The sequence below is a fragment of the Poecilia reticulata genome, chromosome 12 (genome assembly GCF_904066995.2).
Source record: "Poecilia reticulata chromosome 12, P_reticulata-male-v2, whole genome shotgun sequence".
In the NCBI taxonomy this organism is placed as follows: Eukaryota; Metazoa; Chordata; class Actinopteri; order Cyprinodontiformes; family Poeciliidae; genus Poecilia; species Poecilia reticulata.
The window spans coordinates 27,284,348-27,421,228 of record NC_088841.1 but is presented as its reverse complement, the minus strand read 5'-3'; the positions used below and the strand labels follow the sequence as shown (position 1 = coordinate 27,421,228).

Below are 136,881 nucleotides of genomic sequence, written 5' to 3'. Positions count from 1 at the left end.
TAAACTAATCTAATCCTGGATCTGGTTCTGGTCCTGGTCCTGGTCCTGGTCCTGGATCTGGTTCTGGTCCTGGTCCTGGTCCTGGTCCTGGTCCTGGATCTGGATCTGGTCCTGGTTCTGGTTCTGGTCCTGGTTCTGGTCCTGGATCTGGTTCTGGTCCTGGTTCTGGTTCTGGACCTGGTTCTGGTCCAGGTCTAGGTCCTGGTCCTGGATCTGGATCTGGTCCTGGTTATGGTTCTGGTTCTTGTTCTGGTTCTGGTTCTGGTTCTGGTTCTGGTTCTGGTCCTGTTCCTGTTCCTGGTTCTGGTTCTGGTTCTGGTCCTGGTCCTGGTTCTGGTTCTGGTTCTGGTTCTGGTTCTGGTCCTGGTTATGGTTCTGGTTCTTGTTCTGGTTCTGGTTCTGGTTCTGGTTCTGGTTCTGGTCCTGTTCCTGTTCCTGGTTCTGGTTCTGGTCCTGGTCCTGGTTCTGGTCCTGGTCCTGGTTCTGGTTCTGGTTCTGGTTCTGGTCCTGTTCCTGTTCCTGGTTCTGGTTCTGGTCCTGGTCCTGGTTCTGGTTCTGGTTCTGGTTCTGGTTCTGGTGCAGGAGTACGTGCCTTGGGCCACACTGAGGAGTGTTTTCATCAGCAGCAGGACCTGAAGCGGATCCGGGTCAGAGGTCGTCGACCTGCTCTCTCCTCTCCTGAACCCGTCAAGTGGACTTACACCTGAGCAAATATTGACGGGAAACGGGCCGGAACCAGCGGGTCGGTCCAAATGTTCTGTTCCACAGTCCTTACATAACAACAGTGAGAAACAGAACATCCTGCTGAGGCAACGCTGAGCAGGCAGAGAGGAGCAGGAAGTACCAAGCTAAACTAAACTAAGCTAAGCTAAGCTAAACTAAGATAAGATAAACTAAGCTAAGCTAAGCTAAACTAAGCTAAGCTAAACTAAGCTAAGCTAAGCTAAACTAAACTAAGATAAGCTAAACTAAGCTAAACTAAGATAAGATAAGCTAAACTAAACTAGGCTAAACTAAGCTAAACTAAGCTAAGCTAAACTAAGCTAATCTAAGATAAACTTAACTAAGCTAAGATAAGCTAAGCTAAACTAAGATAAGATAAACTAAGCTAAGCTAAGCTAAACTAAGATAATCTAAGATAAACTAAGCTAAGCTAAACTAAGCTAAACTAAGCTAATCTAAGCTAAACTAAGATAATCTAAGATAAACTAAGCTAAACTAAGCTAAACTAAGCTAAACTAAGCTAAACTAAGATAAACTAAGCTAATCTAAACTAAGTTAAACTAAGCTAAACTAAGCTAAACTAAACTAAGATAAACTAAGCTAATCTAAACTAAGCTAAACTAAGCTAAACTAAGCTAAACTAAGATAAACTAATCTAAGCTAAACTAATCTAAACTAAGCTAAACTAAGATAAACTAAGCTAATCTAAACTAAGATAAACTAATCTAAACTAAGCTAAACTAATCTAAACTAAGCTAAACTAAGCTAAACTAATCTAAACTAAGCTAAACTAAACTAAGCTAAGCTAAACTAAGCTAAACTAAGCTAAACTAATCTAAACTAAGATAAACTAAGCTAATCTAAACTAAGATAAACTAAGTTAAACTAAGCTAAACTAAACTAAGATAAACTAAGCTAATCTAAACTAAGCTAAACTAAGTTAAACTAAGCTAAACTAAGCTAAACTAAACTAAGATAAACTAAGCTAATCTAAACTAAGCTAAACTAAGATAAACTAATCTAAGCTAAACTAATCTAAACTAAGCTAAACTAAGATAAACTAAGCTAATCTAAACTAAGCTAAACTAAGCTAAACTAAACTAAGATAAACTAAGCTAAACTAAGCTAAGCTAAGCTAAACTAAGCTAAGCTAAGCTAAACTAAACTAAGATAAGCTAAACTAAGCTAAACTAAGATAAGATAAGCTAAACTAAACTAGGCTAAACTAAGCTAAACTAAGCTAAGCTAAACTAAGCTAATCTAAGATAAACTTAACTAAGCTAAGATAAGCTAAGCTAAACTAAGATAAGATAAACTAAGCTAAGCTAAGCTAAACTAAGATAATCTAAGATAAACTAAGCTAAGCTAAACTAAGCTAAACTAAGCTAATCTAAGCTAAACTAAGATAATCTAAGATAAACTAAGCTAAACTAAGCTAAACTAAGCTAAACTAAGATAAACTAAGCTAATCTAAACTAAGTTAAACTAAGCTAAACTAAGCTAAACTAAACTAAGATAAACTAAGCTAATCTAAACTAAGCTAAACTAAGCTAAACTAAGCTAAACTAAGATAAACTAATCTAAGCTAAACTAATCTAAACTAAGCTAAACTAAGCTAAACTAAGATAAACTAAGCTAATCTAAACTAAGATAAACTAATCTAAACTAAGCTAAACTAATCTAAACTAAGCTAAACTAAGCTAAACTAATCTAAACTAAGCTAAACTAAACTAAGCTAAGCTAAACTAAGCTAAACTAAACTAAACTAATCTAAACTAAGATAAACTAAGCTAATCTAAACTAAGATAAACTAAGTTAAACTAAGCTAAACTAAACTAAGATAAACTAAGCTAATCTAAACTAAGCTAAACTAAGTTAAACTAAGCTAAACTAAGATAAACTAAACTAAGATAAACTAAGCTAATCTAAACTAAGCTAAACTAAGATAAACTAATCTAAGCTAAACTAATCTAAACTAAGCTAAACTAAGATAAACTAAGCTAATCTAAACTAAGCTAAACTAAGCTAAACTAAACTAAGATAAACTAAGCTAAACTAAGCTAAACTAATCTAAACTAAGCTAAACTAAGCTAAACTAAGCTAAACTAATCTAAACTAAGCTAAACTAAGCTAAACTAATCTAAACTAATCTAAACTAAGATAAACTAAGCTAAGCTAAACTAAGATAAGCTAATCTAAACTAAGCTAAACTAATCTAAACTAAGCTAAACTAAACTAATCTAAACTAAGCTAAACTAATCTAATCTAAGATAAGCTAAACTAATCTAATATAAGATAAACTATGCTAAGCTAAACTAAGCTAAACTAATCTAAGCTAAACTAATCTAAACTAAGCTAAACTAAGATAAACTAAACTAAGATAAACTAATCTATACTAAGCTAAACTAAGATAAACTAAGCTAATCTAAACTAAGCTAAACTAAACTAAGCTAAACTAAGATAAACTAAGCTAATCTAAACTAAGATAAACTAAGATAAACTAAGATAAAATAAACTAATCTAAACTAAGCTAAACTAATCTAAACTAAACTAATCTAAGCTAAGCTAAACTAATCTAAGATAAGATAAACTATGCTAAGCTAAACTAAGCTAAACTAATCTAAGCTAAACTAAGCTAAACTAAGATAAACTAAGATAAACAAAGCAAATCTAAACTAAGCTAAACTAAGCTAAACTAAGTTAAACTAAGCTAAACTAAGCTAAACTAAACTAAGATAAACTAAGCTAAACTAAGCTAAACTAAACTAAGATAAACTAATCTATACTAAGCTAAACTAATCTAAACTAAGCTAAACTAAACTAAGATAAAATAAGCTAATCTAAACTAAGCTAAACTAATCTAAACTAAGCTAAACTAAGATAAACTAAGCTAATCTAAACTAAGCTAAACTAAGTTAAACTAAGCTAAACTAAGCTAAACTAAACTAAGATAAATTAAGCTAAACTAAACTAAGATAAACTAATCTAAACTAAGCTAAACTAAGATAAACTAAGCTAAGCTAAACTAAACTAAGATAAAATAAGCTAATCTAAACTAAGCTAAACTAATCTAAACTAAGCTAAACTAATCTAAACTAAGCTAAACTAAGCTAAACTAAGCTAAACTAAGCTAAGCTAAACTAAGCTAAGCTAATCTAAACTAAGCTAAACTAATCTAAACTAAGCTAAACTGAACTAATCTAAACTAAGCTAAACTAATCTAATCTAAGATAAGCTAAACTAATCTAAGATAAGATAAACTATGCTAAGCTAAACTAAGCTAAACTAATCTAAGCTAAACTAAACTAAGCTAAACTAAGATAAACTAAGCTAATCTAAACTAAGCTAAACTAAGATAAACTAAGCTAATCTAAACTAAGCTAAACTAAGCTAAACTAAGATAAACTAAGCTAATCTAAACTAAGCTAAACTAAGTTAAACTAAGCTAAACTAAGCTAAACTAAACTAAGATAAACTAAGCTAAACTAAACTAAGATAAACTAATCTAAACTAAGCTAAACTAAGATAAACTAAGCTAATCTAAACTAAGCTAAACTAAACTAAGATAAAATAAGCTAATCTAAACTAAGCTAAACTAATCTAAACTAAGCTAAACTAATCTAAACTAAGCTAAACTAAGCTAAACTAAGCTAAGCTAAACTAAGCTAAGCTAATCTAAACTAAGCTAAACTAATCTAAACTAAGCTAAACTAAACTAATCTAAACTAAGCTAAACTAATCTAATCTAAACTAAGCTAAACTAATCTAATATAAGATAAACTATGCTAAGCTAAACTAAGCTAAACTAATCTAAGCTAAACTAATCTAATCCTGGATCTGGTTCTGGTCCTGGTCCTGGTCCTGGTCCTGGATCTGGTTCTGGTCCTGGTCCTGGTCCTGGTCCTGGTCCTGGATCTGGATCTGGTCCTGGTTCTGGTTCTGGTCCTGGTTCTGGTCCTGGATCTGGTTCTGGTCCTGGTTCTGGTTCTGGACCTGGTTCTGGTCCAGGTCTAGGTCCTGGTCCTGGATCTGGATCTGGTCCTGGTTATGGTTCTGGTTCTTGTTCTGGTTCTGGTTCTGGTTCTGGTTCTGGTTCTGGTTCTGGTCCTGTTCCTGTTCCTGGTTCTGGTTCTGGTCCTGGTCCTGGTTCTGGTTCTGGTTCTGGTTCTGGTCCTGTTCCTGTTCCTGGTTCTGGTTCTGGTCCTGGTCCTGGTTCTGGTTCTGGTCCTGGTTCTGGTCCTGTTCCTGGTTCTGGTTCTGGTTCTGGTTCTGGTTCTGGTGCAGGAGTACGTGCCTTGGGCCACACTGAGGAGTGTTTTCATCAGCAGCAGGACCTGAAGCGGATCCGGGTCAGAGGTCGTCGACCTGCTCTCTCCTCTCCTGAACCCGTCAAGTGGACTTACACCTGAGCAAATATTGACGGGAAACGGGCCGGAACCAGCGGGTCGGTCCAAATGTTCTGTTCCACAGTCCTTACATAACAACAGTGAGAAACAGAACATCCTGCTGAGGCAACGCTGAGCAGGCAGAGAGGAGCAGGAAGTACCAAGCTAAACTAAACTAAGCTAAGCTAAGCTAAACTAAGATAAGATAAACTAAGCTAAGCTAAGCTAAACTAAGCTAAGATAAGCTAAGCTAAACTAAGCTAAACTAAGATAAACTAATCTAAGCTAAACTAATCTAAACTAAGCTAAACTAAGATAAACTAAGCTAATCTAAACTAAGATAAACTAATCTAAACTAAGCTAAACTAATCTAAACTAAGCTAAACTAAGCTAAACTAATCTAAACTAAGCTAAACTAAACTAAGCTAAGCTAAACTAAGCTAAACTAAGCTAAACTAATCTAAACTAAGATAAACTAAGCTAATCTAAACTAAGATAAACTAAGTTAAACTAAGCTAAACTAAACTAAGATAAACTAAGCTAATCTAAACTAAGCTAAACTAAGTTAAACTAAGCTAAACTAAGCTAAACTAAACTAAGATAAACTAAGCTAATCTAAACTAAGCTAAACTAAGATAAACTAATCTAAGCTAAACTAATCTAAACTAAGCTAAACTAAGATAAACTAAGCTAATCTAAACTAAGCTAAACTAAGCTAAACTAAACTAAGATAAACTAAGCTAAACTAAGCTAAACTAATCTAAACTAAGCTAAACTAAGCTAAACTAAGCTAAACTAATCTAAACTAAGCTAAACTAAGCTAAACTAATCTAAACTAATCTAAACTAAGATAAACTAAGCTAAACTAATCTAAACTAAGATAAACTAAGCTAATCTAAACTAAGATAAACTAAGTTAAACTAAGCTAAACTAAACTAAGATAAACTAAGCTAATCTAAACTAAGCTAAACTAAGTTAAACTAAGCTAAACTAAGCTAAACTAAACTAAGATAAACTAAGCTAATCTAAACTAAGCTAAACTAAGATAAACTAATCTAAGCTAAACTAATCTAAACTAAGCTAAACTAAGATAAACTAAGCTAATCTAAACTAAGCTAAACTAAGCTAAACTAAACTAAGATAAACTAAGCTAAACTAAGCTAAACTAATCTAAACTAAGCTAAACTAAGCTAAACTAAGCTAAACTAATCTAAACTAAGCTAAACTAAGCTAAACTAATCTAAACTAATCTAAACTAAGATAAACTAAGCTAAGCTAAACTAAGATAAGCTAATCTAAACTAAGCTAAACTAATCTAAACTAAGCTAAACTAAACTAATCTAAACTAAGCTAAACTAATCTAATCTAAGATAAGCTAAACTAATCTAATATAAGATAAACTATGCTAAGCTAAACTAAGCTAAACTAATCTAAGCTAAGCTAAACTAAGATAAACTAAGCTAATCTAAACTAAGCTAAACTAAACTAAGCTAAACTAAGATAAACTAAGCTAATCTAAACTAAGCTAAACTAAGATAAACTAAGATAAAATAAACTAATCTAAACTAAGCTAAACTAATCTAAACTAAACTAATCTAAGCTAAGCTAAGCTAAACTAATCTAAGATAAGATAAACTATGCTAAGCTAAACTAAGCTAAACTAATCTAAGCTAAACTAAGCTAAACTAAGATAAACTAAGATAAACAAAGCAAATCTAAACTAAGCTAAACTAAGCTAAACTAAGTTAAACTTAGCTAAACTAAGCTAAACTAAACTAAGATAAACTAAGCTAAACTAAGCTAAACTAAACTAAGATAAACTAATCTATACTAAGCTAAACTAATCTAAACTAAGCTAAACTAAACTAAGATAAAATAAGCTAATCTAAACTAAGCTAAACTAATCTAAACTAAGCTAAACTAAGATAAACTAAGCTAATCTAAACTAAGCTAAACTAAGTTAAACTAAGCTAAACTAAGCTAAACTAAACTAAGATAAATTAAGCTAAACTAAACTAAGATAAACTAATCTAAACTAAGCTAAACTAAGATAAACTAAGCTAAGCTAAACTAAACTAAGATAAAATAAGCTAATCTAAACTAAGCTAAACTAATCTAAACTAAGCTAAACTAATCTAAACTAAGCTAAGCTAAACTAAGCTAAGCTAATCTAAACTAAGCTAAACTAATCTAAACTAAGCTAAACTAAACTAATCTAAACTAAGCTAAACTAATCTAATCTAAGATAAGCTAAACTAATCTAAGATAAGATAAACTATGCTAAGCTAAACTAAGCTAAACTAATCTAAGCTAAACTAAACTAAGCTAAACTAAGATAAACTAAGCTAATCTAAACTAAGCTAAACTAAGATAAACTAAGCTAATCTAAACTAAGCTAAACTAAGCTAAACTAAGATAAACTAAGCTAATCTAAACTAAGCTAAACTAAGTTAAACTAAGCTAAACTAAGCTAAACTAAACTAAGATAAACTAAGCTAAACTAAACTAAGATAAACTAATCTAAACTAAGCTAAACTAAGATAAACTAAGCTAATCTAAACTAAGCTAAACTAAACTAAGATAAAATAAGCTAATCTAAACTAAGCTAAACTAATCTAAACTAAGCTAAACTAATCTAAACTAAGCTAAACTAAGCTAAACTAAGCTAAACTAAGCTAAACTAAGCTAAACTAAGCTAAGATAAACTAAGCTAAACTAAACTAAGATAAACTAATCTAAACTAAGCTAAACTAAGATAAACTAAGCTAATCTAAACTAAGCTAAACTAATCTAAACTAAGCTAAACTAATCTAAACTAAGCTAAACTAAGCTAAACTAAGCTAAACTAAGCTAAACTAAGCTAAACTAAGCTAAGATAAACTAAGCTAAACTAAACTAAGATAAACTAATCTAAACTAAGCTAAACTAAGATAAACTAAGCTAATCTAAACTAAGCTAAACTAAACTAAGATAAAATAAGCTAATCTAAACTAAGCTAAACTAATCTAAACTAAGCTAAACTAAGCTAAACTAAGCTAAGCTAAACTAAGCTAAGCTAATCTAAACTAAGCTAAACTAATCTAAACTAAGCTAAACTAAACTAATCTAAACTAAGCTAAACTAATCTAATCTAAGATAAGCTAAACTAATCTAAGATAAGATAAACTATGCTAAGCTAAACTAAGCTAATCTAAGCTAAACTAAACTAAGCTAAACTAAGATAAACTAAGCTAAGCTAAACTAAGCTAAACTAATCTAAACTAATCTAAACTAAGATAAACTAAGCTAAGCTAAACTAAGATAAGCTAATCTAAACTAAGCTAAACTAATCTAAACTAAGCTAAACTAAACTAATCTAAACTAAGCTAAACTAATCTAATCTAAGATAAGCTAAACTAATCTAATATAAGATAAACTATGCTAAGCTAAACTAAGCTAAACTAAACTAAGATAAACTAATCTAAACTAAGCTAAACTAAGATAAACTAAGCTAATCTAAACTAAGCTAAACTAAACTAAGATAAAATAAGCTAATCTAAACTAAGCTAAACTAATCTAAACTAAGCTAAACTAAGCTAAACTAAGCTAAGCTAAACTAAGCTAAGCTAATCTAAACTAAGCTAAACTAATCTAAACTAAGCTAAACTAAACTAATCTAAACTAAGCTAAACTAATCTAATCTAAGATAAGCTAAACTAATCTAAGATAAGATAAACTATGCTAAGCTAAACTAAGCTAATCTAAGCTAAACTAAACTAAGCTAAACTAAGATAAACTAAGCTAATCTAAACTAAGCTAAACTAATCTAAACTAATATAAACTAAGATAAACTAACATAAACTAAGCTAATCTAAACTAATCTAAACTAAGCTAAACTAATCTAAACTAAGCTAAACTAAGCTAAGCTAAACTAAACTAAGCTAAACTAAACTAATCTAAACTAAGCTAAACTAATCTAAGCTAAGCTAAACTAATCTAAGATAAGATAAACTATGCTAAGCTAAACTAAGATAAACTAATCTAAGCTAAACTAAACTAAGATAAACTAAGATAAACTAAGATAAACTAAGATAAACTAAGATAAACTAATCTAAGCTAAACTAAACTAAGATAAACTAAGATAAACTAAACTAATCTAATCTTTGCTAAGCTAAACTAATCTAAGATAAGATAAACTATGCTAAGCTAAACTAATCTAAGCTAAACTAAGCTAAACTAAGATAAACTAAGATAAACAAAGCAAATCTAAACTAAACTAAACTAAGATAAAACTAAACTAAACAAACATTTTTAACTTGTTTTAACTTAACGATGAATTAGTTTATTTTTAAATGTGTTTAAAACTAATCAAATTAGTTTTGAACTAACATCAGGAGTTCTGGTTCCGGTCCAGATTTGAATTTTGAATAAAAAAGGCTGGAGATGCTAAACCTGCAGCGATAAAACGCTCCAGAACCCGGGCTGAAAATCCAACATGGAGGCCGATAAACATTCAGATCAAACATGGAGCGGTTCTGACTGGAAGGCCGGAGAACCCGGTCAGAACCCGATCAGAACCCGATCAGAACCCGATCAGAACCTCTAGCAGGTCTCAGTTTGTCCTGGTCCGTCTCTGCTGGCTGCTGGAGGAAAACCTTCGCTCTCCAGTTTTATTCCTACTTCCTGTTTTCTCTGTTTTTTTCTCCTCCTGTTCTGATTGGCTGGCTCTGATTGGCTGGTTCTGATTGGCTGGCTCTGATTGGCTGGTTCTGATTGGCTGGTTCTGATTGGCTGGTTCTGATTGGCTGGTTCTGATTGGCTGGCTCTGATTGGCTGGTTCTGATTGGCTGGCTCTGATTGGCTGGTTCTGATTGGCTGGCTCTGATTGGCTGGCTCTGATTGGCTGGTTCTGATTGGCTGGTTCTGATTGGCTGGTTCTGATTGGCTGGCTCTGATTGGCTGGTTCTGATTGGCTGGTTCTGATTGGCTGGCTCTGATTGGCTGGCTCTGATTGGCTGGTTCTGATTGGCTGGCTCTGATTGGCTGGCTCTGATTGGCTGGCTCTTTCCTGGCATGATGCTGCCATCACCAAACCGTTCTCCCTCTTCTGCTTTTAATTTCTAACACAGAACGTTCTGCTGGTTCTGGTTCTGGTTCTGGTTCTGGTTCTGGTTCTGGTCAGTGACTCTGCTACGTTTCCATAGAAACTAATTTAAACTAATTTAAACTAATTTCGGCATCGATCGATAACTGGGATCAATTAAAATAAAAACGTCATTCAGGATCAGAGCGGTACCAGAACACTGAACCCGGAACCATCGGACCCCCCTTCCCCCTCCCCCTCCCCCTCCCCCGCCTGCTGCTGGATCAGCTGACAGACTGTAGATCATTAATGAGGAGGTCAAAGTTCAACATGCAGCCTGTTTGTTTTGTTCTGTCAGCAGAATCTGAATCTTAAAATAGCTTCAAATATTCACAGATCTTTAGACACAAAAGCAGAGAAACCTCAGCAGCCGAGGTTCTGAGTGACCCGCCGACCCGCCGGGCCTCTTCAGAACCTCTAGCTGGAGGAGCTAAGCTGCTAGCCACTCACAAAGATGAGCATCACAATTATTTTCAGTTATATCTTGTAGTTTGGATTGAAAAACAGAGTAGATTTTATTCATGAAATATGTTTCAGTAAAATGTTTTGTTCCCTCCAACTTACTGGGCCCCTCTAGCGCCACCTGGTGGCCCTCCAAGGGCCCACGGACCCCACTTTGAAAAAGAAGCAGCATCAGCGAAAACAAGAAGCACTTTTTGAACTCCATATTTTTTGGAAAACCAACAGTGTACATGACCCTGAACGCACCATAACCACAGTGAGACATGGTGGTGGCAGCATCATGCTGTGGGCAATGGAACGGCCCAGTCAAAGTCCTGCTGGAGCTGCAGTCAGGCCTGGTTCTACAGCGTTTTGGGTCTGGAAGACTGAAAGCAGGTCCACACCACACTTTTCAGATCTTTAATTGGAGAAATGCAGGATTTATTTTCCAGGTTCTGGACCACCGACCCGTTTGGACCCGTTAAGACACAGAACCTCCCAGGCTTGGAGCTGCAGCAGCTCAGAAACAGGAAGTTCTGCTGGATGCAGTGCGGGTCCAGTAGGTTCTGCGGTGCGGGTCCAGTAGGTTCTGCGGTGCGGGTCCAGTAGGTTCTGCGGTCCGGGTCCAGTAGGTTCTGCAGTCCGGGTCCAGTAGGTTCTGCGGTCCGGGTCCAGTCGGTTCCGGGTCCAGTAGGTTCTGCGGTCCGGGTCCAGTCGGTTCCGGGTCCAGTAGGTTCCGGGTCCAGTAGGTTCCGGGTCCAGTAGGTTCCGGGGTCCAGTCGGTTCCGGGTCCAGTATGTTCCGGGTCCAGTATGTTCCGGGTCCAGTATGTTCCGGGTCCAGTCGGTTCCGGGTCCAGTAGGTTCCGGGTCCAGTCGGTTCCGGGTCCAGTATGTTCCGGGTCCAGTCGGTTCCGGGTCCAGTATGTTCCGGGTCCAGTCGGTTCCGGGTCCAGTAGGTTCCGGGGTCCAGTAGGTTCTGCGGTCCGGGTCCAGTCGGTTCCGGGTCCAGTAGGTTCCGGGTCCAGTAGGTTCCGGGTCCAGTAGGTTCCGGGGTCCAGTCGGTTCCGGGTCCAGTATGTTCCGGGTCCAGTATGTTCCGGGTCCAGTATGTTCCGGGTCCAGTCGGTTCCGGGTCCAGTAGGTTCCGGGTCCAGTCGGTTCCGGGTCCAGTATGTTCCGGGTCCAGTCGGTTCCGGGTCCAGTATGTTCCGGGTCCAGTCGGTTCCGGGTCCAGTAGGTTCCGGGGTCCAGTCGGTTCCGGGTCCAGTAGGTTCCGGGGTCCAGTCGGTTCCGGGTCCAGTATGTTCCGGGTCCAGTCGGTTCCGGGTCCAGTATGTTCCGGGTCCAGTCGGTTCCGGGTCCAGTAGGTTCTGCGGTCCGGGTCCAGTCGGTTCCGGGTCCAGTAGGTTCCGGGTCCAGTAGGTTCCGGGTACAGTCGGTTCCGGGTCCAGTCGGTTCCGGGTCCAGGTCCAGTAGGTTCCGGGTCCAGTAGGTTCCAGGTACAGTCGGTTCCGGGTCCAGTAGGGTCCGGGTCCAGTAGGTTCCGGGTCCAGTCGGTTCCGGGTCCAGGTCCAGTAGGTTCCGGGTCCAGTAGGGTCCGGGTCCAGTCGGTTCCGGGTCCAGGTCCAGTAGGGTCCGGGTCCAGTAGGCTCCGGGTCCAGTCGGTTCCGGGTCCAGGTCCAGTAGGTTCCGGGTCCAGTAGGGTCCGGGTCCAGTCGGTTCCGGGTCCAGGTCCAGTAGGGTCCGGGTCCAGTCGGTTCCGGGTCCAGTATGTTCCGGGTCCAGTCGGTTCCGGGTCCAGTAGGTTCTGCGGTCCGGGTCCAGTCGGTTCCGGGTCCAGTAGGTTCCGGGTCCAGTAGGTTCCAGGTACAGTCGGTTCCGGGTCCAGTCGGTTCCGGGTCCAGGTCCAGTAGGGTCCGGGTCCAGTAGGTTCCGGGTCCAGTCGGTTCCGGGTCCAGTAGGGTCCGGGTCCAGTAGGGTCCGGGTCCAGTCGGTTCCGGGTCCGGGTCCAGTAGGTTCCGGGTCCAGTAGGGTCCGGGTCCAGTCGGTTCCGGGTCCAGGTCCAGTAGGGTCCGGGTCCAGTAGGGTCCGGGTCCAGTCGGTTCCGGGTCCAGGCCCGTTGCTCCCTCAGTGGTTCTGTCCTCGCTTCGCCTCCATCATGGCAGCAGGCCTGGTTCCGGCTCCTGGGTCAGAGTGGGAACTCCCGTCCAGCCTGTGACCTTTGAACCCTGTCAGCTGCTGCCTGGGCTCTGATCTGCTGCCAGTCCAGGTTTCACCATCATCCAAATAAAACTTTTACAAAAACCTCATGTAGTTTGTTGTTAATAGAAACTAGTTACATTAACTCGGTTAGCTTAACTTGGGTAAAGTTATGCTGCGTCTTTCCTTGTTCCTGATTCAGACCCACAGCTTGTGTCAAAGTGAGACCTCCTGTTTCTGTACCAGCTTTGTTTCTCTAACGTTATTTTCCACTCAGGCTGCGTGGAAAATATCGCGAGATGATGAGAGGGAGACGTTGACAGCGTCAGATACAGGAGCTTCAGAAGTTTGATGACGTCATGATGAATTTCACGTTTTCATCAAATGTCTTCACTTGAGTGACAACATGCAGAATTATTAATGCTGGAGTGAGGAGTTCAAGCAGAACCGGTCAGAACCGACCTGGACCTCCAGAACCTCAGCAGAACCAGGGGCTGATCTCACTGGCTGCGGTTTTCTGTGACACTTTGTCCTTCCACTGAACTTTCCATCCGTACGGCCGGACGGCAGTTTGTTTTAATCAGTTTGGGGTTTGAGAGAAATAAATATGAAAATGTGACGAATTAATATGAAATAAATAAATTAATATTAAATAAATTAATATGAAATAAATTAATATGAAATAAATAAATTAATTAATATGAAATAAATAAATTAATTAATATGAAATAAATAAATTAATATGAAATAAATAAATTAATATTAAATAAATTAATATGAAATAAATAAATTAATTAATATGAAATAAATAAATATGAAATAAATAAAATTAATTAATTAATATTAAATAAATAAATAAATTAATATGAAATAAATAAATTAATATGAAATAAATAAATTAATATGAAATAAATAAACGCTGCAGAGACAAGTTGGACCGAGTCTGTTGGTTTTAATGTTGTTTAATCAGTTTATTTATCCAGAACCTTCCAGGTTATTCCAGGTTTCTCCAGGTGGCTCTTCAGGCCCGCCCCTCCTCCTCCACAGACATCAGACCCTCACTCTGGTGATCACTCCGCCTGCGCGCGCCCTGATTGGCTGCGTGGACGTTTTCACGTGGAGCCTGCGTGGGTCCGTTGAAGTGGAGCCTGAAACGCGCAGCGGCTCCTAGTTGCTCTGACAGCGCAGCGCAGCGGGGCGGCTCCAGGCGGCTCCAGGCGTGTCGGTGGGGACGGAACCGCGACCGGCAGGTGTTGGTCAGAACCTGCTCCAGGTAAAGCTCCGCACCGAGGACCCGGAACCTGCGCAAACTGCGCAAACTGCGGATTGTTGCGCTGCGTGGAGCGTCGTTTGTTGTTTGGGCAGAAACGATTTAAACACCGAAAACCCGGAGAAACTTTCAGAAAAGTGAATTTCTGGAGTCGCAAGTTTTGGTTGTAAACAACCAACTGACGGAACCGTTTATTGTGCTGCTGTTTGATACGATGAATGAGTGAATGAGTGAATGAGTGAATGAATGAATGAATTAATGAGTGAATGAAGTTTGATTTAATATTCCATCTGCTTCAGCCGCACTTTACCGGAACAGCTGTTTTTTCCGCTTTCAGCCTTAAAACTGCAGTTTGCTGCAGAAACCCGGATGAGCTTTGGGTCGGTGGGAGGTACCGTGGTTCCGAAGCGGTTCCAGGGTCAGAAAGTGGTTCGAACGGCAGGAAAGCGGGTTTTAAATGCCAGAACCTGCAGACATGAAGCCGGAGGTCTGAGCGCAAACATGGCGCTGGTTCTGGGAGGTTCTACTGGACCGAGCAGGCCGGGTTGGTTCTGGACAGGAGGAGGTCTGGCTCCTCTGATCTGATCCGGATTATTCGCCTTCCCCTGGAAGGTCAGTGGGTTTTCCTGCTGTGGGTCAGATCAGTCACGGACACAGAAGTTCAAACTGAAGACGCGCCACTCGGTTCGGATTCCGACCCGGTGGGTTTTTGTCTTTAACGGGTTTCCTGTTTGTTGTTCGGTTCAGAATCAGATGAATGAACTTAACGAAAAGAACGATCCGGTTCAGTTCTGGCCCTGATGTCAGATGTGAAAATCTTTAGTTGTGATTTCAGAATGGAAGTTGGGTTCGGGTTCGGAAAGAACTGATTCGGTTTGAAAATGTTTTGATTATTGATCCATCGATCCTGATTTTCAGTTAATGGTTTTTATCTTGTTTTTGAATCGGAATCATGAATCAAATGATTTTTGACTGGACATTTAAATCCTTCATGTCCATTTGGACTCTGGTTCTGGTTCTGCTGTGCTGACCCCCAGACCGACCCGGTTCTCCTGAAGGAAGCCAGAATGGAGGAATCGGACCTGAACGTCGGCTGGTTTCATATTGTTTATGGTTTTCCTGTTGTTCTACACCCAATAGAACGCCTCTTTATTTATATATATCTTTATTTTTCTTCCATTACCGTTAAAATGCGGCTCGTACCGCTGCGTACCCACCCACAAAAGTGGTATCAAATCGTGCGGCTCGATGCCGAGAAGGGAGCTATTATTTTTTTATTGGGGATTGGAGTTAAAATGATTACATAAATGAATAAAAAACGAAAAAAAATTTGAGATTTTGTGTCTCACAGAATCGGTAATCTTTCTCTATGAAACACACACACACAGGACTGTTTATGGCTGACTCAAAAACCCTTTTTAAATCCCCCTCACAGGCATAAATGTCGCCCTATTGGTCTGAAAGTTGGTCATAACATAGATACACATGCCTGCTCATGTACAATGTTTACAAAAATTTGCTAGGGCTTATGCTTTTTGTCAGGGTCCTTCAGACTGACGCCTGGTGTCTCCCAAGTATAGAAACTGTGTCTGAAGAGCATTTTCCCGCTCTTTGGCTCTCACAGCTGCAGGGGATTAATTACCATAGCAACAGAACAATTACCATAGCAACAGAACAGTGTCTGGAACTGCAGCTCCCCAGGACTGCACTGTAGGGTTTACTGGTATTTACAACTGCTTGTGTTTTCAGCATTATACTACTGATTCAAGACTATAACCATTACACATATGCTACTGATGCTAACAATTGCATTCATGCTATTGTTAGCATTTTGGCTCATTTTAGCTTATTATGCAACATACTAAAATGAGCAAAAATGCTCATACTACCGTACGAGTACAGCTTAAGAAAACATGCTTCTGACTCCCCGCAGGTTATTGACCACACTGCAGCTTTCTTAAGCATGATTGCTAATTTTTACCGTCGGAACGCTTTGTTAAGAATCCGACGGCCACACTTTGGCATGCCCCTTTAAAAATTTCTGCAGGAATTTTCTAGTTTGTTTTATTCTTCTGTGGTTTTTATGAATCCTGTCCAGTTAACGGCTGATTCTAACGAGCTTCATAAATGAACACAGTTGGAGTTTTGGTGATTGAACTAGGACCATCGTGGGTCAGGTGGCTGTAAATGGCCGGTTGAGTCATGGCACCGAATGCGTGTCTGAAAAGCAGCAGCAACCAGAACCAAACCGGGCCAGGCGGGTCGCAGAAACTGGCCCTGATGAGAGGCAGGAGGGAGCCCAGCTCTGAATGGGACCCAGTTCAGTTTAATCTACAGAACCGTTTATTTTATACCAGATATAATGAGATGGAGGAATAAATCAAACCCAGTCAGTTTTATTTGTTCTACTAAAACATTTTATGGGTTTTCCCTGCCAGCATGCCTAGGTGGGCCCCATGTGGGGGGAAGGAGGGGTAACATATGGGTCCCATATGGGTTTTGTCCATGTAGGGCTACAGACTATGTGGGCCCTAAATGGACAAAACCCATATGGGACCCATCTGGTCTGCCCTCCTTTTTCCCACATGGGGCCCACCTGGGCATGCTGGCAGGGTTTATCAGAATGTTTTAAAGTTCCAACATAAAAACCAATAAAGTGTAACTGAGTTGGGCTGTCGGCTCATTTAACATCAGTTTTCACAACTTTAGTTGGTTTTTAAACTATAACTGCTGCAGAACAAACAGCCTGGATCTGATTTCTCAGTTTCATAATCATGTTCTGGACTTTGACGTGGACATCTGATCTCCTTCTGGACCCAACAGTGGAAACGCAAACAGCAACCAGCCAGGATGAGCCAACAGGATGTCGGGCTCTCGCTCCATGTTTTATGTACACAGTTTCAAACATTAGAGACAAAATATTCAGTTTAAATTCACTGAAATTTTAATTCAAAGTCTGGAGAAGTGAAAGACTGAGCCAACATTGTGCTGACCCGGTTTCACTGGACATTCGATAAAACCGGAAACGGCTTCAGCTTGGAGTTTCTGGTCTAATGTGGTTTAATCCAGAACCAGGACAGTCGAACCATTTACAGTCTGACTTTCTGAGCTGATCTAGAGGAGTGGAGCTCCCTCTCATTTATGAATCTTTGAGTTTCTGGATTCAGATGCAAATCAGAACCACAAAAATCACAGCGTGGATCTGAAAGGAGTAAGGGAATCATTTCTGCTCTGACTGTTGTGTAAAGTTTTTACAGCTGTAAATAATACGGTAACAGTTATTGGTCTGAAGACATTGATGATCTTCATTGATTAATAATTGGGTATTTTACCCTCTTTGGGTGTAAAACCCAGAGTGAGCCCTCCATGTGGAGTCGTCCAGTCCGAGCAAAATAAACCTTCCTGTTGTCACCGTCTGCCCTCCAGCAGGGCCACATGGCGCTTCTGGGTAGAAACGGGGAACACGGCTGGTTTACCAGCCAAACCCGGTCATGGTGGTGACCTTGCTGTGACCTGGGGGTCTTCTGATTGTGGTGTCTCGGGTCCCGTCCTTGACCCGGTCCTTGGTTCTGTTGATGCAGGTGAACTGAGCCTCTGACTTTCTGTTTGATTTCTATTCAGAGTTATGACTCAGAATCCCTAAGTTAATTTAAAAGCTCGGTTTGTTGTGACCTTCACATTAAAGGCAGAGAAACTTTTTCAGACATTTTGAAAACTGCTTGTTTAAAATTTAGAACAAAGTGGCGAAAGACGTTCACCTATAGATGGACTTTAACAAAAAGTCCAACTTGAAAACTTCTGCAATGTTTTACATGCCTGGAGGTCCTGAGTGGTTTCAGTCTGCTGTTGGGACGGCAGAACCAAACCCAGAAGGTCAGATTCTGCTGATCAGACCAAAAGAGATCCGCGGATCTGCTCTGAGCGCCGGACTCCTGCAGCATCAAGTCTCTGCGTGACGCCGGACTCATAATTCAGTGGGTCTGGTGGTTTAAACCGCCTCTTCTGGTGGATCAGTGTTTGGGTTTCATGCTAGATAATTTTCTACCATGTTGCTGTTCCTGAAAACTCGGATGAAGACCTTGGCAGTTGCTGTTTCATACTCGGCTTGTCAGATTGTGTAAACCAGATATTGCTGCGTACGCGTGTTGTTCCCTGAGGTCAAATCAGAACGCAGCCTGTTGAGGCAACATGGAGGGAAATCTAACACAGACGAGACGCATCGACTGCCGTGACGCACCAGAAAGCCCGGTGGACATCGGAGACGTATTTTTTAAAAATTGTCTTTTCTCTGTTAAATGTGATCTATAAACACAGCCAGTCGGCCATGTTGGTTTCCTCTGACATCACGTTTGATCTGGAGAGGGGTTCATCTGATTGTTGAGTGAAACTGGTTTGTGTGTGTTGCATGGACCAAACCCACCATAGAGCTAAAATCGTCCGACAATCTTCCACTCTTACCGTGTGAACCAGGCATTTCCCTTCCTGAAACCGACCAGCTGGCCGTGGACTGTTCAGTTCTTGACTCCAAGGTTTTGATGGGTTGGAAGTTCATTGGGGGCATTTGCAGAAAGTTTCTTTGGGGGCGTTCCCCTCCTGGTGGTGTTGGGCCCCTCTCTGTTTGCGTTGCAGTAGGTGGTGCGGGTCCACAGCATGGTTCTGGTTCTGAGTGCAGATTTCTGTTGACCTAAATGCAGAGACTTCATTGTTCTCTGTTTGCACAGCAGTGTCCAAACAATGCAGCTTGTTTTCTCTGACGCCTCCTGTCGGAGCTCGGCTTTCTGCTGAAACTCGAAGGTTTTCCATGACGTTGCAACCAAAATATGCAGCAAAACCTCCTGAGAAAATATAAAATAATCCATTCATCCTGTGCTAAATGGACGGGTGGTAGCAATGAAATGTTTTTGTCTTTGAATCTTCGTGTTTCTCCTGAACTGTAGAGATGGACACACTGAAGGTGGGAGAGTTTTCCGGGGACCGGTGAGGTCTGGGTCAGAATGTGGCCCCCGGTACTGCAAAGGGATTTCTACAGGTGTCTTTGTCTTGACCAAAGAAAACGAGAAAATTGAGTCTAGAACCGACTACAGCCAACGTTTCTACATCTGGTTAGCTTTGACCAGATGTTGTGGAAACGATGGATGTAGCAGAGCTGAAGCGAGAGCTACACCTTGTGAAGCTCTCGCTCAACACTAACAGTCTGACTTCTCTGTTTCAGCGCTCTGTGCATGTTTCCTCTGGAGATCGACATGCCGATGGACGTGACCATGCCCCTCTACCTGTCCAAGGAGGAGTTCGCCTTCACCACCACCTCTACGGTACAGAAGTCGGCCCGAAGCTCCTGCCTGAGGTTCCAGCACACAACCTGTGTGAACAAAACTGAGCGTGAAGATGGCGCCGTCACCAGCAAAGACGCGAAAAAAAAGAAGCGTGTTACGTTTGCCGACCACAAAGGTCTGTCCTTAACCAAGGTGAAGATCTTCTCCAAGTTCACAGACCCCATAGAAATCCCTGTGAACATTCAGGAAATGCTGAGCTCCAAGCTCACGCTGTCGTCCACGGAGGAGGACAAACTGGTGCTGGATTTCACTCAGCCCTCCTCCGACTACCTGCTGTTCCGGCAGAACCTGGAGCAGAACCTCGTGAGCCTGGAGCATTGCGTGCTGAAGGAGAAGGCCTTTGCAGGAACCGTTAAAGTAAAAAACGTATCGTTTGAAAAGTCCGTGATGGTTCGGGTGACCTTTGACTCGTGGAAAAGCCACACGGATGTCAGCTGTGAATACGTGAAGGACACGTACCCGACCTCGTACAGCGACACCTTCTCCTTCGAGGCGTCTCTGCCCGCCGAGATGTGGCCCAACGAGCAAGTCGAGTTCGCCGTGTGCTACAAGGTGAGCGGGAACGAGTACTGGGACAGCAACCAGGGTAAGAACTACCGCATCGTCTGGTCCTACATGAAGAAAAACCGCCACTCGGACTCATCGCAGTTCGGGATCCACTTCGACCGGTACGGCAGCCCCACCTGTTCACACGGGCTCTTCCCTGACTGGCCGAGTTACGCCGGCTACGAGAACATCGGGCCTTACTACTGAACATCTGATGTCACAGTTTTTAAATTGCACGTTGTCTGTGATGACCTGCTTGTTTTAAAATGGTTTCTGTAATGTTGGGTTGCTCCTGAAGTCCGTTTCACTGTCTGCCGGATCACACTGCAGACCGAGCCGGACCCCGACCCGGGCAGGTGTTCATCATCATCATCAACATCTTCATCCCAGATCAGATTTTAAACCTGCTGTTGTCACAGGATCTGTGACTAACCGACCAAACCTCCACTAATAAGCCTTGAAGTTCTCGGGTTTTGACCTTCGGAGGGACGAGTTGAGCAAACCGGAGCTGCTAACAGGAAGTCCAGTTGTTTTTATTCACCGGTTAAGATCACCGAGCACCTGAGGTGTCCTGCTGCCACTTCTGCTACAGGGAACATTTTTAAGCTATTAACTCGTGTTTTCTCAGAAAGTTTCGTGTTCAGGAAGAACTTGGTGTCGGCCAGCGGACTGGAAGCTGAACAACATTCCTCAAAATGTCCTGGTTTCCTGATCTAACGAGCCTGGATCAGAGTAAATTCACTTCTTTAGCTCATTTGTTGTGAAGTTGTCTTTGTTTTTTGAACACAGTATTAAGCCATCACAGATACGCTGAGGATGCCAGATTGCTCCTGTAGTTGGTTTTCCTTTCTGTGAGATTCTTTCTGACAGTTTAAACACGGTTGCTGGCCCGTAAAGTTCAGCGATGTAAGTTTTTAACGCTCTGCTGTTTGATTCAGGCGGTTCCTGCGTCGGCTGCAACCTGCTGACAGAAGGTCTGGGTGCCGACGGTCTTGTTTTATCGGCGAACTTGAAAGTGAAAAAGTTGCTTTATTTCACCTTAATCTGTGCCGTTATTGTGAGAACAATCAGGGGAGTTTATAGTGTCGTAGTTATCAGATCAACAGGGTCGCGGTCATTTTTTTGCTTCAAATTTGCACATCAGTAAATGCAGAGGGAAGAACTCGGAGATGACTCGGATCTTTGGTTTTTAAAGGGGAGCGAGAGAAATGGAGGCGGTAATTTTCCCCGCTGAGAAAACGGTTTCCTCGGCTTTCAGAGAGTCTGTCTGCGCACAAAACCCTGAAAATGAATAAGCTATATTTTATTTAGTAGTTTGATGATCCAGTGTGTGATCTTTGGTGTGTGTGTGTGTGTGTGTGTGTGTGTGTGTGTGTGTGTGTGTGTGTGTGTTTGGCCTCGAGGCCTCTGCTTTCAGGGACTGAATGACAGAAGTAATTTTTAACAAAAGGTTAATAAAGTGTTTTACTCATAAAGATGAAATTCTGTCTGTGACAATAATCTGCTGTCAACAAAATCTGAAGAACAATAAAAAGTATATTTTTATCCCAACACTGGTTGGTTATCTTCTTTTTTTTTTTTTACACAAGTCAAATTAGTATTTAAATTAATATTTAAAAGTATTCTGATAAAGTATTATCAGAATACTTTTTGAGATCAGAAAATGTTCTTAAGCTGCTCATGGCTTCATGTTTTCAATGTTTTGGTTTTGTATCTTTATGTTATCATTTTACAACTCAGGTTTTTACATGATCTTTAATTCTGGTAATTTTCTAAATGTTCCTCCAGCAGGGGGCGCCATATGCTGACGTTATGTGACGTAGAGCTGTATGTAAATGAGGAGGCGGACCAGAACAAAGTCTGTGGTCCAAATCTGTCTCTTAATTTCAGTAAAAAAAAACCACAATCAGTGTTTGAGTCAGAATATTAGACGGATTACTGAGACGGTTTTGGTTTAAAGTAATTACCGTTTGACAAACGGCTCATGACTTCAGGAAGCTGGTGCAGCGCCACCTTGTGCTGGTGGACAGTTATGCTTTTCTATCAGAAAATAAACCGAAGACATTAATGCAGCTTAACGGGAAAAAAGTATTAGACAAATACTTGAAATTTAGTTTTTAAATTTCTAAAATAAAGCAAATAATGGCCAAATGTAATATAAACAAGTTAGATGGTCACCAAGAGAGGTTGGCAGGTTAAAACCCAAATTTAACCTTCACAATCCAAGAAAATCTTAATAAAAGTGGATATATTTACTCGCCTGAGTTAAGGCGATGTAAACTTATTCGCACAATCTAGTAGTGGATAATATTCCCAGAACCAGTCTGAGTGTGATGATGGCATCCAGGAAAAAAAATGAAGCCAAAATAAAATCTACAGAAAAAATAGTTTCTGTAGATTAGAAACTGTTATAAACTGTTTCTAATCTGCAGCGGAGATTGTATTTTATGATTCATATCTGTGTTAATTATTAACGTTTGCACAATATTTTAAAGCCTCTGTCCTAGTTTAATGTGTTTATTACCAGACAGAACAGATCAAACTGAACCAGCGTTGTTGGGAGGTCAAAGGTGGAAGTGCTCCTGATTTCCAAAACGAAGAAATGTTTAACTAACTCACCTTTGGCTCACAGAGCTCAGCGAACATCATCCACTTCCTATGAAAACCTGCATCCTGACTGCCAGGAGCTCCCATGTTTAAATCCACGGTCAGCATCTGTAAATCCCACTGGAGTAACCCTTTCAATGCCACTGCAACTGGCCAATAACACAAATTTATCTGGAATTTATATCAGAAACTAAAAGTTGCCTCTTTTCTTTACCATCAATATTCATAATCCAGTTATGAACCTGATGGGTTTAATGACTTTACTCTGCTGCAGCTGTGAGCTGATGCACAAACACAGACCCAGATCAACAAACCATCACTGGAAGAGCGTGGGTTGGGAATATATGGCAAGACATTTATATATTTATTCTTGCAATTAGCCACATATTCTTTTTTTCTTTTTACAAATTTAAAACTAGTTTAAACTTTTGCCCAAACTAACTCAATATTCTGCTACCACCAAACTCGCAGGTATTTAGATGAAAAAGCTGAACACGGTTTACATTTCAGTTAAGTTGTTACATTTTAAAGATGCAGATTGGTGCACACATGGAGGGCTCACCAGTAAACTGGTGGACGTTGTTTGCTTTTGCTAGTTTTAAATGTCGATCATTTTCATCTCATTAGCCCAAGTCAGTGTCAGATAGTCAGGACTTTTACTAGTAAACATTTTGTGAACTTCATGGAGGAAAAGTTCTACTAAGCCAGAGTGATGAACTAGTATCTCTAAAAGTATTTTCAACTAGTTTATCAAAATGTTAAAGGTGCAGAGGTGATAAGTGCACCAGGAAGATTTACCTTGTACAGTGTAGTTTAGACTAATAGAGATGAATGATGACTGACACCAAGGACAATGAGTAAATCTAGAAACGTGTTGCCATAGCCTGAGTTTGCTGAACCTGTCTGGGCTGCTCTGTGTCACGTGACCGTGGCTGTTTGCACTAAACACTGGACGTAAAATGTGACAGGATGTTGAGTTTGATTCAATAAGTTTCAGCATGTTTTAGAAGCTGAGGAACTGCTTGATTAATCGATGATGTGAAGAACTTCAGACCAAAATCTGCAGATGCTACAAAGTTTTGATCTTTAACTGGTGAGTTCAACTTTGTTAAAAGTACAGAAATCTTTTAACTGACTAAACCTCATCATTGTATTCTCTCCAGAAGCACAGAGCATGTCATGAATTTTATATCCTGGAAGGTTTATTTATATGGAAATAATCAGTAAAAGACCCACAGAGAGTAAAGACCAGAAGCCTTTTCTCAACCTTTTTACATTTTGCTCCCTTAGCTGTAATGTTCACACGGTGAGGAAGGAAGTGGTTTGATGAGAGCAGGACTGGTTGTATTTCTAAGAAGCATCATGTAAATGATTATATTCTGTATGTTACGATCCACTCTGTCCAGAAAAACCAATGCAGAATTTGTTTATGCACCATTGCTAGAATGTACATGAAGTGAGTCTGAACGATGCGGTGTCGTAAAACCCAGACCGGAAAGACCATCTGGGGCATCTATATGTGAAGTTTTTAACGTTCTGCTGTTTGATTCAGGCCTCACACATGAAGACAGATTTATTCTGCTAGCAGTGGGGAGACATTATGAAACTTAAAGCGCACAAAACGTTTCAGGGATCTCATTTCTAAAGGTGGCATAAGAACAAAACACTGGCTGGAAATGGTGAGAGAGCATGTCTGAATAACAATGGCAGCAATGCCTAGTTAGTTTCTAACAGTTCTCCTAAAAGTAATAAAAAAAATAATGCATTTTAATCAGACGGTGTCTTTCAGGACATTTCTAATTCTACATGTGATTATTCACATGACTGATGAACACAGCAGAGCTCCCAGTCTTGGTAACGTCTGAAACTGAAGGCTGACCAGCAAAAACAGGAAGCCACTCAGTCTCACCACTAAGAAGAAACTATGACACGAAGACAACAGGATCTGTTTTCCATTAGACCAGCTGTGGTTTGCTTTCAAATACCTCCTTGATATACATACACCTGCTATGAGTCAAAGCTTTTATGCAACCTGAAGCTGAAGTTTAAAATTTAAAAACGAACAAATGCTAAAATCAAACTATTTGATCTGTGTTCAGCAGGACCCAATGGCTCTGAAACAAATACTGTTTGAGACCCTACAGCAGCTGGGAGATGAAGAATTTCGTAGCTTTAAATGGTTCTTGCAGCAGTCAGACGAGCTCGATGGTCTTCCAGTCATCCCAAAGAGTTATCTGGAGAACGCAGACCGACAGGAGACGGTGGATCAGATGGTGCAGAAGTACAACCACTGGGCTGTGCAGGTGCTGAAGAAGAACCTCCAGAAGATCTACAGAAATGACCTCCAGGATCAGTTATCAAACATCCACAGAACTGCGCAAGGTAATTCACCAGGCAGCTGGTTGGGACTTATCAAAGTTAGTTTTTTGGGCCCTTGATATAAAAGCAACCAGTTACTGATTAATTTTCTGTTTCTTGTGTGTTTCTGTCCTACAAAGACATGGAAAATCCACAATCCGTTGGAAACCACAAAGAAAGGCTGCAATCAAACCTCCAGGACACATTCAGGTGTAGACATGAAGGGTGGACCTCAAAAAGGAATACAGTCAGTTTAGACGAAGCCTACACTGAGCCGTGTATCACAGCAGGAGACCAGCCTGCCTCCAGGTTCATCAGAAGGATTGAAATGGCATTTGGAGAGCCTTCTGAACCAAAAATCAGCAACATATTCACACACCCGTCAGGAACAAAGGCAAACGTTAGAACAGTGATGACCAGCGGAGAGGCAGGAATGGGAAAAACCTTCTTGGTTCACAAATTTGTTCTTGACTGGACAGAAAACAGAACCAGTCAGGATGTTCATCTGATATTTCCCCTCATGCTTAACCTGGTGAATTTCCCAAGGCAGGAGACACTCAGTCTGTCTGAACTGATCCACACGTGTATTCCTGAAACTGTACACATGGCAAAGGAGGAACTCAACCGCATCTTCATATCACTGCAGACATCAGGAAACTCTAATTTTGATAAGAGTGAATATAAAATCATTTTTGTACTGGATGGGCTGGATGTGAGCCAACTTCCACTGGACTTCAGTGCTGCAGAAAAACTGCCTGTTGATGTGACCAAAGCTGCTCCAGTGGAAACGCTGGTGACGAACCTGATTCGAGGGCATCTGCTTCCCTCGGCTCGCCTCTGGATCACCATGCGACCTTCAGGCACTGGCCAGATTCCTCCTGAATTCATCGACATGGAAACAGAGCTCCGAGGTTTCTCTGAGCAACAGAAGGAAAAGTACTTCAGAAAGAGATTCAGAGACAAAGAGCAGGCCCACAGGGTCGTCTCCCACATCAGGATGTCACCAAGCCTGCAGTACATGTGCCATCTCCCAGTCTTCTGCTGGATCACTGCTGGAGTTCTGCAGGATGTGTTAAAGACCAGCACTGGAGGAGAACTGCCCAGTACTTTAACTGGGATTTACATTGAGATCCTCATGGCTCAGATCCAAACCATGAAACAAAAGTTTGGCAAACCAAAAAGTTTAAATTACCTCAAGACTTTGACGAAACTTGCTTTCAACCAGCTAGAAAATGGTGGCCTGTCATTTTCTGTGGAAAGCATAAAGGAGGACGATGTTAAGAGCTTTGATGATTTTTCTGTATATCCAGAAGTATTCTCACAGTTCTTCAAGGAGGAGCATTGTCTGAAAATGAATGGAAAGAGAGTGTTTAGCTTCCTCCATTGGAGCATAGTAGAGTTTCTGGCTGCTCTGTTTGTCGTCTCGCGCATTAGAAACAAACCAAAAAACACTTTCCGAATTCCAGGTTTCGTTTACAGCCAAAAGCATCCACAGGAGCCCTTCTATGAATTCATCGACAAAGCCGTAAAGAGTTCAGATGGACACCTGGACACATTTCTTCGCTTTCTCCTTGGTCTTTCTCTGCAAAGAAATCAGCTTCATCTTGAAGATCTACTGCCACAGACAGGAAGTAGCTCACAGAGCAGACAGCTAACTGTTGATCGTGTTAAAAATAAAATCAGAAACAGTCCTTCTCCAGAACGAAAAATCTCTCTATTCCCATGCCTGAATGAGCTGATGGACGGTTCTCCAGTCGATGAGGTCCAGCAGTTCCTGAAATCAGAAACAGGATTCGTGGATGAACTGTCTCCTTCTCATTGGTCAGCGCTGGTCTTCATATTACTTTCATCACTAAAAGATCGACATGTGTTTGACCTGAAGAAATACCTCCCTTCAGAAAAGATTCTCCTTGCTCTCCTGCCAGTGGTTAAAACCTCCAAGACATCACTGTGAGCTTCAGCGGACATTTATTATGACACGCTTAACAAAAAAACTATTTACTGAAGTTTCACTATCTCATCTTTTCCAGGCTGACTGGCTGTAGCCTTTCAGAGAGAAGTTGTGCAGCTCTGTCCTCAGTCTTTAGCTGTCAGTCCTGTAGTCTGAGAAAGCTGGACCTGAGTAACAACGACCTCAGAGATTCAGGAGTGGAGCTGCTGGCTGCTGGGCTGAAGAGTCCTCACTGTAAACTGGAAACTCTCAGGTCAGAATGGCTCGACTTTTAAAGTTATAATGGGACGTTTCTTATGGGTGAGAGACTCAGCACTGGCATTGCTAAATTAGTCAATGGTTTCTATGTTGCTTTAGTTAAAACGGTAGACTATTCGAACTAGGAGAGCAACAGATTGGTGATATTTCTGATCTCTAAAGTTTAAAGAATGTGGTTTAAAAAACTGTAGAATCTCGTTTTCTCTGGTTGTGAACCTTTTTAGCATCACTTAGTAACTTTCTTGAAGTAATTTACCTGGTTCCAAATCTCTGGTAAAGAACCTCCAGACATTCGAAATGTAGTATTGCAGAAACCAAAGCCCTTCAGCTGAAGGAGAGCCGAGGTGAGAAGGCTGCAGTCGGACTGGAACATTACGACATTGACAGCTTTACGTCATAAATGACACAAAGCTCCTACACCCAGCAGCTAATCAAAGACTAGACAACACTGCAAGATAACTTTGAAAGAGAAATAAGTCTTTAAAAACTAATTTCTTAATCAAAGACACCACATGGTAAATGACTTGGACTAGTACTACGCTTTATCAAGTGCAGAGGTTTTGGATCCAAAGCACTTCACACTACCTTTAGTCATTTACACACAAATACACACACACTCACACACGCTAATATGAATATACAGAGTAAATATCAAACGTTTCTTCGTTTTAGGCTTATCTGCTGTAACTTGTCAAAGGGAAGCTGTGGAGCTCTGTCCTCAGTTCTTGGATCAGAGTCCTGTAGCCTTGAAGAGCTGGACCTGAGCAGCAATGACCTGCAGGATTCAGGATTGGAGCTCCTATCAGCAGGACTCAGCAGTCCACATTGTAAACTGGAGACACTAAGGTCAGTTTTTATTGATTAACAGAAATATCTAGGCTTTGTTCTACATTAAAGCTTCCAGAAAAGTAAAATAAAAAAAACACTTTTTTTATATCTCCCTCTCTGCTTAAGGGTCCGTGACTGTAAGCTGTCAGAAGATATTTGTGAAGCCCTCACGCTGTTGGAGTTACGTAGTCTGAGACAACTGGACCTGAGGAACAACGAGCTGGGACCATCAGGACAGGAGTTGTGTCAAACATGTACGCAAAAAACTATTTGGTGAGCAAAAACATCCAATAGTGGTCACAGCAACCCATCCATCCATCCATTTTCTTGCACCCTCGTCCCTTAATCAGGTTGGGAGGGTTGCTGGTGCCCATCTCCAGCTAACGTTTCGGGCGAGGGGCAGGGTACACCCTGGACAGGTCGCCAGTCTGTTGTAGGTCACAGCAACCCATTTCCCACAAACGCAACAGGCTGCGTTCACACTGCAGCCCGAAGTGACCCAATTCTGATTTTTTTTTTATGCCGTAATGCGACCTAAATCTGATCTTTTTATGACAATCTGAACAACACAAGTTGAATTTTTTTTGCCAAATGTGACCCAGGCCTCTTGAATATCCGACACGTATCCAATCTTTTCAAACGTTCAGTTCGCATTCATTCAACCTGAACATCATTGATACTCAACAAATCTCACTATTCTGCGTCCTGATGCACGAGCGGGAAGAAAAACAGCAACCATGACGGACTGTAATGAGGATTAAGTTGTTAATTTGCTGCTCTGGTCGGACAACAACTTCAAATGTGTTAGCTAAGCTCCACCGTTAGCCTCCATGTTTCCTTCTCCAAACACTGAGAACACTCTCTATATTATTGTGCCCTCTGCTGCGCATGCAGGACACTTCAGGTCGTTGCCCGTTCACACTGGAGGTCACATACAGGTCGCATATATTTGGAAGTGTGAACGGCCAAGGCAAAAAAAAAAAAACCCCTGATTTGACAAATCGGAATTGGGTCACTTCAGGCTGCAGTGACCCAATTCCGATTTGTCAAATCAGGGTTTTTTTGTTTTTTTCTGGTAGAAACACAACCCATGGAAACTCAATGTCTCCTTGATTCCTCCATGTTCCATCTTCTCTGAGTGAAAATCAGTTTAAAACATCTGAAACTTTTTACTTTTCTGATCATTTCATATTTAACTCACTTGATATCCTTGACTGTCTTTGATTCCTGCAGGACTCACAACATCTCTCTGAGAGGAATGATCTCTAAAAGTGTTCTGATCCAGTCAGGATGTCCTTCTGTCTATCAGCTCACAGTAAAAAAAGAGAAGTCTGGACCTTTGACCCGAGTCATTGTTGGTGAGAAAAAAATGGATGCGATGAACAGAAAAATTGTACTTATTGGTGAAGCGAGAGCAGAAAAATGTGCTGTGATAGACGCTCTGTTGAACTACATCATAGGAGTGAGGTTTGATGATGAAGTCTGGTTCCGGGTCACAGAGGAGGAAGGACATCAGGCAACAGATGTGATGATTTATGAGATCTTTGGTTTTGAAGATAAATCTCTGCCCTTCCCTCTGACCATCATTGATGCTGGACATGAAGGCATTGAGAGAGATGCCGTTATCAGAGAACGGTTATCAGACTTCCTGCAGGTGGAGGACAGAGCAGCAGCTGTTGTGTGCCTGGTGCTGAATGCAGGTGACGGTCTGCAGAGCAGCCGACTGAAGCACACGTACGACTCAGTCATGACCCTGTTTGCAGAACAAGAGGACAAATGCACAGTCATTTTAACCACAAACTCAGATGGACAAAATCACAGCAACATAATGCAAGATCTGGAAACTACACACATTAAATTTCTTAGAAATGAAAAGAAGGAACCATTTTATTTCCTGTTTAATAACCGGCAGCATGAAGACCGGACTGGAAATACAGACGAGCTGGAGCAGGCTTATAAATTATCAGAGAGGGAACTCTGGAAGTTCACAGGTTTCCTGAAAGAAGCTGAAGGTCGAATGGTTTTGGCAGCAGTTGAAGAGTTTCATGAGCACGGCCGACTTAAAGCTTGCATCCAGAACCTGCAGGACAGAATCCAGCTGACGGATTTAAAGGTAGCAGAACTCAAACAGATTCAAAAAGCTCTACAGAACCATGCAGAAGAGAAGAAAAGCAATGAAAGCTTCTCTGTAGAAATGGATGAAGTCTATAAAGATACAGAACCCATCAATGGTGGGACGTGGCTGTGGTTTTTTTATAACGGCGCCCTCTGCTGCACCGTCTGTGAAGAAAACTGTCATTATCCTGGATGCACAGTCGCCAAGACACCAGAAGACTGTGAGGTGATAAAAGACGGTTTCTGTGCTGTTTGTACCAACAAGTGTCCCGTTTCAGCTCACGTGAAAGAAGAGTGGAGGTATGTGACCAAAACAAAAAGAGTTGAGATGACGCTTCTGGATGTGACGAAGAAGTACGAAAGGAATGAGACGGAAAGTGAGAACAGTATCAGCCTTTTAGATCATCTGGAAGAGGAAATAAAACACCAGAAAGCAAAGAAGTCCCAGATCATTGATGAGATCTACAAACATGTTGTCAGACTGCAGCAGATTGACCTGAAGGAGGATCCAGCATCTGAATATCTGGACCTACTGACAGAAAATGGAGACACAGAGATGCTGCTGAGACTGGAGGGTCTGAGAAAACAAGACGATGATCAAAATACTGAATGAGCAGCTGGAAGGTTCTGGTTCTGATCCGTTCATTTACTGCTGGCAAGTAAAACCATAACAAGTATTAATAGAATTATGTTCCATTTTAACAAGTTACCCGTCAAAAGTTTACAATGTCTCAGAGTGGAAGAAATAGAAGAATACCAAATATTATATGTCATGTCTGGAAAGTTTCGCTGAGATGATTTTGCAGTGAAAATCTTTCTCTTGAGTTTCTTCTATGCAGTGTGTTGGAATAAAGAACTGAAATCTAGATTTCCTTAAAAGAAGTGAAATCATTGAGGAATTTTTTAAATCACAAGCTGAAAGATTTTACAGTACATGTATTGAACAGAAAGAACCAGAATAAGCTATGATGTAGTGAAGGTTTTAAATCTGCTGTTTTTCCACATTAGATTTCTTCCTGTTGGAGCATTTTTATTATCTGCAGATTTATTCTAAATCAGAGACTTGGAGTAAACTGTTGGTTTAACCTTCTGAATGAGTTTCACAGTTTTTCCCTGTCAGAAAGTTTCAGTTGGTTCTGAAAGGCAGAACATCCATCCATCCATCCATCCATCCATTTTCTTCCGCTTATCCGGGGTCGGGTCGCGGGGGCAGCAGCTTCAGAAGGGAGGCCCAGACTTCCCTCCCCAGCCACTTCTTCCAGCTCCTCCGGGGGAATCCCAAGGCGTTCCCAGGCCAGCCGAGAGACGTAATCCCTCCAGCGTGTCCTGGGTCTCCCCTCCTCCCGGTGGGACCTGAACTCCTCACCAGGGAGGCGTCCAGGAGGCATCCTGACCAGATGCCCGAGCCTCAACTGGCTCCTCTCGACGTGGAGGAGCAGCGGCTCTACTCTGAGTCCCTCCCGGATGACCGAGCTTCTCTCTCTAAGGGAGAGCCCAGCCACCCTGCGGAGGAGGAAACCCATTTCGGCCGCTTGTATCCGTGATCTCGTTCTTTCGGTCATGACCCAAAGCTCATGACCATAGATGAGGGTGGGAACGTAGATCGACCGGTAAATCGAGAGCTTTACCGGGCTGTCTAAATGTTGAAGGGCTACTTTGCTCTACAACAGGGATACCTGTATACGGGAGACCAGTGGTGTCAAACTCGTTTTTATTTTGGGCCGAATCAAAAATCTGAACGTTCTTAAAGGGCCGGTTGCACCAGAATCTATTGATAAAACCAATAAAACTGTTAAAATATCAATAAATAGCTGTTCCTCTGGGATTTGTGATTATTTTAGTGTTTATTTTTGCAATCAAAATGACAGATTTTGTGGTGAATATTAAGAAATATTTGCAATCATTATTTTTTTTTTACAATATTTACGCTAATGTATGATGTCAAATGTGACTATCACTCGTCATATCGGTTACGGATTCAACGTTTTTGACCAATTTTGAGAAAATTAGCAGTAAAATCAGGAAAAAATTTGGAAATTTGTTGATTTTGTGTGATTTTTGCAGATTTGTGAAAAACTGGACGGACTTATTGATGTAATTTGGAGTCCAGAGGGCCACATAAAAAGCTGCGGCGGGCCAGATTTGGCCCCCGGGCCTCGAGTTTGACACCTGTGATCTATGTCATACAGTGTTCTGCATAAAAATATCGATCTTCTGTGAATTAAAGATTTGATGTCTGTGTTCCGTGTGTGTTTATTGGATCCGACTCAAATCAGTGATGGAATCTGTACAGACACTAATATTTGTTTGAATTCAGATTGTCAGTGTGAAAATGTAATATTAAAGTTTAAAAAAAACTTTCAAAATGAGACCGAAAATATTCTCTGCAATTTCATACTCTACTAGTATGTTTTGTATTATAAGTATTTAAAACGATAGTCTGTCCCTGTCCATCTAAAATTCACCTTTATGCAGAAAATGAGTACTATTCTGATGCATTTATATTGTTTTAATTTTTAGTTTGAACAAATACAAATGTGTACGAGTGTATCTTAAATAAAGCATGATACTAAACTGACCTAAAACATTGATAGAAGAAGGTATTTATGCTTATGTTCTATGTACCAGTAAATCCCCAAGCAAGGTTAGTGACTCAAAGTGTCCACTTTCATCTTCTACCTCACCGGTTCATACACCTGCTCCTCTTCCTCGAACTAAGCTGAGCGCAGAACCCCCCTCTCTAGACATCAGCAGTGCAGCAGTGAGGTATGCAAGGAGGAATCCGACTGTCTTCCCTGAAGCTAATGTTTAAAACATCCATGACAAGATTCCAGGTCTCCTAACAAACACTGGCAGCACCTGTAACCTTATTATTCAAGCTACTGTGTATTACCATGACAAATGAATCACACGTTAGAAAAAGCTGAAAAATGGTATCAGTCAATGATTGTTACAATCACACTCACTACTCTGACTCACCACCAGGTGGTGCTCTGTGTCTGAATAAGATGATTTTATACCTGAGAGCTTGGCCGTACCAAGCTTTTCCATCCATCCATCCATCCATCCATTTTCTTGCACCCTTTTTCCCTCAGTGGAGTCAGGAGGTGCTGGTGCCTATATCCAGCTAACGTTCTGGGCGAGAGGCAGGGTACACCCTGGACAGGTCGCCAGTCTGTCGCAGGGCAACACAGAGACACACAAACTCACACCTAGGGGCAATTTGGAGAGGCCAATTAACCTGACAGTCATGTTTCTGGACTGTGGGAGGAAACCGGAGTACCTGGAGAAAACCCACCATGCACAGGGAGAACATGGAGACTCCATGCAGACAGACCCCAGGCCGGGAATCGAACCCAGAACCTTCTTGCTGCAGGGCAACAGCTCTACCAACTGCACCACTGTGCAGCCCCACCAAGCTTTTCCACTCTAACCAATAGGGAAAGTCAACTGCTTAGGCACTATTTGCACATCACTAAGACAGTTCTAGGTAAAATATTTCAGAACTAAATTCATTTACATGAAAACACCTAAATTCACTCAAACATAAAGAAAGAACCCTAAATAACCTATTTATACAGTTTATCAGTAAAAAGCACATTTAGTTTATAAAGTACATGATGCAAAGGACAAGTGGAAATCACTCTGAAGGTATTGATATTTTAGGTTAATATTCCTTTGGTGGTTTTATTATTATTCTAATTTATAGTACTTGGTAGATTTAAACTTCCCATATATTGAGTCATTGTGTCTTAATTGTTTTTAAGGCTTTAATCTAAGCTTGATAAATATTTAATTGTTACTTTTAACAACTAGTTTTGAAAGGATGGAATCATTATATAAGTTTTCAAAATGGTTTGAGTAAGTTTGTTCCTCTTCTAGGACCTCCACTCTGGACACCATGACAGTGGTGTAGTTGGTAGAGCTGTTGCCTTGCAGCAATAAGGTTCTGGGTTCGATTCCCGGTCTTTCTGCATGGAGTCTCCATGTTCTCCCTGTGCATGGTGGGTTTTCTCCAGGTACTCTGGTTTCCTCCCACAGTCCAAAAACATGACTGTCAAGTTAATTGGCCTGTCCAAATTGCCCCTAGGTGTGAGTGTGTGTGTGTGTGTATGGTTGTGTGTCTCTGTGTTGCCCTGCGACAGACTGGCGACCTGTCCAGGTGACCCCGCCTCTCGCCCGAAACGTTAGCTGGAGATGGGCACCAGCACCTCCTGACCCCACTGAGGGAAAAAGGGTGCAAGAAAATGGATGGATGTTCCTCTTCTAGGACCTCCACTCTGGACACCATGATCTCCAAAAGTACTCTGATCCAATCGGGAAATCCATCCGTTTAACCAGCTGAGGCCAAAAAAGGAAAAACCTGCAAAGCTGACAAAACTGACAGTTGGTGGAAAAGATGGATGCAAGAGACATAAAACAATCCTACTGGTTGGTGAAGCAGGAGCAGGAAAATCCACTTTCATCAATGCGCTGGTCAATTTCACCATGGGAGTGAAGTTTCAGGATGAGGTTTGGTTTCAAATCGTGGAGGAGGTGGACCTTGAGACATCTGAAGTGATTGTCTATGAAATATCTGGGTTTGAAGGTAAAGCCATACCCTATATCTCTGATATCTCTGAGCATTATCGATACTCCAGGATTTGGAAGCACCAGAGGGACAGAACACGATGTTAACATCAGTCAGCGATTATTCAACTTGTTTCAATCAATGGATGGTGTTCATGCAATTCATGGAGTGGGTCTGGTAACGAAAGCAAGCGATAATCGTCTCAGTGATGTATATCTTGAATTCCATCATGTCGCTGTTTGGAAAAAACATAGAAGAGAACATCGTAGCTCTCATCTCTCACTCGAATGGAAGAACACCAAAGAACGTCCGTCAAGCTCTTGAAGTTTCAACCATTAAGTGTGCCAAAGACGAGAAGAAGCGGCCCGTCTACTTCTTGTTTAATAACTGTCAGAGCGAAGACCGGAGCCAAGTAGCAGAATACCTGGAAGGGGCCAATAAGATAACGGAGAAAGGACTGACAGAGTTCACTGCCTTTCTGGAAAACCTCAAAATGTGAAGGCAACTGTTGTTGTAATAAAGGAACGCAGTGAACTGACAGCCTGCAAAGAATAATTGAAACTGAACAAAAACAGGAGCAAATCAGACAGATTCAACATGACCTGGTTAAATATAAAGAAGAGATGAAACAGAATGAAAATTTCACTATAGAAATAGAGTCCTACAAAGTCAGAGAACCTATAAATGCCGAAAACTGGTTTAAAGGTGGTTCTTTTGAAGGAGCTATGTGCTGAACTCGCTGTGAGGGGAACTGTCACTATCCTGGATGCATACTGGCCCCAAGTCCTGCCTTCTGTGATGTCATCAGAGGAGGTCACTGCAAGTCCTGCCTTCTGTGATGTCATCAAAGGAGGTCACTGCAAGTCCTGCCTTCTGTGATGTCATCAGAGGAGGTCACTGCAAGTCCTGCCTTCTGTGATGTCATCAAAGGAGGTCACTGCACGTCCTGCCTTCTGTGATGTCATCAAAGGAGGTCACTGCAAGTCCTGCCTTCTGTGATGTCATCAAAGGAGGTCACTGCAAGTCCTGCCTTCTGTGATGTCATCAAAGGAGGTCACTGCACGTCCTGCCTTCTGTGATGTCATCAAAGGAGGTCACTGCAAGTCCTGCCTTCTGTGATGTCATCAGAGGAGGTCACTGCAAGTCCTGCCTTCTGTGATGTCATCAGAGGAGGTCACTGCAAGTCCTGCCTTCTGTGATGTCATCAGAGGAGGTCACTGCAAGTCCTGCCTTCTGTGATGTCATCAGAGGAGGTCACTGCAAGTCCTGCCTTCTGTGATGTCATCAGAGGAGGTCACTGCAAGTCCTGCCTTCTGTGATGTCATCAGAGGAGGTCACTGCAAGTCCTGCCTTCTGTGATGTCATCAAAGGAGGTCACTGCAAGTCCTGCCTTCTGTGATGTCATCAAAGGAGGTCACTGCAAGTCCTGCCTTCTGTGATGTCATCAGAGGAGGTCACTGCAAGTCCTGCCTTCTGTGATGTCATCAGAGGAGGTCACTGCAAGTCCTGCCTTCTGTGATGTCATCAGAGGAGGTCACTGCAAGTCCTGCCTTCTGTGATGTCATCAGAGGAGGTCACTGCAAGTCCTGCCTTCTGTGATGTCATCAGAGGAGGTCACTGCAAGTCCTGCCTTCTGTGATGTCATCAAAGGAGGTCACTGCAAGTCCTGCCTTCTGTGATGTCATCAAAGGAGGTCACTGCAAGTCCTGCCTTCTGTGATGTCATCAAAGGAGGTCACTGCAAGTCCTGCCTTCTGTGATGTCATCAAAGGAGGTCACTGCAAGTCCTGCCTTCTGTGATGTCATCAAAGGAGGTCACTGCAAGTCCTGCCTTCTGTGATGTCATCAGAGGAGGTCACTGCAAGTCCTGCCTTCTGTGATGTCATCAAAGGAGGTCACTGCAAGTCCTGCCTTCTGTGATGTCATCAGAGGAGGTCACTACAAGTCCTGCCTTCTGTGATGTCATCAGAGGAGGTCACTGCAAGTCCTGCCTTCTGTGATGTCATCAGAGGAGGTCACTGCAAGTCCTGCCTTCTGTGATGTCATCAGAGGAGGTCACTGCAAGTCCTGCCTTCTGTGATGTCATCAGAGGAGGTCACTGCAAGTCCTGCCTTCTGTGATGTCATCAGAGGAGGTCACTGCAAGTCCTGCCTTCTGTGATGTCATCAGAGGAGGTCACTGCAAGTCCTGCCTTCTGTGATGTCATCAGAGGAGGTCACTGCAAGTCCTGCCTTCTGTGATGTCATCAGAGGAGGTCACTGCAAGTCCTGCCTTCTGTGATGTCATCAGAGGAGGTCACTGCAAGTCCTGCCTTCTGTGATGTCATCAGAGGAGGTCACTGCAAGTCCTGCCTTCTGTGATGTCATCAGAGGAGGTCACTGCAAGTCCTGCCTTCTGTGATGTCATCAGAGGAGGTCACTGCACGTCCTGCCTTCTGTGATGTCATCAGAGGAGGTCACTGCAAGTCCTGCCTTCTGTGATGTCATCAGAGGAGGTCACTGCACGTCCTGCCTTCTGTGATGTCATCAGAGGAGGTCACTGCATCGTTTGTAGTGGGAAGTGTCCCACATCTGATCATGTGAAAGAAAATTGGAGATATGTGACCAAAACAAGAAAAGTTAAGATGACTCTGAAAGAAATAAAGCAAAAGTATGAAAACAGTAAAACTGAAAGAGAGAAAAACTTGAGTTACTTAGAAGGTCTGGAGACAAAAATTAAACATCCGACTGCAAAGAAATATGAGCTGCTGGATGAGTCCTACAAGCATGTTGTCAAACTAGAAAGAATTGCTCTGAAAGTTGATTCAGCGTCTACTTTAGTCCACCTGGACTTTCTGATTGAGAAGATGAAAGAGAAAGGAGACAAGAAAGTCCAGAAACTGGAACGAATTAAAAGAAACATGAATGAGGGAAGCAGAGCAGCTTCACAATACCAGCATATTGCAGAGAATCAGCTGTGGAAGTAATGATGAGGTCATTATTCTCACTTAACTGATTACATTTCCAACATTTATGCAAAATAAAGACGCAGAACATGTCGACGCACTTCTTCAATTGTTCACTGTGTTCAATGACCTTGTATTTTTTTTTTGTTTTTATGATGTGAAGCATTTTGAACTGCCTTGTTGCTGAAACATGCTGTACAAATTAACTTGATTTTATTTTTTAATGAAACACCTACCTTTATAAAAACAGATATAGCACATTCTGATGCATTAAAACTCTTTATCATAACATCTAAATTTATAAAAACAGACGTAGCACATGTTGGTGCATTAAAACCCTTCATCATAACACCTACCTTTATAAAAATAAAACTCTTTATCATAACACCTACCTTTATAAAAATAAAACCTTTATCATAACACCTACCTTTATAAAAACAAACCCTTCATCATAACACCAACCTTTATAAAAATAAAACCTTTATCATAACACCTATGTCAGGTTTAACCCCTGACATAAGTATATAACTCTGCAAAAGAAACACGGAGACAGAGATTAGAATTCCAGTCGCTGTGAGGAGAGGTGTTCGGAGATGCAACCAGTCACATGCCCCAAACAAACTCTGGCTTGCATTCCGCTCTCCCCGCTTTTTATTTGGGGAAAAGCCCTGGTTACAAATGCTTTCTAAAGGTGGGGGAGCAAACAGGCTGAAACTGGTTTACAGTATGCATTCCTCTTCCTTCTCCAGATGCCCCCCAACTGGCCTTCTTCTCCTTATAAGGTAATGGTCAGCATGCATTGTTGACACCAGCAACTCTGTCTGCTGGCGTCCTGGAGCGGGGGTGGTTTTACAACCACATGAATCAAATATGTGACACAAGTTTCTACTAAATCCACACACTATTCATAAACAGAAGAGATACTTTTATAGATAACTACATTATTTAGAATGAAAACTAATAAGTAGAAAAATATAATATAACATTTATCCAACAACCTACCTTTATAAAAACAGACGTAGCACATGGTTGACAAATTAAAAAACATCAGAATATCCTACCTTGATCAAAGTCAGAGGTAACACGGCTTGGGTTATAACTACAGATTAACAACTTACCTAAATTTCTAATCTTAGGTTATTGCAAGAATGAATCAGTATGTATATTGACATCAGAGAATATGAATGTTTAAGTGGCAAATGGCCTGTTTTTGGGGTAATGCTTTATGAAGTCCTGAGGACTCCATTCACTTCACATTACACTGAGTCCGTCATCCATTATATGAATACATTCACATGCTGACGGTGCTAAGCTACGTTGTAGCTTACCAACTGTCCCGGAGTGGATTGCTAAATTATAACTAAAAAGAATTAACAGTTAATTTTTAATGTGACAACCGAAGGTGGCACCAAGTCATTGCTTTGCAAGTCTCTAGTCTTTATCTTCAAGGTCTGAGTCAAATCTCAGACAAGTCCCAGGTCCTAAACTGGGAATTTCAAGTCCTTTGTGCCTAAATGTAAATAATAGATAATGTGAACTATTTTTAAATCTGAATTTATCTCAAACCACGATGAAAGATGTGCAACTGAACTTAGAAACATTAAGTCAAAAGTGAACTGCCTGGAGTAAATCTATTCTCAATGTTTTTTCTGATGCAGATGTCTTCAAGTATATGATCTGTCCTGGGTCTGGAGAGAAGACTGAGAAAAACTCTCCTCACCGAGTTCAACTGAAGAACCCTCTTTCTGAATCAGAGCCCCGCTCAGCATTCATCGGCAAAAACAAACGAGATGCAACTTATTTATGGATGAGCGTTTTAGCACCGGATTTAAAAAAAGCAAGACAATGAAAATCAGCGTAGCCTGGAGAGCACTAGCTAATAACACAGAGTCAGCTGAGGTCAGCTATCTCATCGTAGTAATGGAAAGTACCACCTGCCGTTCTTTATGCAACTTCAAATGTTGATCTGTGATTCTTTTCTTGCATGTTTAGCATGTTGCCCTTTATTTTTTGTTGAGTACTTTGTAGTTTATGTAACCAAAAGAAACATGAAAAAATAAACAATATTTCGAACCATCCATCCATTTTCTTTCACCCTTTTTCCCTCAGTGGGGTCGGGAGGGTTGCTGGTGCCCATCTCCAGCCAACGTTTCGGGCGAGAGGCGGGGTCACCTGGACGGGTCGCCAGTCTGTCGCAGGGCAACACAGAGACACACAACCATGCACACACACACTCACACCTAGGGGCAATTTGGAGAGACCAATTAACCTGACAGTCATGTTTTTGGACTGTGGGAGGAAACCGGAGTACCTGGAGAAAACCCACCATGCACAGGGAGAACATGGAGACTCCATGCAGAAAGACCGGGGCCGGGAATCGAACCCAGAACCTTCTTGCTGCAAGGCAACAGCTCTACCAACTGCGCCACTGTGCAGCCTAATATTTCGAACCAATCTGGTGAATAAGAGAGTATGTTGAATTCAGCAGGTCCAATGAACAGACAAGATGCAGCCACATCTCTCGATCTGGGACTCTTGTCTACCCACTCTCCCACCGGGTAGCTTGCCATCTTCTGTCGGGGTAATAAAGACAAAACTGCTTCATCGATGTAGTTGGAGACAACAGTTCTTCTTGGGGAATCTATCATTATTTCAGGTTCTTTCTGCAGGAACGTAATCGGTTTCAGGCAGCTAGTCTTATTTTCGGCTGGGGTAGAGTCACCAGATGCAGACAGTATGCTACATCCTTTGGCTTCAAGGATGTTTTTGAAGATGAAGTCTTTTTCTTTACTAGTAAGATCAGTATGGCCACACACAAATCCTCCCAAACACAGCCTGTGTGTGAGCAAAGAGAAAGAAATGTTTGTCCTCCCACAGATAATCAACACAGACTCACAAGATGGTCGACGATTGTATGACGTGGTAATATAGCACAACCAAAAATAGCAGCTCAGCAAAAAAACAAAGGAAATAGTGACTGAAATGCTGCTTAGCACCTGTTATAAGTCTTACATCACAGGTGTCAAACTCAAGGCCCGGGGGCCAAATCTGGCCCGCCGCAGCTTTTTATGTGGCCCTCTGGACTCCAAATTACATCAATAGGTCCGTCCAGTTTTTCACAAATCTGCAAAAATCACACAAAATCAACAAATTTCCACATTTTTTCCTGATTTTACTGTTAATTTTCTCAAAATTGGTCAAAAACGTTGAATCCGTAACCGATATGACGAGTGATAGTCACATTTGACATCATACATTAGTGTAAATATTGTAAAAGAATAACGATTACAAATATTCACCACAAAATCTGTCATTTTGATTGCAAAAATAAACACTAAAATAATCACAAATCCCAGAGGAACAGCTATTTATTGATATTTTAACAGTTTTATTGGTTTTATCAATAGATTCTGGTGCAACCGGCCCTTTAAGAACGTTCAGATTTTTGATTCGGCCCAAAATAAAAATGAGTTTGACACCACTGTCTTACATGGACCTTTAAATACCATTAATACCAATATCAATGCGCTTATGAGTGCTAGCAGTATGCTACGGCATGAACACAATGAGCTGAGCCGTAAACAGAACCAATGGTGGCTACTATCTTAGCATTAGCAAAGCAATTGGCTTTAGCTTCAGGAGCTTTATAAGAACAATACAGTTATTTATCTGTATTTAGTGAGAGGCGATGAAGTGAAAACATGGATCAAAGAATAAGCTCTCGTGGCCAGAGTAAATTGGCTAATGCTAAACAAATATTTAGCATTAGCCGTCGCACAGCTAAACATCACAAAGAGAGAAAAACATAATAAAACAAGCAAATTGTTCTGGATTAAGCAGTTGTCTGGTCCCAGACTCCTACTGTGAGCCGTTCAGGTGAGCACGTTGAGTTCAGCGGGTCGGATAAACAGAGAAGACGTGGCGGTGAGTGAAATGAAAGTGTTCATGCGTGTCCTCCGCAGAGCAGTCTGTGAGCCGCGAGCACGTAGAAAAAGTACTGCTGCTGCTGCTTTGTTTTGTTTTGGGACGTCATGGGGAAACAACTATTAATGGGTTAATACTGTGTACTCTGGGATTCAGAGTTTTTACCAGTCTCTGTTGATCTCTGTGGTTTCTTGTTCGCCCAACACAACTATTGTACGTTATACTATTAAACGCCCTTATACTACATTTTGTGTCCATAGTGTCAACGCACATGGTGATCAGGAGATTTTATAGGTGTGTTCGAGAGACCTGGACATTTGTTGGTCTAAATCCAGGGCGAAAGGAAAAGTTCCTTGATAATTTTTAGATGCATCCCTGCTCCGTTACTCCTGAGTGAAATGGCTGCGTTCCCTCAGTCATCCAGCTCTGCAGAGGCCTGGAAACAAGTAGTCCATTTCAAAACATTGTTCCTTACCACCACCATCCACATGTTTGAGTACTGTTCATCTGAAACAATAATGAATTACTTTATGACAATTGCTATACAGAGAAACGCATCCCAAAACAAAAGGCATGTAGAGGAACCTGATATTTATCAGTCTAACTGGAACTCAGTCTAATGACGCTCGTTCGTGTGACCGGTGGATTTCTGCGTTGTGTGTGTTGTGTGGTGATCAGACAAACCACAAGACATCAAGTCTCCGTTTATTTAATCTGTCAATTGGGAGATATTAGCATTAGCACCTAGCATGTGCTCCAGTTCTCCAACCCGATCTATACAAAATAACAGTTAGCATGCATCAAATGATATAAAGGTGTAATAGCAACTCAAATGAAAATATCCAAACACTTATCATTAATACAGAAGGAAAAATAAACATTTGAACAATATAAATGAAAGGATTACAATAGATTATAAAACTCGCCTCTCCCCAGTGGAACGAATAACAAAAGGGGAGAGGAAATTAATAACTTCATATTTATAATAGTCCTGGAGGACCCTGAACAAAAGAAGAAGAAAATAAGGCGGAGTTGGAGGACCAAACCTCTTATAGTACACAGAGGAACACAGCAACAGTCAAGTAGAAGCAGACAAATACATAAAAGAACACATTTTGTGGAAATATAAAACTATTAATATAGACCCAGTTACATTCGCAGCTTGTCACTTTGCTGGTCACTGGGATATTTCTGTTCTATTCTAGCTGCATGTATGGAGCTGGTAGCTTTTGAACCTTTTTATTAGAGACAGTCCAGACACATGAACAGAATGAGCTGTGCTTCCTGACCGATGGTTAATGGTTTCTGAAGGTTAATTACATAGATTTACTATGTTAGCCTCACTCCAGCTGTTGCTGTGAAACAACAAGCCTCCTCCTTTCACAGGTATAGCATGAACAGGTGAGCCAACACTGGCTGCAACACTAAACACGTTAGTTTAAAGCACAGGTGTCAAACACAAGGCCCGGGGGCCAAATCTGGCCCGCCGCAGCTTTTTATGTGGCCCTCTGGACTCCAAATTACATCAATAAGTCCGTCCAGTTTTTCACAAATCTGCAAAAATCACACAAAATCAACAAATTTCCAAATTTTTTCCTGATTTTACTGCTAATTTTCTCAAAATTGGTCAAAAACGTTGAATCCGTAACCGATATGACGAGTGATGGTCACATTTGACATCATACATTAGCGTAAATATTGTAAAAAAATAACAATTACAAATATTTCTTAATATTCACCACAAAATCTGTCATTTTGATTGCAAAAATAAACACTAAAATAATCACAAATCCCAGAGGAACAGCTATTTATTGATATTTTAGCAGTTTTATTGGTTTTATCAATAGATTCTGGTGCAACCGGCCCTTTAAGAACGTTCAGATTTTTGATTCGGCCCAAAATAAAAATGAGTTTGACACCACTGGTTTAAAGGAAGTAATGTTCTGCATATACTTCTAAAACATTTACCCACACGGCTTTGAGCTTTAGACTTTGTTGTTTAGCATCTTCTTTAGCATTAGCGAGCATTAGCTTCCCCCGGGGGAGTGAACAGACATCGAAACTCAAACCATAAAGAAACGTTGGTCAGAATCTAAACTTGCATCAAGCTAATAATGGTAACTTACCTCGAGAGAAAGACTTCATGATCTGCAGAAAAAGGACGAAAACCAGGAAGTGCGACGCTCTGAAGTGCACGGGGTCGACCAGGCCGGAGCCCAGGGGCAAATCATCGGGGCTGTGATGAGTTTTGTAATTTATCCAAGTATCTTTCAATCAACTTATATCCACATTTGAGTAGCTTCTGCATAGGTTTTGTTTATGTTGCTTATCAGTCTGCATTGCGTCAATCTCAGGGTCCCCCTAGTGGCTGAGTGGCCACTAGGGGGGCCATTGACCCAAAGGTTAGAAATCAGTAACCTGATGGGGCCAACCAGCAAGGAAAACTTCCCCATAAAATGAAGGGTTTCTGTCTTTGTGATGAAGAGTCAGTGTAAAACATGATGTAAATAAATGAGAAATGCAGAAATATGTGATATGTCAGGCATAACATCGGTTGTTCAGATCAGCCCAGTTTACTTACCGTACAAACACAGCTGCCCTCACCTTTCCAGCAGCCGATTCAGTAGATATTTATGACTCAGGATGACATCAAAAGCTGCAGATGGTTGTTAATCCGTCTGTTTTCTACTGATCGTCGCCGACCTTTCCTGATGACTGGCGTCTGCAGTGACCTTCTTTTCCTTTGACATGGAGTCTGTGGAATAAAATAAAAATGAGTCATGGCCAAGTTTTTATTGTTGTCGTTTTGATTTTCTTATTCCAAAGGACAAAACATGTAGGTACTATGTCAATGAGTTATCAGTGAGTTAAGAGCTGTTGGGAATATAAGCAGAACACGTTGCAGAAATCCAACAAATCCATCGTTAACTCAACATTCATCAAAGTTCACGACCTGGTGTGGAGTTATATTCCACAAGTTCTGTTACTTGCAAATAATTTACAAAGAGAGACAGCACTTGTAACTTGAGGGGATCATAATTACTTTTAAAAGAAAGTCAGGATATACAAATATAACCTGTGTTAATGGAAATAATCTTCGGATCAACCAGTCAAAAGAAACCAAATATGTCATAATTACATATTTGTATAAAATATGTAATTATTATATGTGTATAAAATATAACTATATTATATTATTATATATAATAATATATATTATATATAATATATTAACTGAAGGTTAATAATATAATATAATATTATATTATTATTTTATAATATAATATTATAAAATATAACTTTTATATGTGTATAAAAGTGAGGGGAAAAAAGGCTAAAAGTCAATATTTCTTTAAATATTCTGGACTATTTATTGTATGTGGGTTAGCAAAGGGAGTCGCTAACCAGAAGCTAACGCTGTTTGGCGGGCAAGGCCTGGAAAAGTTTGGGACTTTTGAGAGAAAGTAAAGAAAACATACGATTTCTTTTTGCTCATTTCAACGTGTCATATGTTAATTTTAAACTGAAAACGAATAGTGAATAAAAAAATTACAAAGCTAATATGAAGGGACGATATTAAATAAACTCGCGCCCAGACGTTGCTCTGTTAGCAGACTCGGCTAACTAGCATTAGCTTAGCAGCTAGCATGCTACTAGGCGTAAGAAGTATGGAGTTGTTCACACTTCTAACATTAACTTTACACTTTGTTCGCGTTTGCAATCTAATCTTGTGCCACAATATAAACGTACGGTGCGTTATGAATAATTTTAAGTATCTAAAAATAGAAATACAAACGATATTGAATCATATGTGTAGTTACACTGCCCAACCAGCAGATGGCTCCAAAACAGCGTCCTTACTTTATTTATTGTTTAACCATGAAAAAATAATAATTTAAAAAGCGCCACAGAGAAACTATTAGTATTAGAAATTATTAGTAAATAATAATTTACTAATAAATAAGCAGTTATTTCAAGCAGTGAAATAACTGCTTGAAGTTGCACCTGCTGGGTGACGTTGCATCAAGCAACCACCAGATGGCTCTAAAGCTAACTTTGTTAAAATGCATATTGTAATGTTTTAAGCAAGTTTTAAAAAATAACAAAAAGTATTTTTTAAAGTTACTTCTACTGTTCTTTTTCTTTTAGCTTAACAACACTGGATTATTCAAAATACATAATAAAACTTTTTTTTAATCGCTATTACTGCGGTAGTTGTTGATTTGCATATTTTTATTTAATTTTTGTTGTGATTACGCGTCAAACTGTTTTCTTAAAACGATCATTTGGGTTCGGATTGGTATCACCTGGTTTCTGCTGTTTGAAGTGACAGAAGTGGAAGTCGTGGTGGATTTCCCCACGGCCCATGAACGCATCCCCGTCCCGTTGGCAATGACGTGTCAGGAAGCCCCGGAAGCTGTCAGTAGTGTCTCCAAAATGGCCTACCAGACCCTCCAGCAGGAATATCTACAGATTCCTGTTGTTACCAGGGCTTACACCACGGCCTGCGTCCTCACCACGGCTGCAGTGGTAAGAACAACCCGAACCGAGCCGAGCCGAGCCGGACCGAACCGAACCGAGTCGGTCGGTCGGGACTGTGCTGGTTTCTGTTGAGCTCCAGATGTTTCTGTTGCAGATCCGAGTGGGAGCTCTCATTCAGGACGTTAGCTTCACGTTTAGTCTTGTTCCGAGCCGAGAGCTCGGTCAGGGTTCGGTTCCGGTCCGTTTAACTCTGCCATGAGCGCAGTCAGAGATTATAATCTGGTTTTATTTAGTCTCGAGCGGTTGGTGGGGGGGACCCTGAACGCACCATTCACATTTTTACCTTCAGCCTGAACCCAGGAGGGTTTTATTGACAGTTAAATCGGTTTTATAGCTTTAATCGTGAATTGTTGGTTGTGTGTGTGGAGTTCAGACTGATGGTGACCCGGACCTGACCCCCAGCTCGGAGCAAACCCACCGGGCTGCGGGTTCTGGGTGGTTCGAGTCCGGTAGAGCAGCTGATGTTGAGGGGGAACCTCCAGGTGTTCCTGAACAGCTGGCAGAAGCACCGACTCTCCATCCAAACCCGTAATCTGAGCAGAACTGGGAGGAAGGCTCAGCTTCCCGCTGAGGTTAAAGGTTAAAGTTACGGCTCTTTCTCCAGTAGCAGCCAGTTTACCAGCGAATCTGAGGAGGCCTCTGACTGAAGGCTGTCATGACATGCTAGCAGCTCAACATCCGGCAAGCAGAGATGATATTCCACAGGATGGCATGATCAGCTGCTTTTCCACCTCCTTTGCTTCTGCCACTCATGGGGTTTGAGAGACGTTGGAGTTGGGGATAAGACCCTAGGGCTTTAGGGTCACAGTTCAGGGGTCATTTAAGGCAGTGGTGTCAAACTCATTTTTGTTTTGGGCCGAATCAAAAATCTGAACGTTCTTAAAGGGCCGGTTGCACCAGAATCTATTGATAAAACCAATAAAACTGTTAAAATATCAATAAATAGCTGTTCCTCTGGGATTTGTGATTATTTTAGTGTTTATTTTTGCAATCAAAATGACAGATTTTGTGGTGAATATTAAGAAATATTTGTAATCGTTATTCTTTTACAATATTTACACTAATGTATGATGTCAAATGTGACCATCACTCGTCATATCGGTTACGGATTCAACGTTTTTGACCAATTTTGAGAAAATTAGCAGTAAAATCAGGGAAAAATGTGGAAATTTGTTGATTTTTGTGTGATTTTTGCAGATTTGTGAAAAACTGGAAGGACTTATTGATGTAATTTGGAGTCCAGAGGGCCACATAAAAAGCTGCGGCGGGCCAGATTTGGCCCCCAGGCCTTGAGTTTGACACCAGTGATTTAAGGTTTAGATGTGCTAATCAGATGCTCCCAGTTGCTATAGCGACGACTACGCATCGTGATAAATGTAATCCATGCAGCTGCTCAGCATCCAGAAGCAGAGGGGTTAATTCTCCAAAACAGCTGAACCAGAAACCGATTAGCCAATCAGAGCTGAGGCAGCAGAGCCGCTGCGTCATGATTGGAGTGATTCAGCCGTGACGTTGGGACCAGGATGGACCCCCTCAGGCTCAGGGTTCCCAGCGTTAATCCAGCTCAGGTTGACCACAACCTCTGGAATAATCCCGGTTTCCTCCCACAGCAACTGGAGATCATCACACCGTTCCAGCTCTACTTCAACCCAGACCTGATTCTGAAGAACTACCAGGTACCAAGTCGCTCCTCCACCTTTCAGAAAAACCGGGTCAGAACCAACGCAGCTGAAGGATTTTCTCTTGTCTTCTCAGATATGGAGACTCTTCACCAACTTCCTGTTCTTCGGTCCAGTCGGCTTCAATTTCCTGTTCAACATGATATTTCTGTATCCTGCTGGTTTGCATGTTTCTGTTTCGCAGCAGCAGATGTTGCTGCTGACGCGGCGCAAGAGGTTCTGAAGCACAGCTGCAGCTAACGATTGGCTTAGCAATCAATTACTCTGATGATTAATCGGTTACTCTGATGATTAATCAGTTATTCTGACGATTAATCGGTTATTCTGACGATTAATCGGTTATTCTGACGATTAATCGGTTATTCTGACGATTAATCGGTTATTCTGACGATTAATCGGTTACTCTGACGATTAATCGGTTATTCTGACGATTAATCGGTTATTCTGAAGATTAATCGGTTACTCTGACGATTAATCGGTTATTCTGAAGATTAATTGAGGAATCAGATAAATGTTTTTTTTACATTTTACAGATTTTTCATTGAACATCTTAAACTTATTTTATAAAATGTTAGAAGTATATTAAAAGAAGCAAATAAAGAAATAATTCATCATAGTGAAAGTTAGAAAGTCAACATTTGATCGTTGTTCACTATCAGTTAGTTTTGAGCCCAGTCAGTGTTTTTTGGGCCCAGTCTGTTTTTTGGCCCAGTCAGTATTTTTTTGGGCCCAGTCAGTGTGTTTCCAGCCCAGTCTGTGTGTTTTTTTGGGCCCAGTCAGTGTGTTTTGGGCCCAGTCTGTGTTTTTTGGCCCAGTCAGTGTGTTTCCAGCCCAGTCTGTGTTTTTTGGGCCCAGTCAGTGTGTTTTGGGCCCAGTCTGTGTTTTTTGTCCCAGTCGGTGTGTTTTGGGCCCAGTCTGTGTTTTTTGTCCCAGTCTGTATATGTTTTTGGCCCAGTCTGTGTTTTTTGTCCCAGTCGGTGTGTTTTGGGCCCAGTCTGTGTTTTTTGTCCCAGTCGGTGTGTTTTGGGCCCAGTCTGTGTTTTTTGTCCCAGTCTGTGTTTTTTGGCCCAGTCAGTGTGTTTTTTGGGCCCAGTCTGTGTTTTTTGTCCCAGTCTGTGTGTTTTTGGCCCAGTCTGTGTTTTTTGGCCCAGTCAGTGTGTTTTTTGGGTCCAGTCTGTGTTTTTTGGCCCAGTCAGTGTGTTTTTTGGGTCCAGTCTGTGTTTTTTGGCCCAGTCAGTGTGTTTTTTGGGCCCAGTCTGTGTTTTTTGGCCCAGTCTGTGTTTTTTGGCCCAGTCAGTGTGTTTTTTGGGTCCAGTCTGTGTTTTTTGTCCCAGTCGGTGTGTTTTTGGCCCAGTCGGTGTGTTTTTGGCCCAGTCGGTGTGTTTTTGGCCCAGTCGGTGTTTTTTTGGCCCAGTCGGTGTGTTTTTTGGGCCCAGTCAGTGTTTTTTTGGGCCCAGTCAGTGTTTTTTTGGCCCAGTCTGTGTGTTTTGGGCCCAGTCGGTGTGTTTTTGGCCCAGTCGGTGTGTTTTTGGCCCAGTCGGTGTGTTTTTGGCCCAGTCGGTGTTTTTTTGGCCCAGTCGGTGTGTTTTTGGCCCAGTCAGTGTGTTTTTTGGGCCCAGTCAGTGTTTTTTTGGCCCAGTCTGTGTGTTTTGGGCCCAGTCGGTGTGTTTTTGGCCCAGTCGGTGTGTTTTTGGCCCAGTCGGTGTTTTTTTGGCCCAGTCGGTGTGTTTTGGGCCCAGTCAGTGTGTTTTTGGGCCCAGTCAGTGTTTTTTTGGCCCAGTCTGTGTGTTTTGGGCCCAGTCGGTGTGTTTTGGGCCCAGTCTGTGTTTTTTTGGCCCAGTCAGTGTGTTTTTTGGGCCCAGTCTGTGTTTTTTGTCCCAGTCGGTGTGTTTTTTGGCCCAGTCTGTGTTTTTTGTCCCAGTCGGTGTGTTTTTTGGCCCAGTCTGTGTTTTTTGTCCCAGTCGGTGTGTTTTTTGTCCCAGTCGGTGTGTTTTTTGGGCCCAGTCTGTGTTTTCTGTCCCAGTCGGTGTGTTTTTTGGCCCAGTCAGTGTGTTCTTTGGGCCCAGTCTGTGTCCAGGCCCAGTCTCTGCATGCTTTCCCTAACCGATGGGTCCCAGGTACCGGTACTGCCGGATGTTGGAGGAAGGCTCCTTCAGGGGCCGGACGGCTGACTTCGTCTTCATGTTCCTGTTCGGCGGCCTGCTGATGACCGTATCCTTCCGCCTCGGGGCGTTTCCATGGAAACGCCATGTTCCAGCGCCGGAGATGGCGGGAAGCTGTCCGAGACCCACAAAGCGAGTCTGACAGCAGGCGCATGTGAACCCGTGGCTCCTTTAACGCTCTGAGCAGATCTTCGGCATCTTCGTCAGCCTGGTCTTCCTCGGCCAGGCCTTCACCATCATGCTGGTGTACATCTGGAGCCGCAGGAACCCCAACGTGCGCATGAACTTCTTCGGCCTGCTGAACTTCCAGGCGCCCTTCCTGCCCTGGGTGCTGATGGGGTTCTCCCTCCTGCTGGGGAACTCCATCATCGTCGACCTGCTCGGTCCGTCATGCCGCCGCCGCCGTCACGCCGAGCCGAGCCGAGCCGAGCCGAGCCGCATCAGAACTCATCCTCCATTTTGTTTCCAGGGATCGCTGTGGGTCACGTCTACTACTTCCTGGAGGACGTTTTCCCCAACCAGCCTGGAGGCGGACGCTGGCTGAGGACGCCGTCCATCATGTGAGGACAGACAGTCACTGGTTTATTCAACTTTCATTTAGATTTGCTTTTTGACGTTTGTTACATGTATTTATTATAATTTAGTTTATTTTAAAAAGGTGAAGTGAAGGATTAGATTTTAGTCATTAATCTCTAATTGAATGTGATCAAAACAGCTGGTTCTGTTCCAGATTATGACCCGGTTTCGGTCCGGATTACGACCCGGTTCCGGTCCAGATTATCAGATGGTTCCGGTCCAGATTATCAGATGGTTCCGGTCCAGATTATCAGATGGTTCCGGTCCAGATTATCAGATGGTTCCGGTCCAGATTATCAGATGGTTCCGGTCCAGATTATCAGATGGTTCCGGTCCAGTTTACGACCCGGTTCTGGTCCATATTACGACTCGGTTCCGGTCCAGATTTTTGTCCCGGTTCCGGTCCAGATTATCAGATGGTTCCGGTCCAGATTTTGTCCCGGTTCCGGTCCAGATTACGACCCGGTTCCGGTCCAGATTACGACCTGGTTCCGGTCCAGATTACGACCCGGTTCCGGTCCAGATTATCAGATGGTTCCGGTCCAGATTATCAGATGGTTCCGGTCCAGATTATCAGATGGTTCCGGCCCAGATTACGACCCGGTTCCGGTCCAGATTATCAGATGGTTCCGGTCCAGATTATCAGATGGTTCCGGTCCAGATTATCAGATGGTTCCGGTCCAGATTATCAGATGGTTCCGGCCCAGATTACGACCCGGTTCCGGTCCAGATTATCAGATGGTTCCGGTCCAGATTATCAGATGGTTCCGGTCCAGATTACGACCCGGTTCCGGTCCAGATTATCAGATGGTTCCGGTCCAGATTATCAGATGGTTCCGGTCCAGATTACGACCCGGTTCCGGTCCAGATTATCAGATGGTTCCGGTCCAGATTATCAGATGGTTCCGGTCCAGATTATCAGATGGTTCCGGTCCAGATTACGACCCGGTTCCGGTCCAGATTATCAGATGGTTCCGGTCCAGATTATCAGATGGTTCCGGTCCAGATTACGACCCGGTTCCGGTCCAGATTATCAGATGGTTCCGGTCCAGATTATCAGATGGTTCCGGTCCAGATTACGACCCGGTTCCGGTCCAGATTATCAGATGGTTCCGGTCCAGATTATCAGATGGTTCCGGTCCAGATTACGACCCGGTTCCGGTCCAGATTATCAGATGGTTCCGGTCCAGATTATCAGATGGTTCCGGTCCAGATTACGACCCGGTTCCGGTCCAGATTATCAGATGGTTCCGGTCCAGATTATCAGATGGTTCCGGTCCAGATTATCAGATGGTTCCGGTCCAGATTACGACCCGGTTCCGGTCCAGATTATCAGATGGTTCCGGTCCAGATTATCAGATAATTCCGGTCCAGATTTTGTCCCGGTTCCGGTCCAGTAGAACAGGACTCGGCTCTTGAGTCAAACTGATGTTTTATTGTTTCTGTTTTTGTCGGATCAAAGGTGATCCGTGGCTAAATGAAAATCTGAAAAGTGTGGCATGCATTTGCATGGTGGGCGTGTGGGGCCGGCCTCCCGCCCCGCAGCATGACGCTGCCATCGGCGTGGCTCAGCTTCCTGTCTCTGGCTCCGCCCACAGAAAGATGCTGTTCGACACGCCGGAGGAAGACGCCAACTACAACCCGCTGCCCGAGGATCGGCCCGGCGGCTTCGCCTGGGGGGAGGGCCAGCGGCTGGGCGGCTAGCCCCGCGGTGCCTTCAGGGACCCTCCGGCGCAGACGGGACGGACGCGCCGGGCGCCTCCCGGTGTTCTGGTGAAGGACGCCAAACAGCCTGGACTGCTGTGGAGGAAACCGTTTTGTTGTTTGTGCTTTCGGCTTCAGAAACTCTCGGCCGGCGCCGAGTCGTCCCGCCGCCGCCGCGGCTCGGGGACCGCAGGACAAACGTTTGGACAATGAGTCTGCGGGACTCCATGTTTGTCTCGTCTCAGATTAAAATCCTGACGTGTGAAAAAGATTTAACTGTAAAACAGAATTTATTCCTTCTTTTCCATTTCGCCTTTTAAACAAATAAATGTGAGCAGCAGCAGCGGAAACGTTTCATTCACAGGGATTGAACCGACTGCAGGCCAGGCGGAGGACAAAGAGGACACGGCTGGCAGCAGGAATCAAACCACCGACCGCTCCGACTCCCTCCAGTCCGGCTCCCATGGTTACCACAGTAGGGAGACTGGCCTAGTCAAAGTGTTCAGTTACGTCCATATAAACACAGAATGTGGAAAAAACCGCAGAGCTGGTTCTGGTTCTGGTTCTGTTGGACCTCGGTGTTGATCACCTCACAGAACCGACCGGAGAGTCCAGGACTCGATAGGGAAGCTTCTCATCAGAGAGGTCAAAGGTCACATGTGGGGGGAACCCCAAGGTTCAGTCCTAGGGCCCTGATATTCAGTATCTATCTGCTCAGGAAGATCAGCCACCATAACTATGATGCACAGCTCTACAGGATGACGTCACCAGGTGACCTTTGACCCCATCCAGTCCCTGAACAGATGCTGAGAACAGATCAATGTGTGGACAAAACTGAGGCTGTTATTATTGGACCGAACCATCTAGATCTAGACCAGGGGTGGACGGCACCGGTCCTGGAGGTCCGGAGTCCTGCTGCTCTTAACGTCACTCTGGTCCAACACACCTGGGTCCAACACACCTGGATCCAACACACATGGGTCCAACACACCTGGGTCCAACACACCTGGATCCAACACACCTGGATCCAACACACCTGGATCCAACACACCTGGATCCAACACACCTGGATCCAACACACCTGGATCCAACACACATGGGTCCAACACACCTGGGTCCAACACACCTGGATCCAACACACCTGGATCCAACACACCTGGATCCAACACACATGGGTCCAACACACCTGGGTCCAACACACCTGGATCCAACACACCTGGATCCAACACACCTGGATCCAACACACCTGGGTCCAACACACCTGGATCCAACACACCTGGGTCCAACACACCTGGATCCAACACACCTGGATCCAACACACCTGGATCCAACAGACCTGGATCCAACACACCTGGGTCCAACACACCTGGATCCAACACACCTGGATCCAACAGACCTGGATCCAACAGACCTGGATCCAGGATCCAACACACCTGGATCCAACACACCTGGATCCAACAGACCTGGATCCAACACACCTGGATCCAACACACCTGGATCCAACACACCTGGATCCAACACACCTGGATCCAACAGACCTGGATCCAGGATCCAACACACCTGGATCCAACACACCTGGATCCAACAGACCTGGATCCAGGATCCAACACACCAGGATCCAACACACCTGGATCCAACAGACCTGGATCCAGGATCCAACACACCTGGATCCAACACACATGGGTCCAACACACCTGGATCCAACACACCTGGGTCCAACACACCTGGGTCCAACACACCTGGATCCAACACACCTGGATCCAACACACCTGGATCCAACACACCTGGATCCAACACACCTGGATCCAACACACCTGGATCCAACACACATGGGTCCAACACACCTGGGTCCAACACACCTGGATCCAACACACCTGGATCCAACACACCTGGATCCAACACACCTGGATCCAACACACCTGGATCCAACACACCTGGATCCAACACACATGGGTCCAACACACCTGGATCCAACACACCTGGGTCCAACACACCTGGATCCAACACACCTGGGTCCAACACACCTGGATCCAACACACCTGGATCCAACACACCTGGATCCAACAGACCTGGATCCAACACACCTGGATCCAACAGACCTGGATCCAACAGACCTGGATCCAGGATCCAACACACCTGGATCCAACACACCTGGATCCAACAGACCTGGATCCAACACACCTGGATCCAACACACCTGGATCCAACACACCTGGATCCAACAGACCTGGATCCAGGATCCAACACACCTGGATCCAACACACCTGGATCCAACAGACCTGGATCCAGGATCCAACACACCAGGATCCAACACACCTGGATCCAACAGACCTGGATCCAGGATCCAACACACCTGGATCCAACACACCTGGATCCATCACACCTGGATCCAACAGACCTGGATCCAGGATCCAACACACCTGGATCCAACACACCTGGATCCAACACACCTGGGTCCAGCAGCTGAATCGGTTCAGTCCGGTTCTGCTGACGAGCTCAGTATGTGACTCAGGTGTTGAAGTGGAGACGCATCTGAAAGCTGCAGGAGGCCCTGCAGGCCCGGAGCCGGAGCTGGAGCTGGAGCTGGAGCTGGAGCTGGAGCTGCCCACCCCTGATCTAGAGTTACAGATCTAGAGTCAAGAAAAATGTTCAGTTATTACAACTCAAACCAGCGATCAGCCCAAAACCTAGAAGTAGTGATGACCCCTGACCCTTCGGTTCCTCACCACCCGGTTCTACACCACCTGGATCTACACCACCTGGATCTATACCACCCAGTTCTGACTAGAACGAGGAGGGTGGAAGCACCACCCGGTTCTACACCACCTAGATGTAGAACTAGATGGTTCTACATCATCTAGTTCTACACCACTCTACATCATGTGGGTCTACACCACCCAGTTCTACACCATCTAGATCTACATCACCTGGTTCTACTCCACTCAGTTCTACACCACCTGGTTCTACACCACCTGGTTCTACACCACCTAGTTCTATACCACCTGGTTCTACACCACCTAGTTCTATACCACCTGGTTCTACACATCCGGGTGGTGTAGAACCATCTAGATGTACAACTAGATGGTTCTACATCATCTAGTTCTACACCATCTAGTTCTACACCACTCAATTCTACATCACCTGGTTCTACTCCACCTGGTTCTATACCACTTAGTTCTACACATCCGGGTGGTGTAGAACCATCTAGATGTAGAACTAGATGGTTCTACATCATCTAGTTCTACACCACCTACTTCTATACCACCTGGTTCTACATCACCTAGTTCTACACCACCCGGTTGATGTAGAACCATCTAGTTCTACATCTAGATGTAGAACTAGATGGTTCTACACCACCTAGTTCTACATCATCCGGTTCTACACCTCCTGGTTCTACACCATTTAGTTCTACACCACTCAGTTCTACATCACCTAGTTCTACACCACCTGGTTCTACACAACCTGGTTCTACACCACCTGGTTCTACATCACCTGGTTCTACACCACCTGGTTCTACACAACCTGGTTCTACACCACCTGGTTCTACATCACCTAGTTCTACACCACCTGGTTCTACACAACCTGGTTCTACACCACCTGGTTCTACACAACCTGGTTCTACACCACCTGGTTCTACATCACCTGGTTCTACATCACCTGGTTCTACACCACCTAGTTCTACACCATCCGGTTGATGTAGAACCATCTAGTTCTACATCTAAATGTAGAACTAGATGGTTCTACATCATCTAGTTCTACACCGGTGGTGTAGAACCGGGTGGTGTAGAACCATCTAGATGTAGAACCATCTAGTTCTACATCTAAATGTAGAACTAGATGGTTCTACACCACCTACTTCTATACCACCTGGTTCTACGCCACTCAGTTTTAAAGCTACAGGCTCTCTGTAGCTCAGAGAATAAACTAGTTTATAAATCAGTTTAGCACCACATTAAAGATGATCTACTGTTGTCATAGCAACCTTCCTGACCTCTCAGGTTCTGGTTCTGGTTCTGGTTCTGGTTCTGCATCAGAACCAGTTACCCTGAGGTGTCGAGATAGAAGCACAACCTGCAGAACTTCCTGTAAACAACTTGTAAAAAATGAAATCATTTTTCTTTGAATGAAAAATTGGTGTATAAATAATAAATTGAAGGAGGAGGTTGGGGAATATGTTCATACTTCACGGTGTGTCTCACGGTGTGAGCATGTTTGGAACAAATAGATGGTCAATCTCGATCCTTGCGTCTGTTATCCGTTGAAACGAATAAATCTGCGGTCTCCCACTTTTTCCGGAGGTTTTGAACGCGTCAGAGGCAGATCTAGCTTGTTAGCCCCGGTGTAGCAAAGATGCAGCTAGCTCTGAGTAAAACATTTGGCCAGAAACCAGTCAAGTTCCAGCTGGAGGAAGATGGAGACTTTTACATGGTGGGATCAGAGGTATGTCCGTGTGTGTGGTCACTGGTGCTGGAGGGCTGCTTCCCAGTAAAACCAGTCTGGGCTCTCCATCCTGCTAGCACGCTAGCCGCCGTTAGCACGCTAGCCGCCGTTAGCATGCTAACGCAGCTGTAAACAAAGACCTTAGTGGTTCTCGATTCATTCTGAGACCCAAAAACGGCTCATTAAATAAAAACTAGGTTATAAACTTAATAGTCTGTAACCGAACAGCTGGAGAATATTAATAATGACGTTTATTTCACAGCCTGCTGCTGATTTACGCTGTTTTTTTACCGCAATTTGTCAGTTTTTATAGACTAAAATGTAAGCTCATTTTTTAAGGTTTGGAAACTGATTTTAACAATAAAAAGACTAAATGCACTAAATTAATACATTTTACACTATTTAAAGAAACTAAAATATCGGTTTGTATGTCTGAAAGTGAAGGAATCTCCAGATTTCTGCGTTTTCTCGCTGATTTAAGCTGTAAAAATGCGTTTTGGTAGAAGAAAATTCAGCCGAACGTTGTGGTGGTTTGATACAGACTGAAACCTGTGAAGGGCTGATTTGCTCCCTGCATGTGATGCTCTGGTTCTGATCGGGTTCTGTTCCGGTCCGTCCAGGTCGGGAACTACCTGCGGATGTTCAGAGGCTCCCTCTACAAGCGCTACCCGTCGCTATGGAGACGGCTGGCCTCCGTGGAGGAGAGGAAGAAGATCATGGCTTCATCACACGGTGCGTCCTGCTGCTGCTTCTTCTTCTTCTTCTTCTTCTGCTGCTGTGACCATCAGAGAAACTTTAATCTGCCGCATGAAGAAGAATCGGTTCCTCTGCTGAAACATCAGGTTATCATGACAGGCGGTTTAATGAAGGAACAGTCAGTTTCCTCCCTTCATCGGCCTGAACGCTGCTGGGTAGAGCTGCTATAGACGACCTTTGACCCCCTGCTGTGTTCCTCCTGCTTACAGCCACCAGCGTGACGCTGCTGAAGGCCTCGGAGTGCGAGGAGATCTTCGACGGGAACGATGAGAAGTACAAGGCCGTGTCCATCAGCACCGAGCCTCCGGCGTACCTCAGGTAACCGGGTCGGGTCGGGTCGGGTCGCTGTCAGGGACCTCAGGCGATGATCCTTTCTGTTCCACTCGGGGTGTTTGATGATTGATCAGGTCAAAATTAAAACATAATGAAACTAACAACCAGCCACCTGGCCCGAGAAGGCCTGACAGGAGCCGACAGCATGGATAAGATCTAAACGCTGGAGACGGAGGTTTGAACCGTGAGCTACAGGAAACAAGGAGACGGACCGTTATCCTCCAACATGATGATCGGCCCACTTCCTGTCTGGGCAGGAAGTAGATTCCTCCACTTCCTGTCTGGGCAGGAAGCAGATCGGTCCACTTCCTGTCTGGGCAGGAAGAAGATCGGTCCACTTCCTGTCTGGGCAGGAAGTAGATTGGTCCACTTCCTGTCTGGGCAGGAAGCAGATCGGTCCACTTCCTGTCTGGGCAGGAAGAAGATTGGTCCACTTCCTGTCTGGGCAGGAAGCAGATCGGTCCACTTCCTGTCTGGGCAGGAAGAAGATCGGTCCACTTCCTGTCTGGGCAGGAAGTAGATTGGTCCACTTCCTGTCTGGGCAGGAAGCAGATTCCTCCACTTCCTGTCTGATCAGGAAGCAGATCGGTCCACTTCCTGTCTGGGCAGGAAGTAGATTGGTCCACTTCCTGTCTGACCAGGAAGCAGATTCCTCCACTTCCTGTCTGACCAGGAAGCAGATTGGTCCACTTCCTGTCTGATCAGGAAGCAGATCGGTCCACTTCCTGTCTGATCAGGAAGCAGATTGGTCCACTTCCTGTCTGATCAGGAAGCAGATTGATCCACTTCCTGTCTGATCAGGAAGTGGAGGAATCTACTTCCTGTCTGGGCAGGAAGTAGATTGGTCCACTTCCTGTCTGATCAGGAAGTGGAGGAATCTACTTCCTGTCTGGGCAGGAAGTAGATTGGTCCACTTCCTGTCTGGGCAGGAAGCAGATTGGTCCACTTCCTGTCTGATCAGGAAGCAGATTCCTCCACTTCCTGTCTGATCATGAAGCAGATTGGTCCACTTCCTGTCTGATCAGGAAGCAGATTGGTCCACTTCCTGTCTGATCAGGAAGCAGATTGGTCCACTTCCTGTCTGATCAGGAAGTGGAGGAATCTACTTCCTGTCTGGGCAGGAAGTAGATTGGTCCACTTCCTGTCTGATCAGGAAGTGGAGGAATCTACTTCCTGTCTGGGCAGGAAGTAGATTGGTCCACTTCCTGTCTGATCAGGAAGCAGATTGGTCCACTTCCTGTCGGATAAGGAAGCAGATTGGTCCACTTCCTGTCTGATCAGGAAGCAGATTGGTCCACTTCCTGTCTGATCAGGAAGCAGATTGGTCCACTTCCTGTCTGATCAGAAAGCAGATTCCTCCACTTCCTGTCTGATCAGGAAGCAGATTGGTCCACTTCCTGTGTCTGTTTCAGGGAGCAGAAGGCGAAGCGCAGCAGCCAGTGGGTTCCCACCTTACCCAACAGCTCCCATCACCTGGACGCCGTTCCGTCCTCCACCTCCATCAACAGGAACCGGATTGGCCGCGACAAGAAGAGGACCTTCCCCCTCTGGTGGGAAACCCCGCCCCCTGGGGAAACCCCGCCCCTTCATTTGAATATTAGAACGTGAAATGTTGATTCTGATTGGTTCTGCTGTCTGTAACCGGGTCGGTTCTGGTCGGTTCTGGTCTCCAGCTTCGATGACCACGACCCGGCGGTGATCCATGAGAACGCGGCGCAGGCGGAGTCGCTGGTTCCGATCCGGTTGGACATGGAGATCGACGGACAGAAGCTGAGAGACGCCTTCACCTGGAACATGAACGGTAACTGAGCCGGACCCGGTGCCGGTGCCAGAACCGGACCCGGGCCTGACGCTGCCCGTCCTCAGAGAAGCTGATGACGCCGGAGATGTTCGCCGAGATCCTGTGCGACGACCTGGACCTGAACCCGCTGGCCTTCGTCCCCGCCGTGGCGTCCGCCATCCGCCAGCAGATCGACTCGTATCCTAGCGACGGGCTGCTGGAGGAGCAGGCCGACCAGCGCGTCATCATCAAGGTGGGCGGAACCGGGCCGGGCCGGGCCGGGGCCGGGGCCGGGGCCGCAGGGCGGGTCTGACCTCCCTGTCTGTGTGCAGCTGAACATCCACGTGGGGAACATTTCTCTGGTGGACCAGTTTGAGTGGGACATGTCGGAGCGCGACAACTCGCCGGAGGCCTTCGCCCTGAAGCTGTGCTCCGAGCTCGGCCTGGGCGGAGAGTTCGTCACCACCATCGCCTACAGCATCCGGGGGCAGCTCAGCTGGCACCAGCGCACCTACGCCTTCAGGTGAGCGCCGCTGGGCCCTGACCCGGCTCTGACCCGGTTCTGACCAGGCTCTGACCCGGTGTTGACCTGGTTCTGACCCAGTTCTGACCTGGTGTTGACCCGGCTCTGACCTGGTTCTGACCCGGCTCTGACCCAGTTATCACCTATTTCTGACCCGGTTCTGACCCAGTTCTCACCTGGTACTGACCCGGTTCTGACCCGGTTCTGACCCAGTTCTCACCTGGTACTGACCCGGTTCTGACCCGGTTCTCACCCGGTTCTGACCCGGTTCTGACCCGGCTCTGACCTGGTTCTGACCCGGTTCTGACATGGTTCTGACCCGGTTCTGACCTGGTTCTGACCCGGCTCTGACCTGGTTCTGACATGGTTCTGACCCGGCTCTGACCTGGTTCTGACCCGGCTCTGACCTGGTTCTGACCCGGTTCTGACCTGGTTCTGACCCGGTTCTGACCCGGTTCTGACCCGGTTCTGACCCGGTTCTGACCTGGTTCTGACCCGGTTCTGACCCGGTTCTGACCTGGTTCTGACCCGGCTCTGACCTGGTTCTGACCCGGCTCTGACCTGGTTCTGACCCGGTTCTGACATGGTTCTGACCCGGTTCTGACCTAGTTCTGACCCGGTTCTGACCCGGCTCTGACCTGGTTCTGACCTGGTTCTGACCCGGCTCTGACCCGGTTCTGACCCGGCTCTGACCCGGCTCTGACCCGGCTCTGACCCGGTTCTGACCCGGCTCTGACCCGGCTCTGACCCGGTTCTGACCCGGCTCTGACCTGGTTCTGACATGGTTCTGACCCGGTTCTGACCTGGTTCTGACCCGGCTCTGACCTAGTTCTGACATGGTTCTGACCCGGTTCTGACCTGGTTCTGACCCGGCTCTGACCTGGTTCTGACCCGGCTCTGACCTGGTTCTGACCCGGCTCTGACCTGGTTCTGACCCGGTTCTGACCTGGTTCTGACCCGGTTCTGACCCGGTTCTGACATGGTTCTGACCCGGTTCTGACCTGGTTCTGACCTGGTTCTGACCCGGTTCTGACCTAGTTCTGACCCGGCTCTGACCTGGTTCTGACCCGGTTCTGACCCGGTTCTGACCCGGCTCTGACCTGGTTCTGACCTGGTTCTGACCTGGTTCTGACCCGGTTCTGACCTGGTTCTGACCCGGCTCTGACCTGGTTCTGACCTGGTTCTGACCTGGTTCTGACCTGGTTCTGACCCGGTTCTGACCTGGTTCTGACCTGGTTCTGACCTGGTTCTGACCTGGTTCTGACCCGGTTCTGACCTGGTTCTGACCCGGCTCTGACCTGGTTCTGACCCGGTTCTGACCTGGTTCTGACCCGGTTCTGACCTGGTTCTGACCCGGTTCTGACCTAGTTCTGACCTGGTTCTGACCCGGTTCTGACCCGGTTCTGACCTGGTTCTGACCTGGTTCTGACCTGGTTCTGACCCGGTTCTGACCCGGTTCTGACCCGGTTCTGACCCGGTGTTGACCTGGTTCTGACCTAGTCCTGACCTGGTTCTGACCCGGTTCTGACCCGGTTCTGACCCGGTTCTGACCCGGTGTTGACCTGGTTCTGACCCGGTTCTGACCCGGTTCTGACCCGGTTCTGACCCGGTTCTGACCTGGTTCTGACCCGGTTCTGACCTGGTTCTGACCTAGTCCTGACCTAGTTCTGACCTGGTTCTGACCTAGTCCTGACCCGGTTCTGACCCGGCTCTGACCTGGTTCTGACCTGGTTCTGACCCGGTTCTGACCCGGCTCTGACCTGGTTCTGACCCGGCTCTGACCCAGTTCTGACCCGGTTCTGACCCGGTTCTGACCCGGTTCCCCTCCCCAGTGAGAACCCGCTCCCCACGGTGGAGATCGCCATCAGGAACACCGGAGACGCCGACCAGTGGTGCCCCCTGCTGGAGACTCTGACAGACGCAGAAATGGAGAAGAAGATCCGAGACCAGGACAGAAACACAAGGTCAGAGGTCAAGTCCTAGATGTGCTGAGGGTCAGAGGTCAAGTCCTAGATAGACGAAGAGATTCATTTAATTAAGTTTTTTTATTTAATTTTTTTATTAAGTCAGACTACCAGTCTCCTGATGGATCATCCCTCCCTCCCTCTCTCTCTCTCTCTCTCTCTCTCCCTCCATCCCTCCGTCTCTTGTCCAAACGTGTCCCTCCGTCTCTCAGTTGGACTTAAACGTCCCTCAGTCTCTCCTCCTGATTCCAGTTTGTCTCCAAATCGTTTCTGACAAACTAAAATCTGTCGTCGGTTTTTATTCCACGTTTTTATTGTTTTTATTGATAAAAATGTTGAAAACCTCAAATGTTTTTCTGCTCTGGTTGTTTGCAGGAGAATCAGACGTCTGGCCAACACCGCCCCCTCCTGGTAGGACGCCTCCAGCACAGGCCCACCAGAACCATCTGGACCCACCAGAACCATCCAGAACCATCTGGACCCCCCAGAACCATCTGGACCCACCAGAACCATCTGGACCCACCAGAACCACCCAGAACCATCTGGACCCCCCAGAACCATCTGGACTCGCCAGAACCATCTGGACCCACCAGAACCACCCAGAACCATCTGGACCCGCCAGAACCATCTGGACTCGCCAGAACCATCTGGACCCGCCAGAACCATCTGGACCCACCAGAACCATCTGGACCCACCAGAACCACCCAGAACCATCTGGACCCCCCAGAACCATCTGGACTCGCCAGAACCATCTGGACCCACCAGAACCACCCAGAACCATCTGGACCCGCCAGAACCATCTGGACTCGCCAGAACCATCTGGACCCGCCAGAACCATCTGGACCCACCAGAACCACCCAGAACCATCTGGACCCGCCAGAACCATCTGGACCCACCAGAACCACCCAGAACCATCTGGACCCACCAGAACCATCTGGACCCACCAGAACCACCCAGAACCATCTGGACCCACCAGAACCATCTGGACCCACCAGAACCATCTGGACCCACCAGAACCACCCAGAACCATCTGGACCCGCCAGAACCATCTGGCCCGCCAGAACCATTTGGACCCACCAGAACCACCCAGAACCATCTGGACCCACCAGAACCATGTGGAACCATCTTGACCCACCAGAACCATCTGGACCCATCTGGACCACCCAGAACCATCTTGACCCACCAGAACCATCTGGACCCACCAGAACCATGTGGAACCATCTTGACCCACCAGAACCATCTGGACCCATCTGGACCCACCAGAACCATCTGGACCCACCAGAACCATCTGGACCGACTGCAGACCACCATGTCTCGCCTCATGTAGGTTTTGTTCTGACCCGTTTCTGCTCCACCGTGCGGCTGCAGGTTCTGGCCTCCAGAACCAGAACCTTCAGGCTCATCATGACGACGCGTCACTACCAGGTTGCCGTGGAAACCGCTGCCGAGCAACCAGAACAAACCGGTGCTCCTGGTTCCGCTTTGACCCGGTTCTGACCCGGTACAGGTTCTGCATGCAGACCGGGGTCACTTCATCTCTTCTTCTTTTGTAAATTGTTGGACCTTTATATTGACTGTTTTTATATGAAAACAATAAAACAAAGATTAACCGAGTGTCTCCTGGTGACGTCATCATTTCTGATCTGCTGACGGGCCGCGAAACAGACTGAACAGTTCAGGAACCGTTCATCTGAACGCCCAGAGTGATTCATTATCTTCATCAGAGGATCGCGCGGTCAGAGGTCACCGAGTTTATCTGAACTCTTCGGTCCACATGATTCGGATCCATTCTCACCGGTTCCGTTCAGCTTTTCCTTTATTCCCGGTAAACCCGGCCGCTCTGGACCGATCCAGCTCAATGTGCTAACTCTTTGTCTTCGCTTTCTGCTGCTGGTGATGTGATATAAACGGGGTTCAATGTTTGTATTTCTGTTTTATGATTATATTTCAGTGTGAAACCAAACGAACCGCCTCTCAAAACCCGTCCAGTTCTGGTCTGAAGTTTAAATCTGCCAGTTGAGAATCAGTTATAGGCAAGCTATTGCTAGCATCAACAGCTAATAAGCCGCCTGTGTTAAAACAGTTAATTGTGTTTCTGTTTTCTGATTTATTAATATAATCCACAAGAAGTCTGCGTTTTCTACTGGCTCCGTTTTTAATTTGGTGTTTCGGTTAAAGGACAATAAAAATAGATCCGTTTGTTAGCTAGAAGACCCGCTAAGCGAAGCCAAATGATCCAGATCCCAGTCTGGAGCCGGAATTCCCACAGTCAATGTGCCCCGTGTTTTCCTGAAGTAATCTCGCGGTAAACAGCGAGAGTATAGCAGAAGCCGGTTTGGCGCAGTACGCGGACTCTCGGTTTGCGGTAAATTAATCAATTTTAATTGAAAACCTGCAGAACCTGATCCAGGTTCGGATGATTCTGGGTTTATTTCGGTTCTGCTCTGTTTAAACCGGGTGAACGGGTTTTAGCGGCCGCTGGACTCGCTGACAGCCCGGACTAGAATCACACTAACGGACCGCTTTTATCGGATTCGGTCCACGGAGGAGCCGTTCTGAGAACCGGACCAGAACCGAACAGGTTCTGCTCGGGGATTGTGGGAGGCCGATCCGGTCAGAAGAACGGTTCTGGTTCGTGTTGTAGAGGCTGAGCTGGGATTGTTCTGGGACATGTGACGTGGTGCTAGTCCGTCCATCAGTCCGGTTCGGTTCCGTCGGAACTTCATGATCCAGCCGCAGGGGACCCGCCTGGTCGCCGGACTGTTCTGCCAGTGTCGGTCCGCGGAGACCCACGCCAGCGTGGACCCGGGCGGAGGCTGCGGGCCGCCCCCGGTCAGCCCGCGGCCCCCCCAGGACTCCCGGTCCGGTTCGGACATCCCGGACCATGCGTGTGACGTGTGCGGCGGTCCGGACCAGGAGCACCGGCTGAAGGTTCTGTTCGAGATCCTGGACGTGAACGGGGACGGCGGGATCTGCGTGAACGACCTGAGCATCGGCCTGAAGAAGCTGGGGGTCCACCGAACCGAGCACGAGCTGCGGGTAAGAGTCCGGTCCGGACGGGTTCGGGACGGGTCCGCTCTGATCCGGACGGGTTCGGGTCGCAGCTCGGGTTACTGCGGACGTGCGGGTCGTGTTGGAGAACCAGCCCGCCATGGTTCCGGCACGCAGGTTGTTTATCTGGGTTCGGTTCGGTTCTGTTGACCCAAACTGGTCCAGAACTTTTCTTTTAGCTTCAGTTCCGAACTTTAACAAAGTCAAACCCCCCGAACTACAGACGGGATTACTGGGCCACGCCCCCAGGTTCGGAACCTGAGGTGGGTTTTTACAGCAGAACCTTTTCCAGAACCACGGGACCCAGAAGGTTCTCCTCCAGAACCTCCTGGTGTTTGGGCCCAGAACTGATCCAGACAGACAGATGAACTGGAACCGCAGGATCCGGGTTCTGGTTCTGATCAGAACCTGGTTAACGGATCAGAACTCTGGGATTACTTTGTTTACATGTTGACCCGGTAAATCACCAGAACTCCAGGTTCTGGGTTAGGGTTAGGCTAACCCGACCCCTCGGTGACCCCTCAGTGACCCCAGGTCATGTGACCGACGTCCTGCTGGTTAAACGAGTTAAAGAACTGAAGACCCGACCCGACCGGTTCTGAGACTCCAGAACATTCTGCAGAGGAGGCGGGTTCTGGGTTCTGGGTTCCGGGGTCAGAGGTCAGCAGTGATGAATGGAGGGGAACCATTGATCCAGCTGCCGATCGGACCTGACGGGTCACATGGTTCTGGTCCGGTCCGTCTGGTTCTGGCTTCCCTCCGTGGGGAAGATGGCCGCCTGTCGGACAGGAAGTTAGCATGTTGCCGGCTTCCTGCTGGTGGAAAGTAATGAGCCTCAGAGCGAGTCGGGGCTACGGAAAGCCACACCTGCCACAAATCTCCACAGCTGGCGGCCGAACCTGAAACGCCACACAGTTGGATACGGGGGAGGAATCCTGCCGAAACTCAACCAACGTGTAAAACCAGTCAGTTGATGTTCACGTCACTGACCTGAGTTCAGTTTTATTCAGACGGTCTAACGGGGGTTTTTACAGTGTAAAAGTGCAGCTGGCCCAATGTGAGGTTCTGGTTCTGGTTCTGGACGCTGACGGTTCGGTTGGCCTGAGTCCGAGCCGCTGCAGCAGGAGGAGGAGGAAGAGGAGGATGACGAAGGGGAAACCCTGCAGCCCCCACCCCCCCTTCCTCTGACACAGCTCCACGCTGAGAGCCGGGCTGTGATTGGCTGCCGACGCGGCTGAGCAGTGTGTGGGGCTGTGATTGGCCGGCGGGGCTGCAGTGATGCTGCAGTGATGCTGCAGCAGGACGTCCCACAGCACCAGATGCTCCTGAACGCACCGCCGGACGCTGCATCTCTCGTCCTGCAGCAGGAAGTGATGCGGTTCTGATTTGACCCGGTCCGTCTCAGGATGCTGCAGGAGTTCCTGGATCTGCTGAGCCGGGCCGAGGCACCTGGTTCCGACCCGGCCGGTTCTGATCCGGCTGGTTCTGACCCGGCCGGTTCCGACCCGGCCGGTTCTGATCTGGCCGGTTCCAACCTGGCCGGTTCTGATCCGGCTGGTTCCGACCCGGCCGGGTCTGATCCGGCCCAGCCTGCAGGACGCTGCGAGACGCTGCAGGTGGTCCTCCAGAGAAGCTCCGCCCCCTCCGGCCAGGATGCCGCTCCCAGTGCTCCCAGCAGGACCAGCAGGTTGATCCTGACGGTGGCGCCTCCGGACCTGCAGCAGGTACAGCATGGGCCGGGCCGGGCCGGGCCGGTCCGGTCCGGTCCGGTCCGGTCCGGTCCGGTTTCCCTTCTGTGTTCAGGCTCTGAGCAGAAAATCTGGTGGAAGGAAAACAGGCAGAAATGAGGGCAGCATGTATCATCAGAGAGGCGATCCGGGTCCAGTTGGGTCAGAACCTGCTGGGAAACTGCAGCTGCATCAGAATCATAGGTTCTGGTTCTGTGACCTGGTTCTGATGGGGAGTTCTGGGAAAATTGAAGTGGTTCTGATTCATTGGGTCTAACTGGATCAGCGTTGAGGGCTGTTGATGTTCAGTCTGATGAACATCAATGTTGAATGTTCCTTTTAGGTCCGGTTCTGGTTCTGGTTCTGGTTAGAGCTCAGTCTGGCTCAGTTCACCTGATGAAAAGTTTTCTCTCTAACGGATCCAGATGACTGAGGAAGCATGAGGCCATGGCCCTCATGTTTCCCCCACGGCCCTCCCTGGCCCCCGGCCCTCATGTTTGGCCCCCGGCCCTCATGTTTCTCCCCCGGCCCTCATGTTTCCCCCCCGGCCCTCCCCGGCCCCCGGCCCTCATGTTTGGCCCCTCTCTGTGCAGCGCATGGTGACGGCCGGCGATAAGGACCTGGACGGCCAGCTGGACTTCCAGGAGTTCGTTCAGTACCTCCGGGATCATGAGAAGAAGCTGCGGCTCGTCTTCAGGAGTCTGGACAGGAAGAACGACGGTGAGGCGGGTCGACCGGGACCGGAACCGGGTCTCGGGTCGGGACCTTTGACCTCTCTGTGTGTTTCAGGCCGGATCGACTCGCAGGAGATCATGCAGTCGCTGCGGGATCTGGGGATCCACCTGACGGAGGAGCAGGCCGAGGAGATCCTGAGGAGGTGAGAGGAACCGGGTCCAACCGGGTCGGTACTGGTTCTGCTGTGTTTGGGCCAAAGATGGAGGGTTCTGGGCGGCAGCACATAAAATCAGATGATCTCAGAGACGACAGCTGGTTTTATTCTCAGATCATCCATGTGAGTTTGTGCCGCTCGGTCCAGTTGGTTCCGTCGGTCCAGTTGGTCCAGTTTGGTCCAGTCGGTTCCGTCGGTCCAGTTGGTCCAGTTTGGTCCAGTTGGTTCCGTCAGTCCAGTTGGTCCAGTTGGTCCAGTTGGTCCAGTTGGTCCAGTTTGGTCCAGTTAGGTCCAGTTTGGTCCAGTTCGTCCAGTTTGGTCCAGTTGGTCCAGTTTGGTCCAGTTAGGTCCAGTTTGGTCCAGTTCGTCCAGTTTTGTCCAATTTGGTCCAGTTTGGTCCAGTTGGTTCAGTTTGGTCCAGTTTGGTCCAGTTGGTCCAGTTAGGTCCAGTTTGGTCCAGTTAGGTCCAGTTTGGTCCAGTTAGGTCCAGTTTGGTCCAGTTCGTCCAGTTTGGTCCAGTTCGTCCAGTTTTGTCCAGTTTGGTCCAATTTGGTCCAGTTTGGTCCAGTTTGGTCCAGTTGGTTCAGTTTGTTCCAGTTTGGTCCAGTTGGTCCAGTTAGGTCCAGTTTGGTCCAGTTGGTCCCGTTGGTTCAGTTTGGTCCAGTTGGTTCAGTTTGGTCCAGTTTGGTCCAGTTGGTCCAGTTTGGTCCAGTTGGTCCAGTTTGGTCCAGTTTGGTCCAGTTGGTCCAGTTTTGTCCAGTTGGTCCAGTTTGGTCCAGTTGGTTCAGTTTGGTCCAGTTGGTCCAGTTTGGTCCAGTTTGGTCCAGTTGGTCCAGTTTGGTCCATTTAGGTCCAGTTTGGTCCAGTTTGGTCCAGTTGGTTCAGTTTGGTCCAGTTTGGTCCAGTTGGTCTAGTTGGTCTAGTTGGTCCAGTTGGTCCAGTTTGGTCCAGTTTGGTCCAGTTGGTTCAGTTTGGTCCAGTTTGGTCCAGTTTGGTCCAGTTTGGTCCAGTTGGTTCAGTTTGGTCCAGTTTGGTCCAGTTTGGTCCAGTTGGTTCAGTTTGGTCCAGTTAGGTCCAGTTTGGTCGAGTTTGGTCCAGTTGATTCAGTTTGGTCCAGTTGGTTCAGTTTGGTCCAGTTTGGTCCAGTTGGTTCAGTTTGGTCCAGTTTGGTCCAGTTGGTTCAGTTTGGTCCAGTTTGGTCCAGTTGGTCCAGTTTGGTCCAGTTGGTCCATTTAGGTCCAGTTTGGTCCAGTTGGTCCAGTTGGTTCAGTTTGGTCCAGTTGGTTCAGTTTGGTCCAGTTTGGTCCAGTTGGTCCAGTTTGGTCCAGTTTGGTCCAGTTGGTTCAGTTTGGTCCAGTTTGGTCCAGTTGGTCCAGTTTGGTCCAGTTGGTCCAGTTTGGTCCAGTTTGGTCCAGTTGGTTCAGTTTGGTCCAGTTTGGTCCAGTTGGTTCAGTTTGGTCCAGTTGGTCCAGTTTGGTCCAGTTTGGTCCAGTTGGTTCAGTTTGGTCGAGTTTGGTCCAGTTGATTCAGTTAGGTCCAGTTTGGTCCAGTTAGGTCCAGTTTGGTCGAGTTTGGTCCAGTTGGTTCAGTTTGGTCCAGTTGGTCCAGTTAGGTCCAGTTTGGTCGAGTTTGGTCCAGTTGATTCAGTTAGGTCCAGTTTGGTCCAGTTGGTCCCGTTGGTTCAGTTTGGTCCAGTTGGTTCAGTTGGTCCATTTAGGTCCAGTTTGGTCCAGTTGGTTCAGTTTGGTCCAGTTTGGTCCAGTTTGGTCCAGTTTGGTCCAGTTGGTTCAGTTTGGTCCAGTTTGGTCCAGTTTGGTCCAGTTGGTTCAGTTTGGTCCAGTTAGGTCCAGTTTGGTCGAGTTTGGTCCAGTTGATTCAGTTAGGTCCAGTTGGTTCAGTTTGGTCCAGTTGGTTCAGTTTGGTCCAGTTTGGTCCAGTTGGTTCAGTTTGGTCCAGTTTGGTCCAGTTGGTTCAGTTTGGTCCAGTTTGGTCCAGTTGGTCCAGTTTGGTCCAGTTGGTCCATTTAGGTCCAGTTTGGTCCAGTTGGTCCAGTTGGTTCAGTTTGGTCCAGTTGGTTCAGTTTGGTCCAGTTTGGTCCAGTTGGTCCAGTTTGGTCCAGTTTGGTCCAGTTGGTTCAGTTTGGTCCAGTTTGGTCCAGTTGGTCCAGTTTGGTCCAGTTGGTCCAGTTTGGTCCAGTTTGGTCCAGTTGGTTCAGTTTGGTCCAGTTTGGTCCAGTTGGTTCAGTTTGGTCCAGTTGGTCCAGTTTGGTCCAGTTTGGTCCAGTTTGGTCCAGTTGGTTCAGTTTGGTCGAGTTTGGTCCAGTTGATTCAGTTAGGTCCAGTTTGGTCCAGTTAGGTCCAGTTTGGTCGAGTTTGGTCCAGTTGATTCAGTTAGGTCCAGTTTGGTCCAGTTGGTCCCGTTGGTTCAGTTTGGTCCAGTTGGTTCAGTTGGTCCATTTAGGTCCAGTTTGGTCCAGTTGGTTCAGTTTGGTCCAGTTTGGTCCAGTTGGTTCAGTTTGGTCCAGTTTGGTCCAGTCGGTCCAGTCGGTCCAGTTTGGTCCAGTTGGTCCAGTTGGTCCAGTTTGGTCCAGTTGGTCCAGTTTGGTCCAGTTGGTTCAGTTTGGTCCAGTTTGGTCCAGTTGGTCCAGTTTGGTCCAGTTGGTCCAGTTTGGTCCAGTTGGTCCAGTTTGGTCCAGTTGGTCCAGTTGGTCCAGTTTGGTCCAGTTTGGTCCAGTTGGTCCAGTTTGGTCCAGTTGGTCCAGTTTGGTCCAGTTTGGTCCAGTTTGGTCCAGTTGGTCCAATTGGTTCAGTTTGGTCCAGTTGGTCCAGTCGGTCCAGTTTGGTCCAGTTTGGTCCAGTTGGTCCAGTTGGTCCAGTTTGGTCCAGTTTGGTCCAGTTGGTCCAGTTGGTCCAGTTTGGTCCAGTTGGTCCAGTTTGGTCCAGTTGGTCCAGTTTGGTCCAGTTTGGTCCAGTTGGTCCAATTGGTTCAGTTTGGTCCAGTTTGGTCCAGTTGGTTCCGTTGGTCCTGTTGGTCCTGTTTGGTCCAGTTGGTTCCGTTGGTCCAGTTGGTCCAGTTTGGTCCAGTTGGTTCCGTTGGTCCAGTTGGTCCAGTTTGGTCCAGTTGGTTCCGTTGGTCCAGTTGGTTCAGCTGAACTTGAACCTTCAATAAATTTAAACTTGAATTTGTTCCAGTTTCACATGAATTATTTCCATCATGGCAGCTTTGAATGAACCCAGACATCTGATTGGTTCACCTCACTGCAGGCCAACCAATCAGGTTGCCGATAGCAGCGCTGGCCCCGCCCACCAGCTTAGAGGAATCCATCAATTATATGAAATAAACTAAATTATGTCTGAATTTCCGTCTGGTTCTGTCTGGTTCCGTCTGTGGTTCTGTCTGGTTCCGTCTGGTTCCGTCTAACCGGTCTGTGGTTCTGTGTGTCTCCGGTCTGCCCCAGAATCAGGGCGGGGTTCATCTGGACCCCGGTCCTGCAGTAAGTATCACTTCCTGCTGACCTCCTGCTGACCTCCTGCTGACCTCCTGCTGCTTCTTGTTTTGCTCGTTGCCGTCCTGCAGCTTCAGTTCCAGCATGGCTCTGATCCGATCCGGCCGTGCATGTCAGAACCTCCCTGACCCGGTTCTGTGCTGACGTGTCCTTCCGTCCCCCTGCAGCATGGACACCGACGGCACCATGACCATCGACTGGGACGAGTGGCGGGACTACCACCTGCTGCACCCGGCGGACAACATCCCCGAGATCATCCTGCACTGGAGGCACTCCACGGTAGCGCCGCGGCGACCGCCTGGCCGTTGCTAGGTTACCGGCGGGCCCGCCTGACGCCGCGCCCTCCTTCCACAGATCCTGGATGTCGGCGAGAGCATCGTCGTCCCCGACGAGTTCACCGCGGAGGAGAAGAAGACCGGCATGTGGTGGCGCCACCTGGTGGCCGGAGGAGGCGCCGGCGCCGTGTCCCGGACCTGCACGGCGCCGCTGGACCGGCTGAAGGTTCTGATGCAGGTGAGACGCCACAGGGGTCAGACTCGCTTTGATTCAGGGTCATGAATGTTCTTAAAGGGCCAGTACCGTGTTTTATCCCTCATCAGCCTGGAGCTTTTTCATGTTTGATCAATCCTTTAATCTCCATGGCAACGAGTCACCTGTGCAAAACGTCTGGGTGGGCCTAGCCCCGCCTTCGAGGCACAGCTCCTCCCCCGCTCAGCTCCTTCAGACTAGCCAGCAGCAATTAGCAAACAGCTGGTGGAATAGAGGGACGACTTCCTGGAGGCGGAGCTTCAGAAACACCAGCGGGTTTTAAAGAGACGGAGACATGTTGGATATCAGTACCTGTATTGATCAGTTGCTGATTATGAATAAGACGCAGCAAAGCTCCGCCCCCTCAGGTCCACGCCTCCAAAACCAACAGCATGCGCATCGGCAGCGGCTTCCTGCACATGATCCGCGAGGGCGGCGTGCGCTCGCTGTGGAGAGGAAACGGCATCAACGTCATCAAGATCGGTCCAGAGTCCGCCATCAAGTTCATGGCCTACGAGCAGGTGAGACCCGGGTCAGAACCGGGTCGTTCCTGCTGAGTGAATCTGATCTGCTGTCTCTCAGATTAAACGGCTCATCGGGAGCAACCAGGAGACGCTGGGAATGACGGAGAGGTTCGTGTCGGGATCTCTGGCTGGGGCGATCGCCCAGAGCAGCATCTACCCCATGGAGGTGAGGGGCGTCCTGCCGGTGCCAACATGGAGTTTCCTCCCTGAATGAGGAACTCCATGTTCCTCTTCCCAAACCCAGGAAACTTTAGACAGGATGGTGGAAAGTTGAGGGGAAGCATCTTTATGCTAATTCGTAAGAAAATTAGCATACATTTCTTATGTTAGCATATATGAATTATATGCTAATTCTTTTATGAATTAGCATATATGAATTGTATGCTAATTTGTAAGAGAATTAGCATATAGTTAATATATTAGAATATATAAATTATATGCTAATTTGTAAGAGAATTAGCATATAGTTAATATATTAGAATATATAAATTATATGCTAATTCTGGCCGTTGCCAGAATTAGCATATAATTCATATATGCTAATTCTTCTATGAATTAGCATATAATTCATATATTAGCATATATGAATTGTATGCTAATTTGTAAGAGAATTAGCATATAGTTAATATATTAGAATATATAAATTATATGCTAATTCTGGCCGTTGCCAGAATTAGCATATAATTCATATATGCTAATTCTTCTATGAATTAGCATATATAAATTATATGCTAATTCTGGCCGAGAATTAGCATATAATTCATATATGCTAATTCTTCTATGAATTAGCATATATGAATTATATGCTAATTTGTAAGACAATTAGCATATAATTCTTTATGCCAGAACTTCCCAGAAACATTGTGGAACCTTAAGGAAAGTAACCAGCAGAAAGTTCCAAAAAAAGTTCTGGAATTTCTGGTACCTATTAAGTTCCTGGAAAGTTCCACCATGATGCCTTGCAGGCTCCTGGAAAAGGCCTGGTGAACCTTGGCTAGCTCCAGGAAAGTTCCAGGAAAGCAGGAGGTGTGTGGGCTGAGGGTGGAGGTCCGGTGTGACGTTTCCCCTGGACGCTTCGTGTCCCTCAGGTTCTGAAGACCCGGTTGGCCCTGCGGAAGACGGGTCAGTACTCTGGGATCCTGGACTGCGCCAAGCACATCCTGCGGAGCGAGGGCGTGGCGGCGTTCTACAAGGGCTACGTCCCCAACATGCTGGGCATCATCCCGTACGCCGGCATCGACCTGGCCGTCTACGAGGTGAGTGGACCGGCGCCGCGGGTCGGGCCGCCGCCGCCGCGGTTCTGCTGTCTGACCCGTTTCCTCTGCTCAGACCCTGAAGAACTCCTGGCTGCAGCGCTTCGCCACGGACAGCGCCGACCCGGGAGTCTTTGTGCTGCTGGCCTGTGGCACCACCTCCAGCACCTGTGGGCAGCTGGCCAGTTACCCGCTGGCGCTGGTCCGGACCCGGATGCAGGCGCAAGGTCCGTCCGATCAGAACCGCTCCTGTCCTGTAGAACTCCATGCTGTTGTCTGAGCTGCTGCTCCTGTAGGAACCAAACCGGTCCTGATTGGACCATCAGAACCGGCAGACACACAGGAAGTGACTCTGTTTGTTGAACTCTAGAGGTCGTCAACTCGGGGCTCAAGGTCATTTAGAGGTCAGGGGATTCACCCACTTTAGACCCTACAAGCAGCACTGAGACCCGACCGGATCAGAACCAGAACTGGACCCGGGCTGCAGCTGCAACTCCTGACTGAATCTAACAGAAATAATCTGTTGTAGCTCCATAAAGGTTCTGGTTCTGGACTGGTTGGGTCCAATAAAATGTTTGATCTAATCCCAGAAACCAGAAGGTTCCTCTGCTGAGCCGACCCGGTTCACTGACCCGAGTCGCTTCATGTCTCTGGTTCTGACTGAACAAATTAGAACGAAATGAAAAAACGGGAAGCAGCAACTCTGTGACGCGTTCGCTGTCCCTCTGTCTCTCTGTGATGCCTTCGCTGCCCCTCTGTGATGCGTTCGCTGCCCCTCTGTGATGCGTTCGCTGCCCCTCTGTCTCTCTGTGATGCGTTCGCTGCCTCTCTGTGATGCGTTCGCTGCCCCTCTGTGATGCGTTCGCTGCCCCTCTGTCTCTCTGTGATGCGTTCGCTGCCCCTCTGTGATGCGTTCGCTGCCCCTCTGTGATGCGTTCGCTGCCCCTCTGTCTCTCTGTGATGCGTTCGCTGCCCCTCTGTGATGCGTTCGCTGCCCCTCTGTGATGCGTTCGCTGCCCCTCTGCCTCTCTGTGCCCCTCTGTGATGCGTTCGCTGCCCCTCTGCCCCGCTGTGATGCGTTCGCTGCCCCTCTGCCCCTCTGTGATGCGTTCGCTGCCCCTCTGTCTCTCTGTGATGCGTTCGCTGCTCCTCTGCCCCGCTGTGATGCGTTCGCTGCCCCTCTGCCCCGCTGTGATGCGTTCGCTGCCCCTCTGTCTCCCTCTGCCCCTCTGTGATGCGTTCGCTGCCCCTCTGCCCCTCTGTGATGCGTTCGCTGCCCCTCTGTCTCTCTGTGATGCGTTCGCTGCTCCTCTGCCCCTCTGTGATGCGTTCGCTGCCCCTCTGTCTCTCTGTGATGCGTTCGCTGTCTCTCTGTGATGCGTTCGCTGCCCCTCTGTCTCTCTGTGATGCGTTCGCTGCCCCTCTGTCTCTTTGTGATGCGTTCGCTGCCTCTCTGTGATGCGTTCGCTGCCCCTCTGTCTCTCTGTGATGCGTTCGCTGCCCCTCTGTCTCTCTGTGATGCGTTCGCTGCCCCTCTGCCTCTCTGTGATGCGTTCGCTGCCCCTCTGTCTCTCTGTGATGCGTTCGCTGCCCCTCTGTCTCTCTGTGATGCGTTCGCTGCCCCTCTGCCTCTCTGTGATGCGTTCGCTGCCCCTCTGTCTCTCTGTGATGCGTTCGCTGCCCCTCTGTCTCTCTGTGATGCGTTCGCTGCCCCTCTGTCTCCCTCTGCCCCTCTATGATGCGTTCGCTGCCCCTCTGTCTCCCTCTGCCCCTCTGTGATGCGTTCGCTGCCCCTCTGTCTCCTCTGCCCCTCTGTGATGCGTTCGCTGCCTCTCTGTGATGCGTTCGCTGCCCCTCTGTCTCCCCAGCCTCGCTGCAGGCCGGCCCCCAGCTCTCCATGGCCGCCCTGTTCCGGCTCATCGTCCGTACGGACGGCGCGCTCGGCCTCTACCGGGGCCTCGCCCCCAACTTCATGAAGGTCGTCCCGTCCGTCAGCATCAGCTACGTCGTCTACGAACACCTCAAGAGGTCGCTGGGGGTCCAGTCCAGGTGAGCCGGACCCGACCGGAACCGAGTGACCCGGCCCAATGACCCGGCTCCAGGCCCGACCCGCTGATCCTCATCATCTCTGATGATGATGATGATCCGGTTCTGGACCGCTAGGGGAACCCGGTTCTGGTTCTGGTGGACCGTCTCAGCTCCTCTGGGTCTGATGTTCTGGATCAGAACCAGAAGCCGTCCCCCTCCAGAGCCAGAGGCTTGGGTCCAGGTCAGCAGAACCTCCGGGTTCTGATGGGAAAAACCCCGGCGGACACCGGGACTCCGTCACCATGGCAACCAGCATCACGTGATCCCAGCGTGAGGCGTTCAGGCTCCATGGGAAAACTCGGAAACTTTCCTGATCATTGAAGCGAACTGATTCCCTACCGGACCGGATCCAAACAGACTGGACCGGACCGGACCAAGCCGGATCGGACCAAGCCGGACCGGACCGGACCAAGCCGGATCCGAACAGACTGGACCGGACCAGATCCGAACAGACCGGACCGGATCCGAACAGACCGGACCGGACGTGACCGGATCGGATCCGAACAGACCGGACCGAGCCGGACCTGACTGGATCGGACCGAGCCGGATCCGAACAGACCGGACCGGACCTGACCGGACCGGATCCGAACAGACCGGACCCCTCAGCTGGTTTCTTGTATTTATTTCAGTATTTATTGGTTTTTCTGATCATGATTAAACTGATTGTTTGGACCGAACCAGAAGGTTCTGCTGAAAACTGAATGTTTTCATTCTCTGACCCAACAGAACCATCAGAACCATCAGAATAAAGGCTGGAATGTTTCACTCTGTGTCGTAGATCTATATCTATATATCTATAATAAATAAATATAAAGTTTTTAAAATGTAGTTTCTGCTGAAGGTTCTTGTTCAGGCTGGTTCTGGTTCCAGGAGAAGATCCGGGTTTTGGTTCCGATTGGTTCCGGTTTAAAGAAACATTTCAAACATGAATGGATGGTTTCTCTGTGACGTCATCCGCTATGACCGGAACCCGGCTCTCTGCGGTTTCCGGTCTGGATCAGCTGACGAGCTGCTGAGTCGTCCGGTTCTGGTTCCGGTTCTGGGATCATGTCTGCCTTCAGTCACGAGCTGCTCAGCCACCAGGCGTCACTTCCTGACTGCGCTGCGGGACCAGAACCAGAACCAGAACCGCTCCAAAAATGCCGTCCCTGCAGCAGATCCGAACCGCTCTGGACGCTTCGGGCCAGGCCCACGTCCTGCGGTTCTGGCCGGAGCTCGGTTCGGAGCAGCAGGAGGCGTTCCTGCGGGAGCTGGCCCAGCTGGACCTGCCGCGGCTGGAGCAGCACTGCCGGGCGGCCGCGGAGGCGGCAGCCGCCGCCGCCGCCTGCGCTCCGGACCGGGACCTGGAGCCGAACCTGGAGCCGGTTCCCCCGGAGAGCCTGGGCAGCGTGAGGAGCAGCGACCCGGACCGTCTGGCTGGATGGGAGCGTGAAGGTACCAGAACCAGAACCGACGTTACTCCGCTGGGATTTGAACTCCGTGTTTTATCGCGATAGTAGAAAATCTGAAGACTGTTGATGGCTCTGAGGGATGAGTGCGCATGCGCCCTACTGGTCAGAACCAGTAACTGGATCATCCAATCACGGTTTAGGCAGTAGTGTGACGTCAGTCTGTAGTGCCGCTAGAGGGAGCACTTCGGATTAAAATGGCGCCTGGAGGAATATTCAGGTAGAGAGAAAGATGGCAGATCGGAAGGTTGCTGGTTCAATTCCCAGCCTGTTCAGCTGCAGTTTGTTTTCCGTTCGTTTGATCAGAAACATCCTGCATCATCAGCCTCCGACGGATTCAAATATTAATGTCAGAAACGGTTAAAAAGTTGGAAAAAAAATTCCAGTTTCAGCTAAAAATGAATGTAAATGATGAATCTGTCGTTTCTGATCAGGATTCCTGCAGATTTCCAGGAGTCGGGTCGCGGTTCTGCTCCTGGCTGGAGGTCAGGGGACGCGGCTCGGGGTCCGCTACCCCAAAGGGATGTTCGACGTCGGGCTGCCGAGCGGGAAGACGCTGTACCAGATCCAAGCCGAGCGGATCCTGAAGGTCCAGCAGCTGGCAGAGAGCCGCCTGGGGGCCGAATGCACCGTCCCCTGGTGAGACCAGAACCGACGGGCGGGAAGCTTTGGGCCAGGAAACCGGGAGGAGGAACCGGCTGAGACGGGAAAATGGATAAATATCCACCAAAAACTGACCAAATGTTCCGAGTTTCAAAAGTTGCACATTTTAGGCAAAACAAAGCCAGAAACGTCCTCCTGTATTTGTCTAAATAATTAAAAAATTATAATATTTTCATGTTTTAGTATTTTAAGTTGCAGGAAAATTAGTGAAATTTATCATTAATTTAATCGAATAAATTTGTTACTGCAGGTAAAAACTGTTAGGTTGTCAGTTTGAGGAGCGAAGCTGTAATTTATTATTATTATTAATAATAATAATAATCACCAGAGCAGAAATGGGATCAAATTTAGAAATAATAATTTCCTCACTAATATCAAATGAAATCCCGTCAGAATGAGGCAGAGCGCCACCAGCTGGTGGGACGTCAACGGATTATTTCAACTTCGGCCATCAGAAACGTAAACCGGTCGGCCATTTTGAAAAAAACTCCACCAGCCCGCAGAGATCTTCACTGATTGGCTGGCTGCGTTCTGTCGAGCATTTTGATTGGCTGAGGAACCAGAACCTGTCCTGAGCGCTAACCTGATGTGGTTGTTAAACCTCAGACTGTCTCCTCCTCCTCCTCTTCCTCCTCCTCCTCCTCCTCACCTGTCCAGGTACATCATGACCAGTGAGTTCACGCTGAAGCCCACCCAGACCTTCTTCCAGGACAACGCTCACTTCGGCCTGCATCCCTCCAACATCGTCATGTTCGAGCAGCGCATGATCCCGGCCGTGACCTTTGACGGGAAGGTCATCCTGGAGGACAAAGGGAAGCTGGCCATGGCTCCAGGTGGGTTTGGTCAGGAGACGCAGCACAGCCGTGACGCCCCTTGGTGACCTCTGACCTCTGTGCTCCCTGCGTCAGACGGTAACGGCGGTCTGTACCAGGCGCTGGAGGACAACGGCGTCCTGGAGGACATGGAGCGCAGAGGAGTGGAGTTCGTCCACGTCTACTGCGTGGACAACATCCTGGTCAAGATGGCCGACCCGCTGTTCGTTGGCTTCTGTGTGGCGAAAGGAGCCGACTGCGGCGCCAAGGTTCTGATGCTTCCTGTGGCTCGCTGAGCGACGCGGCGAAGGTTCAGGTCACGTCCAGAACACGGTTATCAGAACGAGTCTCAACTGTAATCCATTGGGTCAAAGGTCGTTCCTGGAATGGATCAGTTTAATTAACAAGTTTAACTTTTTTAACTCACTCAGATGAGTCAGCTGTTGACTTGACCTCTGACCTGCAGCTGCCTCCTCATGTCAAACACTAGATCAGATAAATCGGAGCCTGACTTCCTGTCCAGATCGCGGCTCGTTTTTAGCTTAGCGCTTTTGCTAGCATGCAGGTTTGACCTGCAGTGGCAGATTTGACCTGCTGGGGGCGACAAACTCCAACGATCAGTTTATTTATGTGGCTCCGATTCACAACAACAGTCTCCAAGCAGGAAACGTTTCATCCAGGCGCCGAGCGAACCAACATGGCCGACGTTAGCTCAGTAGCATTAGCTTGCTAGCTGCTGCTGCTGGCTCTGAGTCCCGTGTTGCTCCACCAGGTGGTGGAGAAGGCCGACCCAGCCGAGCCGGTGGGCGTGGTCTGCAGGGTGGGCGGAGTCCCTCGGGTGGTGGAGTACAGCGAGATCCGACCCGAGGCGGCCCGGCGCCGAGGACCAGCCGGAGAACTGGTCTACAGCGCCGGAAACATCTGCAACCACTTCTTCACCAGGAGCTTCCTGCAGGACGTGGTGGAGTGAGAGAGCCGGCGGGACGGATTACCGTCATTGACCTGGAATCTCTGCTGACCTTGGGATCTCTTCCAGGACGTTTAAGGACCAGCTGCAGCCTCATGTGGCTCTGAAGAAGGTCCCGTTCCTGGACGCCTGTGGGAACCAGGTCAACCCAACCGAGCCCAACGGCATCAAGATGGAGAAGTTTGTTTTCGACGTGTTTCCGTTCTCCAGGTACGGATAATCCGGCGTGTTTCCAGACTGCCGGTCATCTGGATGACCGGCTGCTTTCTGCGCAGGAACCTGGTGGTTCTGGAGGTCCGGAGGGAGGACGAGTTCTCCCCTCTGAAGAACGCAGACGGAGCGCCGTCCGACACGCCCACCACGGCCAGGACCGCCCTGCTGGCGCAGCACTGCCGCTGGGCAGCCGCCGCTGGCGCCGCCCTGCTGGACGAGCAGGGGAACAGCATCCAGATGCCGCCCAGGTCAGAGGTCACTGACCCTTCGCCCACATGAAGGTCCAGTTTGTGTTTAGCAGACATTAAACACTTTTGGTCCACAGTTCGTCAGCAGAGAATCATCCGGCGCTGAAATGTGAGATTTCTCCTCTGCTGTCGTATTTTGGAGAGGTGAGCAGCAGAACCACGTCAGGTTCTGGTTCTGGTTCTGGTTCTGCTCGTTAATAATCAGAGCTCCTCGTGCTCCCAGGGCCTGGAGCTGCTGAAGGGCAAAACCATCAGAACGCCGATCATCCTGGACGGAGCAGCAGCTGCAGAGCTGCAGGCCTGATCGGATCAGAACCGCAGAGACACCGGGCCTGGAGGACCAGTCAGGGATCAACTGGAAACTTTATATAAACTGCTTTTACACCAACAAATAAAAATTTCATTCAAACTGTTTCATTTTAACGTACTGACTGAGAAACGCTGCGTTCCACTGACTGTAAGGCACGGTGGTGGAGGTGTGATGGTGTGGGGATGTATGTTATGTTGGAGCACCAGCAGGTGGCAGCACCTCGGGTCCAAACAAGATTACTAATAATTATCATCAAATTAAACAGAAAAACAACAAAAACGGTTTAAATCTGATTCAGAAAATGCATCAACAAACTTAAAATATTTAATGGTGTAAACTGTAAAAAGCATAAAACTAAAATAATTTGAAAACAAAAATGAGAAACTAACGAATAAAAATCAGCACATTAAAACAAAATGTGCAAAACGTAACTATTTTATAGTAAAAACAATATAAAGTGAAATAGTATAAAAAAGGGAACGATCAGAGTCCCTGAGCAAGATGGCGGCTACGGCTCCCGCTTCCTCAGGCTCCTGCTCTGTCACGTGTCTGCTGCCGACCAATCAGAGCTGTGTGCGTTCAGGACGACAACAGCCCGCCGAGCGGCGGAATGCTAGCGGACCGCTGGCCCGAAAACACGGATTCAGACGCGGGTTTCCACTGTTTCCTGTTTGCAGTCAGTTCCTTTAACCCGACCCGGTCCAGTAGAACTGCTCTGCGGTTCTGACTGAGTCCAGCCTGGGTCCTTCCCGAGCTGTCACATTCCCAGCTGACATTCCCAGCTCCCTGAAGGTTAGCATGGAGGTTCTGGAATGTTAGGACGATGTTCAAGAATGTGTTCGGTTCGGGGTTCCTGGTGAGGACGGCCCATGTGGTTCTGACCTGGGTCATCACGCTCATCCTCTTCCTGTATGACACAGGTGAGTCCGTCCGACGGGGCTCCAGGTTTTCCAGGTGCTCCAGGTTTTCCAGGTCTGGACTTTTGCTGTGTTCCCCCCGGCAGAGCTGAGGAAGCAGGAGGAGACGGGCCAGCTGCTGCAGCCGGTTCTGTTCGTGCTGCTGGTTCTGGTGTCGGTTCTGCTGTACTTCGCGGTGTCGCTCATGGATCCGGGATTCATCCTGACTGAGGACAGCGACCTGCAGGTGAGCCGGAAGTGGTCTGGGTCGGAACCACGCAGGTTCTGGGAGTAGAACCGATTAGTCGGTCCAGTTCAGCTTTAATCTGATGACTTCCGCTAAATTATGGCCTAAATCCAGAGAGTCTCCGGACTTTGGGAATGTTCTGGATTGATCCAGACCTCGGTGGTGGCAGTGTCATGATGTGGGCTCTGTGTGTTCCAGTTCACTCTGGGAGGAGCGGAGGAGCAGCAGGACATGATCCCGGCCTGCAGCAAGGCGCTGCGTCCGCGGCGCTGCGGCCGCTGCCTGCTGCAGGTAGGAACCGTCTGAAACGATTCACATCAGAACGGAAACGGTTTATTATTCAAACTGGATCAAAGTTTCTGCCAACGGAGGTCAGTGACCAGCAGGGGGCGACAGGAAGAAAGCTCCGGCAGAACCAGAATCAGAACCAGAACCAGCAGCCATCTGTATTCATTTAGTGGAAATATTATTATTAACATCTATTTAAAATGATAAAAATCATCAAAACAGCTGATTTATGATGGATCCAAAGAAAGAAAACATGGAGGATGATGATAATAATAATAATATTAATGATATTAATGTTGATATTAATGGTAATAATGGTAGTTAATAATGATGATAATATTAATGATGATAATAATGGTAATAATGATAGTTAATAATGATAATAATATTGTTAATAATGATAAAAATGATATTAATGATCATGATAATAATGTTAATAATGATATTGATAATGTTAATAATAGATATTAATGATAATGATATTAATGATAATGTTAATAATAAAGATATTAATGATGATATTAATGGTAATAATGGTGATAATAATGATATTAATGATAATAATGATGATATTAATGATAATAATAATAATATTAATGGTAATAATGGTGATGATAATGATAATAATATTAATGGTAATTATGGTGATATTAATGATGTCAATGATAATGATGATAATATTAATATTAATGATAATGTTAACAATGGTGATGATAATGATAATAATGATGATAATGAAAATATTAATGATATTAATGGTAATAATATTAATAATAATGACTAATATTATATTAATGGTAATATTGATATTAATGGTAATAATAATATTAATGATGATATTAATGGTAATAATGGTGATAATGATATTAATGATAATGTTAATAATAATAATAATAATAATAATGATAATATTAATTATATTAATGGTAATAATATTAATAATAATGACTAATATTGATATTAATGGTAATAATGATATTAATGGTAATAATAATAGATATTAATGATGATATTAATGGTAATAATGGTGATAATGATATTAATGATGATAATAATGTTAATAATAATAATGATGATAATGATATTAATTATATTAATGGTAATAATATTAATAATAATGACTAATATTGATATTAATGGTAATAATGATATTAATGGTAATAATAATAGATATTAATGATGATATTAATGGTAATAATGGTGATAATGATATTAATGATGATAATAATGTTAATAATAATAATAATGATGATAATGATAATATTAATTATATTAATGGTAATAATATTAATAATAATGACTAATATTGATATTAATGGTAATAATGATATTAATGGTAATAATAATAGATATTAATGATGATATTAATGGTAATAATGGTGATAATGATATTAATGATGATAATAATGTTAATAATAATAATAATGATGATAATGATAATATTAATTATATTAATGGTAATAATATTAATAATAATGACTAATATTGATATTAATGGTAATAATGATATTAATGATGATAATAATAGATATTAATGGTAATAATGGTGATAATGATATTAATGATGGTGGTGGTGGTTGTGTGTCTGGAGCAGCAGCCAATGAGGTCGAAGCACTGCCAGACGTGTCAGCACTGCGTGCGGCGCTACGACCATCACTGCCCCTGGATCGAGAACTGTGTCGGCGAGCGGAACCACCGCTGGTTCGTCCTGTACCTGGCCCTGCAGCTGCTGGTGCTGCTGTGGGGGCTGCACGTCGCCTGGTGAGTACGCCCCAGGTCAGAGGTCAGAGGTCAGGGAGCTGACGGCCGTGTGTCTCCTCAGGACGGGCCTGGGCCACGCCCCCTCCTGGTCGCGGTGGCTGCGCTCCAACGGCGTGCTGCTGGCGGTCTGCGGGCTGCTGGCGCCGCTGGCGCTGGTGGTGCTGCTGCTGCTCGGGTCGCACCTGTACCTGGTGTCCATGAACGCCACCACCTGGGAGTTCATGTCGCGCCACCGCATCTCCTACCTCAAGCACTGCGGCGCCGACGAGAACCCGTTCGACCGCGGCGCCGCCCGCAACCTGTGGGGCTTCTTCTGCCAGTGGGGCAGCGTGGTGTGGGAGCAGGCCTACTTCAGGGAGGGCAGCGACCCGGTTTAGGTTCCGACCCGCCCGCCGCCAGCCAGTCGGTCCGGACCGACCCGGATCACGTTCTGACTGCAGAGTTCTGACCTTCACGGTTCCGCTGACCAGAGCTTCAACCAGCCTGGATGACCTTTCACCCTCACTTCAGGTTCTGATGGTTCCGTTTACGTGTCGGACCCGGACCGGGTTCTGAATCCGGGTTCTTGGGAGCCCAGACTCTACCGCCGGTCCTCCGCTGTGCCGCCATCTTTACTCCTGGTTACCGTGGTTACCGACCCTCATGGACTGCTAGAAGGTTAAAGTTCAGGACCCGGGTCCATCCGGCTCTGTGGAGCCGACCTGCAGGTGATGGTTCTGGTACCAGTGGGCACAGAAACAGGAAGTGAGCCGGAGCTCAACCCTGTGACTTCCTGTCAGAGCTGGACTCAGTCTGAGGGAACATCAAAGTTTTTATCCGGGTCGTTTGCGTCTCAGATGTTTATCCTGATCCCGACAGGAAGCCGACTGACGGACTTCCTGTCCGGGTTCCCGCAGGTTCTGCCGGGTCCAGTTTCTAACGTTTACAGTGGATTTACTCCCAGAACTGTTCCTACATTCCTGGTTAGATCTGAAGTACGTCGGAGCTCCGTTTCCACCGAACGGATCAAAATGTTGTTTTCCTGACTGCTGTGGTTGTTTTTTTTACCTCTGAATGGAAATAAAGACGTTTCTGAGAAGAAAGTCCAGCTTTTATTCATTAATTCTCACGTCAAACAGGCTGGTTGGGTTAATAAATCATCACATCCACAGAATAATTTAAAACAATCAACATAGAAAGAAACATTCAGTGTTTTTGGCCTTCAGGATATTTTACAGCTCAGACTGGGAGCAAAGTGCTGCGTTCAAAAAAAACAACCGTTTAAAACGGCAGGTGGGCGGGGCCAGGTCACCCGGTGGGCGGGGCCATGTTCCCTCCGTCCCGGTGGGCGGGGCCATGTTCCCTCCCTCCCGGTGGGCGGGGCCATGTCCCCATCCCCCCCAGGTGGGTGGGGCCATGTCCCCTCCCTCCAGGTGGGCGGGGCCATGTTCCCTCCCTCCCGGTGGGCGGGGCCATGTCCCCATCCCCCCCAGGTGGGTGGGGCCATGTTCCCTCCCGGTGGGCGGGGCCACGTTCCCTCCCTCCCGGTGGGCGGGGCCACGTTCCCTCCCTCCCGGTGGGCGGGGCCATGTTCCCTCCCGGTGGGCGGGGCCATGTTCCCTCCCTCCCAGTGGGCGGGGCCATGTTCCCTCACTCCCGGTGGGCGGGGCCATGTCCCCATCCCCCCCAGGTGGGTGGGGCCATGTTCCCTCCCGGTGGGCGGGGCCACGTTCCCTCCCTCCCGGTGGGCGGGGCCACGTTCCCTCCCTCCCGGTGGGCGGGGCCATGTTCCCTCCCGGTGGGCGGGGCCATGTTCCCTCCCTCCCAGTGGGCGGGGCCATGTTCCCTCACTCCCGGTGGGCGGGGTCATGTTCCCTCCCTCCCGGTGGGCGGGGCCTTGTTCCCATCCCCCGGTGGGCGGGGCCATGCTCCCTCCAGGTGGGCGGGGCAATGTTCCCTCCCTCCCTGTGGGCGGGGCCATGATCCCTCCCCCTGGTGGGCGGGGCCAGGCCCCCTCAGCTGATCAGGGAGAAGTCGAAGTCGTTGAAGACCTGCTGCTCCTCGGCGCCGACGGCGGTCGGCGTCCGCGGCAGCGTCAGGACCGGCTTCAGACGCGTGAACTCCTCGTCGAAGTTGCTGACGTCCAGCGGAGCCGAGATGGTCGGCAGGAAGGGGGGCTTCAGCCGCTTGGCCAGGAGGGCGTCCCAGTCCATCCCCTGGGGGAGAACGGGACCAGAACCTTAAACCCAAACGGAACCGAGCCGCCAACAGCAGAACAGTTGTTACTCTGACCAGTTTGGTCCACTTAATCCCAGTCGCAGGAAATGAAATACAATAGAGTTCAGTACCATCTCCATGGTAACTAATAAACTCAACATTTCACCACCAGAACCAGCACCCCATCCCGCTCTGGGTTCTGCAGAACCGACCTGGAAGAACTTGTGTCGCTTGATCTCGGCGGCGTCGTCCTTCCCTGATCCGAGTCTCCGGTCCGGGTTCTTCTGCAGCAGCTGGAACAGAGAGAGAGATCACCGATGAGACCCGGTGGATCCGCCGGACCCGGAGGTTGGAGCAGAACCGACCTGCTGCACGAGCGACTTGGACTGAGGCGACAGGAAGCGAGGGTAGCGCACTTCCTCATTGACGATGCTGTCGAACACTTCCTCCTCGTCGTCACCCGGGAAAGGCGACTGGAACCGGACAGAGTTCTGCTCAGAACCGGAACCGGCGGCGGTTCTGCGGCGGGAGCGTCACTCACCTCCCCCACCAGCATCTCGAACACCAGAACTCCCAGTTCCCACCAGTCCACGCTGCGGGTGTAGCTGTTCTCCGTCAGAACCTCGGGAGCCAGGAACTCCGGCGTGCCGCAGAAGGTGCTGGTCCGATCGCCGGGGCCCATTCCTGCACGCGCACACACACACACACACACGCAGGTTACCGTGGTAACCGTCGTCTCCATGGCAACTTCAGGACAGCAGAATTTATCCGGTTTAAAACCAGCTGCTGCAGCTGGTGGTCCAGGTTCCCTTCCTGTTTATTCAGTCACCATAGCAACCAGTCACGAAGGAGGGCATCTCCATAGCAACCAGTGAAGCATCACCATAGAGATCTCCTAGCCGCTCTGCCATTGGTTCAAACCTGTTGGACCAATCAAAAGACAGGAAACTGGGTTTTTTTCCCCTCACCTTCTTTGCACAAACCAAAGTCTGCGATCCGGACGTATCCGTCGGCGTCCATCAGCAGGTTGTCCAGCTTCAGATCCCTGGAGGACAGACGGGAAAGCCGCTGCAGATCCCAGCCAATGAGCAGCGTGTGGGCGGGGCCTGAGCCGCCACTCACCTGTAGACGATCTGGTTCTGATGGAGGAACTCCAGGCCCAGCAGGACGCACGAGGAATAAAACCTGCAAACCAACAAGAGCCCAGCTGAAACGTGCCGCCGTGCTTTGACTGGGCCGTCGAGCGGGCGGAGGGCTCACAGGGACTGTTTCTCGGAGAAGATGGCCGTGTGGATGTGCTTCATCAGGTCTCCGCCCGGAGAGTACGCCATGACGAAGCAGACGTGCTCGGCCGTCTGGAAGCAGCCGTGCAGGTTGACCAGGAACGGGTGGCGGGCCGAGTTGATCACCTCGAAGATCCGCTTCTCACAGACCAGACTGGACCGGGTCAGACAAACCAGAACCACTGAGACAAACGTTCCTTATGCGAGACGGCGCCTCCTACGGGCCAACATGTGCAACAGCTGAACGAATCTAACTTCACTCAAACCCAAAGACGGAACCAGGAGAGGTTCTGCTGGAGTCCAAACCGGGTCAGGAACGCCAACATACCGAATGATGAGTTCAGGAAAAATTCTAACCGGGTCAGAACCGGGCCATGTTTCGTACCGGTACCATGGACAGAATGGTAGGAGGTTCTGTGGATCCTCCTCACCTGTCCACTTCGTCCCGCGTGATGACCTCACTCTTCTTCAGCGCCTTGATGGCGAACATTTTCCCAGACTTCTTGTACTCGGCCAGCAGAACCTTGGTTTGGGTCAGAGGAGGTTCTGTTAGTCGTTAACCTTCGTCGGGTTTTACGGCAGATCCCGGCGTTCCGGTACCTTTCCGAAGTGTCCTCTTCCCAGGACGGAAACGCACTGGAAGTCCTCCATCTTCAGCGGCTCGGACCTGCAGACGAAACACGGTGAAGGAACCGGACCTCTGGACCGGGCCGGCAGAGTTCTGGCTGCCATCCAGAAAACTTTACAGCTTTAGTGTTTAAAGACGCAGGAATCAGCCAAAACATTATGACCAGCGGATTGTAATGGTTCGGTTCCAGATCACAGAACACGAAGAGTCCAATGAACGACCTGCTGATTCACCTGATCAGGTTTATTTAACTGTACAGAAACGATAAAACATCCGGACTGAGTGAAGGAAAAGGTTCTACTGAGACTCACTGCGGCGCCGGCCCACCCGATCCCGGCCTCCTGGGCTTCAGGCTGTTCTTCCAGTCAGTAGACTTTCCAGATGAACATCAGAGAAACTGAGAGTTAATGAATGTTTGTCTGCGATTACAGCGTCAACGTTCCTCTCGTACCTGCGAGGCCGAGGTGTCCTTCGTCTCCTTCCTGGAGGGACGTGGAGATCTTCTGATGGACTCCTCAGAGACGGCCAGTCTGGACGGAGGTCGCTCTCTGACAGGAAACGGATCCATCAGCTCTGACCGCGATCCGGAGGATCTCCGACGGATCCGACTCACCGTGACGGCGAGCCGCTGGACGCCGCGGCGCCGGGAGCCGGCAGCGGCGGACTCATGGCTTCCAGGGAGTTGCATGGCGGCAGGAAGTTCATCATCAGACGACCCCATGTGGCGAAGTTCAGGTTCATCTGAGACGCGCGGAGGAAGTTCCTCCCTGCAGGAAACAGACAGCAGGATGATGTCACCAAGCCGCCATGTTTCCTGAACCAAAACACCTGGCGACGTGCTCCCCGACTCGGAACCGGCCTTACTAGAACCGACTCCACTGGGTCCAAGTCAAAACGTGACATCACAAGACTGCTGCTCACTGATTGGCTAGGCGGCGGAGTCACTGGTTATGTCACGACTCCGTTACAATAACCCGACATCAACAGCGACCGAACAAACTGGACCCAACTAACCGGCCCTGCTGGTGTTTAGCACCTTCTCGTTTAGCTAACTTTGAAAACGTTTGGCGCACTTAGGTTCCCTCAAATGCATTATATCTGTAGTTTGACCTTTGTGTTGAAGTTTTGATGTACAGAATTAAAGTCTTCAGACACAAAGGAACCAAAGCGGCCGGTCAAACGCGGGGCGTCCGGTCGATCGATCGCGGGGCGGCCGGTCGATCGATCGCAGGGCGGCCGGTCAAACGCGGGGCGGCCGGTCAATCGCGGGGCGGCAGGTCGATCAATCGCGGGGCGGCCGGTCGATCGATCGCGGGGCGGCCGGTCGATCGATCGCAGGGCGCCCGGTCAAACGCGGGGCGGCCGGTCGATCGCGGGGCGGCCGGTCGATCGATCGCGGGGCGGCCGGTCGATCGATCGCGGGGCGGCCGGTCGATCGATCGCGGGGCGGCCGGTCGATCGATCGCAGGGCGCCCGGTCAAACGCGGGGCGGCCGGTCGATCGCGGGGCGGCCGGTCGATCGATCGCGGGGCGGCCGGTCGATCGATCGCGGGGCGGCCGGTCGATCGATCGCGGGGCGGCCGGTCGATCGATCGCGGGGCGGCCGGTCGATCGATCGCAGGGCGCCCGGTCAAACGCGGGGCGGCCGGTCGATCGCGGGGCGGCCGGTCGATCGCGGGGCGGCCGGTCGATCGCGGGGCGGCCGGTCGATCGATCGCCCGGCGGCATGTCAAGATCTGTAGCCTCTGTACGAGGCGCTCACTCTGAACACTGCGTCACTAATATTTAACAAAAATGACTTGGAAACATAAATATTAAAGTGATTTTCACCTTTTTCCTTGGGGAAAATCCTCATCTGCCTCTGGAGTTTGGACCGACGCTCGATGACGGGATTCATGAAGGTCACCTGGAAGTAAAAATGAAGAGCTGATCCAGTTCCAGGCCCTAAATGAAAGACTTTCAGTTATAAAACTCAACATGATTCATTTTCGTACTGTGATCAAAGTCCAACCACCGTCTGCAGCTGTTCATCTCTACAGGGTGAAAACAGGTGAGGTCGGGGTCAGTCAGGGGTCAGTCAGGGGTCACCGGGTGTTAAACTACTTGCTGTGAGTCAACAGTCCAACCAGCTGCAGCTTTTATTCAACGTTCATTTAAATTAGTTTAATGCATTTCTGTCATAAAGAGATGCTGCTGAATTACACTCTACGCAGACGATGTGGCGCTATTGGACCATGAAGGTTCTGGATTCTGATCAGCTGGTTCTGCTGTTAAACGTGATGAGAGCAAAGAGAACCCGACCCTGGTTCCGTGTGACCCGAACCCGGTTCTGTGTGACCCGACCCCGGTTCCGTGTGACCCGACCCCGGTTCCGTGTGACTGGGAAGCAGCCAAACCTCGATGAAGACGATTCCCTGAGGCTCCAGCTCCAAACACATGCCGTGTCTGCGGTTGTCCAGGAAGTCCTCCAGGCGCAGGAACTTCACGGCGCTCAGCGCCCGCCAGTCCCTCCAGTACACCGCCACCTCCAGCTCCCTGGACTGGACCAGAACCAGAATCACTACTGGCTGACAGCAGGAGCCACTTTCTGCTCCGTCTGGAGACTCTAAGGTCCATTAGACTGGAACATTTTTCTCTGGTTCGGATCAGAACCAGAACCGCCAGCGTACTGACCGGCTCCGGTTCAGAACCAGAACTGCCAGCGTACTGACCGGCTCCGGTTCGGATCAGAACCAGAACCACCAGCGTACTGACCCGCTCCAACTCTGTGCTGAAGTTCTGGCCCCAGGCCTCCTTGCCCTGCGGCCTCCAGTGAGTCCGGCCCATGACCCGGTTGTCGACCTTCAGCACGGCGCTGACCTCCGCTGGAACAGAGACAGGAGGGAGAAACCAGGTCAGTTCTGATCCGGATGTTCTGGAAGGTTCTGCTCAGATCAAACGAGCCGCGGCGGTTTGGATCGGACAGGAAACGAAGGAATCGTCTCAACGCTTCAAACCAAACCCGACGGAAAATCCATCAGGTTTTAGTTTGGATGAAACGGGATTTTCTCCAACATTCCCAACAGAATCTAAATCAGAAACAAAGTCAGAGGAACATCAACGTTTCTTACAGGACAGCTCGTCCGACTTCCCCGTCTTCCCGTTGGCGCTCCGTCCAGAACCCTTCACCTTCATGGACTTCCCGTCGGCGTAGTTCCCGGAGAACTGGGCGGCGCTGCGGCCCGGAACGTCCTCCAGCAGGTCCTGGACGCCCATCAGGCAGACCTCCAGCCGGCCTGCAGGGCGACAGCAGCCGCGGTCAGACGTTGGGTCAGTCCACGGCCGATTGGACAAAATAAAACCGATATTCAGGAGGGACTAGAAACATTCATGCATTTCAGGCAGCAGCAGGAAGTGGTTTCAGTTCCCTGAGGTTTGACCCAAACACCGAGGAGGTTCAGGAATCAACCCGGGATCATGACACCTGAGAAACAGGCAGGAGGAGATCGGCTCCGTCGGGAATCAAGAGATTACCGAGTGAGAGCCGAGCGACTTCTGGGAGCAGGAAATCATGAGTCCAGAGGATGTTTCTGGGTTATGAAAGTACTGGACCTGTTAGACTGGCCGGTCTGAAGAAGGAGGAAGAGGAGGAGGAAGACGAAGGAGCAGCGGACTGTTTCTTCGGCGTTCCGTAGGACGGAGCGACTCCCGACTCCAGAGACTCCATGACGGCGGCTCGCATGGGATGATCCTCAGGAAGCTCGGCGAGCCGCCGCTCCAGGGACAGACGCAGGAGGTCCACCTTCTGGGACGACTCCTGGACCCGGGCCTGGGCCTGGAGGGGCAGAACCCATCAGAACCAATCAGGAGAACTGATCAGACCCCATCAGTACCGATCGGATCAATGATCCAAGGACAGAACCTGTATTATTATTTGCAGTATTTTAAAAAGTGCTATGAAAACAAAGCGGAAATTAACTGAAAAGTGGTACTTATAGAAATAATCACAGAAAATCTACATTTATGACGAAAGCTGAAGTTTTTCCTCCTTCCTGCTCAACAACCGTCATGAAAAGCTGCCCAACTGCTGACCAATCATCTTCCCCAACAGTGTTGGCCCCGCCCACCCATGAGTAAACCGTGTTGGCCCCGCCCACCCATGAGTAAACCGTGTTGGCCCCGCCCACCCATGAGTAAACCGTGTTGGCCCCGCCCACCCATGAGTAAACCGTGTTGGCCCCGCCCACCGATGAGTAAACCGTGTTGGCCCCGCCCACCGATGAGTAAACCGTGTTGGCCCCGCCCACCCATGAGTAAACGCTGTTGGCCCCGCCCACCCATGAGTAAACCCTGTTGGCCCCGCCCACCCATGAGTAAACGCTGTTGGCCCCGCCCACCCATGAGTAAACGCTGTTGGCCCCGCCCACCCCTGAGTAAACGCTGTTGGCCCCGCCCACCCCTGAGTAAACGCTGTTGGCCCCGCCCACCCATGAGTAAACCGTGTTGGCCCCGCCCACCGATGAGTAAACGCTGTTGGCCCCGCCCACCCATGAGTAAACGCTGTTGGCCCCTCCCACCGATGAGTAAAACAGTGTTGGCTCCGCCCACTAGTTCTTAAAATAGTTAAACATTAAATATTTGCAGGTTCACCGACACATTTCCACATGTAAATATAAATGTATTTAATGTCTGTATTTCTGAATGTGTTGATTTATTTAATGATTTATTAAATTGTGTCTCTTTTGAGTCTCGATTTCCACACATTCCCCTGCAGTCAGACTTGGAATAGGCCGTTAAAGCCGATCACCACAGTGCGCCACAGCTACATGTTATGGTCAATATTCTGCCGTCTCTCTAAAAGCAGCACGACATGAGAGGAAGGATAAAGTGTCCAACAGCTCAGTGCAGCCAGGATGCCTGACCCGATCGGGCCGGTACCTCGGTCAGAACCCGCCGCTCCTTCCGGTCCACCAGCTTCGCCACGTTCCTGGCTCCTTCGGCGACGGCCGACTCGATCTTCATGTGGTGCAGCAGCTCCGCGACGCGCAGCTCCACCGGGCTGATGATCTCCTCGTCTGGACCTGGGACAGAGGGACGGCTCAGAGCCGGCCGGACCGGGACCGGGCCCGGTCCGGGACAGAACCGCTCCGTTCGGTTACCGAGAGACGCGCCCTCCTCCCGGGCCTGGCCGACTTTAACGATCTGCATCCTCAGCAGCTCCATCTTGGTCCGGCTGTCCTGGAGCATCTGCTGCGCCGTGGCCAGCATCTTCCGGTCCTGGAACACAAGCCGGACCGGGTCAGCGTTGAGGTGTGCTTTATTTTGAAGGAGACAGGAAGCGGGTCTCACCTTGAAGGACCTGCTGCTGTAGGTCTGAATCATGTTCTCGGCGCCCTGCTTCACCTTGGCCTCCATCGTCAGCTGTTTCTTCAGAGTTCTGATGCGGCTGGCCAGCGGTGATGTCACTTCCTCCCACTGACTCGGCTCTGATTGGTCCTCTTCCTCCTCTGGGGCGGTCGCTTCCAAACGCACAGAAAGCAGAGTCAACAAACTTACTTAAGATGTTCATCTCCTGGTTGCTATGGTGATTCCCGCCTTTCACGGGCCGGAGAGGGGGCGGAGCCCAAAGTAACCAATGAGGAGTCAGTCGCCGAGTCAGCATAACGTCAACAGTAAAGTGGAGTTCAGGGCTCCTGCTAAATACCTTGCTGGTGTAGCGCGTTAGCATTAGCATTAGCATCTGATAAACATTGTCTGGAAAAACCCTGAAATGGATCCCAGAGTTGAATTATTCTGCCGTTTGGACCGAGCGGCTCCAGGAGGTTTACAGCTGCCGCAACGTTTTACCTGCGTGGCTGTCCTTCTCCGTTGCCATGGAGATGGCATTGAGCTCCTGCAGCTGCAGGTGGAGCCGCTCCAGCTTGCGGCTGGACGCCTTCACCTCGCCGTCCACGGCGCCGCCCCGCCGGCTCGGGTACGCCCGCCGCATCCGCTCCGCCGCCTCCTTGATCCTCAGCTCCACCTGGATCTCCTGCCGGACCTGAGCCCGGGCGTTCTCCAGCCGCTGCTGGACCTGCGGGTCCAGAATGTCCAGCTGCTGCTGCTGCTGCTGCTTCCCATCCTGACAGGAAACACACAGCGGCTGAGACCGGGTCACTTCCTGCCGGACTTCACCAGAATCCACTGGGATCAGAAACCTGATCTGAACCCAACCGGGATCACTGAGAGAAACCGGTTTCTCCTCAGATACTTTGACTAGGCCATTAGGAACAGACTGGAAACCGTCTCCAGATGACCTTTGACCCTGTGGTCCAATAGGAACAGGATGGGACTGAGAACACATCCCTGGGGATTAAAGCTCAAGAGATGAACCGGGTAAAGATGACGAGTCATTCATCACATCACTCACTGAAATGTTCATTTATCTACCGTCTTCCTTCCACTAAACTTTCCATCAGCATGCTCACAGACGCCTCTCTTCATGATTTCAGAATCAAAACATGTCGTCAGCCGTTTGTTTTCTAAATCAACAAAACGAGCAGATTAAAGATGAAAGAAATATTCTGCCGGTTTCACGAGCCAGACTGAGAACCAGTCCGGTCCGGACCTTCAACCGGTTCCGGACCAGCTGGTTCCGAGCAGCCGGAAGTCGTTCTGCAGTGATTGTCTCAGGTGTTTGTGTCAGGAAGACAAACTGGACCAACAGGTAAATCCGCAGCAGCAGCTCCGTAGTTCCAGCCAGAACCTCGGCGACCCGGACCGGTTCTGATGGGCCCCAGAACCGGTCCGGGTCTGCAGGAAGGGAGCCGGACTCACCTGAGGCGTCGGGGCTGACATGGCGGCCCGGTGCGGACGGACGGACACTCGGACGGATCTACCTGCTCAGGTGAGCTGAGGCCGCGGCTTCTTCCTCAATCACGGATGGAAACAAATCTGAGCGATCCTCCTTTGAATCCGCGCTGACGTCACGGCGCGCTGATTGGCCACGCGCGGGCACTACGATGCACCTGCAGCCAATCAGATGGCGGGCGCCGGGAGCACCTGCACAGGTGAGGCATCTGCTTTCAACACGGCACTGAGTCACTCAGCGGGTCGGCCCAAACACGCTGAGCGGGTTAGGAGTCGGAGGAACGTCATTTCCGGTCAACAGTTCAGGACGGAACCGTCCTCTGATCCACACCGGGCCGGGACCGGGTCACATGACGTCACAAGCGGCGTCACCTGAGCAGAAAACTGAAAGAAACAGAAATCAGTCTCTGCTGTTAACACAATGACGTCACTTCCTGCCGGCCGCCGCGGCCGGATCCTGAAGACTAGCCCAGCTGCTGGTCACTTCCTCCTTCAGTCTGACCAGAAACAAACTAAAGAGCAAATTATAATGGTAATGGCAAAGGTCAAAGGTCAGGGGAACAGACCGCACACATGCTGGACACTGGCTGCTCAGGGACCTGCTGGGACTGAGATGACCAGGTCAGCTCCAGTCCGTGACTCTGATTCTAACTTCATGGTCAGTTTATCAGTAAAACTCAAAGGTTTCAGCTGGAGACGGTCAAACGGGGAAACAAATCCTCCATTTCCTCCTGGATTCTCAGCATTCCCACAAGAAACATCCTGGAATGAAGGCAGACATTTTGTTTTACTGCCGGATCGTCTGATTATTGCACATTCATTAGTGTGTCTGACACACTGTACAAAATCATCACATAAAAATACTGAACAGTTATTAGAAAATAAATCATACTATTACTGATAAAGTTGTTTACTTTTTGTATATATTTAACATTTTTGGATCTTTTTTTTGACTTTCCCCTCTAATAAATACCATTTATATTCTGCCCTACATTCTCATACTGTGCACATAATGTTGTTTTTATCCATTTTATTTCCTGTTGAGTGGATATATTTAAGCTTCATGTCTGAAAGCTGTGAAGTTTCTCTGAATCGGTCCATGCAGTTCCCCGTGGCGCCCGCATCCCTCCGGGCCGCCGGGGGGCAGCAGAGAGCCATAAATGTGTTGACGGAGGCGGGTCGGTTTGTTCCCATCGTGGCGCTGCTGGCGGACTGTTGTTTGTGAGGTGAAGTAAGTTTTGCCGTCAGGAGCAGCGATTTAACCCGCCGGGAGGAACTTCAGGCCTACGGAGCGTCGGAGAAGCGGCAGCATGTCGGCCTCAGCGGCTAAAGTGAGCAGGAAGGAGAATTCAAACCACGACGCAGGGGACGAGACCTCCGGTAATAACGGTTCTCCTCTCAGCGCCATTTTCAGCTGTTTACCGTCGTTATGCCCGTCCTCACGGCCTCGGGTTCCGCTCACGGTCTCCTGTTAGCCGCATCCTGGGAGTCGAAGCGCCTGGTTTCCAGAAACGGCCTCATTTCGCTCAACATGTTGAGATATTTAGTGACGCAGCCGCAGCAGCTAACTAGCCGCGTTAGCCTCCGTTAGCTTCCACTAGCTCCTGCTAGCCTGTAGCCGTTAGTTTACAATAAAGCAGGCCAGCAGTTGTTCTCGGTTTGGCTGCTGAAAGCTGCTTAAATGACCGGATCGGGGCCCATTTCACCGAGGTCGGTTGAGTGTGAGCGTTTGTTCACGGTGAGGCGCTGGCTGAGCTCAGGGTTTTCACGGAGCCGGAGCTCAGCCCGTTTTTCATTCAAACCAGGCCGCCTTAAACGGCAACAGGAAGGAGGGGGGTGGAGGGGCCGTCTGCGGGGGGGAACCCACGATCTGCGGCGTGGAAAACCCCCAGCGAGGGGGGTTGATGGGGGGGGGATGCCTCCAGGAAAACACGACCCGGATCTGGGAGCCCTGGGGCGGAAACCAGCGTGTCCGGAGATAGGCACATGTAGAGTCACTAAGATGAAAATATATAAAATCAAAGGGCATGAAATACTGGACAGATATTAAACATAAGCATAGAAATGTGGAGAGTAGAATCATATTTTACATACACGCATTAAAACATCAGTTTGCAGTGATTAAAAGTAAAACTTGAAACACCAGCTGAGGGTGAAGGATCTGTGTTGACGCGGCTTTGTGCACCCAGGATGCAGCCATGAGTCTGAAGGAGCTCAGCTTCTATTATCGTATCTATTATTGTTGTATAAATATTGTTCACATTTAATCTTTAGCTCATGAAGGGAGTTTAGAAATTCATCAAGTAGATCTTTGGTGGTATGAAATCTTAACAGACTGAGGATGTTTATAAGATCGCCGTCAACATTTACCAAAATGTTTTTTTTTAAAATTTATTTTAAACCGTAATGAATAAATTCCTCGAATATCATCTGGATGCTTTGTGTTTCAGAGAAGGAGCAGCAGGAGGCGATCGAACACATTGATGAAGTACAGAACGAAATCGACAGGTGAGTCTGAGCCCGGCGGCGCGTCGTCACGGAAACCGTCGGCTGTTCTGACACGCTGCTTGTTTTCCAGATTAAATGAACAGGCCAGTGAAGAAATTTTAAAAGTAGAGCAGAAGTACAACAAATTACGCCAGCCGTTCTTTCAGAAGAGATCAGAGCTCATCGCCAAAATCCCAAACTTCTGGGTCACAACATTCGTCAACCATCCACAAGGTAAGCAGCCGGATCCGGTTCTGGTTCTGGTTCTGGTTCCTGTCATGAACAAATGAAAACTCCTGCTCTGACTGCTGCCTGTAGTTTCGGCTCTTCTGGGGGAGGAAGATGAAGAAGCTCTTCATTATCTGTCCAAGGTCGAGGTCACAGAGTTCGAGGACATCAAGTCTGGATACAGAATAGATTTTGTGAGTCTGATTGATTCTGTCGCTTCGTTGTGAAGCCGCCGCCGCCGTTTTCTGATCCACCCGTTCTCCTCTGTGTCCCTGCAGTCCTTCGACGAGAACCCGTACTTCGAGAACAAAGTTCTCTCCAAAGAGTTTAACGTCAACGAGGGCGGAGATCCGGTTTCCAAGTCCACCGAGATCAAATGGAAAGCTGGGAAGGTCCGTTTGCTCCTGCAATTCAGCAAGAAGAAATGATTTTAATAATCCTGAAACGAAAGACCTTCGGTCAGGAAAACGATCTGAGTTTAATGATCAGGAAGGTCATTTGGCTGAGCAATTGTTTCAATGTAACCAATATTTATTATTCCTAATGATCAGTGAGTCATTGATCTTTGTAATAGAAATGAAGGTTGGTATATATCTTGTTTTATTGTAATCGCAGCATTTCTTATTCTTGTTGTCACGCCGCGCGGCTGTTTGGGTCCTTTATCATATTCAAAAACTCACCAAACTTCACTCAAAATTTTCCCCCCCGACGAAAATGTTTGGATCCTGGTGGAACCGGAAGTGGGCGTGGCCAAACGGCTCTACAGCCCCCCCTAACGTGAGTTGGGGGAAACTGTAGGTCGTAGAGATCTGAAATTTGGTATGTAGGTAGATCTCCCCAAATCAAGAAGAAAAGTCTCTTGGAGGTACCCCCTAAAATGGTCAGGGAGGCGGCCATTTTGGGTCAAAGGTCAAATTTTGGCCATTTTTTTCCATTTTACTCACACCGAACTTGATGCAGTTAAGGGTTGTGGCATTAAAAGTTATCAAAATGGTGAGTTTTCGTACCTGTTTAGGGGACGTTCCGGGGGCGACAAAGTTGGCGTACTCGCCACAGAAAACCAACCGCTACAACTTTCACATAGAAAGGTCAATTGGCACCAAACCTGGTATGAGGGATCCTGGTTGGATGCCTGACGATCCTATGTCGTCATAGTATGACCTCACCTAAGCCCCGCCCCCTCAGAGCAGGAAGGGACTTTTGTTTACTTGGAAAGATACAACTCTGGCTCTCTTGACCTAATCAAGATGATCTTGTGTCAGATGACTGATAACAAGTTGGTCTCACTTGCTTTAAAGCGCCAAGAGTTTCCAGTGGAGGGCGTTGCCATGGCGGCGCGGCCAAGTCACAGGTCACGCCGCCGCCATACGTTTGGCTCTAGATTCCACATGTCTCAGTCCAGCTGCACCAAACTCACCGAGATCGATCCTTGTCCACCCCCTGACATAAATCCAGTGGGAAATGTGGTGGGCGTGGCCTAATTCCTCCACAGCGCCCCCACATTTATGAAACTTGGTACACGTGTAACTTGTCAGGACCTACAAAAAAGCCTCTTGGAGCCATGGTAAAACCCAACAGGAAGTCGGCCATTTTGGATCAAAGTCACCATTTTGTCTTTTTTCATTGATGTCGTATCTGGGTGAACTCGTCCTAGAGCTTTCTAGATCCAGGCTTCAAACTCAGTCAGCACAGTCTTGATGCATTGAGGGTCAAAAGTTATCAAAGGAATTTTCCTATGTCAAAGCATGTGGGCGTGGCCAAGCCTCAAATCTGGCCATTCTCCATGAAACATGAAGGCTGGGGGAACCGCGCCAGAGCGTCAGCGGTGGCGAGAGAGTGGTGGTGCAGGAACCCCCACGGTGGCAAATCGGCCTGTTCTGATGGGTCAGAACAGGCTTCCCCCCCATCAGGGTTGGCTGAATCTGGGGGCAGTCGGGGCTTTTTGAAAGGCAGATCTGCTGTGGTTGGGAAGACAATCATGGCTGACATGTAACCTCTGACCCTCTGGGCCCTGCAGGACCTGACCAAACGGAGCAGCCAGACGCCGAACAAAGCTGGGAAGAAGCGTCAGCACGAGGAGCCGGAGAGCTTCTTCACCTGGTTCACCGACCACTCGGACGCCGGCGCCGACGAGCTGGGGGAGGTCATCAAGGACGACATCTGGCCCAACCCGCTGCAGTACTACCTGGTAGGTGCAGGGGGCGCCGCTGGGGCGGGGGGGGGGCGGGGCTACCGGGCGGTTCGCTGACTGTCTGGACGCTCCCAGGTCCCTGACATGGAGGATGAGGAGGGTGAGGACGATGAAGAGGAGGATGAGGAAGGTCTGGAGGACATCGATGAGGGCGAGGAAGAGGAAGGCGAAGACGAGGATGGAGAAGGGGAAGATGGAGAGGTGAGAGAGCTGCAGCTGGTCGCCATGGTTACTGGCATGGAGACTGAACTGGTCTGTGGTTGGAGAGCATGGTTCTGTTCTGACCCGGTCCTGCTTGGACCTAACCTGCTGTCTCTGTCCCTCTGTCTCTGCAGGACGACGGTGAGGACGACTGAAGCGTCTCGGCGCCGTCCTCCCACTGTGACCCGTCTGTGGGAAAGGGGGGGTTTGGGGGGGGGGGGGGGTTTGTAAAATATTTTTTTTGTTTCTAATATTTTCCTCCTGTGTGTCGTCGACCCGGCGGGACGGCGTCGGGCCCAGGGGACGGCGTCGGGCCCAGGGGACGGCGCCGGCCCGGCGTCGGTCTCCAGACGCACCAGATGAAAACAACGATAACTTTGTAGCATTCTGCACGTCATTTCCTGTAGATTAAAGACGCGTCGTTAGTTGGTCCAGATGGCGGTTCTGTTGTGTTTCTGCTAATCAGCCATGGTGCCGTGAGAACGTCTCATCCTAGCATCTTTAGCCACTTTTCTATATATATAAATGTATATTGTATGGGTGGTGGGGGGCAGGGGGGGGTCGGGGGGGGCCCATCAAGCACCAGCTCGTTCCTCAGTCCTACATGTTCCCGCTCAGAAAGCCAGTTCGGTCGGTTCCGGCTCGACCCGCTTCTCCCAACACATGAAATCCTTTTTTTTTGTCTGTTTTAAATAAAAAAAAAAACCCAAATCTGGAGACTGGTTCTGGTTCTGAACTCATTTATTACTAATCTGATTTGATCCTGAAGTAAATCTCCGATTGGAACGAAACTCCGCCAAGAAGTTCAGTTCATCAGCTTTTCTAGAGTAACTGGCTTTCTGTGACCCGAACGGAACCGAACCGGTCCGGTTAAACATGTCCGCCTCACTGGAAGTGACTTTTCTAATAAACCAATATGGCCGAACCAACCTGGGCTGTGGCGCTTCATTCCTCCCTGCGGATCCAGTTCATGGGTCACCTGGTTCTGATGAACTGGGTCGATCCACCGGGTCCAATAGGTTCTGTGAAAAACTATTTCAGCTCATTTTCCCTGTGGCTCGTTTCCCGTTTTATTACGATGCTCCGTCACAGCTGATTCAAATGGTCCAAATTACCAGAACGGGTCGAACCAGGAAGGTACCGGTACCGGTACCGGACGGCTCAGCTGAAGGAAGACATCTGCGGTTATAAGGAAAAGGTTCGTTTATGTCACGGCTTCAAATTAAATAACCAGTTAAACGGAAGCTAAATATGAAGCTAGCAAGATAAATATGTAGCTTCAAACGGTTCGTTAGCTTCCGGTTACAGAAGCGAAATACTGAGCTTTGAACAAATTACTGGGAAAAATGTTTAAATGTGGATAAATATTTAACTGCAAACATTTAGCTTTAATAGTTTGGAAGCTAAATGTGTAGCTAGACAACTTATTTAGCTAAGAAGCTAAATATGTAGCTTCAAACGGTTCGTTAGCTTCCGGTTACAGAAGCGAAATACTGAGCTTTGAACAAATTACTGGGAAAAATGTTTAAATGTGGATAAATATTTAACTACAAACATTTAGCTTTAATAGTTTGGAAGCTAAATGTGTAGCTAGAAAACTTAAGAAGCTAAATATGTAGCTTCAAACTAGTTAGCAAGATATATTGCTAACTATTGTGAACCTTAATATTTCAGTTCCAAGGTAGATAAAATAACTTTATTTAGTTTGAAGTAAATACTTTGCCAATAATTAGTTTCTAATTAGCCACGTATGTTCTGAATATTTAGCTTTCTGGCTAAACAGTTAATTTGCTACGTAGTTTCAAAACTGCTTAGCTAATTAAATGTTTAGTTTGCTAATTAGTTTGAAATCATAAATGAATAACTGACTCATTTTAATGTAAATAATCCATATTATTGGATTAATTTTTGACTTCGTCCTCGGACCGCCTGCGGTTTCCCACCAGGAAATGACATCACTGACCAGGAAATGACATCACACTGAGACCCAAACAGCTTCCAGGGTTTAATACAAACACGATTCAGACAAAGTCAGTCAACATTTTCAAGTATAAAACTGGATCGGAACCGAACGGATCCGTGTTTAATCTCCCGGTTGTGATTGGAAATGATTGATTCGGGTCGTCTTTGGACCCGTCGGAACCAGAACCTCATCTTCCATTAAAACTGTTCGGTGATTGGAGCGTTGAGTCATTATTACAGCAGACCGTCCAGAACTTTAACGTCATCAGAACCGGCAGCAGCCGGGTCGCCCAACAGGAGGCCGAGTCCATCGTCTGGACCCCCCCCCGGTACCAGGAACACTGAACAGAACCAGGAACCCGCCGCTCCGGTCAGAACCGGACCTTCAGTCTGCAGCCGCGGCCCCACATGGTGCGGTCGGGCTGGGCGGCGCCGGCCGGCGTGGGCCGGGCCACGGCGGAGAACGGCCGGGCGTTGATGGCGAGCCGCGGCGAGTCGTCCTGCAGCGCCGCCAGCTGGCCGTCCTGGACCAGACCGAACACGTCCAGGAACCGCAGCGACGGGATCGCCTTCCCGAGGTCGCTGGGGACAGAACCAGAACCGGGTCACAGCCAGAACACCAAGCTATTCTACGGCGCCCAGAACCTTTGGAAGCTCCGTCTGGGTCTGGTCCAAACTCACCAACCGGGTCGGATCAGAAGCTTCACCTGCTTCTACCGGTTAGATCTGAAAAGTGTGGCCTGCCATTACATCCGTCCCCACCGAGTCCGAACCAGGAAGTGGGTGTGGGCTTTGACTAGGCCGCGGTGACTCACCTCAGCGCCGCCAGGTGGATGTGGTAGCAGCGGCTCAGCGACAGGTGGAGCAGCTTCTGCAGCCGCTTCAGAACCAGGAAGCTGTCGGCCGTCAGCAGCGTGCTGTCGCTGCAACCACAGGGACCGTCAGAACCGGAACCAGAACCAGAACCAGAACCGCTGCAGGAAGCCACGCTCTCACCTGAGATCCAACGTCTGCAGGTCCGGACATCGGTCCACCAGAACCTTCACATCTGGAACAAACAGGGGAACCGATTCAGTGGGACAGAAGAACTGTTCACCTGAAATAGAACTGTTCACCTGAAATAGAACTGTTCACCTGAAATAGAACTGTTCACCTGAAATAGAACTGTTCACCTGAAATAGAACTGTTCACCTGAAATAGAACTGTTCACCTGAAATAGAGCTGTTCATCAGAAGAACTGAATCACAAAGCAGGTAAACCGTCAGACCAGGTCCAGTCAGACCCTGCAGAGCGTCCAGAGCAGGGGTTCACACCCGGTTCTGGCCCGGCTCACCCCAGGTTCAGACCCGGCTCCGACCCGGTTCAGACCAGGTTCTGGCCTGGTTCTTTCCCGGTTCAGACCCGGCTGACACCAGGTTCACCCCAGGTTCAGACCCAGCTCTGGCCCGGTTCAGACCCAGCTCTGGCCCGGTTCAGACCCAGCTCTGGCCCGGTTCAGACCCAGGTTCAGACCCAGCTCTGGCCCGGTTCTGACCCGGTTCTGGCTCCTCACCGTCCAGCGCCAGCCTGTCCCGGTAGCCGCTCAGGTTCAGCTGTGTGACTGAGGGGCTCAGCGTCTCCACCAGGTTCTGGACGTGGTTCCGGCTGAAGCTGCACCAGGAGATGTTGAGCTGCTCCAACCTGAGGCGGAACAGAGAGCGGGTCAGAACCGGGACCGGTCCGGGTCGGCCCGAGCCGAGCCGGTTCTGACCTGCGGCAGGAGTCCAGCATGGCGGCCAGAGCGGCGGCGGAGAATCCGGAGCAGCCGCCCAGGTTGAGCTGCAGCAGGTCCGGGTTCTGGGCCAGGCAGCTGCGGAGCGGACAAACAGAACCATCAGAACCAGTCCTACCCGCCCGGCCCGGCCCGGCCCGGCCCGGCCCACGGCTCCGGCCCGGTTACCTGAGCACGTCGTCGGACAGCGGCAGCGCCTCCAGGCTGAGGCGGCGCAGCCGGCTGCAGCGGCAGACGACGCTGCGCAGCGCCGAGGGGGAAACCACGGAACCGGACAGGTCCAGATCCACCAGCTGGAGCCGCCTGCAGAACCAGAACCAGAACCAGGAGTCACCAGCTGCACAGCTACAACCACAGAGAAGCACTCGGCATCCACTGGAACAAATCTGAAAGGTGCGGCTTGCTTTTACAAACCGGACCCGGCGGTCCAGATGTTCTGGTTCCTCACAGGTCAGCATGGTGCTGAGCCTGGGGTCAAAGGTCACCAGCCTGAACATGCAGCATTATGGGTTAGAATGGCCCAGTCAAAGTCCAGAGGGTTCAAAGGCACACCGCACTTTTCAGATCTTATTATTGAATCTTTGGGTTCATCAAGAACCCAGAGCAGAACCACGAACCGGCCCTTACCGGACCGCCGTCTGCTAGAGCAGAACCAGCAGGAGGTTCTGGACTCACCCGGGTTCTGACAGGTCCGGTTCCTCCACAAAGGCCCGCGGGCAGCGCAGCCTCTGGACCCCGGTCCTCAGAACCAAACGCAGAGCCGGGCCCGTTTGGGTCAGGCCCTCCAGGTCCACACTGACCCACAGGGACTCGTCCAGCCTGCAGAGTCAGAACCAGAACCGGGCCCAGTTACTGGGAATAAAGAGACTTTCAAATTAAAAGCCCAACAAATCGATTATTCTGACGATCGATTGGATAAAAATCACTGTAAACAATAGAAACGCATTAAAATATGAAATCTAAACATTTGATCGGCTGATCAATAATCAGCTGATCTGGTGGCTGATTATTGATCAGCTGGATGGAAAGTGATTGATCGGAGATTTTACAGGCTGTGAAGCAGCTGGAGCTCAAACTGGACCGGAGCGGTTCTGGTAGAACAGATCTATAAGAGGCCGTTAATCGATTACTTCAATAACTGATCGATCATTTCAGCAGAGATTGAAATGATCATAAAAATGACTGAATTGAATAATGAAGTGGTGGTGAGTCGGGACCCATGTGACCCGGTTCGGTGCCCATGTGACCCGGTCCGGGACCCATGTGACCCGGTTCGGGACCCATGAGACCCGTTTCGGGACCCATGTGACCGTTTCGGGACCCATGTGACCCGGTCCGGGACCCATGTGACCCGGTCCGGGACCCATGTGACCCGGTCCGGGACCCATGTGACCCGTTTCGGGACCCATGTGACCGTTTCGGGACCCATGTGACCCGGTCCGGGACCCATGAGACCCGGTTCGGGACCCATGAGACCCGGTTCGGGACCCATGTGACCCGTTTCGGGACCCATGTGACCCGGTCCGGGACCCATGAGACCCGGTTCGGGACCCATGAGACCCGGTTCGGGACCCATCTGACCCGGTTCGGGACCCATCTGACCCGGTTCGGGACCCATGTGACCCGGTTCGGGACCCATCTGACCCGGTTCGGGACCCATCTGACCCGGTTCGGGGCCCATGAGACCCGTTTCGGGGCCCATGTGACCCGGTTCGGGACCCATCTGACCCGGTTCGGGGCCCATCTGACCCGGTTCGGGGCCCATCGGACCCGGTTCGGGGCCCATCTGACCCGGTTCGGGACTCACGCCAGGCGGCGCCAGCGGCGGCAGACCGCGGAAGCCCGCAGCAGGTCCGGCAGCGGGAGGCAGCCGCAGATCCGCAGCAGCAGCTCGTCCGGCAGCTGATCCCAGGAAACACCTGCAGGGAAACAGCTGGAGTCACACCTGGACCACCCTACGGAACCAGAACCGGAACCGGAACCGGGTCCCCACCTGAGCCCGACCGCCGCCTCCTGCGGGACCTCCGGGCCAGGACGAACCGGGCCTCCTGGTTCTCCTTCCCCAGGCAGGCCGGCCAGGGCTGCTTGGGCCGCGGGGAGCGCAGCAGCACCAGGTCGGTCGGAGTGGACTCGGAACCGAGGCTCTTCCGCTTGGTGCCGAACCGCTTCTGGCTGGAGAGCTGCTGCAGGGGAAGGCTGCAGGCAGAGGTCAGAGGTCAGAGCAGCGCCAGTTCATACTGGTTTAACTGGTGATCTGGGGTCAAACGGCTGGAAGGACAAAGAGCCGCTGAGGAAACGGCGCCATTTTACCCGAATGACGTCAGATTATGGACGAAAACTGATCAGGTTCTAATCAGATACTGAGAATCAGACAGAGAAGCTTCATCCCGTGGATCAGTTAATCTGACCGCTGGTCAGCGGCGCCGTTCCCTCCAGAATAAAGAGGCGGAAAGACGTCAGCACGGTGAACCACAGCTTCCTACCTGTCCTCCGACATCCCGCGTTTCCTCAGGAACCCGATGATCCCGCCGTCAAATCCCGGGGTTTCACCCTCAACCTGCTCTCTGCGCTCCAAAATCAGACTCTTTAAACCCGCCGCCACCACCGCCGAACGCGCGCCCTGTTTTCACGACGTAGTGACGTGTCGACACGGAGTGACGCGTGCCCCGCGCTGCGTGCCGCCCCCTGGCGGCCAGGAGGAGGAATGACGGTTAGAAATTATCTCCCTGCTTCTAATCCGGATTATTCTGGTTGAAGTTTCCTTTTCTCCGCATTTCCAAACCGCTGCAGTTCAGGCCTGATGTGTTTTAATCCAACTAAAACAATAAAAGTGAATTTAATAAATGATTATTACTAATTTGTCCCTGTTCGCCTTCCGTACTCCTCCACGTAGCAGTTCTCTGCAACAGCCAGCAGGTGTCGCTCTGAGCTGCAGCTCCTCCTCATTATTATTCATGTCTGTCGTTTTAAAATCATCCAGCCGGTGGGATCTGCTTTTGTTTCCCAGATAAAACTGATATAAAATTAAAAATAAACTGTTTTTAGTTCATATCAACACAAAGGGGAAACTGGAATCCGACCGGCAGACCGGGTCGGAACCGGACGGCTTCCTGCAGCTGCTCCTGGTGTACGCTGAGCCACCGACCCGAGGAGAACCGATAAGAACCCGGTCTGACCCGGTTCGACCCGATTAGAACCCGGTTCGACCCGATAAGAACCGATTAGAACCCGGTCTGACCCGATTAGAACCGATTAGAACCCGGTGTGACCCGGTTCGACCCGATAAGAACCCGGTCTGACCCGGTTCGACCCGATTAGAACCCGGTTCGACCCGATAAGAACCGATTAGAACCCGGTCTGACCCGATTAGAACCGATTAGAACCCGGTGTGACCCGGTTCGACCCGATAAGAACCCGGTCTGACCCGGTTCGACCCGATAAGAACCGATTAGAACCCGGTCTGACCCGATTAGAACCGATTAGAACCCGGTCTGACCCGGTTCGACCCGATTAGAACCCGGTCTGACCCGGTTCGACCCGATAAGAACCGATTAGAACCCGGTCTGACCCGGTTCGACCCGATAAGAACCCGGTCTGACCCGGTTCGACCCGATAAGAACCGATTAGAACCCAGTCTGACCTGGTTCGACCCGATTAGAACCCGGTCCGACCCGATTAGAACCGATTAGAACCCGGTGTGACCCGGTTCGACCCGATAAGAACCGATTAGAACCCAGTCTGACCTGGTTCGACCCGATTAGAACCCGGTCCGACCCGATTAGAACCGATTAGAACCCGGTGTGACCCGGTCCGACCCGATAAGAACCGATTAGAACCCGGTGTGACCCGGTTCGACCCAATAAGACCCGATTAGAACCCGGTCTGACCCGGTTCGACCCGATTAGAACCCGGTGTGACCCGGTTCGACCCGATTAGAACCCGGTGTGACCCGGTTCGACCCGATAAGAACCGATTAGAACCCGGTGTGACCCGGTTCGACCCAATAAGAACCGATTAGAACCCGGTGTGACCCGGTTCGACCCGATAAGAACCGATTAGAACCCGGTGTGACCCGGTTCGACCCAATAAGAACCGATTAGAACCCGGTGTGACCCGGTTCGACCCGATAAGAACCGATTAGAACCCGGTGTGACCCGGTTCGACCCGATAAGAACCGATTAGAACCCGGTGTGACCCGGTTCGACCCAATAAGAACCGATTAGAACCCGGTGTGACCCGGTTCGACCCGATAAGAACCGATTAGAACCCGGTGTGACCCGGTTCGACCCAATAAGAACCAATTAGAACCCGGTGTGACCCGGTTCGACCCAATAAGAACCAATTAGAACCCGGTGTGACCCGATTAGAACCGATTAGAACCCGGTCTGACCCGATTAGAACCGATTAGAATCCGGTGTGACCCGGTTCGACCCGATTAGAACCCGGTCTGACCCGATTAGAACCGATTAGAATCCGGTGTGACCCAGTTCGACCCGATTAGAACCCGGTCTGACCCGATTAGAACCGATTAGAACCCGGTCTGACCCGATTAGAACCGATTAGAATCCGGTGTGACCCGGTTCGACCCGATAAGAACCGATTAGAACCCGGTGTGACCCGGTTCGACCCAATAAGAACCGATTAGAACCCGGTGTGACCCGGTTCGACCCAATAAGAACCGATTAGAACCCGGTGTGACCCGGTTCGACCCGATAAGAACCGATTAGAACCCGGTGTGACCCGGTTCGACCCAATAAGAACCAATTAGAACCCGGTGTGACCCGGTTCGACCCAATAAGAACCAATTAGAACCCGGTCTGACCCGATTAGAACCGATTAGAACCCGGTCTGACCCGATTAGAACCGATTAGAATCCGGTGTGACCCGGTTCGACCCGATTAGAACCGATTAGAACCCGGTGTGACCCGGTTCGACCCAATAAGAACCAATTAGAACCCGGTGTGACCCGGTTCGACCCAATAAGAACCAATTAGAACCCGGTCTGACCCGATTAGAACCGATTAGAACCCGGTCTGACCCAATTAGAACCGATTACAACCCGGTGTGACCCGGTTCGACCCAATAAGAACCAATTAGAACCCGGTCTGACCCAGTTCGACCCGATTAGAACCCGGTCTGACCCGATTAGAACCGATTAGAACCCGGTGTGACCCAGTTCGACCCGATTAGAACCCGGTCTGACCCGATTAGAACCGATTAGAACCCGGTGTGACCCGGTTCGACCCGATAAGAACCGATTAGAACCCGGTCTGACCCGGTTCGACCCGATTAGAACCGATTAGAACCCGGTCTGACCCGGTTCGACCCGATAAGAACCGATTAGAACCCGGTCTGACCCGGTTCGACCCGATTAGAACCGATTAGAACCCGGTCTGACCCGGTTCGACCCGATTAGAACCCGGTCCGACCCAATTAGAACCGATTAGAACCCGGTGTGACCCGGTTCGACCCGATTAGAACCCGGTCCGACCCGATTAGAACCGATTAGAACCCGGTCTGACCCGGTTTGACCCGATTAGAACCCGGTCCGACCCGATTAGAACCGATTAGAACCCGGTCTGACCCGATTAGAACCGATTAGAACCCGGTCTGACCCGATTAGAACCGATTAGAACCCGGTGTGACCCGGTTCGACCCGATTAGAACCCGGTCTGACCCGATTAGAACCGATTAGAACCCGGTGTGACCCGGTTCGACCCGATTAGAACCGATTAGAACCCGGTCTGACCCGATTAGAACCGATTAGAACCCGGTCTGACCCGGTTCGACCCGATTAGAACCCGGTCTGACCCGGTTCGACCCGATTAGAACCGATTAGAACCCGGGCTCCTGGACGGATCCAGCATGTTTTCCGGTGAAGTAACGGAAAGTCTGACAGCAGGAACATCGGAACCATCAGCAGCTGACGGGACCGGCAGGTTCTGACCGACCTGGAGCGGGTCGACACCAGAACCAGAACCTGCAGATTCAGCTCAGCTGCGTCATCATCACAGAGAAAACAAGAAAGGAGAAACTTTATCATTTTTATTTTTAAAAAAACTCAGATATAAAGAGAAACAAGTTGAAACGTCACAGAACCAGATCAGAACCAGATCAGAACCAGATCAGGTTCTGATCTGGTTCTGATCTGGTTCTGATCTGGTTCTGATCTGGTTCTGATCTGGACCGATTGATCCTGATGTGTGAAATGATTAATTTTGAAAAGTTAAAACATTTTCATTTTGGATTGTTTGACATTTTCAGCTTTAAATTTATTATTTTGTCTCTTTCAGACACTGAAACCAGCGGATCTATAGATCTATAGTAGATCTATCTACTAGATCTATAGATCCAGAACCTGCCGGTTTTCTAACTTTCCCACATTTCATCACTTCAGGATCTCAAACTTTTCATGTTTTATTAAAATTTGATGGAAAATTATTGTTATTTCTCACAAAGTTAAAATTCTGGCGTTGACTCTGATGCCCTTAAATAAAATCCAGTTAGGCTGAAAGTGTCCTAGTTGAAGTATGTCTGTTTGAACTTAAGGTGGAATCGGGTCTCTGTGGAGAAAATTTAATTCACTGAAAATTAAACAGAGGAAAACTTTGCTTTGCATTTTAGAGAGATTTAATTTGTGGGCATATCGTCTGACCGGCCTAGTCCAAACAGTATCACTCCAAGGACCACAGACGGCCCCTGGGCCACACGTTGGACCCCCTAAGAAACCAACATTAAAGCACGCTAAGGATGTTTTCCCTCCTGATGGTCGGTCAAAAACTCTTAAAAGCTCCACCATCTGCTCCAGCTCCAGGTTCTGACTCCAACCAGCCTGTTCCCCTCCTGGCCTGTGGGGGCGCTGCACCAAGAGCCACTGAAGGAAACGACACTGAGAGCAACTTCCTGCTTCACCAGACGGAAACAAGATGGAGGCGTCAGATTTTAGCGGTTGGAGGATTTCTGTTTAGGCTAAAGACCAGGAGCCATTTCTGCTGCTAGCGCTAAGCTAGCATGTTAGCGGTGACTGTATTTACCCAGAATGCCCTGCTCTGTGGTCCACTTCCTCATGCACTGGAACCGCACCAGAGTTCAACCGAACGCAGACCAGGTTTCAGCTGTTTTGGTCGATTAGCGTTCACAGCTCCCCAACCGAACTGGACTTTGACTAGGCAAACGGACTGGAGTTGGATTGAAGCGACTGAACCTGAACAGAACCAGCGATGTTCAGTCCGTTTGCCTAGTCAAAGTCTGGACCAGTTGGTGAGGTGTGAACGCTTATCAACCTCTGACCTCTGACCTCTTGTCCTCCAGTCCTCAGTCTGGTTTGGTCTGAATGTGAACCAGGCCAAGCGGACCAGAGGCCGCTCCAAAAGCAGGAAGTGGACTACGGCGCAGGGCATTCTGGGTAAATCCAACCAAAGCTAACATGCTAGCCTAGCGCTAGCAGCAGAAATCCTCCAACGTCCTCCATCTTGTTTCCGTCTGGTGAAGCAGGAAGTTGCTCTCAGTGTCGTTTCCTTCAGTGGCTCTTGGTGCAGCGCCCCCACAGGCCAGGAGGGGAACAGGTTGGTTTGACTCAGAGCAGCTGGAGGTGCAGCAGATGTTCTGGTTCCAGTAGAACCGGGTCGACCGGACCATCAGGAGGGGAACATCCTCAGTCTGGTTGGGTTTTGACCAGTTCATGTTTTTCTGTTCCAGTTCAAAGTGCCCAGAACTGGTTTAGCACCAGTATGTTTTACTGGTCAGAGGAATCATCAGCGTCCTGCACTGATTAGACACTTTAAATATAAAACAAATGGAAAAATAAAAACGTCGGTTCTAGGTCTGTAGCTCTACGTCCGCCATGACCTGAAATAGCACCTTTAATAATCAAACTTGGCGACCATTTGATCGACTGGCTGTGAGTGGATGGGGCTCCTCGCACCAGGACAACTGGGCCGGATCAGAACCGGCGGGGGTCTGCAGCTGGGAGGGACTGGTTCCTGTTGTACCCGAGGTGAGGAGTTCATGAAACGGCAATAACTCGGCAGATTATTCTCAGTTTACGTGTTTATGGCGACTCAGAGCAGCCGAAGAAGTCCAGCCCGATTCTGCGCGGGTACCCGTCCAGCACCTTCAGCGCCACCGGGTCCAGCTTCCAGTAGTACAGCCCGCTCAGGAAGTTGGCGTAACCTGAGGGAGAAAGAGGTCCGATGGATGAAACCCTCAGAACCAGAGTCTCTCCAGAACCGGGCCCAGAGTCTCACCGTAGCTGTCCAGAAAGGCGGCGTCGACGTGTCCAGGAAGCCCCGCCCACTCGTGCGCGCTGCGCGGATGGAGGTCGCTGACGCGGTTCTCCTGGACGCTGAAGGACCAGTAAAACGAAGACTTGAAGAGGTAGACCTTCTCGGCGCGGCCGTCCTCCCACCGCAGAGCCGCCTGGATGTCGGCGACCGGAAGGCCGAGCCGCCGCAGGGAGTCTGGGCCAGAAATCCTGCGCCCGGCGTCGAACACCCAGTAGCTGTCGCCTGCAGCAGAACCACAAACCCTTCAGGTCTGGATCCAACTGGACCTCAAAGAACCCTTTATTCAGGAGGGAAGACTCTGCTGGCAGCTTCGTGAGCAGAAGTGTTGGGTTTTCTTCTGTACCTTGGAAGAACCAGATGTTTCCAGACTTGTCTTCATAAGCTGCGTCGATGTAGTCAGGAATGCCGCTCCAGTGGCGCGAGGACAAGGCCGGGTAGCCGCCTTGCAGACGCCCGTCACGGATTCGCCAAACGTACCGAGACCTGAAGAAGAAGAGCTCCCCCCTGATCATGGACACGGCATCAAAGCTCGTCCTGCAGGCGTCCGGCTGGGCAAACACACACCAGTTCAAACGTTTAAACAACTGGATCAGGACTCTGAAGGTCCAAACAGGATCAGGGTCTCACCAGTTCGGGTTGGATCTCGTTGGTGTCGGCTACGTCAGGCGGCGCGTGCCGCGGCGGTCCGTATAGATACTGGATACCCCTCCTGTCGTCCTCACTGAGCTTCAGAGGGTAGGAGTCGCTGTAGAAGGGACACATGACCGCGTCGGGCTCCAGAGAGTGCTGCAGGCCCAGGACATGGCCGAACTCATGGGCCGCCACCTGCAGGAGGTCGGTACCTTCACAAAGACGAAGACGATCCAGGGATCACACCAGCTCCTCGCACACACAAACACGAACCGTCCAAGGCGTCTTACCGACGCCGTTGCCGACCGTCCAGTGTTCGTCGTAGTCAAAGTGGACCTCTCCCTCTTTCAGCGTGCGAGGGAAAAACGCGTGGGCCAGGATTCCTCCAGGACCGTCGAACGGGAGGTCGTCACCGTGCCAGTACCTGCAACACAACAACCGATCTCATCCTCTGACCGATATAAATCAGTTCCTGTAGGGCACAGGTGTCAAACTCAAGGCCCGGGGGCCAAATCTGGCCCGCCGCAGCTTTTTATGTGGCCCTCTGGACTCCAAATTACATCAATAAGTCCGTCCAGTTTTTCACAAATCTGCAAAAATCACAAAATCAACAAATTTCCACATTTTTTCCTGATTTTACTGCTAATTTTCTGAAAATTGGTCAAAAACGTTGAATCCGTAACCGATATGACGAGTGATGGAGTCACATTTAACATCATACATTAGCGTAAATATTGTAAAAGAATAACGATTACAAATATTTCTTAATATTCACCACAAAATCTGTCATTTTGATTGCAAAAATAAACACTAAAATAATCACAAATCCCAGAGGAACAGCTATTTATTGATATTTTAACAGTTTTATTGGTTTTATCAATAGATTCTGGTGCAACCGGCCCTTTAAGAACGTTCAGATTTTTGATTGGCCCAAAATAAAAATGAGTTTGACACCACTGCTGTAGGGACTCAGAAAACCATTGGCTATAGAAACGGTCACCAGGCAGCAGCGAACTACGGAACTCCCTTTCTGCCACTCGGCCTGTAAATGTGGCTCTGATTTTACCGAGTCGCTAAACTCAGCATCACGGATCATAACTGCTTCTGTTCGACGGTCGAAATTCAACGAGAGAAATCGATCTAGACTCAAACCAGATGCCAGAAAACCTTTGGCGGTCTACAGGTTTTGTAACTAATCTGGGAAGGTGCATCAGACTGGCTGTGACCTCTGACCTCTTGCAGGTCGAAGCGAAGACGGTCTGGCAGAGAACCGGAGCTGTCAGGCTGAGGACTGGTTACTCTGAACGTCCTTCATATTCCCTCAAACGCGGTGACTGCAGACCACGAGCCGCGTTGGGCTTCTTACCTGTTGAAGTCGATGATGATGTCCGCTCTCTCGTTGATGACCTCTCTGAAGGTCAGAGGAGTGACCGCACCCCAGACCCCAAAGGCCTCCTCCAGGATGCGGCGAACTTTGTCTTCACTCATCTGCCAGGGAAATCGAACAATCCTGCACAGGAACATGTTTTCAAGGGTGACAACCAGAAAAGGACGGACGGCTTCGGGTCCAACACTGCAGCCGACCTTCAGATGACCTTCAGGGTCTGGAGGGGTCGGGTTGAAGGTCGCTTCTTACCGGTAGGTGAGGTCGGTTTTGTCCCAGCGTCCTCCAAACAGAGCAAACCTTTTGCCGCGCTCCTTTGACCCGCTGAGCGGCGTTACTCTGGGGTAGTCTGGGACTCCACAGCGAGGACGGCTCCAGAACCCGGTCTCATTTCTGGACACCAGAACGGACTTTGAATGGTCCACTTGGGTCAGAGTGTCCTGTTTGTGCCGACCGCTCCGCGTTAGGACAACATGGCTGTTGCTGCGAGGCGATCCCTGCAGACAGGACAGTTTCTGATTTGTTAAAGACTTTATTAGGTTGTGCTACATGCTAACATTAGCGTACTTTTAGCGGTTAGCATCTGGACTGCTGAGTCTGCTGCGGTGAAACAGGAAACGCGATTTAAGGCAAAATGAAAGAAATCACGTGGGGTGAATTCAGGGAAAGTCGGGAAGGCGCCGGGAGGGGAAAGGTTTGGGTCGGTTTCTAAGCTAGCTACAAGCTAACTAGCCAAGTTAGCTCAACGTGAACAAACAGAAGCCTGGGCTACGATGGCAAGAACCACTCGGTTTCTGACCACGGCGTCCATCATGGCGCCTCATCGTGACCCGGTGACGTCAGTTAGCAGAGCAGAACCTGCTCCGGTCCAAACCTGGTGGATTACATGTGTCCAGGAACAGCTGCAGTGTGACTGAGAGCGGTAATAACGGGATGATGAGTCTGGGGACAGTCATCCTCCTCCTTCACACTGACACCAGCTGGTTCTGGTTCTGGTTCTGCTGAGCAGGCTGAAGTCAGAGAACCGCTGAGCCAGCGGGCCGAGCGTTTGGAGAAACCAGCTCCTCCTGGGTCGGATCACAGGCCATCCAGAGGTGATTAACCTCCTGGGAAACCTTCCTGGGAGGCGACTTCAGTGTTTGGTCTGATGGAGACACGTCCATCAGAAATCCACCAGGCGATGTGTTCAGGGAACGTGGGAAATGTTTAGGCCTGGTTCTCCTCATCGGGTCGTCCTGCCCTCCATTCTCCATGAAACATGTTTGTACAGATTATCCACACATTCATTCCTTCTGTGAAGCTGTGATCTATGGGCCGGAGCAGCTGGTCCCTTTGTTCTGTGAGGAAAACCAGTTTCATTTAACCAGTGAGATCCAGTTTAACCCTCTGCCGCGGTTTCATCTCCACCCTGGAAAACCTGGGATTTCTTTCCGTACTTGATAAATGAAGTAATTCACGTTTTGAATGGAAACCAGACCTTTTCCAGCCGCAGCAGAGCTTTGAAAGCTCCTGGCTGGAGCGTTTTAGCTTTAGCAGGACGAACCCGGCTGCAGCTTCCTACCAGAACCGCCGTTTGACACGGAACGCTGGACTTTACCCGACTGACCCGGAACCACGACAGGCCGGCTCTGAACGTTTCCGTAAAAACGTTGGTTCCTCAGATCCGAGCCGGAGGTTCTGAGTCCGGTTCCAGGCTGTGGGCCGACCTGCCGGCCGCAGGAACTCTGGGATTTCATCAGTAACAGCGTCAATAAGTAACATATTAGCTGGTTCGGTGCTGTTGGGTTGACAGCCTTACTTTGACTGTTCCGGTCCAAACCGTTCAGAGACGTTTATGAGTCATTGGTGAATCAGACTCTCTCCGTCCATGTTGGTTTTTCCAACAGGAAGACGATCCAAACACAACATAATCGACCAGTTTCTGCTAATTACAGTAAATTTAACCCAGAATCTGGTTGATGGGGTCAAAGGTCAGTTTGCTAAGGGACCAAATGAGCCTTGAAGCATCACCCAGCAGACCCGTTTGTAGCCACTGAAGCAGCTGGATGGGAGTTTATCTCTGGCTGGTGTTGGTGGCGATGCGCAGCAGCCTGAGCCGCCGGCAGCGGCGGGTCCAACGAGTCCCGGCACGGCGCCGCAGCCTCACCGAACCCAGCAGCGTGGAAACTACCTGCGGACAGACGGGCCCGGCGTCGTTTCATCCAGCAGCTGTTTACACGGCCCAGGCTTTGATGCAGGTCGGAACCCGCATGAGTGGAAACCTGCGGCTCGGCCTCTGCGGCGCCGCAGATGTGTGGAAATCCCCCGCTGGAGCTGCAGCATGAGCTCATCGGCACCGACGCGGCCGCTGCGTGCGCGAGCCGAGGCGACGCCAAGCAGAGGACGTGCGTTAAAACTGCTGCAGGCCTGATTACACGAAAACGTGTGTGGCTGAAGGTTCATGATGCGGAGCGGAAAGAATGTCAGGGTAAATATTTAACCACAGGACGTCCCAGGTATCAGCAGCAGCAAGTGTTTTCCTCTCAGGCTTGACTGATGAGCCCAGATCAAACGCCTCAAATGAAGCAGGTCAAAGGTCGTGAAGCCTCTGATCTCCAGGCTCAATGAGCTGCTTTAAGGAGAAACGTTTGGCATCTGGAGTTTTTCCTCAGTTATTTTATCCTCTCACATTAGCTTAGCTTACTTTATCATAGTTTATCTTAGCTTACCTTGTTTTAGCTACGGTTAGCCTAGCGTATCTAACCCTGTGTTAGCATATGGGAGGTGAACCCTAGTTTATCAATCTTATGGTTTTATTTTAGTTGTCTTAGTTTATAATGATTTATAATTTTTATCTGGTATGCTAAGTGTTAGCGTACCAGCTGCTAAGTGTTAGCGTACCAGCTGCTAAGTATTAGCGCACCAGCTGCTAAGTGTTAGCATACCAGCTGCTAAGTGTTAGCATACCAGCTGCTAAGTGTTAGCATACCAGCTGCTAAGTGTTAGCATACCAGCTGCTAAGTGTTAGCATACCAACTGCTAAATATTAGCGTACCAGCTGCTAAGTATTAGCATACCAGTTGCTATCTATTAGCACACCAGCTGCTAAGTGTTAGCGTACCAGCTGCTAAGTGTTAGCATACCAACTGCTTAATATTAGCATACCAGCTGCTAAGTATTAGCATACAAGTTGCTATCTATTAGCGTACCAGCTGCTAAGTGTTAGCGTACCAGCTGCTAAGTGTTAGCGTACCAGCTGCTAAGTGTTAGCGTACCAGCTGCTAAGTGTTAGCATACCAGCTGCTAAGTGTTAGCATACCAGCTGCTAAGTGTTAGCATACCAGCTGCTAAGTGTTAGCGTACCAGCTGCTAAGTGTTAGCATACCAACTGCTTAATATTAGCATACCAGCTGCTAAGTATTAGCATACCAGTTGCTATCTATTAGCGTACCAGCTGCTAAGTGTTAGCGTACCAGCTGCTAAGTGTTAGCATACCAACTGCTTAATATTAGCATACCAGCTGCTAAGTGTTAGCATACCAGCTGCTAAGTGTTAGCATACCAGCTGCTAAGTGTTAGCGTACCAGCTGCTAAGTGTTAGCATACCAGCTGCTAAGTGTTAGCATACCAGCTGCTAAGTGTTAGCGTACCAGCTGCTAAGTGTTAGCGTACCAGCTGCTAAGTGTTAGCGTACCAGCTGCTAAGTGTTAGCATACCAGCTGCTAAGTGTTAGCGTACCAGCTGCTAAGTGTTAGCATACCAGCTGCTAAGTGTTAGCATACCAGCTGACCCCTTTGACCTCCATCCTTCCTCCCTTTACAGCCGCATCCATCCCTCCATCCTTCCTCTCCATCCCACTCATCCTCCTCTTCCTGTTTATCCCAGAGTTCCTCTCCTTCCTCTCCTTCAGCTACATGAGGAAAATGATCTCATTTGTCTTGTTTTCCTCCGACCAGCATCTGTTTCTGCTTCCCCATCGTCGCCCTGCGCCGCCATCTGGGTGGATGTTTTGTCATTTTGTCAGTAGGAATTTGTTTTGCTCCAGGATCCAAACGCAGATCAACTCTCAGCAGGGAAGTTTTCCTAAATCTGATGCCTTAACAACCGTCTTATTTCTGGATGAAACAGAAACATTAGAAGCTGAACATGGAGATTAAATTCTTGGCAGTAGTTCAGTAAACATTTCCAACGTCTGGCTGCCAAATGTCTGTGCAGCTGAAACGACATCCAAACGTTCCTGCAGTGAGTCAGAAACATCCAGCCCGTCAGCGCCGGAGCAGGATCAGGGATCAGGGAAGAAGATCCCGGCTGCATGTTTGTCTCTGAGTAAGTGTCTGTTTTCCTCTGCTTCGCTGACTCAGCACCCCGGCAGAGTTCACCCCCCCAGCTGGTCCAGGACGAGCCGCCGCTTGCCCAGCCCGACGCCAGCGACCCTCCAGACGAGCTCTGGCATCCATCCCACCTCAGGGACGTTACAGTGAAATGTTAACGAGGTTTAAAAGGTTTTAATGGCCCAAATCCACCAGGTGAAGCAGCTCAAACTGGAGACCAGAGAGTCAAACTGAAGGTCAAACGTTTACATCTGACTTGGTTCAGACTCTCTGATCTGATCTCTGCTTTACAAAAGCTGCATAGAAGGTTTTAATGAGCGACTCCTCTTTATGAAACTCCTCATAAACTGATTTATTTAAATGGTAACTGCTTCATTTAATCATTTATCCTGGCGGCTGAGAACCTGGTAGGTGAATCAGAGCTTCGGCTTAAATGCTCAAAGCACCAGGGGTTTTATTTATTCAGGTTTTATTGTGTGGTTTTCCACGCTGAAGACGGTAGTTTTTACCCTGAAAGTACCTCTGTGTGTACCCTGAAAATACCCTGAAAGAACCCTGAAAGTACCCTGAAAGAACCCTGAAAGTACCCTGAAAATACTCTGAAAGTACCCTGAAAGTACCCTGAAAGTACTCTGAAAGTACCCTGAAAGAACTCTGAAAGTACCTCTGTGTGTACCCTGAAAGTACCCTGAAAGAACCCTGAAAGTACCCTGAAAGTACTCTGAAAGTACCCTGAAAGTACTCTGAAAGTACCCTGAAAGAACTCTGAAAGTACCCTGAAAGAACTCTGAAAGTACCCTGAAAGTACCTCTGTGTGTACCCTGAAAATACCCTGAAAGTACCCTTAAAGAACTCTGAAAGTATCCTGAAAGTACATCTGTGTGTACCCTGAAAGTACCCTGAAAGTACTCTGAAAGTACCCTGAAAATACCCTGAAAGAACCCTGAAAGAACCCTGAAAGTACCTCTGTGTACCCTGAAAATACCCTGAAAGAACCCTGAAAGTACCCTGAAAGTACCTCTGTGTGTGCCCTGAAAGAACCCTGAAAGTACCTCTGTGTGTACCCTGAAAGAACCCTGAAAGTACCTCTGTGTGTACCCTGAAAGAACCCTGAAAGTACCCTGAAAGTTCCCTGAAAGAACCTTGAAAGTACCTCTGTGTGTACCCTGAAAGAACCCTGAAAGTACCTCTGTGTGTACCCTGAAAGAACCCTGAAAGTACCTCTGTGTGTACCCTAAAAGAACCCTGAAAGTACCCTGAAAGAACCCTGAAAGTACCTCTGTGTGTACCCTGAAAGAACCCTGAAAGTACCCTGAAAGTTCCCTGAAAGAACCTTGAAAGTACCCTGAAAGTTCCCTGAAAGAACCCTGAAAGTACCTCTGTGTACCCTGAAAGAACCCTGAAAGTACCCTGAAAGTTCCCTGAAAGTACCTCTGTGTGTACCCTGCAGGCAATCTTAGATACCCAGTTACCCCATTAGGGTTAGCATTTTAATACCTCACAGTTTGCTTTTGAGCATTGCAAAGGTACCCTTAAATACCCCACTGGGTCCGTCTGGGTAGCCTGTAAATACCCCACTGGGTCCGTCTGGGTACCCTGTAAATACCCCACTGGGTCCGTCTGGGTACCCTGTAAATACCCCACTGGGTCCGTCTGGGTACCCTGTAAATACCCCACTGGGTCCGTCTGGGTACCCTGTAAATACCCCACTGGGTCCGTCTGGGTACCCTGTAAATACCCCACTGGGTCCGTCTGGGTACCCTAAAAATACCCCACTGGGTCCGTCTGGGTACCCTGTAAATACCCCACTGGGTCCGTCTGGGTACCCTGTAAATACCCCACTGGGTCCGTCTGGGTACCCTGTAAATACCCCACTGGGTCCGTCTGGGTACCCTGTAAATACCCCACTGGGTCCGTCTGGGTAGCCTGTAAATACCCCACTGGGTCCGTCTGGGTAGCCTGTAAATACCCCACTGGGTCCGTCTGGGTAGCCTGTAAATACCCCACTGGGTCCGTCTGGGTACCCTGTAAATACCCCACTGGGTCCGTCTGGGTACCCTGTAAATACCCCACTGGGTCCGTCTGGGTAGCCTGTAAGACCTTGTAAGGTCCCTGGAGTCTCTTGGATGCTATTACCCCCACATGTGGTGTCTCCAGGGATGGGGGGTTAGATTCCCTATAAAAGCCACAGATACCCTGCAGGTACCTGCCCCATGTACACGTCCCATGGGGTACCCTATCAGTACCCTATCAGGACCCTATCAGTACCCTATCAGGACCCTATCAGGACCCTATCAGGACCCTATCAGGACCCTATCAGGACCCTATCAGGACCCTATCAGGACCCTATCAGTACCCTATCAGGACCCTATCAGGACCTATCAGGACCCTATCAGGACCCTATCAGTACCCTATCAGGACCCTATCAGGACCCTATCAGGACCCTATCAGTACCTATCAGAACCCTATCAGGACCCTATCAGTACCCTATCAGTACCTATCAGAACCCTATCAGGACCCTATCAGTACCCTATCAGGACCCTATCAGGACCCTATCAGGACCCTATCAGGACCCTATCAGTACCTATCAGGACCCTATCAGGACCCTATCAGTACCTATCAGGACCCTATCAGGACCCTATCAGTACCTATCAGTACCTATCAGTACCTATCAGTACCTATCAGTACCTATCAGTACCTGCCCAGTAGTTGCCCCTGATGCCCCAGCAGGTTCTGGGTGATTTCAGTGAATCTGCAGTTCTTCCGGTTCCCTGAGATTCTGGGATCTTGATAAACTTTTCCGTCTCTTCCAGAGCAACCTGTCCTGTTGCTGACGTTGTTCTGCGTTTCCAGACTCAGGTAACTCTCACCTGACCTCACTTCCTGTCTGAAGTCACACACCTGTCGTCCGGTTCCGATTCTGTCCCTGGATCTTTGTTCTGCTCTGTGTAGGAATGCTGCCCCTGTTGCTCCCCCCGGTTCTGCTGTGTGGACTCACCTGCGGGCTGACGGCGGCGCCGGCCCCAGCCAGCGGCGCGGCGCCGCACAGCAGGGGGTGCAGGGAGGAAAGGCAGCAGCAGCAGAACAGGACGACCCGCATCATGCCGTCCCTCCGGAGCCGGAGCCGAGTCTGGAGCCGCGGGAGCAGCGGAGAGGCAGGCGGCGCTCCAGCGGCAGCTCCTCCTGCTCCTCACACAGCGTTAACCCTTCGGTGCCCACGGCAAGCCCAGGAAGCACCAACAGAGCCCAGAGCGACCGATCAGCTGCCGCTGAACTACTGGTGACGGGTTTAATCGCTGAACCTGGACAAAGCTTCAACCTGTCTGGAAACAAGATGGCGGCGGGAGCAGAAGAGCTAATCACAGGTGAGTGGAGGCAGCTGGAGAGAAGGAAGACGGCCTAGTCAAAGTCTGGGCCTGACTGCTGTGCTGTCAGAGAGCAGGGGTAGTGTAAGGCAGCAGATTATAACTGGGTCTCCAGTCTGCAGGTCAAAGGTCGCTGACTCCGGCTGAGTCCGGCTGCAGCGCCACCCAGACATTAGACCAAGCCGAACCGTCCTGCCGCCGGTTTTCCAGCAAGAGCCCAGATCCAGCCAGACGTTAGCAACACGTAGCTGCTGCAGCTCTCTGATGGAACCAGAGCTCCCAGTAAACCCTGACTGGGACGGAAACATCCCGGATCTGCAGCTCAGAGCCGAAAATCAGGATTTATCCGACACCAAGAGGAAAACTGAGCCACCTGACCCGCAGAAACACGGATCTGGATCTGGATCTGGATCTGGATCTGGATCTGGATCTGGATGGGATTTTATGCCTGAACAACCCAACAGGAGGAAGGAATGTCCTGGTGTAGTTCTCATCCAGACCAGAGGAGCTGAAACATCTGGAGCGGCCACCAGGGGGCAGCACTGACGGGACGAGATGGTGAAACCGCCATACCTAAAACCAGGGGTCCCCAAACTTTTTCCTGTGAGGGCCACATAACTTTTCCCTTCTCTGGTGGGGGGCGGAGTCAGTTTGTAACAGAAAAGGTGTTACACGCTTAGGGGGGGCAGGGGGGGCTGGGTTTGAAGGTCGAAGCTGTTCAGTGGGGGGGTTTAGCGCGTTTCTCATTGATTTCTACTCAGAAAGCACATGGGCTTTCCCAGCCGTTAGTGAAACGGTCACTGGGACTGACTAGTATATCTTCCATTGAGTTAAAGTAACTTTAACATATTAATTCCTCATATGTTAGCATAAAGGCTCGTTTTGAAGTATTAGCTGCTACTTACAGGCTTCGAAGAACTCGACCTGGAACGCGGCGTACATAAACACGTGTTCATCTGCTCTACCGCGAGCAAACAACCGCACTGATTAAATAACATAAAAGTCCAGCAGTTCCCTAAAAGTCCAACAGATGGCAGCAATGCGCCATGCAAAACAAAACACCCTCAGTTTACAGGACACACTTCCTGCTCAAGAGCCCCCTGGTGGTTGAAGAAAAATCCAGGGGGCCGGACCAAATGTGGAGGCGGGCCGGATCCGGCCCGCGGGCCGTAGTTTGGGGACCACTGCCTAAAACTCTCTGGTACTATAATCTCTATCTTCTGATTACTAATAAGTTATCTGGAATAACGTCATCGTTCAAATCCCAATTTTTCCATCATTTTTAATCCTGATTTTATACTTTAATTTTTCTTTTTCTTTTAAATTCTGATTTTATATTTTATCGTGTTTTCATAAAATGATAATGACGTCGCTCTAGCAGATTAGCAGTCCTCCTGCTCACCCAGCTGACCAACAGAACTATCCATCCGTTATAAGATGCGCGGGTATTTTCTTCTCTGAACCACCAGGTGGCGGTCGCGCTGTGGTCCTACCAGCTGCGCTCCGCCACAGAAGAAGAAGAAGAAGAAAAAGAAGAATCCGAGGCGGAAGGAGAAGCGGAACTAGTTAGCAGGAAGGCTAATCGCCTTTAGCCGTTTTTGTTTTCAGGTTTTGAAACTTCATTTTAATTATGGCGCCTTTAGACCTCGACAGATACGTAGAAATAGCAAAACACTGCAAATATTTACCAGAGAACGACTTAAAGGTGAGTTTTGAGTTCATGTCGAGTTTCTGCAGCGCTGGGAGCTAGCGGGGCTAGCGGCTAAGTTTAGCAAGGAAGAGTTTGTTTGTTCTGGTGATCTGGGTCAGAACCGATCGGCCACCTGCTTCATTCTGATCACAACTCGTCAGCTGGAAGTAAAAAGAACCAGAGGGGGGGCCAGCTGAGAGAGGAAGCCGCTCAGAGGCTCTCCTGCAGCGGGTTAAACCGAGCTGGTTCTGGTTCTGGTTCTGGTTCAGCTCAACACGGAGCCAAAAACACACGAACTGACAGACGAAACATTAACGGAACCAGCTGCTTTCACCTGAAGTTCACCCAGGTTCTGAAACGGTCCGGTTCTGTTCTCCGGTCCGGACCGGTAGTTTGTCATGTTTGTGTTTCCAGACATCATTTTGTTTTCTAGAAGATCAAATCTGAGCCGAACTGGAGCAGGAAAGTTTTTCTGTTTCTAATCCGAGTTGATGCAACTCTGGTCTGATAATCCAGAATAATCTGGGGTCTGACAGGAAGTGATCAGAATCATCTGGGGTCTGACAGGAAGTGATCAGAATCATCTGGGGTCTGACAGGAAGTGATCAGAATCATCTGGGGTCTGACAGGAAGTGATCAGAATCATCTGGGGTCTGACAGGAAGTGATCAGAATCATCTGGGGTCTGACAGGAAGTGATCAGAATCATCTGGGGTCTGACAGGAAGTGATCAGAATCATCTGGGGTCTGACAGGAAGTGATCAGAATCGTCTGGTGTCTGACAGGAAGTGATCAGAATCATCTGGGGTCTGACAGGAAGTGATCAGAATCATCTGGGGTCTGACAGGAAGTGATCAGAATCATCTGGGGTCTGACAGGAAGTGATCAGAGACGATCTCTCTCTTGGTGTTTGGGTCGCAGTGCAGATCAGTCGGAGTTGAAACTGGATGGACTGTTCTAGATCTTTAGATCTACGTTCCCTGATCCAGCCCTGAAGCTGCTGTGGCTCCAGATTATAATCCAGCATGTTTTCCTGTTTGTGTTGCAGCGATTATGTGACTATGTTTGTGATCTGCTGCTGGAGGAGTCCAACGTTCAGCCTGTCACCACTCCGGTCACCGTCTGTGGAGACATTCACGGTCAGGTGAGTGGGACCGCCGTCGGCCTCCATCGGCCGCCATCAGCCGCCGTCGGCCTCCATCAGTCTCCGTCGGCCGCCATCGGTCTCCATCGGCCTCCGTCGGCCGCCATCGGCCTCCATCGGTCTCCGTCGGCCGCCGTCGGCCTCCATCGGCCTCCGTCGGCCTCCATCAGTCTCCGTCGGCCGCCATCGGCCTCCATCGGCCGCCATCGGCCTCCATCGGTCTCCGTCGGCCGCCGTCGGCCTCCATCGGCCGCCGTCGGCCTCCATCGGCCTCCATCGGTCTCCGTCGGCCTCCATCAGTCTCCGTCGGCCGCCATCGGCCTCCATCGGTCTCCGTCGGCCTCCATCGGTCTCCGTCGGCCGCCATCGGTCTCCGTCGGCCGCCATCGGCCTCCATCGGCCGCCTTTGGCCTCAATCGGCCGCCTTCAGCCTCCATCGACCTCTATTGGCCGCCGTCGGTCTCCATCAGTCTCCGTCGGCCGCCTTCAGCCTCCATCGGCCGCCTTTGGCCTCCATCGGCCGCCTTTGGCCTCCATCGACCTCTATTGGCCGCCGTTGGCCTCCATCAGTCTCCGTCGGCCGCCTTTGGCCTCCGTCGGCCGCCTTTGGCCTCCATCGGCCGCCTTTGGCCTCCATCGGCCGCCATCGGCCTCCGTCAGTCTCCGTCGGCCGCAATCGGCCTCCATCAGTCTCCGTCGGCCGCCTTTGGCCTCCATCGGCCGCCTTTGGCCTCCATCGGCCGCCTTCAGCCTCCATCGACCTCTATTGGCCGCCGTCGGCCTCCATCAGTCTCCGTCGGCCGCCTTCGGCCTCCATCGGCCGCCTTTGGCCTCCATCGGCCGCCTTCAGCCTCCATCGACCTCTATTGGCCGCCGTCGGCCTCCATCAGTCTCCGTCGGCCGCCTTCGGCCTCCATCGGCCGCCTTTGGCCTCCATCGGCCGCCTTCAGCCTCCATCGACCTCTATTGGCCGCCGTCGGTCGCCATCAGTCTCCGTCGGCTGCCGTCGGCCGCCATCGGCCTCCGTCAGTCTCCATCAGTCTCCGTCGGCCGCAATCGGCCTCCATCAGTCTCCGTCGGCCGCAATCGGCCTCCATCGGCCGCCGTCGGCCGCAATCGGCCTCCTTCAGCCTCCATCGACCTCTATTGGCCGCCGTCGGCCTCCATCAGTCTCCGTCGGCCGCCTTCAGCCTCCATCGGCCTCCATCGGCCGCCTTTGGCCTCCATCGGCCGCCTTTGGCCTCCATCGACCTCTATTGGCCGCCGTTGGCCTCCATCAGTCTCCGTCGGCCGCCTTTGGCCTCCGTCGGCCGCCTTTGGCCTCCGTCGGCCGCCTTTGGCCTCCATCGGCCGCCTTTGGCCTCCATCGGCCGCCTTTGGCCTCCATCGGCCGCCTTTGGCCTCCATCGGCCGCCTTTGGCCTCCGTCAGTCTCCGTCGGCCGCAATCGGCCTCCATCAGTCTCCGTCGGCCGCCTTTGGCCTCCATCGGCCGCCTTTGGCCTCCATCGGCCGCCTTCAGCCTCCATCGACCTCTATTGGCCTCCATCGGTCTCCATCAGTCTCCGTCGGCCGCCTTCGGCCTCCATCGGCCGCCTTTGGCCTCCATCGGCCGCCTTCAGCCTCCATCGACCTCTATTGGCCGCCGTCGGCCTCCATCAGTCTCCGTCGGCCGCCTTCGGCCTCCATCGGCCGCCTTTGGCCTCCATCGGCCGCCTTCAGCCTCCATCGACCTCTATTGGCCGCCGTCGGTCGCCATCAGTCTCCGTCGGCCTCCGTCGGCCTCCATCGGCCTCCGTCGGCCTCCATCAGTCTCCGTCGGCCGCAATCGGCCTCCATCAGTCTCCGTCGGCCGCAATCGGCCTCCGTCTCCATCAGTCTCCGTCGGCCGCAATCGGCCTCCATCAGTCTCCGTCGGTCGCCATCAGTCTCCGTCGGCTGCCGTCGGCCGCCATCGGCCTCCGTCGGCCTCCATCGGTCTCCGTCGGCCGCCATCGGCCTCCATCGGCCTCCGTCAGTCTCCATCGGCCTCCGTCGGCCTCCATCAGTCTCCGTCGGCCGCAATCGGCCTCCATCAGTCTCCGTCGGCCGCAATCGGCCTCCATCAGTCTCCGTCGGCCGCAATCGGCCTCCATCAGTCTCCGTCGGTCGCCATCAGTCTCCGTCGGCTGCCGTCGGCCGCCATCGGCCTCCGTCGGCCTCCATCGGTCTCCGTCGGCTGCCGTCGGCCGCCATCGGCCTCCGTCGGCCTCCATCGGTCTCCGTCGGCCGCCATCGGTCTCCGTCGGCCTCCATCGGTCTCCGTCAGTCTCCATCAGTCTCCGTCGGCCTCCATCGGTCTCCGTCGGCCTCCATCGGTCTCCGTCAGTCTCCGTCGGCCGCCATCGGCCTCCATCGGCCGCCTACGGCCTCCATCGACCTCTATTGGCCGCCTTCGGCCTCCATCGACCTCTATTGGCCGCCATCGGCCTCCGTCGGCCTCCATCGGTCGCCGTCGGCCTCCATCAGTCTCCGTCGGCCTCCGTCGGCCTCCATCGGCCTCCGTCGGCCTCCATCAGTCTCCGTCGGCCGCAATCGGCCTCCATCAGTCTCCGTCGGCCGCCTTTGGCCTCCATCGGCCGCCTTTGGCCTCAATCGGCCGCCTTCAGCCTCCATCGACCTCTATTGGCCGCCGTCGGCCTCCATCAGTCTCCGTCGGCCGCAATCGGCCTCCATCAGTCTCCGTCGGCCGCAATCGGCCTCCATCAGTCTCCGTCGGTCGCCATCAGTCTCCGTCGGCTGCCATCGGCCGCAATCGGTCTCCGTCGGCCGCCATCAGTCTCCATCGGCCTCTCATGTGTTTCCTGTTTGTGTTCCAGTTTTATGACCTGTGTGAGCTGTTCAGGACCGGAGGTCAAGTTCCAGACACAAACTACGTCTTCATGGTGAGACCTGCTGGTAGACGAGAAGCTAACGCTGCATGTTCCCCGGTTCTGATCCGGTTCTGACCCGGTTCTCCTCCCATCTCTCTGCAGGGGGACTTTGTGGACCGGGGGTATTACAGTCTGGAGACGTTCACCTACCTGCTGGCTCTGAAGGCCAAGTGGCCCGATCGCATCACGCTGCTGAGAGGAAACCATGAGAGCAGACAGATCACACAGGTCTACGGGTTCTACGGTACCGACCCGCCACCCCGGACTTCTCCAAACTCCGTCTGTGTTCTGGTTCTGATCCGGTTCTCGTCTGTTTCAGATGAATGTCAGACCAAGTATGGGAATGCCAACGCCTGGCGGTACTGCACCAAGGTGTTCGACATGCTGACGGTGGCCGCTGTGAGTCCGTTTCTCTGGAGGTTCTGCCGACCCGGTCTCGTCCGGTCCGGTTCGGCCGGTTGCTGTCACTGGTTCTGATGGGGCTGAGATCAGCCGACCCGATGTGACGTGGTAGAGGGTTGATGGTGTTCTAGGAGTTGAACCCTGTTGCCGTTAGCAACACAGTCGGTTAGCTAAACAATGCAGACGTTGATGTCACATCCACTGGTTGTTACTATGCACAACAGCGCCCTCTAGTGGCGGCAGAGCAAACAGCAGCTGAGCCTGTTGACTCACATAATCAGGTTCTAATAACTCTGAGTTAATAATCCAGATTAGCAGCTGGATTATCAGTGAACCAATCAGATCATCGATTCTTCTGAAGGCTAAATCTGGAGCTGACCTGATAAATATGATTATCATCTGCTGAAATTAGGAGAAAAACAATTTAACAGATGGAGATTTTCTCCTTAGTTTTTCACTTCCTGTTTTTGACGTGTCACTTCCCGTTTGGATCCCAGCTCAACCCTGATGCTGAAAGTTCATGTTTTGGCTGATCGAGCAGATGAAGTGATGACTGAAGGATTTTCCATCTGATCTGGTGGATAATTTATGGACTGACTGAATCAGAAGGTGGCCGATGGATTATCGGACCGGGTCAGAACCGGCTCCGCCTCAGAGGCGCCGGTTGTTTCAGGTTTCGGTCGGTTAGCCTCCGTCAGGTTTGGTTGTGTGAAGCTGACCTCTGCTCTGTCGGGTCCAGTTGATAGATGAGCAGATCCTCTGCGTCCACGGCGGACTTTCGCCCGACATCAAGACTCTGGACCAGATCCGGACCATCGAGCGGAACCAGGAGATTCCCCACAAGGGGGCGTTCTGCGACCTGGTGTGGTCCGACCCGGAGGACGTGGACACCTGGGCCATCAGCCCGCGCGGCGCTGGCTGGCTGTTCGGCTCCAAGGTCACCAACGAGGTAGGGCGATCCGACCCGTGCAACCCGCCCCTCCCCCGCCCGCTGCTGACCCGGCGTTCCCTCCGTTTCAGTTCGTTCACATCAACAACCTGAAGCTGATCTGCCGCGCTCACCAGCTGGTCCACGAGGGCTACAAGTTCATGTTCGACGAGAAGCTGGTGACGGTTTGGTCGGCGCCCAACTACTGCTACCGCTGCGGGAACATCGCCTCCATCATGGTCTTCAAGGACGTCAGCCGGCGGGAGCCCAAGCTGTTCCGCGCCGTGCCGGACTCTGAGCGCGTCATTCCTCCCCGGACAACCACGCCCTACTTCCTGTAGGGGGCGGAGCCTGGACGCGCTCCGCCTCAGAGGGCGCTGACCCCTCGGCTGCCAGGTGGAGGCGGCGGAGACGCCGGAGGGCGGGCGACCCTCATGGGTCTCATGAAGTAGCGTCGTGACGGACCCGGCCTCTCGGCCCGTCCTGCTACGTTCTGCCTTAAACATTTTAACTTTAATTTATTCATCTTACGTATCATGCACACTGGTTTCATTCTCCTGTGTCTGAACTGGGATGAACTGGTTCCTGATTCATCAGCAGAGATGCACCAATGGCCGTCGCTCCACAACTTCCTGGCCTCTGCTGCGTTCACAGACCATAATAAGCTGTTTCAGTGCCTGATCTCCAGGTCAAGTGAAATCCTCCCACCTGTGGACCGGTCGGTGCGTCTCTCATCCTCTGTGGCATTATGACTCCCAGTCCGGCTGTTTACCGTCTCCACATTTGAATAAAAATGAATTCACAGCTCCGAGTCGTCGCGTTTCTCACCCTCTGTGGTTCCCACACCAAACAAAGGTCATATTTTATAAAAGCTTAAAAAGCTTAAAACGTGACAGTTGATTTTCTTTAATGATTTGAAAGAATAAAAGGGAAAAAACTGAAGGAAACTTCATGTTTCTGCTGCTGTTTGGATCGACGCGCTGCTGGTGAGCCTGGTTGCTATGGTGATTCCCGCCATTTCCAGGGAGCGGGAAAATGAGGGTTCGGTGCTAGGCAGAAAACTGTTCGGTCCTCTGTCGGTGGAGACGCTGAGTGCCGGTTCTGGTCCGGTTCGGTCCACTAAAGTCCCTCCAGACTAGTAAAAAAAAAAAAAACAACCTCATCTCATTTTTGTTTAAGTTTTTTTAAAAAGTCACTTTTTCTAATCAAGTTGTAAATTTTCATTGTTTTCATATTTTTTAATATAAAATTAATAGTAAAATTTTTTTCCCCTCATCAAACATGAAGAGTAAAAAGTTTGAATGTTTAGTTGAATTTTCCTCACAGGTTCCTCCTTCTTTGCTCCGGTCCGACCCGGTTCTGGTCCGTTCAGAACCTCTGAGCGTTTCCAGTTGTTTTTCCGACCTGAACCCAGAACCTCTCTGACGTCACAGACTCGGTTCTAAGATTGTTCTGACCAGGATGACGTCATGTGGTTATGATTCATGACGCTTTAAAAGTCTCTGCTGCAGATTATATATATTTAATATAAATATATATATTTAATATAAATATATATATTTAATATATAATATTATAATATATATAATTATATATTAAATATTATTTATTATAATATAATATATAATTATATATTAAATATTATTTAATATATTTAATATTTAATAAATATTATTTAATAAATATTATTTAATATATAATTATTTAATATATAATTATATATTAAATATTATTTAATATATAATTATATATATAAATATATATATTTGATAAAAAGCTCTTTATGGTTTGATTTGGACCCAGATGGATTCATTGTGTTGATTCATAATCATTTTATGAAAAGGTTTTGATCAGATATATAATCATTTTAAAGACACATTTTAAATAAAAAGCATTTCAAAGATGGAATAAATTACCTCAAAACAGCGTTTAAAAAGCAGACTTTATATTAAATTAGCTCTAAAGTTTGAGATTAAATCGTTTTTTTTTTAATTTTATTTAGGCTCATCTGTGTAATTTGTAAAAATCTGATGTTTAATTGTTGAAATGATATAAATATGTTTGTGTTTTGTCACTTAGCATCCAAATATATAAAGTCCAGTCAAGCGGAACCAGAACCAAACCCAATGGGTCGAAAAGAACCTGCGTCCTACTGAAGCCGAGCTTCAACATCTGCTGGTTCCTTCAGGTCCGGCGTCAAAAAGAACCTTTGTGCGTGTGAGGCTCTTATTGTGGAGGGCCTGACCCGGAAGCAGCTAGCAGCGGAGCCGCAGAGCAGCGGCCGTCCTCCGGATTCCTCCCCCGCTCCCAGAGCCTCTCTCTCGGCGGTGACAGACGGCTCCTGCCGGTGGCTCCAGGCGGTTCCGGCCGGGATCTGCGACCCAGTGGGATGTTAGTGAGTCCGGGCTTCGCACACGGAGCGGCTCGGGGCTTTTCCGGACACATCCGAGACCAGGAGCATCTCCACCTCCGCCGCGGTTCTTCACCGCCGTCCCCATCCTCATCTTCGGCTGCAGAGGTGAGACGGGAACCGGCCCGAGCGGGTCCAGATGTTCCGACTCCCACCGAACCTCCGGAACGTTCCGGTCCGGACGGGAACCGTTTGAATTTTGTCTGATTCTCTCCAACTTTCACTAAACAAAACGAGGAAATTATTTAAAAAGCGTAAAAATCTTTAGAGTTTAGCGTGTGGATGATGACCTTTAACCTTTAGGTAATAAATACACTATGCAAATTTTCACCTTCCTAAAATAATGATTTAAATAAATAAGTTTTTTTTTTTTTTTTTATCGTTTTTTGACATAAATCAATTCAGGAATTTGACAAAATAAAAGTAAAACAGAGGAAAGAATTTAAAATTGGTAAAATAAAGTTCAAACCGTTTTAAATAATCAATAATCAGCTGGGACGTACCGATGCCGGGCCGATACTGATACCCGATATCAGTTCCGCTGTCGTGGCTGATGGCCAATTATTACCGATAGTTTGTACATCTTCCCATGATGCCTTGCAGCGTGACGCCACATTCACGTCACCTGTTGATGCTGATCGATTAGTGGTCGGACCGTCGGGTAGTGACGTCACGGTGACGTATGAAAGGTTTTCTGAATATGAATCTGTGTTTTAATGGATCTGTGTTTACGGTAGATCAATTTAGACATCTGGATGTTTGTTTCTTTATGTCCAGTTTAATTAATTTGGACCTGCGGTAGATATGCAGCAGCTCCTGTAGCTGTCTGTGTCGCAGTGCGTCTTCAGAAGCCTCTGACTGATGAACTGGCGCTGGGGAGAGGAAGCTGCTCTAGAATCACTTATAGAACCAGACTGTGTAGATCGTTTCAGTTAATCTGATAAATATGCAGGTTTAAGTCTTTTATACAATATTATAAATACACTAAAAAAAAAAAAAATTTGAATTTAGTTTTAATTCTGAAAATCAACAAGCAATAAGAGGATTCCTTTAGTGAAAGTTTAACTGATTGATAACTGGAAGCTAAAGGTGATTAATAAGATATTTATTTTGCAGATCATCAGGTGAAAACTGGGTAAAATTATTTTATCTTTATTGCTAAATGTTTGCTATTTGTACATTTTTGGCTCATTTATTCATCTGTGAATGATGTTATTTCAGAAATGTCTTTTTTAAGAGTTTTTATACTATAAACCAGAGGTTCCCAAACTGTGGGGCGCGACCCCTAGAGGGGGCGTCGTGCCATTGCAGGGGGGGGGCGCGGGAAAAAACAACAAAAAACAAACCCTGAACGCTGTATGCGCTGGGTTTTTACCTTAGAATGACCAACTCTCTGTTTGATACTGTAGAAACTTCCAACCTTCCCATATCTGTGTCCTCTGTCACTTTTATCAGCTGTTAAAACTGTTTAATCCGTTGTTAACACGTGGTAACCTGGTTTTCCGAGCCGCCTTTAAACGCAACATGAGCGCTACGACGCTGGGTTTACACCTGTGAAGGAGAAGGAGAAGCAGCTGCTGCTGCTCAGGTGTGTTAGAATCATGGCAGCAAAACGCAAAGAACTTTTCACAGTTTTTTCCCCAAACTAACCGACTGAGTTGAGTAAAGCTGCTGGATGCAGGTAAAGTTAGCTAAAAGATGGCTAGCTAATGTTAGCTAAAAGATGACTAGGTAATGTTAGCTAAAAGATGACTAGGTAATGTTAGCTAAAAGATGACTAGCTAATGTTAGCTAAAAGATGGCTAGCTAATGTTAGCTAAAAGATGACTAGCTAATGTTAGCTAAAAGTTGACTAGCTAATGTTAGCTAAAAGATGGCTAGCTAATGTTAGCTAAAAGATGACTAGCTAATGTTAGCTAAAAGATGGCTAGCTAATGTTAGCTAAAAGATGGCTATCTAATGTTAGCTAAAAGATGACTAGCTAATGTTAGCTAAAAGATGACTAGCTAATGTTAGCTAAAAGATGACTAGCTAATGTTAGCTAAAAGATGACTAGCTAATGTTAGCTAAAAGATGACTAGCTAATGTTAGCTAAAAGATGACTAGCTAATGTTAGCTAAAAGATGGCTAGCTAATGTTAGCTAAAAGATGACTAGCTAATGTTAGCTAAAAGATGACTAGCTAATGTTAGCTAAAAGATGACTAGCTAATGTTAGCTAAACGATGACTAGCTAATGTTAGCTAAAAGATGGCTAGCTAATGTTAGCTAAAAGATGACTAGCTAATATCAATACAGCACCTTAAGCTTGTTAACAAGTAGCCTGTAGGCTACGGATGTTGTCTATGTTCAGCTACGTTCATTCATTTTGCTTCCAAAAAAGTAGCTAACAATGCTAATGGTAGCATGGTTAGCATGCTAGCATTAGCATAGCTATGTTACATGGTTAGCATGCTAGCATTAGCATAGCTATGCTACATGCTTAGTATTCAGTATCATTTATGACTAAAATATGGAAACGGTTATTTATGATGTGAGGAAGATTTTGTCCCAGGATGTTGGAGAGAAGAAAAGAAGGCGGGTCAGAGGACTGGGGGAAAGGTCACCTTAAGGTCAACTCAAGGTCAACTTAAGGTCAACTCTAGTCCTCCCAGTGGCACCAGACTGGATGAGATTCATCCTGACATGTTGAAGGATCTAGATGCTGCTCTGCCTCTTCAGGGTCGGATGGAGAACTGGTTCTGGTTCCGGTTCTGATTCTGGTTCTGGTTCCAGTTCCGGTTCTGGTTCTGGTTCCGGTTCCAGTTCCGGTTCTGGTTCTGGTTCCGGTTCCAGTTCCGGTTCTGGTTTTGATTCCGGTTCCAGTTCCGGTTCCGGCTCTGATCCGGTCTCTGTAGAGCGACATCAGAACCGTTTCAAAGTTCTGGTCCAGTCCTCCTGGCCTGATTGGAGGGAATCTGGGTCGGCCTAAAAACGGCGCCACGTGATTTAACTAGGACACCTGGAGACACGGCGGCAGGTTGACATGCGACCTGCTTATTACCGCAGCGATTCCTGGTGTTTATTAATAATTATTATAAATGTCTGGCTCATTTGATGTTTCAGTCATTTTGTTTCGTTTTCACGCTGCGATCAATAGAGTAAATATTGAAAGTTTGATGAAACATGAGAAAAGAATCTAAAAAGAATAAGTTCAGGATCCATAAAATCGTCTGACTTGTGGTCAGGGTGGTGATCCGATCTGGACTCTGTCCTGAAACGTTCCTGCTTCCCAGGTGTGAAGCGTCATGACGGGAGCCGAGGCCGAGGACGACATTCCTCTGGGAGAGCGGAAAACCGTCACCGACTTCTGCTACCTGCTGGACAAGTCCAAGCAGCTGTTCAATGGGCTCAGGTACGTCCAGCGTCCCGGCTGCTGATTGGCTGCTGCAGGACGGAGGAGCCAATCAGCCGACCGACGGGATTAGAAATGAAACAAGATGGCGTCAGGACGCTGGAGTCCCTCTGGGGTTTGGGCCAAACCGGGTCACCAACAGAACCACCAGCCCCCACACACAGGGGACACAATGGCCTAGTTAAAGTCCAGACCTCGGCCTCCAGGGAGCTGAGCAGAAACGTCAATGAGCCGCAGCGGAAAGTGGAGTAGGATTCCCTCCGGAGTGGAGAGAGGAGCTGCGGCGCTCCGATCTGAATCCTGGCAGCCTGGCGCCGCCTGCTCCCGTTCCCTTCCCATAAAGTGGGAACTTAGTTTATTCTGGACCTGAGGGAACCAAGATCCGACAGAACCGCATGAGGACGCTGCAGCGTTCCCTACGCCGTTCCCTACGCCGTTCCCTACATCGTTCCCTACTCCCTTCCCTACGTTGTTCCCTACATCGTTCCCTACTCCCTTCCCTACGTTGTTCCCTACATCGTTCCCTACGTTGTTCCCTACATCGTTCCCTACGCCGTTCCCTACGTTGTTCCCTACATCGTTCCCTACGCCGTTCCCTACGTTGTTCCCTACATCGTTCCCTACGCCGTTCCCTACGCCGTTCCCTACGTTGTTCCCTACATCGTTCCCTACGCCGTTCCCTACGCCGTTCCCTACATCGTTCCCTACGTTGTTCCCTACATCGTTCCCTACGTTGTTCCCTACATCGTTCCCTACTCCCTTCCCTACGTTGTTCCCTACATCGTTCCCTACGCCGTTCCCTAAGCCGTTCCCTACATCGTTCCCTACGTTGTTCCCTACATCGTTCCCTACGTTGTTCCCTAAGTCGTTCCCTACGCCGTTCCCTAAGTCGTTCCCTACCTGCTCCTCATGTGGTTTGACTCAGACGTTGTCGCTCCTCCTCTTCCTCCCGGCTGCAGAGACCTTCCTCAGTACGGACACAAGCAGTGGCAGTCGTACTTCGGCCGGACCTTCGACGTCTACACCAAGCTGTGGAAGTTCCAGCAGCAGCACAGGTGAGTCGGCCTCACCTGGAGGAGCCGCTGCAGCTGGGCTGGTTCAGGGATGCAGTCGGATCCAGCCGCATCCAGCCGCATCCAGTCGGATCCAGCCGGATCCAGTCGGATCCAGCCGGATCCAGCCGCATCCAGCTGCATCCAGTCGGATCCAGCCGCATCCGGCTGCATCCAGTCGGATCCAGCTGCATCCAGTCGGATCCAGCTGCCTCCAGCCGCATCCAGTCGGATCCAGCTGCCTCCAGCCGCATCCGGCTGCATCCAGTCGGATCCAGTCGGATCCAGCCGGATCCAGCCGCATCCAGTCGGATCCAGCTGCATCCAGTCGGATCCAGTCGGATCCAGCCGCATCCGGCTGCATCCAGTCGGATCCAGTCGGATCCAGCCGGATCCAGCCGCATCCAGTCGGATCCAGCTGCATCCAGTCGGATCCAGTCGGATCCAGCCGCATCCAGCTGCATCCAGCCGCATCCAGCCAGATCCAGTCGGATCCAGCCGCATCCAGTCGGATCCAGCCGGATCCAGTCGGATCCAGTCTCTCCCTCAGGTCACGGGTTGCTTGTTTGTCGACAGGCAGGTTCTGGATTCCAGGTACGGCTTGAAGAGATGGCAGATCGGAGAGGTTGCCTCCAAGATCGGACAGCTCTACTACCACTACTAGTGAGTCTGGAGACGCTCCGGTCAGGAACGGGTTGGGAGAATCCAGGAGTTCCTCAGGGCTCCGTGGCTGGACCCTTTACTTCCAGTATAACCACTAGAGGTAAACTGGGCGTCTTCATGAAACCAGTGTTGTGTTCATGGCCCAAAGTCTGACAGTGGAACAAAGACGACCATGGGAACCAGCAGAGCACCGCTGGCTACAAAGCTGGCTATGCTAACGCTAAACAGTACACCAACACAGCATTTAGTGGAAGCTAATGCTAAAGCGCTAGCTTCAGTTCACACCACAGCTGCCCTGGAGAAAGTCCAATCCTCGCTCACCAATTTAATTTCTACATCATTTCATGTTCTAGGTTAAATTAAAGTAGGGGAAGCTAAATGATTTCAAGGTTAGCAAGGCGCTAAATGAAGAATTAGCCTAGCTGCTAGCGCGTTAGCGGATCAGCTGTTGACGTTTCTCCTCCTGCAGCCTCCGGACCTCAGAGACCAGCTACCTGAACGAAGCCTTCTCCTTCTACTCGGCCATCCGCCAGCGCTCCTACTACTACCAGGTCAACAAGGAGGACAGGTCAGGCCCGGCCGGTCCGGTCCGGTCCGCCGCGTCCCGTCTGCTGTAGCTCTGATGGACTGTCTTTAACAGGCCTGAGCTGGTGGTGAAGAAGCTCCGCTACTACGCTCGCTACATCGTCGTGTGTTTACTGCTCAACAAGATGGACCTAGTCAAAGTTCTGGTGAAGGTCCGGACGCTGATGGTGTCAGAGTGCGACCCCGGTCTGTGGTTCCGCTCTCGGGTTCTCTAACTCTGGTCCGTCTGCAGGAGCTGTCGGAGGAGATCGAAGACTACACCCAGCGCTTCAACACGGAGGACCAGCTGGAGTGGAACCTGGTCCTGCAGGAAGTGGCAGCTTTCATCGAGGTAACCTCCGACCCCGGCTGGCCTCTGACCGTCCGGGCTCGGTCGGGTTCACCCTTTGTGTTCTGTGTGCGTGTGAACAGGCCGACCCGGCCGTGGTTCTGAACGACAACAACTCGGTGCTGGTGACCAGCAACCGGCTGCAGGACGGCAGCGTCCCCCCGCTGGAGCAGGGCATG

General features: G+C 48.7%; 13 protein-coding genes, 1 long non-coding RNA gene and 1 pseudogene across 20 annotated transcripts in view; 11 read left to right on the top strand and 4 right to left on the bottom strand.

The window, feature by feature from the left end:
• The first annotated feature begins 13,766 nt into the window (after window positions 1-13,766).
• On the top strand, window positions 13,767-21,572 carry LOC103474051 (protein phosphatase 1, regulatory subunit 3B). The gene is given in 3 exon segments (XM_008424768.3): window positions 13,767-14,007; window positions 14,009-14,145; window positions 19,355-21,572. Coding segments are annotated over 3 exon segments (1,191 nt in total). The 5' UTR covers window positions 13,767-13,827; the 3' UTR covers window positions 20,229-21,572.
• A 78-nt stretch (window positions 21,573-21,650) lies between these two features.
• On the top strand, window positions 21,651-31,004 carry LOC103474069 (uncharacterized). 2 transcript variants are annotated; one of them, XM_008424793.3, is made up of 7 exons: window positions 21,651-23,721; window positions 24,728-25,010; window positions 25,127-26,936; window positions 27,017-27,190; window positions 27,868-28,041; window positions 28,150-28,296; window positions 29,257-31,004. In XM_008424793.3, exons 2-7 carry the CDS (start codon window positions 24,737-24,739, stop codon window positions 30,749-30,751), a joined length of 4,074 nt encoding a protein of 1,357 aa, XP_008423015.3. In that variant the 5' UTR covers window positions 21,651-23,721; window positions 24,728-24,736; the 3' UTR covers window positions 30,752-31,004. The 2 variants fall into 2 exon arrangements, with proteins under 2 accessions (XP_008423015.3, XP_017163248.2); XM_017307759.2 differs by having other exon boundaries at window positions 21,651-24,307; window positions 24,418-25,010.
• A 3,448-nt stretch (window positions 31,005-34,452) lies between these two features.
• Window positions 34,453-35,207, top strand: LOC108166752 (uncharacterized; annotated as a pseudogene).
• An 8,092-nt stretch (window positions 35,208-43,299) lies between these two features.
• LOC145553965 (uncharacterized) lies at window positions 43,300-45,972 on the bottom strand. The gene is made up of 2 exons (XR_014090027.1): window positions 45,883-45,972; window positions 43,300-44,330 (listed from the first exon to the last, which is right to left on the bottom strand). It is a non-coding gene; the product is annotated as an uncharacterized LOC145553965 (long non-coding RNA).
• derl2 (derlin 2) lies at window positions 45,954-52,509 on the top strand. The gene is made up of 7 exons (XM_017307769.2): window positions 45,954-46,105; window positions 47,728-47,793; window positions 47,873-47,946; window positions 49,914-50,007; window positions 50,146-50,341; window positions 50,428-50,518; window positions 52,133-52,509. The coding sequence occupies exons 1-7, from the start codon at window positions 45,968-45,970 to the stop codon at window positions 52,236-52,238; spliced, it is 765 nt and encodes a 254-aa protein (XP_017163258.1). The 5' UTR covers window positions 45,954-45,967; the 3' UTR covers window positions 52,239-52,509.
• Window positions 52,510-56,521: 4,012 nt separating this feature from the next.
• Window positions 56,522-63,647, top strand: LOC103474056 (SWI/SNF-related matrix-associated actin-dependent regulator of chromatin subfamily B member 1-like). Its single transcript, XM_081613078.1, has 9 exons — window positions 56,522-56,677; window positions 57,298-57,409; window positions 57,643-57,751; window positions 59,179-59,316; window positions 59,440-59,567; window positions 59,633-59,799; window positions 59,879-60,069; window positions 61,902-62,033; window positions 62,409-63,647. Exons 1-9 carry the CDS (start codon window positions 56,588-56,590, stop codon window positions 62,446-62,448), a joined length of 1,107 nt encoding a protein of 368 aa, XP_081469204.1. The 5' UTR covers window positions 56,522-56,587; the 3' UTR covers window positions 62,449-63,647.
• Window positions 63,648-63,746: 99 nt separating this feature from the next.
• slc25a25b (solute carrier family 25 member 25b) lies at window positions 63,747-76,363 on the top strand. Of its 4 annotated transcripts, none has more exons than XM_008424777.3 (11): window positions 63,747-65,072; window positions 67,405-67,531; window positions 67,601-67,688; window positions 71,158-71,193; window positions 71,373-71,484; window positions 71,560-71,718; window positions 72,102-72,254; window positions 72,316-72,423; window positions 73,346-73,513; window positions 73,587-73,737; window positions 75,379-76,363. In XM_008424777.3, the coding sequence occupies exons 1-11, from the start codon at window positions 64,758-64,760 to the stop codon at window positions 75,561-75,563; spliced, it is 1,602 nt and encodes a 533-aa protein (XP_008422999.1). In that variant the 5' UTR covers window positions 63,747-64,757; the 3' UTR covers window positions 75,564-76,363. The 4 variants fall into 4 exon arrangements, with proteins under 4 accessions (XP_008422999.1, XP_008423000.1, XP_008423002.2 ...); XM_008424780.3 differs by lacking the exon at window positions 63,747-65,072 and adding an exon at window positions 65,140-66,808; XM_008424778.3 differs by lacking the exon at window positions 71,158-71,193.
• Window positions 76,364-76,605: 242 nt separating this feature from the next.
• uap1l1 (UDP-N-acetylglucosamine pyrophosphorylase 1 like 1) lies at window positions 76,606-80,361 on the top strand. Its single transcript, XM_008424781.3, has 9 exons — window positions 76,606-77,032; window positions 77,481-77,685; window positions 78,367-78,542; window positions 78,618-78,790; window positions 79,294-79,487; window positions 79,558-79,698; window positions 79,764-79,949; window positions 80,027-80,093; window positions 80,173-80,361. Exons 1-9 carry the CDS (start codon window positions 76,738-76,740, stop codon window positions 80,251-80,253), a joined length of 1,518 nt encoding a protein of 505 aa, XP_008423003.1. The 5' UTR covers window positions 76,606-76,737; the 3' UTR covers window positions 80,254-80,361.
• Window positions 80,362-80,478: 117 nt separating this feature from the next.
• On the top strand, window positions 80,479-84,533 carry zdhhc12b (zDHHC palmitoyltransferase 12b). The gene is made up of 5 exons (XM_008424782.3): window positions 80,479-81,179; window positions 81,263-81,402; window positions 81,601-81,693; window positions 83,285-83,451; window positions 83,513-84,533. The coding sequence occupies exons 1-5, from the start codon at window positions 81,083-81,085 to the stop codon at window positions 83,826-83,828; spliced, it is 813 nt and encodes a 270-aa protein (XP_008423004.1). The 5' UTR covers window positions 80,479-81,082; the 3' UTR covers window positions 83,829-84,533.
• pkn3 (protein kinase N3) lies at window positions 84,520-95,351 on the bottom strand. Its single transcript, XM_081613069.1, is given in 26 exon segments — window positions 84,520-84,877; window positions 85,440-85,646; window positions 85,860-85,940; window positions 86,013-86,120; window positions 86,189-86,331; window positions 86,616-86,692; window positions 86,770-86,832; window positions 86,908-87,084; window positions 87,362-87,453; window positions 87,531-87,597; window positions 87,870-87,931; window positions 88,010-88,106; window positions 88,172-88,325; window positions 89,389-89,464; window positions 89,955-90,098; window positions 90,313-90,422; window positions 90,669-90,833; window positions 91,150-91,372; window positions 92,476-92,618; window positions 92,697-92,814; window positions 92,887-93,056; window positions 93,385-93,658; window positions 94,354-94,386; window positions 94,389-94,432; window positions 94,435-94,567; window positions 94,569-95,351. Coding segments are annotated over 25 exon segments (2,982 nt in total). The 5' UTR covers window positions 94,596-95,351; the 3' UTR covers window positions 84,520-84,877; window positions 85,440-85,445.
• Window positions 95,352-95,543: 192 nt separating this feature from the next.
• Window positions 95,544-100,422, top strand: LOC103474061 (protein SET-like). Its single transcript, XM_008424785.3, has 8 exons — window positions 95,544-95,766; window positions 96,837-96,894; window positions 96,965-97,107; window positions 97,192-97,295; window positions 97,380-97,493; window positions 99,119-99,289; window positions 99,368-99,493; window positions 99,628-100,422. The coding sequence occupies exons 1-8, from the start codon at window positions 95,697-95,699 to the stop codon at window positions 99,646-99,648; spliced, it is 807 nt and encodes a 268-aa protein (XP_008423007.1). The 5' UTR covers window positions 95,544-95,696; the 3' UTR covers window positions 99,649-100,422.
• A 1,268-nt stretch (window positions 100,423-101,690) lies between these two features.
• skp2 (S-phase kinase-associated protein 2, E3 ubiquitin protein ligase) lies at window positions 101,691-105,970 on the bottom strand. Its single transcript, XM_008424787.3, has 10 exons — window positions 105,710-105,970; window positions 105,220-105,422; window positions 105,034-105,145; window positions 103,902-104,045; window positions 103,395-103,529; window positions 103,206-103,304; window positions 103,008-103,135; window positions 102,452-102,503; window positions 102,271-102,378; window positions 101,691-102,037 (listed from the first exon to the last, which is right to left on the bottom strand). Exons 1-10 carry the CDS (start codon window positions 105,721-105,723, stop codon window positions 101,827-101,829), a joined length of 1,206 nt encoding a protein of 401 aa, XP_008423009.1. The 5' UTR covers window positions 105,724-105,970; the 3' UTR covers window positions 101,691-101,826.
• A 4,787-nt stretch (window positions 105,971-110,757) lies between these two features.
• LOC103474065 (stromelysin-3-like) lies at window positions 110,758-121,009 on the bottom strand. The gene is made up of 8 exons (XM_008424788.3): window positions 120,833-121,009; window positions 113,778-114,022; window positions 113,508-113,651; window positions 112,432-112,565; window positions 112,139-112,353; window positions 111,855-112,059; window positions 111,473-111,733; window positions 110,758-111,398 (listed from the first exon to the last, which is right to left on the bottom strand). The coding sequence occupies exons 1-8, from the start codon at window positions 120,935-120,937 to the stop codon at window positions 111,277-111,279; spliced, it is 1,431 nt and encodes a 476-aa protein (XP_008423010.1). The 5' UTR covers window positions 120,938-121,009; the 3' UTR covers window positions 110,758-111,276.
• On the top strand, window positions 120,996-129,076 carry ppp6c (protein phosphatase 6, catalytic subunit). Of its 2 annotated transcripts, none has more exons than XM_081613081.1 (7): window positions 120,996-121,199; window positions 123,937-124,032; window positions 126,889-126,954; window positions 127,045-127,186; window positions 127,262-127,341; window positions 128,084-128,293; window positions 128,365-129,076. In XM_081613081.1, the coding sequence occupies exons 3-7, from the start codon at window positions 126,952-126,954 to the stop codon at window positions 128,611-128,613; spliced, it is 684 nt and encodes a 227-aa protein (XP_081469207.1). In that variant the 5' UTR covers window positions 120,996-121,199; window positions 123,937-124,032; window positions 126,889-126,951; the 3' UTR covers window positions 128,614-129,076. The 2 variants fall into 2 exon arrangements, with proteins under 2 accessions (XP_081469207.1, XP_081469206.1); XM_081613080.1 differs by lacking the exon at window positions 120,996-121,199 and adding an exon at window positions 122,697-122,904.
• Window positions 129,077-130,449: 1,373 nt separating this feature from the next.
• Window positions 130,450-136,881, top strand: part of scai (suppressor of cancer cell invasion) — a 17,673-nt gene continuing 11,241 nt past the window's right edge. Inside the window, exons 1-8 of one of the 2 annotated variants that reach the window (XM_081613073.1) lie at window positions 130,450-130,790; window positions 133,956-134,074; window positions 135,034-135,129; window positions 135,703-135,789; window positions 136,259-136,357; window positions 136,430-136,526; window positions 136,607-136,705; window positions 136,786-136,881. The exon at window positions 136,786-136,881 is cut by the window's right edge and continues 57 nt beyond it. In XM_081613073.1, the coding sequence (XP_081469199.1) occupies window positions 133,968-134,074; window positions 135,034-135,129; window positions 135,703-135,789; window positions 136,259-136,357; window positions 136,430-136,526; window positions 136,607-136,705; window positions 136,786-136,881 (681 nt within the window). In that variant the 5' untranslated portion in view covers window positions 130,450-130,790; window positions 133,956-133,967. The remainder of the gene's footprint in view (window positions 130,791-133,955; window positions 134,075-135,033; window positions 135,130-135,702; window positions 135,790-136,258; window positions 136,358-136,429; window positions 136,527-136,606; window positions 136,706-136,785) is intronic. The other variant, XM_081613072.1, reaches the window with a different exon arrangement.

Coding starts and splice junctions, on each gene's coding strand:
- derl2 (XM_017307769.2), top strand. CDS start 45,968: ATGACGTGTCAGGAAGCCCCGGAAGCTGTCAGTAGTGTCTCCAAAATG. Junction 46,106..47,727: donor TCCTCACCACGGCTGCAGTG/GTAAGAACAACC, acceptor TTCCTCCCACAG/CAACTGGAGATCATCACACC. Junction 47,794..47,872: donor TGATTCTGAAGAACTACCAG/GTACCAAGTCGC, acceptor TTGTCTTCTCAG/ATATGGAGACTCTTCACCAA.
- zdhhc12b (XM_008424782.3), top strand. CDS start 81,083: ATGTTCAAGAATGTGTTCGGTTCGGGGTTCCTGGTGAGGACGGCCCAT. Junction 81,180..81,262: donor CCTCTTCCTGTATGACACAG/GTGAGTCCGTCC, acceptor TCCCCCCGGCAG/AGCTGAGGAAGCAGGAGGAG. Junction 81,403..81,600: donor CTGAGGACAGCGACCTGCAG/GTGAGCCGGAAG, acceptor TGTGTGTTCCAG/TTCACTCTGGGAGGAGCGGA.
- skp2 (XM_008424787.3), bottom strand. Junction 104,046..105,033: donor CGCCGCTGGCGCCGCCTGGC/GTGAGTCCCGAA, acceptor CTGACTCTGCAG/GCTGGACGAGTCCCTGTGGG. Junction 103,305..103,394: donor CTGTCCGACGACGTGCTCAG/GTAACCGGGCCG, acceptor TCCGCTCCGCAG/CTGCCTGGCCCAGAACCCGG.
- LOC103474065 (XM_008424788.3), bottom strand. CDS start 120,937: ATGATGCGGGTCGTCCTGTTCTGCTGCTGCTGCCTTTCCTCCCTGCAC. Junction 112,354..112,431: donor GACGGTCGGCAACGGCGTCG/GTAAGACGCCTT, acceptor GTCTTTGTGAAG/GTACCGACCTCCTGCAGGTG. Junction 112,060..112,138: donor ACGAGATCCAACCCGAACTG/GTGAGACCCTGA, acceptor GTGTTTGCCCAG/CCGGACGCCTGCAGGACGAG.
- LOC103474061 (XM_008424785.3), top strand. CDS start 95,697: ATGTCGGCCTCAGCGGCTAAAGTGAGCAGGAAGGAGAATTCAAACCAC. Junction 97,296..97,379: donor CTGGATACAGAATAGATTTT/GTGAGTCTGATT, acceptor GTGTCCCTGCAG/TCCTTCGACGAGAACCCGTA. Junction 99,494..99,627: donor GAGAAGGGGAAGATGGAGAG/GTGAGAGAGCTG, acceptor CTGTCTCTGCAG/GACGACGGTGAGGACGACTG.
- uap1l1 (XM_008424781.3), top strand. CDS start 76,738: ATGCCGTCCCTGCAGCAGATCCGAACCGCTCTGGACGCTTCGGGCCAG. Junction 78,543..78,617: donor GAAGCTGGCCATGGCTCCAG/GTGGGTTTGGTC, acceptor TCCCTGCGTCAG/ACGGTAACGGCGGTCTGTAC. Junction 79,488..79,557: donor TTCCTGCAGGACGTGGTGGA/GTGAGAGAGCCG, acceptor GATCTCTTCCAG/GACGTTTAAGGACCAGCTGC.
- slc25a25b (XM_008424780.3), top strand. CDS start 66,491: ATGCTGCAGGAGTTCCTGGATCTGCTGAGCCGGGCCGAGGCACCTGGT. Junction 66,809..67,404: donor CGCCTCCGGACCTGCAGCAG/GTACAGCATGGG, acceptor CTCTCTGTGCAG/CGCATGGTGACGGCCGGCGA. Junction 71,194..71,372: donor ATCTGGACCCCGGTCCTGCA/GTAAGTATCACT, acceptor GTCCCCCTGCAG/CATGGACACCGACGGCACCA.
- LOC103474056 (XM_081613078.1), top strand. CDS start 56,588: ATGCAGCTAGCTCTGAGTAAAACATTTGGCCAGAAACCAGTCAAGTTC. Junction 57,752..59,178: donor GAGCCTCCGGCGTACCTCAG/GTAACCGGGTCG, acceptor TGTCTGTTTCAG/GGAGCAGAAGGCGAAGCGCA. Junction 62,034..62,408: donor GACCAGGACAGAAACACAAG/GTCAGAGGTCAA, acceptor GGTTGTTTGCAG/GAGAATCAGACGTCTGGCCA.
- LOC103474069 (XM_017307759.2), top strand. CDS start 24,695: ATGCTAAAATCAAACTATTTGATCTGTGTTCAGCAGGACCCAATGGCT. Junction 25,011..25,126: donor CATCCACAGAACTGCGCAAG/GTAATTCACCAG, acceptor TGTCCTACAAAG/ACATGGAAAATCCACAATCC. Junction 27,191..27,867: donor TGTAAACTGGAAACTCTCAG/GTCAGAATGGCT, acceptor TCTTCGTTTTAG/GCTTATCTGCTGTAACTTGT.
- ppp6c (XM_081613080.1), top strand. CDS start 122,830: ATGGCGCCTTTAGACCTCGACAGATACGTAGAAATAGCAAAACACTGC. Junction 122,905..123,936: donor TACCAGAGAACGACTTAAAG/GTGAGTTTTGAG, acceptor TTTGTGTTGCAG/CGATTATGTGACTATGTTTG. Junction 124,033..126,888: donor GTGGAGACATTCACGGTCAG/GTGAGTGGGACC, acceptor TTTGTGTTCCAG/TTTTATGACCTGTGTGAGCT.